The sequence below is a fragment of the Nasonia vitripennis genome (genome assembly GCF_009193385.2).
Source record: "Nasonia vitripennis strain AsymCx chromosome 4 unlocalized genomic scaffold, Nvit_psr_1.1 chr4_random0009, whole genome shotgun sequence".
Classification (NCBI taxonomy): Eukaryota; Metazoa; Arthropoda; class Insecta; order Hymenoptera; family Pteromalidae; genus Nasonia; species Nasonia vitripennis.
The window spans coordinates 31,389-158,662 of record NW_022279645.1 but is presented as its reverse complement, the minus strand read 5'-3'; the positions used below and the strand labels follow the sequence as shown (position 1 = coordinate 158,662).

Sequence of the window (127,274 nt, the reverse complement as noted above, 5' to 3'; positions counted from 1 at the left end):
CAGCTCGTTTTAGCGCATTCGGCCAAATCGATTGTTATATACTTAAGCTGCGAAAGCTGCTTCGCGAACGTCGTGTTTGCACGTGTGCTATTCCTCCGCACTATCCTATGCGGAGCCAGCTTCTCAGTTTTGCGTTACAACCGCTCGTTGTATGCCCGCGGAGGAAGCGGTATTCGCGATGAGGACGCAGGGAACGGGAGAGAACAACTCGGGAAAATGAAGCTGGCTGATTGAAACAAAACAAAATAATGATATATTGTGCGGCCAATATTTTCTCTATACAAATGTACGCCGAGTCACATCAATGTCGACTCGACGTGGAGAGTATCTCGCGAAGCTTACGCGCGCGAACGAGAAGGCCGTTACTTGGTGCCCCTGCACCAAGTCGCAAAGCTGTAGCCGCTGCTACTGCTGACGCGATACAGATGAAAGGGCTCAGCCCTACTTACTCGCTGTCGCCGTTTTCGGTAGGCGCGCACCACACACTCACACACACTCTGCGCTGGTGGTGTTGCTGGCTCACTCGCAGGAGCCGACGTCCTCTCGTTAAGTCGCTGATCGATAGACCAGGTCGTCCTTTCTTGTCGTAGCAGGAGTTGGCTTGGACGTCTTCTTCTCGCGACCATGCACACTCTCATTTTCTCGTATGCTATTGGTCGTCGCTCCATGCAGTCAGTCTCGCACACGAGAGTTGACGCGTTCGCACTTATGGCTGGAAGCTATCTATCTGTCCGACGGACCGGGACTTATACGCGAGGCCCCGAATCTTGCCCCACGCTTGCGCAACATCGTGTTTTAACGATGCGTGAATCTACCTGATTTCGCACCTCGTTACAACGTGTCATTATTAAATATACTGTTAAATATTAGATGTACCCTCGATGGTAGTTAATTTTTGTGAAACGTTTTTAAAATGCTCCAATCGGATTGCCAGATTAAATCTATCCTTGAATGGTGGGACGAGAGACCGTGTGTGTGTGTGTGATAAAATTAAAAGTAGTTTTTTTAACTAGAATGAATATGAAGGATCACTGGATATGTGGTGTTGGATAGAGTAACACGGTAAGTAAGTACAAGTATTGTATATATATTCATCAAAACATAAACTAAATACAATTATGGTCATTTATTCTTATATACGGTTGTATTTAAGAACGCAACTAGATTATATAAATGTAGATTAATAAATTTGTAAATAATAATATAAATATCTTCTGTAGCTAAATGTATATTTTTATCTTTTAACAATTTATCTATCCTATCTACAAGCGATTGATCAAAATTTCTCATTGCACACTCAACATTATATGCAGTGAAATATGTGTGATGCAATATTTGCCACAACCATCAGAAAAACTGCTTTGTAATCGAATATTATTCCACCTTATAATCTTATAATTTCTCTGGATTCGACTTACGTGATCGCAAATGTATGATGATTTGCCAAACCTATCAAAATACCATCCAACACTCTCGGACACAAATATATTGCCACCTAATGCGAACCACATCTCTTGTGACTCTCCGTCACAAACCTCCGTATTAAACACAAAGCCACATGGTTTTACCCACGTTATCGGAATTCTATCTGCCGGATATACTCCAACTGCATAAAATCTCATTTTTTGCAACTTCTGGAGAATATCCAGAGAATTCATTTTTACAGAGGTAGTAGGGCGGTGAGAAGGGGCGTTCTGCTGATGTAACAATGTCACTCCCACTACCACGTGTATTTAACCAGAGTTTTAATTTATAGGCGTTGTTGAGTACACAGGTATACTTGAGTGAGCAGTGTTTAATATAATGTTTTTCTTTTCTTTTTTTTGTTTATCCAGAGAGTTGGAGAAATGCTTAATGCACCATGACAGGAGCCGTGCGAGGCTCCTCGTGTGTAAGACTCTCCTGGCACGGGACAACACCAGGCATACTCACTAAAACTCCACCTATCATAGGGCCGCGAAAACCCCCCCGGTAACCGCTTTCGCATTCCTTTGGGAATTTCCTCGTGTAAGAATCGCGTATCCATTGTCGAATGGATCTTTCTCGACGTCGTCGATGATCTTCATCCAGCAGCGGTGCTTGCTCTCTTTTATCGCGTTTCTGAGAATTTTTCGCGATTCATCCTGTCTTTTGGAAAGGTCTCCGACTTCAGATCTTTTCTGCTTCCAGGCTCTTTGAGCCCTTCTTCTAGAGTAGAAATTTTCTTTCCTAAGCTCCGCAATGTCGTCTGTCCACCAGTACACCGGTCATCTCTGGTAGCTGGTAGACACCCTGGGCATGGTCGCATCGCAGATCTCAGTTATCAGATCCCTTATGTTGCGGATCGTCATTTCGCTTGCGAAGGTTACATCCGGTATTGATTCCCCAAAGCCTGTTCTACGGTAGGTAGTGGTATTACACTCGTTCGCTACTATCAGGTTCAGCCTGGCTGCCATCTCGAGGATGTCTCTGCCTCTTGGGTTCGTCGTCGGCATGTCCTATTCTGTGGCCCTCGCGTTGAAGTCGCCCCTGATCACGATTTCCCCGGGGACCTCTCTAATAGCGTTCTCCAATACCACTAGTTTCCTTGCAAAGTCGGCGGCCGTTAGGTTCGGTGACAGATATACGCTGAAGAATGTTATGCGACCCATCCTTCCCCTTACGTAGTCTTCTCCCGTACCCGTATTCGCCAAACCGCGCCCGGGCACCCAAAAGGCTGCGGTTTTTTCGCCGTTTGACACCCAAAACGGTGGGTCTAGGTTCTTGTATTGTTCGCTGATCAATAGGACATTCACTTTCTGCTCCCTCACGTGTTGGGTTAGCAGATCATGTGCGAGCTTACTTCTGTGCAGTTTTCCGTGGAGTATCCTCGCCATTATCTTTGGATCTTGCTTGCGTTTAGGACCATCCGGAAGACTGCGCACGCTCCGGTGCCTGGAGTGTGCATCGTCCTATCCTCAGGCGTCTTGTCGTCTTTGCAAAGAAAACACTTTATCTGTTGGTAGCATCGCGTGACGCTCGCTCGCACCCGCACTCGGCAGTTTACCCAACCGATGAGAATATTTTCCTTTTTGAGCAGTGCGGTGGCCTTGGTCTGGTCCAATTCGACCACCGCCATCCTCTGCTCTCTCGTGTTTGGCTCAAACAGATGGACTTTGGCATCTTTTTTGTCGCAGCCTGTTGCGGCTGTGATAGCACTGTTGACCTCTTCCTTCGTCGTAAGTCCATCGATGTCTCTGATCTCTAGTATTGTCTTGGATATCTTGCCCTTAATTGTGCCTGCTTGTCCGATTGCCTCTTGGATGGCCTTTTAAAATGACTTCATTTCGTCATTAGTTTTGCCCACCCCGAGCAGAACGCCTTCTCTTGTTTTGCGAACAAACTTAACCACCGTGTTTAGCTCTTCCAGCTTTATCTGTGCCTTCATCTCAGAAAAAATGTCAGCATAGGTCTTGCCACTCTCCGGCTTTATCAGAATGGCGTCCGTCCTCTGACATGGAGCCTTCTCTCCTGTCTTCATTGGTTGGATCTGCTCCGGCTTTACCTTCTGTTTCTTTTTAGCCTTCCTGCCAGCAGCTACTTCCCATTGTGTCTGACCATGAGAAGTCTGGCCGTTCCCCTCGCTGTCCTTACTTGTCGAAGGAGCACTTACATCCTTCTTGTCTTTTTTGGCGGGGGTACCGCCGCCTCCGTCAGATGATGCCCGTACCCTCTTCTTCGATTTTACCGTTTTTTGAGGCTTTGCATTGTCCTCACTAGATTGTTTGGGGAACTGCCTCTTCGCGACATCTTCCATCTTGTCAAGAAGCGTGAAAGCTTCGATCATCATGGATCCTATTAAGGGTAAGCCTTCTTTGATCTTGACATTCACGCCCTTTTGCTTTTCCAGGGTTTTGGTCATTTCCCTGGACGTTTCTGACACATTCCGGAGCTTGTCTCGCAGGCTGGCGTGGGCTTGTAGCCATTCCCTTATGGTCTGGCTTTCTTCTCCTACCGGTGCGTTCTTGTCATACCGTGTTGTTGGCACCCTTAAGGTTTCAACTTCCAGGTTCTCCTGTGGGTTTTCCCCGAGTTCGTTTGTGGTTCCCATATTATAAGCATTTTTCTACATCCTGGCATGTGTCTGACCCCCTGGATCGCCCCGTCTATGGGGACAGCTGACATGGCTCCAACACATGACTGTATAGCACGTGCTGTCGCACTAGCCCACCTCCACTCTCTCGAGCCTCCCACCCCGAACACAGGTGCTCGGCTCTCGGGAGAATTTCCGGCGTATGTTACACAATAGCACGTACTCGCTCGAGCCGGTTGACCGAAATTCTTAATAGTATATAATAACTTAATAGAATGTTGCATACAATACCTTTCACTGTATAAGGTGGCTCTGAAAAGTCGGACACTCCTGCTCGTTCTCCAAATTGATGATTTCTCGTGTGGTGATCTTATTCAGCAGCTTTGCTTTCTCATCCCCTCGCACGTAAATTTTATTCGCTCTTTTGCAAATATCATGTAAACTTTTATAAATTTTTTTCAGCGATACATCCCCGTCATACCAATCCATACCATGATGAGGCAGCGTCAGCCAATTATTCTCTCTTAAAATATCTTTCTTTAAGGATCTCGTATTACAAGTAGGTGCAATAATCCAATGTGCTGTAATATCTTGATCTAACACTACCAAGCCGACTTCTTTCGGCACAACACGGCCTTTGTTATCCTTAAAAAACTGGAAATCAATAACTAGATCCATTTTCGTTTGTCTGCACAGCTCAAGAAACACGTATCGACTGACACCCCTACTCAAAAAGCTTCATTGAAAATCAGATGATTTCCAGGTGATTTTGAAGGAAAAGTGTGCCAATTTCATATCTGATTAGCAGATGATTTTCAGGTGAAAAGCATGTGACCTCTTATTTTGAAAACCCAATTTTTTTCGCATTTGATTAGAAGATGATTTTTAGATGAAAATCATGTAACCTTTTATTACTTATAAAATATTATGTTTTGGATTTATATTTGCTATAATTGAATAAACTTTTTAAACATTATTATTATTATTTTTTTTTTATACAGGAGCCTGTGAATCCTTGTGGCGGACTGACTGGTTTTCCCTTGCGAGAACTCCAAGTGTGGGACTCGGCGGCGGCGGCCAACCCTACCCACTAAACACATATCTCCCTGTACGCCCGACACCAGCCCGGTACGGTTTATCACATTACTTCGAACTGGGCCCATGTCCTTTGCGCTTCCTCTGCACATTCATTCCTTACTTCTAGTCATTCATAGCTACGCTTATATTTATATTCGCCCACTCTTGCTCTTGCTCAATTATCCAAACATCCATCCTCTTTCTTACCTCGCAAGATGCTACCAACGTATGTCGCAATGCTTCTCCACGGGTCTTCGCTGGTTATCATCAGTTTCGTCACGTTATCTGGTGTAATCGTCGTCTAGTAATGTCTCGAATCTCTGTCGCTGCTCGGTCCATCGGTTGCACCTGAAAAATGTGTGCTCCGCGTCGTCCCAAGCCTGTCCGCAGTACGTACATTCCGGTGTGATCACTCGGTTCATTCGGTATAAATACCTTCGGAAGTACTCATGTCCCGACAGAAATTGAGTGAGGTAGAAGTCCACCGCACTGTGTTTTCTGTCTTTCCAGGGTCCGACCTCCGGTATCAGTCTGTGCGTCCAACGACTTTGTCCGTTTGTCGTCCATCTTGTCTGCCATTCTTCCATCGCCGTAGTCCGTTCTTCTGTCGCAGCGTCTGCCCTCCCAACGTTTGAACTCCATACGTATAAGCGTTTCCGCTCACGCGCGAGGAGGTCTATCGGGATTACGCTCGCTATTACGAAAATCGCGTTTTTGGATACGGTACGTAAGCGTACGCGATTCTTAGTTCCCCGGTTCGTTGAACGCTCGTCATAGCCTTTGCCCGTTTCTTTACCTGTAACGCATCCGCCCATACCTCCGCTCCGTAGAGCATGATCGAATGTGTGACGCTCATAAGAAGTCGCCGTATACTCGGTCTTGGTCCTCTCGCGTTGGCTAGCCTACTCAAGGCTTTCGTCGTCTCTGCTGCTTTAGCCGTAGCGTTGCGTATGTGTGCCCAGAAAGTCAGTTTCGTATCTAGAGTCACCCCCAGATACTTTACTTCGTTTCTGGTAATCGTATGTTCCGTCCCCACATTCATAGGTATAATTGTGTCTATACGTTTCCTTGTTAGTAGCAGTAGTTCAGTCTTTTGTAGCGCCAGTTGGAGTCCGTGATCCGTCATCCATGTGCTTACGCGTCTCATCACCTGATTCAGTTGTAGCTGCGCCCGGTGAGTGTTCCGTGGAGTAATTACAGCCGCAACGTCGTCCGCGTATGCGATGAGGCACATGTCGTCCGGCATATCTAGTCTTAGCAGTCCGTCGTACAGTATATTCCAGAAGTCAGGACCCAGAATTGAGCCCTGTGCTATTCCTTCAGTCAACTTTCTCCGTCGGATACCGTCCGATGTCTCATACATCAGGTATCGGCCCCGTAGATAGTCTTTTACAACTCGCACGAGGCAGGCAGGCACCCGGAAGGTTGTCTCCAGTGCCTCCAAGAAGATGTCCGCCCACCTCGCGGAATTGAAAGCGTTCCGTACGTCCAGCTTTGCCAAGAGTACCAGTGGTCTGGTATGACATATGTCGTTTGTCTTGTCCACAATCTCCATGACATATGTCGTTTGTCTTGTCCACAATCTCCATGACATATGTCGTTTGTCTTGTCCACAATCTCCATGACATATGTCGTTTGTCTTGTCCACAATCTCCATGACATATGTCGTTTGTCTTGTCCACAATCTCCATGACATATGTTGTTTGTCTTGTCCACAATCTCCATGACATATGTCGTTTGTCTTGTCCACAATCTGTAATCCTATTGTTGAGTGTCCTCGTCTAAATCCGTGCTGTCCGAGAGGTCTCCGGCTTCCACCGCTTGCAACAGTCTCGGTCGTAGCAGTAATTCGTACAATTTACCCGGCGTGTTCAGGAGACTTAGAGGCCTATAGGAGGACCACAAAGCAGGGTCCCCCTTACCTTTGGCAATGAGGACCAGCCGCGCGCACTTCCAAGTTCCACCAAACACCCCCGCCGTCAGACAGCCGTTGTAGAGCCTCAAGAGCGCATCGGGCTGTTCAGCTACGATGATCTGTAGCAGCTCCCCAGCCACGCCATCAGGTCCCTGGGCTTTTCGAGGCTTCAGATTGGCTGCAGCACTCTCAAACTCCGCCACCGTGAAAAGTGGACATTCCACTGCGGTGTCCACGTCCGTATCGTCCGTTCTGTCCTGGTGAGTAGGAAAGAGATCGTGGACAATCCTCTCCATTGTGTCCGCGTCCTTCGTCTCGGGGGGATTCCAGGCGCCAAGTTTGCGAATCACAATCTTGTAGCCTTCCTCCCAGGGGTCAACACCGTTGATTCGTGCTGTTGATCGTCTGTCTAAGTAGCCGCCTCGCGAGCTTGTATTCCCGCGACATAGCCACTCTTTCGTCCGAGTCCCGTTCCCTTCCCGCTAATCTGCGGAGTCGGAGGCATTCTTTTCTGATTTCGGCAATTTCTTGCGTCCACCAGTAGGTCTGCCTTCTGTCCTGTCTGTATCGTTTCCGTGGCATCGCGGTCTCGCAGATGCGCTGCAGATACTTTTCCAGATCATTAGCACTCCGTTCAGCCGCGGCTCGGTCCGTCCGTCCTTGAGACAGATCCGCAGAAGGTATTGCTACGTTCCGTAGTTGCCTCCTGATTTCGTCCTTGTTTATGCGTCCAATGTCCCATCGTTTTGTGCGCATGCTCTGTCTTTGCCTCAACGCGGCGTCATTAGTCAGGTTGAAGACGATGTACTGGTGATCACTGGCTGTGTAGTCCTCACTCTCCATCCCCTCAGCCTGGTCAACATCCTGTCCGTGGCTAGGGTTATATCTGGTATAGAATTACCAAAGCCGGGTCGTCTGTAGGTGGTCACTATTGTTCGGAGAAAGGTAGACAATGACAATAGTGACAGAACCCACACTAACCCAAGCATAGTCTTCTCCGACCCCACTGTCTATAATCCGCGCTGCGTTCACCCTTCGCACCCACACCGCCGCCGTGTTCGAGCTGCTAGCGATCCACAATGGCTCAGAGAGGTTTCTGTACTGCTCACTTATCACGAGTACGTCCGCGTCCGTTTCCGCCGCAATTTGCGGGAGCAGCAAATGTGCCACGCTGCTCCTGTTCAGGTTGCATTGGAGTATTATCAGGTCCATTTTGTCTGTTTCGTCCTGTATTCAGTCAGAGCTGCCTTGAATACTGCGCACGAGGCCGTCCCAGGCACATGTGCCAGATCTTGGTTGGCTCGCCCCGCGCAGAGGAAGCAGGAAGGCGCGCTTGTGCACGCCTTACCTACATGCCCCTTTCGGCCGCATTTCCAACAGCAGTCTCGTCTGTCCGGTCCTTTGCAGTCAACCCTCACGTCTTCATAGCCAAGGCACCTGTAGTACCTCGGAACGCGAAGCCTGGGTCTGATCCGGCAATTAATCCACCCGATTTTAATTCGACCTTTCTTAAGTAGATCCGTTGCCTCCTTCGCGTCAAACTCACAGACAGCTAAGGCTTGTCCGCGGTTTTTCGCGTCAAAGACGTGGATATTTCGGTCAGTCGTGGTCCCCGTTTCGTGGTTGATCGCGTCCGCGACGTCCTGTGCTGTTGTGACGGAGTCCAAGTCCATGAATTCCAGTGTCACCTTGGAAGTCATGTCCTTAACTGTGGCAGTCTGTCCCAGTACGTTTTGTATCGTCTGCTGAAAAACCTGTCGCTCCTGTTCTTTGTCAAGCTGTAGCAATACAGAACCGTCTTTGGTCTCACGAATAGCTCGTACGTCCACTTTACTGTCCGTCAAATTCACTCTCTGTCGTATAGAAAGTAGAACGTCCGCGTACGTCTTGCCCTCTGCTGGCTTAATCAAAATCGCGCTTCGCCTGGGTTTCAGGTTTGAGCGATCTGTCTTGCGCGTTTTGGGCTCTTTTGTCTTTGTCTTGTTTGCTTCAGCAGCATTTGTCTCTGTTTCCGTGGCCGCTTTTCGTTTCTTTTGTTTCGTGACGGTTGCCCACGTATCCTTTGCCGGCAACTTGTACTTCTGTGAGAGTCTGTCGCAGTTGCTTCATACGTTGAAGTTCATGCATCCCAACCTCAACAGCTTCATAGATCTCACACATTCCATCCGTAATTACGCGACTGGCATTCTTTTGGACGTTTGTCTTCGCCTTCATCTTCACCAGGTTGCTGCGTATTATGAGTAGTTGGTCTTCCAACTTCCTCTCTGCAGCCTCCCAGTTTTGTAGTGACCCTCCGATTATATCGCCCGTCCCTTCACGATTGTGTGCCGCGATGTCATTTATAGTAGCCAGGCTACCTACCAGGTTCTTACTTCCACCTCCGCTGACCGCATCTCCATCTGCAGGCACGCCGCACCCCTCCATCCTCAAATTGTTCCGTTCGGTTGGCTCGTCCATGCTGAAATCAAACTTCGTCCTGGTATGTGTCCGACCCCCTGGACCCCCCCGTCTATGGAGGCAGCTGACATGGCCCCAACACATGCCTGTAGGCGATGCCAGACTGGATACATCATACCAGGATATAGAACCCACTGCCGCACTAGCACACCTCCGCTCTCTCGAGCTTCCCACCCCCGAATAAAAGTGTTCAGCTCTCTGAAGAGTTTACAGCAGGCGTCACACGACAGCAGGCACTCGCCAAGCAGATTGATCGGTGCTGGCTAGGCAGCCGACCTCCCGTCTTGCCGTCAGCGGGAGCCAAAGGTGGCTCGAGTCACTTCGGCACGCAGCCTAAGATCATCTCCCCACCCAAGATCTCCTTTTGGAAGCTCACGGGTCGCACCGCACGGCCAACACGGCGGTCCGCTTGATTAGTTTGAGAGCAGCCTTCCCCTGACTTAGACGGCAAAAAGACACTCCCATCTATCACTCTGATACGTCCGGGAGATATCCGTTTATAGGACCCCCTCAATCATACATCAACAATTCTCTCCACCAAGACGCTACCATTGTTGCGGGGTCGCCGCAGAAAGGGCATAGTCCCGGCTTGTGCTCCGCGTGTGATTTCGCTTCTCAAAGAACACCCGTTTATAGAGGTCTTCGATAGCCTTCCTGCGTCTCTGTGTGACCGGTCAAGATCTTTTTAAAGGACCTACGGCTCCGACTGTGGTTGGCATGCAGCTTGCATATTCCGTTTCCCTTTCTGTTACTGCAGCTCATCTCCGCTCCGTGCGCTGATTCATTGAGATACTCTTTTTAAGGAGTTTCGTTCAATCGTCCCTCAAGTACACTCCCACCAGAATGCCATACATTCACTCCCTCAGAGGACTGCTGCTCTCGTAAGCCCATCACCCGGCAGGTTGCGAAGATGTTAAAGCAACCGCCTACGACAAGGAGCGGACATTTCGATGAAAAACATTATTATTATTATTATTATTTTTTTTTTTATTATAATGGTTATAATGCTAGATTGTTCGCAAAGATTAATAGAATCTGTTTGAATATTATTTACATTATTATTTATATATTTTCAAAATTGTTTTTCACCCTCCAGATCCTTGAGCGTGTAGATGGGCGGCTGTCTCGTCGTATCGACCTTTATAATCCTAAATAATTCCAGAGTCCAGCCACCTCCGTATGCTTTTCGAAAGGCTGTCCGAGCACGACTAACTCGAACCAAGTCTTGAACATTATATTTATGCGTTTAGCGTGACTGTCGTTTGACACAGTAGCGCCGCGCTAAATTTTCACGAGCTTTAGCTGCATTATACATATTCACACTAGATGGCGTCATTTTTATTGCCCTATGCCACGAATTATTGTATGACTTTACAATGCCGTCCAGCACATCAATGTAGCGTCTTGTGTTAAGATGTGTGAAGTAGCGCCATATTCGCTCTTTAATAGTTCCGATAAAACGCACGGCGACTGCTGCCTTAACGTCGGGGTCTCGTACAGCACGGTAAATAATGTTTCTGTTTTTTAACAAATTCTGCACTTCGCGTCCAATAAATTCCTTGCCCTTGTCCGTTTGAAAGTATATAGGCTGTCTGCCATCGTTTCGCAGTAAAATCTGGATGAAAACGATATCGCATCAATTTATGCATTGATTACTGCACTTAATCGCTTAAAGCCAATACTGTAATTATACACTGTGTTAATTAATTTAGACTAAGGCATTTCTGGCTCAATGTATGATATACGTACGCGATTCATATGCACTATCTTATACTTATTAGCTTTTATCTGTATTTTAATATTACCGTTACGTAAAATATCTACCACTAAATAGAGACCTTCGTACTGGTCTTTTAGTTTATGAATTTTTCCTTCCTTAAGTAACCAAATATAATCGCTAACCTTAAGGGGGCACAACACCTTTAAACTTTGAAAAAATCGATTTTTTTAATTGCTTATTTAGACAGGAAATGTTTCGTAGAACAGGCTCCTGAAACCCGTTGTTCAAAAAATAAAAAATTTGCCGCAAAGTTATAAGCAAAATACTAAAACAACATTTTTATCGTTTTTTTCGTAAAATTGCGTATTTTTCATTTTTTGTCTAATACGACTAATAATTTTAATTTTACGTTTTATAAATTCAATCTGAATAAAATTTTTATTGTAAATCTTGTAAATACTATTTTTTTTACCGTAGTATGTACGTATATTATGCTCCGCATACATATTTTAGTAAATAAATTAGAGCATATTGATAAGACTTTTTGCGTTATTTTCGAGATAAATGTCTAGTTTCGCTTTTATAAAAGGCTCTGACACGTTAGAATCAGAGTGTTGGAGAAGGACAGAGCGACCGTTCCTGCGGTTCTGCTAACAAACAGCAAATATTTCAAAACACAGCTGATATAGTCCTGGGATGTGTTTTACACTAAGTAAACACAGCTGATATTTTAATACATAAAAAAAACTGATATTTTTTAAAAGTGTTTTTAAATTAATCTAAGTAGTGTTTGCAGTGTTTTTGGGGTTATAGCTTATAGCTTATAGCCCCACAAAGTTCAGTTATTTTGAAAATATGTGTGATTATCAAGATACCAAGGGCAGGTATGCGTGTACCCATCCAGACAAGAAGTACTCTCGAGGAAGAGGCAAGAAGAGGCAAAGAAGATTTGTAGGAGTAACGAGTGAGGATGAACCTGCCAACAAGTCAAGACTTCAAGTTCATCAATGAAGATACAAACTCCAGTAGCGGAAGATACCTCTGAGATCAGGAATAGATTGATTGATATCAACATTCTATTTCCTGCGCTTGAGGATATTTTGATTCTAAACCAATGCTATGGCAAAGTATAACTTGGCGAATCCAAAGCTTAGGATTACGATTCAAGATTAAAGTAGTGTGCATTGAGTGTGGTCAGCTGGCAGCTATCAAGTCATGCAGAAAAGTTTGCGTCCAGACCATGCTTGGGAGAACAACAGAAGAGCAGTGGTTACTTTTCGTGCTCTTGGACTTGGACACGCTGGTCTATCAACATTTTGTGGGTTGATGGATTGCTTGAAACCCATGGCTCAGTCTGCATATGATACAATCAACGAACAATTTACTGAAGTATGTAAAAAAGTGGCCAAGGACTACGTGAAAACTGCAGTGACGGAAGAAAAAGCCGCTACAGAGATCTGAGCTCCCGGACTAAACATTTTGCCATTTGGAGGTTAGACTGGTAATTTTCTGCCGTTTTAGCTTGAAGATTCTACACAGTGATCAAAAGAAACGATAAGTATAAAGTGTTACTATTATCCAGGATAAAATAACCTTTTTATCACATTTCTATAAAAATTCATAAAATGCCTTTTTTTGGTTGCAGGTAAGAAAAGCCGTACAGAACCCAGAGATATAAGTGAATGTACCTCATAATTGCTGAGAGTTAAGGTCTATGTGTATGGAACATAGAAAACTTTGTCCCAAAGGATTTGGTAAGCACTAATTTAAGTTACACTTTCAACAATTTTCATAAACTTTAAAGTTGATTTTCTCTAAATGTTGTTTTTAGTGATTTCAGCTCACTGGCCGTAGGATTCCAAGTGAACGCATAGTTCTTTTGGGCTCAAACCCAAGGAGGATACTTTGTACACCTGTAGTTCTGATATTAATGCAGGGATTTTGATTTGAATGTTTAGAAAATGTTTTATATACAAAAAGGTACCAGAATAAGCGAAAAAAAAAGAAAAAATGCAGTTTTTTCATCGCCAAATCATTTCTAAACATTCAAATTAAAATCCCTGCATTCATACCAGAACTACAAGTGTATAAAGTTTCCTCCTTGAGTTTGAGCCCAAAAGAACTATTCGTCACTTGGAATCCTACGGACAGTGAAAAAGTTCACAAATTCTTGCACCGAGTGCCAGCAGGAATAATGAAGCTTTTAGCATAATACAATTAAAGGTATTTATGCTAAATATATCTATAAAAAATTTCAAATGATGTACTTAAAATTTATGAATTTTTCTCAGAGTTCTTTTTTTCGGGGTTTAAAGGTGTTGTTCCCCTTAAAATCTTGTGGGTTTGCGCTTTTGTCGTAATGATACTTTGCACGCCACTTGGCTGCTATTAATTTTTCACATGCTATTTTTTGAATATTGTTTAATCTTGTTGTCAACTCGATAATATAATCGGCATATGTCGGAAGCCAATCTTCGGTTTCAAGGGGATCGCTCGACGGGGAGCGAGCCAGTCTCCCGAAAACTAGTTTATAAGGTGTGTGTTGCGTTGCCTCATGTACAGAGGTGTTGTAGGAAAAAGCATCCATCTCCAACCATTGATCCCATTGCGCATCTTGCGAAATGAACTGTTTTAAATATTCTCTAAGTACGTGAAAGGCTGTCGTTTTGAACTGTGTGATTCTGAATCTTTTCGCTACTCGTTTCATTAAACTGCTTAAAAAATTTGTCCCTTGATCGGTCAAAATAGCTTATAGGAGCGCCAAAAGTGCAGATGAAACGTTTTATCAAAGCGTCCCCGACTGATCGCGCCGTTGCATCTTCAAGAGCGATCGCAAGAGAATATTGAGTTAGACAACATTGTTAATATATTATCGTGTCCGTCTTCTGTTTGCGGAAACGGGCCAAATATGTCTAAAGCAACTTTTTCAAAGGGTTGAACAGGTTTATCCGTTATAACCATACGATTTTTAGTCTTGACTCGAACTAATTACTTTAATTGACAAAGTAAATACTTCTGAATATACATTTATATGTCGATTTTCATATTTTCCCAATAAAAATGTTTCTTTTACACCTTTATGTCCGCCTATGGTAGAACAATGAGCCTCCAATGATTGTTGTGCGCTCGCTTAAGCGCGGATAAGTAATAGTTCCTTTACAAATTATTATCTTGGCTTGCAATCCCTTTAATATGCTTCAAATTTTATTAATTATGTCGTCCCATCGCACATTTTCGATCGAGACGCTTTTTGCGAGACTGATTGATTTTATTTGTTCTTTTAATATAATTAATTTTAACTGCTTTAAGCCTGCAACTAAATTTTTAGTGATTTTTGAAATACTTAGAGTGAAGCTTAAGTCCCTGCAATATTATAATGAAATGACGTTTGTTGCTCATTGGCATTAGCCCCAATTCTCCTGCGGACAAGTTATGTAACCTTGGTATTTCCTGACGAGTCTCTAACAGGAGTACTCCTTGATCATAAGGTTATTGGCGGATATAAAATGGCGGACATTATAACACCACCAAACCAATTTTACCGCAACAAATGATTTTAGATCAGTTTAAAGTATCGATATGAGGGTTTTCAGGGTCACTGAATCTTAGCTTGACCTCGACATTTCAAAATTCGAAATGGTGGATCCAAAATGGCGGACATTATACCGCCACTAAACCAATTTTACCGCAACAAATGATTTTAGATCAATTTAAAGTATCGATATGGGGGTTTGTGAGGTAAATGGTTATAAATGTATTATCGGAATCAGTATTTGTGCACATGAATCTTATATTTTTCCGGTCTATTAGATTTAGAATTATCTGTCTGCGGTTTTTGCACTTACATTTTTCTATTGTTCTGTGTATATGTATATGCCTGCGTGGATGAAACAAATTATAATTTAGCCAAATGAATCAATCTTTAATGACATTTTGTGCACTCTTATCAATTCTGGCTCCTCGTTCGTGGAGTTTTTACTGGTGATAAATGGCTTTCGCCGATATCATAAATTACTCTGTTCCTAGGTTCATTGGCATTTGAGTAATGCATGACTTTCAACGTTTTCTGGGATAAATCCATGTCCCATTTGTATGTTTGTGACAGGTGGACAGTTTTTAAATCTCTTTGTTAGGAATTGACGAGTTTGTTCGTGATCTTGTTTGGTGTATAAGAAAAATTTATATTGAATGATCGCCCATTAGCCCATGAATAAAGAGCTTTAACATCTAGAATTGCTTTATTTTTTGCAGCTTGTAAGCTCGCTCTTGTAGCTTCTCTCTTTACTATCGCTCCAACTCCATCGCAACTACCTTTTCCGTGTGCTGTTGCAAAACAGTGCCATTCAGCATCAACGCCAAAATCTCTCTTATGACTCATTAAACTACTCATTTGATAACGATTTTTAAAATGCTGTTTAGCACCATCAGTAGCATATATTACCTTTTTTACTGTCGGACAAACCTTGCGAATTTCAGGTATAAGCTTTTGCTGCATTATGTATACTGCAGTGGCATCATGAGTAGTACAATCGGACATAGATACTGTACTGAAATGCTTTAGCTTGCCTTCAGATTTATAATAAACAACAGCAGGAAAAATCGTACTTTGATCATTATTAAAATGAAATGCCTGTGCAGCATCTTGGGCTGTAAAAGCATAGTTCTCAGCAAAATCCAATTGAGCAAGAACCTCTTCATCTGAAAGATTATTTTTCTTCCCAGAAATAAACTTTGATTGTTCCTTAGCGATGAAGTGATGAGGTATCAACTTTTCTAGGTTAGAACATAAAGTTTCAATAAATTCTTGCGATGTTAGGCATTGTTTTATCAAAGTGTATCTATCGGTTGATTGTCACGTGCTGAAGATGACTTGATCAATATTGTGCTCATCCATAATGTTCTCAACGTAATCAGAAAACCTTTGAATGTCCGGACAAATTTTGCATTCATTCAAATAACAACTTGGTTTGGGATCCTCACATAGAACGAAATTCAAACAATCTTTATAATTCTTCAGAATATTGTTTGAGATTTTTTCTATATTTACTGCGTAAATCATCGCCTTGAAATTTTGGTGTATCGTACATACACATACATTGTGTGTACCAGAGGATCCTGCAAAGACACAACATTTTGGTCTCAGTTCCGCAAACTTGGTAAGCCCAATCGGATGTTCAGGAAACTGTTCTTTAAATTGATTATGAAGGTTCTTAATATCAGTAAGTAATAATCTTTTCTGCACTTTTATTTTTTCACCATATAAATAAATACTGACGGTATCTTTTTTATTTGGCATAATTCTGCTGTTAAGATCATTTTCGTAAAAATCTTCAACTTTCTGAGTAGTTTCTACAGGTAATGTTTTTCCACGTTTTGCAACAGGAGAAGCCAAAACTCCATCTGATTCTCTTAACTGTTTTGCTTTACGAGCCATTCTGTGAGACACACCAAATTGGTTCATAATTTTACGTATTGCCCAGTGTTCGGGTAAAATAGTAAGAATACTGACACGTAATGGATCGTTCTCCGGCAGGGATTGGAATTTGTTTTTAAGTCAAGTTAAAATATCTGTAAGATCATCTTGCATAGGTGCATCCGTGTTTGAAACCGAAGGTGAGTCAGTCTCTGATTCAAAATCAACACTCATACTGACGTTTGGAGATGACAAATCATGTAGTTTGTAAAAGGATTTTCTACATGTATCACAAATTAGTGAAGATGTTGGATAATAAGGATAGACATCTTGAAATTCTTTGGAGATCTTCCTAAGAGATTTGCTGTGTCGTGTATTAATATCAAATGGATTAACGCATCTATCGATACGATATTTTTTCGCAGGAGAAGACATTGTTGTAGGATATGAGAAAGCACAACCAAAACAAAAAAAAATGTTAGAAATAACAAAATTACGGCTAGTACAGTTGAACAAGGAGTTGCCGATAAAGTAAGACTTACTCAACAACTGCCTTAAAAAGGATGTTGAAGAAGAAGTCGCCAATGTATCTATTAATGTACCTATTAACTATCCTAAAAAGGACTGTTGGAGAAAAAGTCGCTTATGAATAAAGCCGCTGATGGACTTGCTCACCAACTATCCTGAAAAAGACTGTTGGAGAAAAAGTCGCCGATGAAGAAAGCATTCCTTGAAGAAAATATTCCTTTCTATGGGTTGCTAAACGTGGGAAGGGGTTGGGGGTGTAGGTAAAAAAGAAGGATGAAATAAATCACTTGAAAGCAATAAACTCCTTTGCCACAAAACAGTTTTATTTGCTGAAGTCTTTGCACAAGTCATTGGACACGAGCCGTGTACTTGCATCATTAGGCTGTTGGAAGAGGGGCGAGGTACAGCGCTGGACCCGGCCTCCTTATGTGCCCTCCGCGACGCTACTTCACTTGTGGGTAATGCGCAGCCGCCAAGCGGCGTGCCGCGGTGATAAGCGCTGCAGCGTGCGTGGAGTGTTCGGCGGGTTGCGCGTTAGCAAGGGCTTTTCGCGAGAGAGCCTGCGGGTGGGTTATGACAAATATCCGCCAGTTTATATTGGCCATATTTAATTTTGAAATTTCGAGGTTAAAATAAGATTCAGCGGCCCCTTAAACTCCCATACCGATACTTTAAACTGATTTAAAATCGTTCATTGCGGTAAAATAGTTTTGGTGATTGTATAATGTCCGCCATTTTGGATCGGCCATTTTGGATTTTAAAATTTCGAGGTTAAAATAAGGTGCAGTGGCCCCAACAATCCTCATATTGATACTTTAAAGTGATCTAAAATCATTTGTTGCGGTAAAATTGGTTTGGTGGTGGTATAATGTCCACCATTTTGATTCCGCCATTTCGAATTTTGAAATGTCGAGGTTAAAATAAGATTCAGTGACCCTGAAAACCCCCATATCGATACTTTAAACTGATCAAAAATCATTTGTTGCGGTAAAATGGGTTTGGTGAAGGTATAATGTCCACCATTTTGATTCCGCCATTTTTGATTTTGGAATTCCGTCAGCATTCTCAATAATATGTCCTATCATGAGTTGTACATGCTTTTCGGTGGGATATTTCACAAATTAGAACATTTTTACTATTGTTTTTGTTGAATGTGCTATGAAAACGTGGGTTGCAGGCTCCATATTTTATGCGCCACATTGGATTTTTGAAAAGGCCAGAACTTTTTCAAAAGCCCTTGACCAGACAATTATTTTGAGACCTCAAACGTCTTGTTAGGTTAACCCAAATTTTGGGTGCACTGATGGTCCGGTTGACGTGAAACGTCCCATATATATATATATATATATATATATTGTGACAGTGCATATGCCCTCACAACAGCTCGGCATAAGCCCAGCACATATACGCGCGCGAAGCGCGCAAACACATATACAAACACGTATTGCGACGACTATCAAGGCGGCAGGAGCCGCGCGCGAAGTATAGAAGTAGAATAGGAGAGAGAGAGAGAGAGAGAGAGAGAGAGAGAGGCAAAAGGAAAGAAGCGTGACAATAGCCGACGGTGACTAATAAACACGCAACAAGAGAGAACGAGATAGCAGAGCCGGATTCGCACGAAGCAATCCGAAGGGCCCCGAATCGATCGAAGAAGGACTATCTATCAGCAGAGAGAAACGCGACTCGCTCTCTCGACTCCCAACTCTGGTAGCGACCACACGTGGCTAGGAGCCACGAAAGCCGGTCAGCCGTCGGATCCGCTCATCTTCAAGGGCGCGGCTCTAGACCAGACCCTCAGGCCGAGGGCCACGACATCGTGCCCAGGTTATGGCAACTCAGTGCCTGCAGCTTTCGCCAACGCTACGAGGAGGAGTCGAGTGGGCCGCCAATCAAACGGCGAATAGCCGATCTATCTCTCTCTCTCTCGGTTAATTTGGCGCATGGCACATCACGCGCAGAAAAGCACGAGTGAGTATATAGCTTAGCGTAGGGCCAAGGGCAAAGCCCAATTGTCGCGCATAGTGCGCCGGCCGATCCCGATGGTCGTCTCGACGCACAACACACGCACACACGATTGCACATTGTTATTTCGAGTGAATAAACGTTCTGAGGGCAGATGAAGCTCGAAGGTTCTCTTAGCATAAATTATTAGAGTGACATTATTATGCATGCTAAAACCCTTGCTTCCATTCATAAATAAGCCGAGCATAGAAGGACTCCGCGGTCCGTCAAGATGGAGATGCTGAGCAGCCGAGGCGAGTTCCTGCTCGTCACCCAGCGATCCTCTTGTTAACGTGGTAGCCTTGCGCGTCGGTTCCTAAGCTCAGTGGGACACACTTATCCGATTTCGCGCTAGCAAGGCCACAACGTTACAATATATATATATATATATATATATATATATATATATATATATATATATATATATATATTAAAATTTTTTATTTTAATATCTGTGTAGTACAACGTCAGAGGCAATGCGTCCTCTGAAGGTCAACTATACAAAACTTGGCAAACGGAACACTCTAGAGACATTACGTCTGAGGAGAGAGCACCTATTAAGACGAGTAGCTTAAACAGTAATACAGCTGTTTGAGTGAAAATCTTTCTTAAACGAATGAAAACATAATTCTCTTTTCAGGCATATTAGCTTTGACTACAATACGTTAGTCAAGAACGTAATACTAAGAATCGCTTATACAATAAAATTTTTGTCTCTAGAATATTTCAAGGGCATTACGTCTCTGAAGAAAATTCTAGATAAGGAGAGTAGCCTAAACAGTAATATATCTGTTTAAGTAAAAAACTTAAAATAAAATTCAAACATCAAATTTACTTCTAGTTATATTAGTTTTGGCTACAATACGTTAGCCAAGTACGAAATACTATCAACGCATAAGTCAAATAATAAATAAGAAGAAACTCAAATATTACAACATTCCGAACCACTAAAAAATAATAATTTTCAAACCGAGCTAAGTCGGAGCGTTTCAGTATCTCGGTAGTCCGGCCTACTTAATTTTCCAACACGTGTACACGTCATTCGACCGGTCGCAACTTCGATAGCCGCCGGCTCTAAGGGTGTTTTCACTCTCGAATCTAGTTTCTGCAATATTTTCTGTGCCTTCGCGAATATGCATTACTGTATCTGTAATTTCCTCAATTGGATTTCAATTGGAGAAATCGCGTCGGCATTGAGATTTATTCGACCTGGTTTGTAAATAATTTCAAAATTGTAGTCCGATAGTTTAAGCCTCTATCGCGTAGCGCGTGAATTGCGATTTCGAGAATCTTTCCACCAACATAGCGGTAAATGATCTGTACAAACGACAAATTTAGTGCCTAATAAACAGTGTCTGAAATGGCAAATACCGAAAACCATGAATATGTATCATATTGGGTTTCGGCATCATTTAACACTCGAGATGCGTATGAGATCGAGCGATCTTGTCCTATAGTACCTTGAGAAAGCACAGCTCCCACGCAGGTCAGACTAGCATCCGACGTTAATATAAATAGTTTAGAAAAATTCGGGAAAATCAAAACAGGTTCTTTACATAATTTTTCGCGTAATATATTAAAAACTTCTTGCGCTTTTTCATTCCATTCGAAAGCTGTATTTTGCTTCAGTAAATTGCTCAATGGTTTAGCTGTTTTTGAAAATCCGTTAATAAATCTCCTATAATATCCTGCTAATCCTAGGGAATTGCCGTATATTTTTAACAGCTTTAGGACGCGGAAATTTCTTTACTGCTTCTATCTTCTTGGGGTGCAGGCGTATTCCTTCGTTACTGATTAAATGTCCTTAAAAACTTACTTCTGTACGAAGGAAATCGCATTTGTCTGGTGATAATTTGAAATTGGCGGCTTTTAGTCGTCTTAATAGTTACGCGAATTTATCGTTATGTTCTTGTATAGTTTTTGCGTAGATAATATCGTCGAGGTACACGCAAACATCCAGTGGTCCCGAATCTAATTCTCGCGCGTCTTCCGGCGATATAGCAGGAGCACCTATCGGTCTTTCCTCTTCTTTCATAGGGATGTTGTATATTATTCTATTTATGCATCGCATGAAAGTGACGGGCATCGATGTTAAACCTTGCGGACAAACATTCCATTCATAAAACCCGGCATTCATTACAGTAAACGCAATTTTATGCCGATCGTCCGGATGTAATGGAATCTGATAATAACCCGACACGAGAACTAAAACCGTGTAATATGTCGAACCTCCGAGTTGATTGAAAATATCTTGAATGTTCGGTAAGGGATAATTATCGGTTATAGTGACCTCGTTTAATTTTCGATAATCCAGGGCACATCGAAGGAAGATGAGCGAGTGCAAAAATTGTATCAAAAACATAAACTCTTAAACCCACCTACCCCACGCACGACAAGTTTATATAAAAAACATAAACTTTTAAACCCACCTATTCCATACACTGCGAGTTTCCGTACTCGGCAGAGCGGAGGAAAGCGAGCAATTGCGAGAATTATTGTATACAAGCATGTATACAATATGTTGTACTTGTCTAATAATTTGTACATGTACAAGCTATTGTAATCGACATAAGCCGCGCATTTCCTATAAAATTTTCTTGGCGCGTGGATTGAAAATGAATGGATGCTTTAAATAAGTACTCTCAAATCATAGAATTTTGAAGAGTCTGTTTACGTAACTTGTACATAATTTGTTTTTCTAGAATAAAAAATGCGAGAGTAAAATGACTGCGAAGCTGTAATATTGCTGTAAATCTTGCTCGCCTTCTTCCGCTATGCCGAGTTCTGAAACTCGCAGTGCGAGAAGTAGATGGATTTTAGATTTAGATGTTATCATCCCTCACGCCAGCCTTCCTCCGCTGTGTCGAGTACGTAAACTTGCAGTGCATGGGGTAGATGGGTTTAAGAGTTTATGTTTTTGATTTTATCCTCGCTTCGCTCTCCTTCCTCTGATGCGCCAAGGAGATTTTTTAAATAAATTATTGAGCTCGGGGAGCGTGGAGTAGCTGGGTTTTCCTTGATTCGTCGCAGGTGAAAGAGTGACGCTTTATATGCAATTTACGTAAAAACTTTGAAACTTTTGTTAGACTATTTCAGCACACTTAATTTCTTTTTCTCGTTAACTTTCACGTCATATGCCAAAATTCAATTATTTAACTCAATCTGCCCAATTAGGTTTTACAATAATTTTCAAATAAACAATCAAATCTCATCGATAATTTTCAGAATCCTAGTCTCCCATTTTCAGAATTTTAATCTCGACTGTTCTATTGTTTTAGGATAAAGGTTATGACAATTTGAAAGGTTTTAGCTTAAGTTTACCTTTTGGAATTTCGTTTCTTTTTCTTCAAGTTGCGTGGATTTTTATTTTTACCCCTCTACGTGCATTATATATATATATATATATATATATATATATATATAATATATATATATATATAATATATATATATATATTATATATATATATATATATATATATATATTATATATATATATATATATATATATATATATATATTATATATATATATATATTATATATATATTTATATATATATATATATATATATACACAGGGTGTTTCATTTTAATCCGACCACGACAATAAACCATGGAAAAACTAATTTTAACGAAAAATGACCTTAACAAAAGTTGAAGGGGGTAAAGGGGGCCATCAAATGAGACAAACACCTATGACCTTGAACTCAATTTTCAAGGTCATTTGAGGGTAATTGTGAGTTTTTTAAATAGGAACCTCTATTTTAGACCTTGGAATCGGATAGAGCGGAAAAAATTACGTCGCAAAGGATATTTTAAGTTTGCTTTGGTGACCTTGAGAAGGTCAATTCAAGGTCAAATAACAAAAAATCTGCTAAACAGCTGTTTGTCTGGTTTTATTTTACTGATGTCGAAAGGTGACCTTGACAAAAGTTTAAGGGAGCAAAAGGGGCCATCTAATGACACCAACACCTTTGACCTTGAACTCGATTTTCAAGGTTATTTGAAGGTCATTCTATTTTTTTAACGGGAACCCCTATTTTTGACCTCGGAATACGGAGCAGCGGAAAAGATAACGTCGGAAATCACATTTCAAGTTTGCCTTAGTGACCTTGAGAAGGTCAATTCAAGGTCAAATATGAAGTATCAGCCTAAGATTGTTTTCCTTTCAATTTTTTCGTAGAATTATCATTTTGTTATTGTAATAAACATTAAGAGAATAATTGACTTAAAATGTGATTATGCTTTGCTGACTTCAAAGCCATTTTGTAAGGTCAAAAGTGCAAAAATGCAATATCAAATGTTATGTGGAGTCCATATTTATATCCTAACTTTAGTGTTGCCCAGGAACAACGACGTGGACGTAATAGGATTGTGTTCCCTTTGGGGTGCTTGATTAGAGTGAGTCTCCTTGCCTCTCACTTTTATTATGTACAGATTTGAATGTAGGTGCCCAAAGACACACCATTTTTTTGGATTCTATTCAGTTCTTGGGATGTTTTCGTAAGCGAATTTTTATCCTATCTTTAGCGTTACTCGGAACGACGTGGACACAATTGGCTACTAATTTTTCTCATCGAATTTTGCCTGAATTTATTGTTGAAATAAATAATTTATTTTGTAAAGATGATTTTTCATGTTGAATTTTCCCGCGACTCATTGTTGAAATAGACAATTTTTCTAATAAGAGATCTCTTTTCATATGAATTTATCCTCTACTCATTGTTACTTACACTTAGTATTCAATAGTTTACTAGTTATTGAATAGTTATTGATTAGCCAAACTAATCAAATATCATTTGTTTAACATTTTCTCTTTTTCATTCATTGACCTTTATTTTTTCTATTAAAATTTATTACTCATCGAAAGCTATCTAATTTGTTCAGTTTGTTAAAAACAAATTTTTTTATTGAACTTGTTATAAATTTTTAACAATGGCTGATTATCCAGCCGCTGAAAGGGTTGATATTTTATTGATTCTTGGTGAATCTAGACATAATTATCGACAAGCTGCAGCCTTGTATCGAATTCGATATCCCGATAGAAGACATCCAAGTCATACAACCATTCGTGAGATTTACCGTAGAGCTCAACAAGGGCAACTAGCACGGGTTAGAGAACGTCGTAATTACAACGAAGATGATCTTCGTGTAATGGTCGTTTTAGCAATGGTTCATTTGAATCCCCACGTTAGTACCCGTGAAATTCAAAGGCAAAGTGGTATACCTATGGCTACTGCTTGGAGAATACTGAGAAGTCAACGTTATCATCCATATCATATTACTTTGACTCAGGATCTCACACCTGCTGATATGAGGTTAAAGCTACAGTTTTGCCAATGGGCACGACAAATGATTGCTAATGATCGTCACTTTTTTCAATACGTAATGTTTTCTGATGAAGCAAAATTCAAAAGCAATGGAGAGCTTAACCGACACAACTGTCATTATTGGTCGAATGTTAATCCGCATTGGTACAGGCAGATAGATAACCAAAATCGTTGGAGTCTTGATGTTTGGTGTGGAATTGTTAACGGATACCTTGTAGGCCCATACTTTTTCAATGAAAATGTAAATGGCCATAATTTTTTACAGTTCCTGAGAGAAGGTCTTCCAGTACTTCTTGAAGAAGTAGATTTATACACAAGAGCAAGAATGTGGATTCAATTAGATGGAGCTCCTGCGCACTATGCTCGAATAGTTAGACAATATCTTAATCAAAATTACCGTGACAGGTGGATTGGACGCACTGGACGTGGAGATTTGGGTGTTCGATGGCCACCGAGATCTCCAGATATGACATCACCCGATTTCTATTTGTGGGGGTATTTGAAAGATGTTGTTTATGAACATGAAACTGCAACAAGGGAAGATATGATCCACAGAATTCAAACCGCTTGTGAAAACATCCCAAGAGCTGTATTACTCAGAACAGTAGAACATTTTCAGCAGCGAATTGAATTGTGTATCCAACAAAATGGTGGTGTCTTTAAGCACCTGCGTTGAATTTTGAGCAAAAGTGAGAGGCAAGGGGACTCACTCTAATTAAGCACCCCGAAAAGTGAGAGGCAAGGGGACTCACTCTAAATAAGCACCCCGAAAAGTGAGAGGCAAGGGGACTCGCTCTAATCAAGCACCCCGAAAAGTGAGAGGCAAGGGGACTCACTCTAATCAAGCACCCCAAAGGGAACACAATCCTATTACGTCCACGTCGTTGTTCCTGGGTAACGCTAAAGTTAGGATATAAATATGGACTTCACATAACATTTGATATTGCATTTTTGCACTTTTGACCTTACAAACTGGCTTTAAAGTCAGCAAAGCATAATCACATTTTAAGTCAATTATTCTCTTAATGTTTATTACAATAACAAAATGATAATTCTACGAAAAAATTGAAAGGAAAACAATCTTAGGCTGATACTTCATATTTGACCTTGAATTGACCTTCTCAAGGTCACTAAGGCAAACTTGAAATGTGATTTCCGACGTTATCTTTTCCGCTGCTCCGTATTCCGAGGTCAAAAATAGGGGTTCCCGTTAAAAAAATAGAATGACCTTCAAATAACCTTGAAAATCGAGTTCAAGGTCAAAGGTGTTGGTGTCATTAGATGGCCCCTTTTGCTCCCTTAAACTTTTGTCAAGGTCACCTTTCGACATCAGTAAAATAAAACCAGACAAACAGCTGTTTAGCAGATTTTTTGTTATTTGACCTTGAATTGACCTTCTCAAGGTCACCAAAGCAAACTTAAAATATCCTTTGCGACGTAATTTTTTCCGCTCTATCCGATTCCAAGGTCTAAAATAGAGGTTCCTATTTAAAAAACTCACAATTACCCTCAAATGACCTTGAAAATTGAGTTCAAGGTCATAGGTGTTTGTCTCATTTGATGGCCCCCTTTACCCCCTTCAACTTTTGTTAAGGTCATTTTTCGTTAAAATTAGTTTTTCCATGGTTTATTGTCGTGGTCGGATTAAAATGAAACACCCTGTGTATATATATATATATATATATATATATATATATATATATATATATATATATATATATATATATATATGGATTGGTGTGTGGGATATATGGATGTGGATTGGACGCACTGGACGTGGAGATTTGGGTGTTCGATGGCCACCGAGATCTCCAGATATGACATCACCCGATTTCTATTTGTGGGGGTATTTGAAAGATGTTGTTTATGAACATGAAACTGCAACAAGGGAAGATATGATCCACAGAATTCAAACCGCTTGTGAAAACATCCCAAGAGCTGTATTACTCAGAACAGTAGAACATTTTCAGCAGCGAATTGAATTGTGTATCCAACAAAATGGTGGTGTCTTTAAGCACCTGCGTTGAATTTTGAGCAAAAGTGAGAGGCAAGGGGACTCACTCTAATTAAGCACCCCGAAAAGTGAGAGGCAAGGGGACTCACTCTAAATAAGCACCCCGAAAAGTGAGAGGCAAGGGGACTCGCTCTAATCAAGCACCCCGAAAAGTGAGAGGCAAGGGGACTCACTCTAATCAAGCACCCCAAAGGGAACACAATCCTATTACGTCCACGTCGTTGTTCCTGGGTAACGCTAAAGTTAGGATATAAATATGGACTTCACATAACATTTGATATTGCATTTTTGCACTTTTGACCTTACAAACTGGCTTTAAAGTCAGCAAAGCATAATCACATTTTAAGTCAATTATTCTCTTAATGTTTATTACAATAACAAAATGATAATTCTACGAAAAAATTGATAGGAAACAATCTTAGGCTGATACTTCTTATTTGACCTTGAATTGACCTTCTCAAGGTCACTAAGGCAAACTTGAAATGTCATTTCCGACGTTATTTTTTCCGCTGCTCCGTATTCCGAGGTCAAAAATAGGGGTTCCCGTTAAAAAAATCACAATTACCCTCAAATGACCTTGAAAATCAAGTTCAAGGGTGTTTGTGTCATTCGATGGCCCCCTTTACCCCCTTCAACTTTTGTTAAGGTCATTTTTCGTTAAAATTAGTTTTTCCATGGTTTTTTGTCGTGGTCGGATTAAAATGAAACACCCTGTATATATATTCTATATGTTGTACCTGACTTACAAAAAATATTTCAGCGCGATTCCTTCATGATGCTTCGAGTTCTAGCTGTTCAAAGTTCATGGTTTAAGCAATTTTTGCCTATTTTCAATGATTTGTATCATAAGGGATGCATTTTTAACTAGAACTACCCAGGACTACCCTCTACCAATTTTTTTAATTTGGCGTTGCTAGAGGAATTACGTAGGCGGGGTTTCATTCTGGCTGCATGACCTTGCGATGACCTTCAGTGCCGCAACCGAACATACCATTCTGAACGTAAAATTTACCGCTCTTTCCATTCCCGCAATAAAAGAATGGGGTTCCTATTTAAACATCCAAAGTTGACCTTCAAATGACCTTGAAAAACGCGTTCAAGGTCAAATCCAAGGTCACCATCGGGTTGCCCCTTCGATATCCTACAACTTTGGTCTCTACCATTTTTTCGATTGTGGCTGTCCCTGACGAGTTATGAGCGGTGCCCGTTTAAATTGGGTCACCCTGTATATATATATATATATATATATATATATATATATATATATTAAGGCTACCTTATTTGCATTTTAAACCTTAAAATTTGAAAAACTGAATGTTTGATCCGGATTCCGACCTCCTCAGTACAGTAAAAAGATACCTTTTGATAGTAAAAAAGTAGCTGTAAAGTTTCAGAATGGGCCTGACCTTCTACTAGAAGTTATGTAGAAAACAAAGATGATATCGTCGCTCCGTACGAAGACTAGCACAGTTCAAATTTTCAAATGAAAACTAGCCCAACTCATGATTTGTCGCGAAGAGTAGCACAGTTCAGAAATGTGGTCAAGAGTAGCACAACTCGCGACTTTATATTACTTAAAATGTGAGTATTTCACGTTTTAATTGGGATATTTTGTTGGTTTAGTTCATGAAAACCTTGGACAAAGACAGACAAACCTTAAAGTTTAAAAAGGTTTCGGAAATTTTAGAAGTTTTCTAAACAAAGTGAATAATTTTAAAAAATGTTTGTAAAAAATTATTGTATTTGTGAAAACAATTTTAAATTCGGTAATAAGTTGTAAATTGTGAATATTTAAAAATGTTCATTAGGGACAGTTTTGCAAAATTCTGGAAATTTTTATAGAAATTCGTTGTTTAAGTTATGAAAAAGTTTGAGTTGTGCTAGTCTTCGCGGGAAATTTTGAGTTGTGCTAGTCTAGCGTGCGTGAAATGTGTTGTGCTACTTATGACGTGAAATTTGAACAGTGCTACTTTTTCGTAGGGAGCGACGATATAATGGCTAATAGGTGGTTTTACATGCAAATTTGACACTTATAACCAAGTACATTTCATGTCTACCGATACGATACCCGATATGTATCGGTATACGTGAAATGTACTTGTAAAAGAGAATTTTTTTTTCGAGTTTTGGAGGGTTTTTACAAAATGGACCAAATATATATTTTTTAAAATTGTTTTTATAGCTTCAAATCTACCTGGACCAAATCTTGAAAATGTTTTTTGGTAGGAATGTAGATTTTTATCATATGTACCTGTCTATACTATTAAATAGTTTTTTGTTTATAATATACATCGAGTTTCGTAAAATAAATGCAAAAAAAATCAAGGCAGACGGACGGACAGACATTATTTGAATTCTTTTATTGCTAAAAACTAATCCAAATTTGATGCGATTGACATTTGTTTCTGGTAACCTGAATGATTTACATTCATAAAACATTTCTACGAAGTCGCCGTCTGAACTTGAACTACACGGATGAGCCCGTCATCTTCAGGGTGTACTTGTGTTATACGGGCCAAGGGCCACTTGCATGGTGGCTGTTGATTTGTGCGGATGACGCATAGATTCCCAACTTTAACTTGCGGTTGAGTAGTACGCCACTTTGGCCGGTGTTACAGCTCATGTAGGTACTCGGAAGACCATCGGCTCCAAAAGTGCTCGTACATTTGGCGAATCAGCTGCTAGTGGTTTAGTCTTGATGTGTTGACTTCAAGCGTGGATGGCACAGTAAACGTAGGTGTCCCGATAAGAAAGTGTGCCGGCGTTAAGGCAGACAAATTCGTAGGATCATCGGAGAGTGGTTGCAGTGGCCTCGAGTTCAGACACGACTCGATTTGAGTAAGGAGCGTGGTCATCTCTTCGAAAGTGAGTAAGGATTCGCCTCGATCACTCGTTTCAAATAGGACTTAACAGATTTAACAGCAGCCTCCCATATGCCACTAAAGTGAGGAGCTGCTGATGGGTTAAATTTCCAACAGGTCCCGTCATTAGCCAGTGTTCGTCCGATCTCGTCACTTTGGGCTGTGGCTTGCTGAATGAGAGCACGTAGTTCTTTATCGGCCCCGATAAAATTTGTGCCACAATCACTAGCAAGGGTAGCGCAAATTCCCGACGAGCGACGAATCGTCTGTAAGCGTTGAGAAATTCGTAGGTTGAGTATCCTGAAGCGACTTCTAGATGTACCGCGGGTGTCGAAAGACACACGAAGACTGCGATATAGTCCTTATAGGATTTGGTACCACGACCCTTGGACAAACGGAGATTTATCGGACCACAGCAGGAGCAATTATGCTTGCGTGCCTTTGATTTTGAGATAGCATGCGAGGCAATATAGAGTTCTTAGTCGGCTTCTGTTATCCAGCAGTGCTGCCTTTGCTCGATTGATCGGACACCAAAACTAGCGGAGCCGCTGGCTCAGACCTCTCCAGCGCTTGAATGCGCGACTTCATAAACTTGTCTAGCTCCCCCCAGGTGACAGGTGTGGTGGATTTGCCGAGAGACAGCTCCCAGTCACGACGAGATTTTTGGATCGAATCGTCTTATGGTGATATAGACTAGAAGGTCATCTATGGCATTCGCTTTCTGATCCAGAACTTCCAACGTCTCAATAGTATCCGAAGTACCATTTCTGTTCAGCTTTAGTACTTGGGGAGACTCAGATGGCATGGAAGGTAACCGGAATAGTGCATCGAGAGAATTATTTATAAGGGTTCGCTTATTATGGAAGTAAGACGTTATCTTTGTCCAGGCTCGTGCATAGTTGTCCTCCATGATAGAGACATTTCTTATTAGGTTTGCAGAATCCCCGCACGGACTGGATTTCAAGTAGTGAAGATGCTCCACATTAGACAGTGAGCGATTGTTGACAACAAGCGACGTAAAATAGTCCTTGAAAGACGGCCAATCAGAGTACTTCCCAGTAAAGTGCGGTAGATCTATTGTGAGTAGTTTTCTACGTGACTCTTGATCTGAGGCTCGGTTAGGTGGCAATGGTATCGGTTGTGGAGTAGGCTCTAGCTTCGCTAAAGCGTTAAGAAAAAGGGCTTTCTGAGTCAGGTAATGGTCTTCGGTTTCAGAGAAGACGTCTTCCTTGAAGTAGTTTTTGCTTCCATCATCTCTGGTTTTAGTGGCCAGGATCTGGTCGTGACGGTCCTCCCACTTACTCCACCGTGTTTCCAAGCGCGAGAGATGAGCTTGAATAGCCCCTTTCGTGGACTGCCCTCGCTCGACTAGTCCTCGCTCCTCGACTTGTTTCGCTATCATGTCGTCCATTGCTGTACTGTAGTATTGAAGGATAGAGCACTCGTGAACGCTGTGCATACCAAGTACAGTAGAGTGCGTTCATTTTGGATTCCAGGATTCGCGTGAAAGTAGGCAGCAAAACAGCTGCCCCGAAATGCGAGAGCTCTTGGCAATATCGGGTTTAATTCAATCCGGTGCGATTTGGATTGCAAGCGAGTAGGTAGAGCGCAATGTAAACAAACACTCGGCGTTCTCTTGCGAGCCGATAACACGTAGAATTCTTCGGTTTGCGCGACTTTTATCGACGATACGTTTGAGGCCGTACAATGGAGCGCGGATAAAACTTTTAGATTAAAGTCTGAAGATTCAGTTACGGCACTCGATACTACACAAAGTCGAATGTAGCGTGACACGATGATCAGTAGATTTTTCCGCGTCGATTGATACCTGACGATAGCTGGTTTTCACTTTGTGCAGTAGAGCGTGTCACTATGATGCAGTCGATTAAGTGTACCAAAGATCTCGTTGTGATCCTAGGTAGTTGTGATATCGCAATACGTCTTCTGAAGGTCGCCGCATCCGGCTCGAAGGACCAGTGTTGCAGAAGTAATGGAATGCGGTGAGGATTCAGGTTCAATACACGACAAACACCACAGTTTTTAGCGCGAAATGTTCTCCTTTAATTAACTTCAAAACTTTATCAACTATACGATTACAGAGTAGAAAACTTATAAAACTTACTTGCTGCTCGAGAGAGAATGCCTGAAATCAACAAGGCTCTCGTAGGTATGAATCGTGTATGTGTACAGGGTTGTATGTGATCGAGCGCGTTAGTGTGGCAGTAATCCTTCTATCTGGAACAATGGCATAACCTCCTTTATACAATTTAATAAAAAAAGTGCCCCGAGAAAGAATTGAACCCGGGTCGCCAGCGTATCAGTTGAAGTACTAACTGCTTTAGCTATTTTTTCATAGGGTGTTAATATAACGATTTCCACTCTTTACAGAATAGCTAATATGACTATTAACTTGTAAAGAATAGTTAATGTAACTGCCCAAATGAATAAACGATTCTTAAGTCTCATAAACTTGAAATTATTTGTATTATAATATTTAAGATTTCTTATTAGCTACCGATTATAAATAATGATAAGGATGTGGCATAGCAACACTATGTCAAAGTATGAGATACTGTGCCTAACTGTGCCAAGCTATGCCATATTATGTCAGGTAGTATTTTAAATTGAGTCTAGTGCTAAACATGTACCATACTGTATCACGATGTGCTAGACTGTGCCAAATATTTGATGCGTTCGGAATGATATAAGCGTAGTGCAAGGTGGCTCAGTTCGGCACTATGGAGCAGACTTTTTATAGCACAATTTCCATTTCCACTAAGGTATGGGTGTATGAGCGTGTTGTGCGTTTGTGTGCATGTGCCCGTGTAAAACTATTTTGTATAAATTATGTACAATTTATACACAATCATTTTTGCATAATTTATTTCTAATTTATACATAATTTATGTAAAAATTATATATATTTGTCAGAAAATGTTATACAAAGAAAGGTGCGTAAGAACAATTCCTTTTTTTAAAAATTGTTGGGAGGAAAGCAAACATAATTACCGACTCTTGAAACTTTTCCTTGAATTAGTTGAACAGGAAGTGCTTGAATACAGTAAGTACCCCGAATAGGTATTATACAGGGTGTCCCATTTTAATTTACCACCCCCTAGAACTGGTTAATAATTTGCTCTGAGAAAAAAATGTTTCAAATAAAATTTGTTGGGTTAGAAGGGGGGCATCTTTTGGCTATTCCAGCTGTGACCTTGAACATGACCTTCAAGGTCATTTGAATAAGATTTATCACAGATTACTACTAAAAAAGAGAAACACTTTTTTGAAAAAATCCCAAATTTTTGTTGTAAACGGCTTTAAAAAAGTTGAAAAAATCACTAGATATCTCTTATTGCCCCACCCTTTAAAAGAAGTTAAAAATTTTACATTTTATCCGAGGAATTAGAAACGTACACAATTTTACAAATTTAAGTCCAAGTATGACCTTAGCCATGAACTTGTCCTTAACCAACAAGGTCATTCGAAGGTCAGTCAATTTATTTAACGGTAATCCTCGATTTTTATTCCGGCAATTGAAGCTTGGCTATGACCTTGACCTCGAACCTTAAATTCATTTTAAGAAAGAACCACCACTTTAATGGAAAATACTCTCTTTTTCAAAGAAATGAAATTACCAAAAAATTTATTAACAGAACCAAAGTTCATTAGAACGCTAATCTGATTCATTTTTTATCACATGGGGGAAGTTTGCAATCTTCGGGGTGTGTTTGACATTCTCTGGGGCAAGTTTGCAATCTTCGGGGTATGTTTGACATTCTCTGGGGCAAGTTTTACGTCATCTGCGGAAAATTTGACATCATCTGGGGCAAGTTTACGGTCACAACTGGGACAAGTTTGACATCATCTGGGGCAAGTTTGAGCAGTAAGGGGCATGTTTTCAACTGAGAATCAAAATCAAGCTTAGTTTTTTTAATGAAAATTGTACATATTTTAAATCATATTCAGATTCTCTGATAAAGTACGCATCTTTTTAAGAAATATTTTTCTCGTAAATGCTTTATTTCTCGCTAAAAGACATTTTTTTGCTTCGTTATCGTTCTATTGGTAAAGCTTGTAAATTCTTACAGCTCCTCAAAGCTTCTCATCATTAGGTTTTCATTGACTTTCTGAATTTCAGAGCAGAAAAATACTTATAATAAATTATTTCTAGTAAGATTAAATATTCCCTAAAAAATCTACCTACAACAGATAAAGGCTGACTACACGCCAGTAGAGATAGTCAACATGATCAAGATTCTGGGAGAATGTCACGACAATTACAAGGCTGCAGCGAGGCTGTACGCTGAAAGGTATCCGGACGCTCGTCATCCTACTAGGAGGAATATTAAACTTCTAACGATAAGAGCTCAAGGAGGTAACTTAAGAAGGAAGAGGCGACGGACGGGCCCAAGAGAGCATATTGCACTTGGGGTTCGTGCTGTAATTGCCGAGGATCCTCATATTTCGACGCGACAAATTCAGCGAATGCATGGAGTACCCAGATCAACAGTTTCCCGTTTATTGCGTCATTTTAGATTTCATCCATATCACTTGCACCTTACACATGCCATTGAGCCTGGTGATCCTGCCAGGCGACTTAGATTCTGTCAATGGGCGGAAACACGAATGCGCATAGATCCATTTTTCTTTAATCGGACTCTCTTTACAGACGAGGCAAAGTTCGACAATATGGGAGGAGTTAATCTTCATAACGCGCATTATTATGCAGAAGAAAATCCACATTGGCAGCGAGATCACCGTACACAAAGACGGTGGTCAATTAATGTTTGGGCGGGCATAGTTGGGGAATACGTTGTGGGTCCAATTTTTTATGACCGTAATTTAAACGGCGAGCTTTATTTAGATATTCTCGAGAACCAAATTCCACCTCTTCTAGAAAACATTCCGCTAGAAATAAGGCGAGACATGTGGTTCCAGCAAGATGGTGCTCCCGCTCATCGTAGACTACTTGTCAGGAGATTTCTGAACGCGACATACCCAAATAGTTGGATTGGAATTGGTAGTCCAATCTGTGAATTCCCTGCGCGATCGCCAGATTTGACCCCATTGGACTTCTTTCTGTGGGGGGCCGTGAAGCAGAGAGTTTACGCGGAAGCCCCGACGACGGCACAAAATATGATGGAGAGAATTGTTGCAGCATTCCAGGCGTTCACCCCACAAACATTAATAGATGTCCAAAGAAGTTTTCGGCAGAGAATACAAATGTGCATTCAACAAAATGGGCAATTGATAGAGCACTTGAGGCGTTGAAATTTCCGTGACTAGCTGAACGAAGGGGTCTTGCCTCAAGTGGCTGGACGTGAAGGTCTTGCCTTAAGTGGTTGGACGTGAAGGTCTTGCCTTAAGTGGCTGGATAGGGTCTTGCCTTAAGTGGTTGGACGGGGTCTTGCCTTAAGTGGCTGGACGTGAAGGTCTTGCCTTAAGTGATCAAAAGGATACCTCTGTCTTTGTTTGAAGCTAGTAACATTCATCTAAAACAGCTTATTTCTAGGACAAATTCTCTTTTCAGTTAAAGGGAGAGCTACCTATTGATGATCAAAAAATGGTTAAGACAAAAAGTGTTACTTTTTTGGTAGAACCCGAATCTGTGATAAATCTTATTCAAATGACCTTGAAGGTCATGTTCAAGGTCACAGCTGGAATAGCCAAAAGATGCCCCCCTTCTAACCCAACAAATTTTATTTGAAACATTTTTTTCTCAGAGCAAATTTTTAACTTCTTTTAAAGGGTGGGGCAATAAGAGATATTAGTGATTTTTTCAACTTTTTTAAAGCCATTTACAACAAAAATTTGGGGATTTTTAAAAAAATGATTCAGACAAAAAGTGTTTCTCTTTTTTAGTAGAATCCGAATCCGCCATAAAAATATGCACATTTCATATGAAAATTTGGTCTTGACTTTCAAATGACCTTGAAGGTTATGTTCAAGGTCGCAGCTAAAATAGCCAAAAGATGCCCCCCTTCGAACCCAACAAATTTTATTTGAAACATTTTTTTCTCAGAGCAAATTATTAACCTGTTTTAGGTGGTGGTAAATTAAAATGGGACACCCTGTATAGTTCGTAAAATCTATATTTACATTTCGATTTATAATTGCATTTTCTCCATCCTGATATGTTATTAGCTGCCTGACTAAAGCACACAATACATTATTCAATGATAAAAAGTGCAGTACGGTTTCTAAGCAGGAGTTTTCCCAGAAAATAGAATAATTGCATCTTTTGTTTGACTTGGATTCTTCTGAGATGTGAAAATAGTATTGTCAATTTGAATTCGAGTGTATACTTCAATATTTTCTATCGTTGTTAAATAAGAAGAACAAAAGTAGGTTATAACAGTCAATTCATCTTCATTAAAATTCATATTTCCAGCTTTCAACAGTACTTTTATTACGCTGCATTTTTCTAAGTTATTTGTGATGTGTAATTTATACCTAAGTATTCTGTGCGCATTCATAAAGTAAAAAGTATTTAAAATTTCTATATCTATTTTATTTGGTCCAAAATTTTTTAAATTTGACCGTTACCGTCTTCGAAAGGAAATGCTGACCACGACCAGAAAGGCCCCCATAAACTTACATTTTGAGCTGAATGTATTAACTGATGTACATTGAAGAATCATTTTTCACGGCCGTAAAGAGACTCTACTTCAATTACAAATTCAAGACATTCAGACAGTTCAATCTCGCGCATATGAATTTTAGTTTTTAACTAAATTATTGTGACATATTAAAGCATTAAAAAATGATCATAGTATTTTTTAGGTCTATTTCTTAAAATAATAGGAAATATATGTATAAGGGCCTCTCTGAGTTCTGAAGCTTTCCAATAATTTATGTATTTAAGATTTCTTGGTGCTTGAGTTCCGTAATTTAGAGAGGCAAAAACTCCAAGCAAAACAGAGTGCAGATAATCAGGAACAAAAGAACGAGCTGTATCAAACGCAGGAATCAATGCAGTCACGGATGGACCTTTTACACCTTTTACGTGTTTAACATTAAGATTTATAGCTGCCAGTGCTTGCGACAGCATTCATTCTTTCGTTTTTGGTATAACATACTGTGTAAACTAGTATACTCTGTTAAACCATTTTCCAGTTGCGCAGGTTTCACCCTTATGCTCGTAAAATGAGCAACTGCATTCGCCGTTATATTTCATAATATTTTGAGTTGGTGCCCTCGCACACGCGTCTAACGTAGCTATCGGCGTTAATACGCGGCTACGTCTAACCTCATTATTGCGTTGATTGAACCATTCTACAGTATTTTCATACAAATTTTTTAGTGTATTAACAAAGAACCATAAAAATGAACTCATGTTCGGTTGCTTTTCTGAACTATAAAAACGCCGGTTACGAATTGAAAATTTCTTCGATTTTCTGGCGGAATATTGATAATTTGCGATTTTAATTGATTGATTTTTTCTATTCTACAATTAGCCGATGAATCAGCGTTAGTTAGAAAAATGGATGACGTTCTAAATGTGAAGAAAGCAACAAGTCAAGAAAAGGCAGACACACGATAGAGAACGAATCAGATTCGAAAGAAAAGAGTGATAAGGTAACATTTATCAATTATGCTCACATAACATTTTTATTATTTTATGGCTAAACAAAAACAACTTTTATAGGAACCAGCAATAAAACAGATAAAGAAGCAAGTAGATTCCTTGGTGGAAAAAAATTTATTTAAACAACTAGGTGTAAACATTGACCTGCAGATAAGCTGTAAACTAAAGGTTTCAAATGTAGATTTGCAAGATAATAATTTGCCGAGTACAAGTAAATCCAGTACGCAAACTACTTGCTCAGAAAATGCAAACAGATTTGCCTTAAGAACTACTGAAATAGACGTCCAATCAAAAAATGTGTAAGATGATAACGAATTGAACTGGATATGCATAAAAATCGCTAGCTTATGATCTGATGTAGAATCATGTTTCGCTGCGCTTACAATCGTTGCAGATGGTTTGGATTCTTTGACGCTTGTAAGAAAAATAATTTAAATATTGTATACTATACTATACCTAAAATTAACATGCATTCATACTCATACACAGGCTCTGGAGGATCACAGAGGTTAAACAAAAATGCTAATGGAAGCAGTTGATAATCCTACGTGTACTGGAAAAAGACGGTCTCATAACATGCCTCTAATTGAGTCTCTACCAGAGTCTATATCACTAGAAGATAACTTACGTACATATCACAGTATTGAGCCGATGGAACAAGACAAGATCATTAGCGGTACACCTCAAAATAAATCGAAACGATCACATAAAACGTTTATTGATGACATTATATACAAAGTAAATACTTAAGTTGAACTTTTTCTAGATACAAAACGAGACTGCAGGTATAAAATATTCGAGTGAGAATAAATATTCTTCAGAGTCATTGACGGAAGTTCAGAATTTTGAAGAAGCGAGAAATGTAAAAGTTGACCCTGTTGAAAATGAATTGTCAGATAACAGCGGGAAATCTGTCGAAGCAGTAGAGTAAAATATAAAGAAGGTGGAAAATTATGTAGTTTCGACGTTACAATATACAAAAGCTGACGAATCAAATGGAGCAAGTATATATAACTTGTTTAATTCTTATAAAAATAGTAATATAGAATAAATTGTTGAAGTTCTTATTATTATTTTAAGGTAATTGAACTCGCTGAGGGTTTAAACATTTTTGTAAAAAGTTATAGCTTAAAAAATACCCGAGATACCTGCGACAAGTTAACGTATTTAGCCCGAGCTCTAATAAAAATCATTTTTACAAAAGAGACACTCAGTTCATGCTCTCTTCTTGGAAAAGGGTCAAATAACTCAAGGAGTTCAGAGAGTAGACAGGGACTCCACGAATGCCAAGTAAAAGCAATTCTAGGTAAATTATACAAAACTATGCATTTGCTTATATTACGTGTCTATAAATTAAAATAAATAACAAAAAATAATACCCAAAATTTTTACTATAGCATATGTTTGAGCTCATGGAAAGTCCCTCAGTTGGAAGCAAATAGATGGCCAGATTATAAAAAGAAGTATGACGCAACTATTAATTGAAGGAAGGGATAAAAATAGATTTAAAGAAGAAAAAAAATTGAAATCAGCTCACAAAGAAGAACGTTAATTCTTTTAAATGAATTATTGTTTAACTATTCATAACTGTTACTATTTATTAATATTAATATATCATAAATAATAGAATTGTTTTAAAAATATATGTAATTAATTACTTGTCAAGTTTTTACAAAGATTATACACAATTTATGCAGAATCATTTCTTTACAAAAACTTTACATAATTATGTAATGATTTTTATTTGTACATTGTACAAAATGTATATCAAATAGTTTCACTCGCGTGTGTGTGTGTGTGCGCGCGCGCGCGCGTGTGTGTAAAACTAAACTAGAATCAAAAACAGTAGGTTACAAAAACTATTAGACAACGGTTGGTAACAATTAAAAGTAATTTTAGGTTATCAATTTTAATACGATATCGCCTTTAATGTTTACGTGATAACAACTTCAGGAGTACTAGTAAGCTTTTGATATCGTTACTTCTTCCCAAAAATAATGCTGAGGTCACTAGGAACTGTAGAAAAAATGTCTAGGTGTTTGGAATAGAAACAAAATTAGTCTTTATAGTAGTATGCTAAGTAATTTTTAATGCGTAGACATAAAATTTGATGATAAATCATGGATAGTTTTCACAGGACTCTCGTACACGATTTTTAGGTAATCTGCATACAAAGAATGCAGTGCGCTTCGTAGTGTACAAAACCTCACCCCGAACATTAGTATACCATGCCTAGGCGTTGAAAAATCTCAGTAGACTTTTCATATTATATTTGTAAAAAATACGTTTTAAATCACAAAAACTTCGTAGTGCACTACCAAAATTTAATTTTACCCGCTGTCAATCATCTAGAAATTATCCACGAGTCCCGGGCAGAAGTTAAAAGTAAGAAAAACTAAAAAAACTAAGAAATAAAAATAATTCTTGATAATTCTAAAGAAATTTGAAGAACGTTTGAGAATTACTCTACATTAATGGACAAATTAATTAAATATTCTTAGCTTTTCTTTGTTTTTCTTAGTTTTGTATGCATTCATTTTAAACTTTATCATGTTTTATTAATATTTCTTAGTTTTTCTTAACATTTATTTGTTAATCCATTTATACTAAAACTATTAGATTGAAATAAAATTTTTTTCCTCGATTTTTATTGTACCTATTTCAGAGGAAGTAGCTCTTTCGAACTTGGATGATTCGCAATTTTCCAAAAATGGAAGAAATGTTCGATTGCAATATAAGGACAATAATAATATTATATTTACAATACAACCGTGGCACCGAGCTAAAGTTCTTGCCTCTGAACCGAAAAGTTAAGGGTTCGAACCCAGGGTAGGATTTTTCTTTTAATAATAATGTAAATTTTTTCGCAGAAATTCTAGAAAAGTTACTAAAAACTAAAAACCACTAAGAAAAACTAAGAAAAGTTAAGAAAAGTTAAGAAAAATCAAGAATTAGCAAGAAATTTGTCCATTATTGTGTAATAATTCTTAGGTTTTCTCATTTATTTATTTATCTTTCTTAGAATGTCTTAGTTTTTCTTATTTTTTATAAGCAAATATTTTTTGTCTCTGTAATTTACATTTCTTAGTTTTTCTTAGTTTTAATTTCGGCCAGGGCCGGGTGGCATAACTTACTTTCAAGCAAAGCTTATACCTGTATTTATTGCAAACTACGGAGCGCTCTACCTAAACTTTATTTTTCCCTTTCCCCGAACACTTGCGAATCGTATAAAAAAACCGGGGTGAAGCGAGCGCATCAACCTTGAACAAATATTCTATGTATACATACATTGATTTTTCCCTTTACAGTATTCTGAATAAGTATAATGGGTAAATTGGCGGGTTGGTGCCGTAACATGGAGCCCGCGTGGGTGACTCGAAAATCACCGCACTAGTTGCTCATACTATTTTTTTGTCATGGGTGCGAAGATAAAGTACCGACTAATGCAAGGTTTTACCAATGGGAAACACAATGCTACAATGGGAGAGGTTATATGGACTGTCAGTGATTATGACCAGAATTGTGTTATTTTTCCTAACGTAACACCCTTGCTTATAACCAAATACTTTAGCTTTTCACCTCATTAAATAATGCAATTTGCTGTTTAACTAAGCTATAATCGTTGGGTTGTGCGGAACGATCAGAGCATGTGTGATAAAAATGATTTGTTCAAAGTAAATAAGGTACAATCAGGTCACAATGCTCTCCAAAGGCGCAGTATATCTAAATATACTTATACTTGCTATCGGCGCGCTAATACGCCCCTTGAGTTTATTTACTAAATGAAATTCAACAAAATTTCCATCGGTTTCCGCATTCATTACATAAAACAAAAGTCGTCATGGGTTCATCGGCTGATCGAGTTTGAACTTGATTGTAGGTACAATTACGTTTTTTGCATTTTCCACATTTTAATAAATCTGTTTTTGTTCCTTGCACCGTTGCAAGTTGAGCATCATTAATAGCTTCTTTTTTGAATTGTTCCCTTAATTGTTTAATTTCATCGCTTGCCATTTCTTCAGCTGTCATAGTAGCTAGGCGTCCTGGTGTAATAGCCCCAATAATGAAATTAGTTCGAAGGGTAGGATTTTTAGAATCTCGCAAATTCGCAACTCTGCTGCGTACCTAAAATGAAATAAATATTGTATGAAACAACTATATGATACACAAAATTATTTAAACGCATGAGCATTCATTTTTAACTAGCAGCAGATGCCTTGCTCGCTGGCACTCGCTTGGTTGCATTTCGATGTCGATCATATATCGTATATACATTATAAATATTTACATTTCATAAGTACATTCTGTAGGATTTGAATTTACAATTTAAGATAATTTGACACATTTACAATATTGTAAAATTTTATTTATGAAACTTATTTAAGATACAAACTGTTAGAAACGTTAGATATATTGCTACGTGCGAAGCTCAATGGTTTTGTTCTTCGTGAGGTGTTAAGCTCACGGTTGCTACGAAAATACCACTCGTGATAAAAAATAGTGTGCGCATCTAGTGCGAAAATAATAATAAGTTAACGATAAGTTGCCAAGCACGCACGCGGGCTCCATGTCGCACTCGTTAGACAATATACTAATACGATACTCGTAAACTAAGCAGCCCATCAGTGCACAGCGTTTTATCATCGCCGCGCTCGGGCGCTAATGCACGTCGTGCAGTAATTGGCTACTTAGATCACACGTATCGTAATATACTATTTTATGTAGCTACAAGATACGATTTATGAAAAGATAATAAACCATAGGTAATTCAAACTAATCTCATATCTGTGTTCTAAAGGCGCTTACACTTATAAGAACGCAGGCAACATCCACGCGTGGTCATGCCACATGACCAGGCGTGCGAGGCCTCAACTACCAAGCGACGAGCAGCATAAAAGCACCACCGTCACTGCGCCGGGTTATTACTGCTGGTGTTTGCGCTGTATGATACTTATTTAACTCTACGGTTCCAGACGTTGGTAATACTCAAAACTTGTGAGAGAGAGAAAAACGGCGTACCTATATGGATATATTGATAGCATGGGATGAAAACTTTGAATTGTTGTATCTTAAAAAAAGCCTCGTTTGCCCTATCCAACTTTTTCTCCATGCTTTGTATTGCTATTTTACATCGTAGGCTAGTTTTTAAAAAATATTCTAAGAAAACTTGCTTCCCAATTCAACTAAACGTCCTCAAAATTCGGACTCGGTATAGGCTTCCTATGTTAAAATACAAAATTTCGAGGTTCAATATCTCTATAAATAATGTCACTTGGGGGGTAAACAAAAATACCACGTTGTAGAGGACACTTAATTGAACATGTAAATAAAGTTTGAGCGATATCCTAAGAAAATAAATATTCCGCTGAACTACCTTAAGTAAACCACTTAGAAAGCTAAGTAGTTTTCCTTCCAGAGATCCACTTTTAGCGATTGACAAGTAGCTTAATGGCATGCAAAGGTCACAAAATGCACCCAGATCGATAGGCCTGCAGAGAGCGCGAAGATGAACAAAAGCTGATAGGACAAATGAACAACGTAAATACTTTTAGCGGTTGACGAGTGATCTAGAGGCCTGCAAAAATCCCTAAAATTCACACATGGACAAGTGGGGCATAGAAGATGGAGCTAGGCACCTTTACCGAGGGTCGATAAAGGCAAAGAGGGCGTTCCTTTTTACGGCTAGGTGTTTTTTCATCTGGCCGTAAGAGGGGCTGTTTCTATGACTCCATAAACAAGGTCATGCTATGGTCTTTCTAAAATTTTCCCTAATACCTCTTTCTCCGAGAGAGAAACAAAACACACATACACACACGCACGCACACACACACACATATATATATATATATATAAAGATTATTTAAGGATTGGTCCAGATAAACAGGATTCTGCAATTAAATATTTGTGCGGATATACTGTTTTTTTCAAAGCCATCTATTTGTGAATATGAGATGACGAATGCTTTATGTATTCATGCATATCATAAGATGTAATCAGTAAATTTAGTCCAGATAAAAGGGATGCTGCGAATGTGCAGATATAACTTTTTTTTTCAAGTTATTTGTTTGTGAATATGACGATTTATTTATTAATGCATATCACAAAATGTTATCTGCAGGTTCAATTTACATAAAAGGGATGCTGCAAATAATTACTCGTGCAGATATAATCGTTTTTTTTAAGTTTTCTGTTCATGACATATAATGATGAATGCTGTATGTATTCATTCATATCACAATATGAAATCTGCAGTTTTAGTCGAGATCAAAGGAATGCTGCAAATAGTTATTTGTGCAGGTATAATCTTTTTTTAATTCTATGTGTTTGTGAATATGAAATGACGCACATGCTTATCACAAGATGAAATCTGCGGTTTTGGTCGAGAAAAAGGAATGCTGCAAACTATAATTTGTGCAGATATGCTCTTTTTTCAAAGCTATGTGTTTGTGAATACGAAATGACAAATGCTGTATGCTTTTGTGCATAACGCAAGATGTTATCTGCAGATTCGGTCCAGATGAAAGGCATGCTGCAAATAATTTTATTGCGCTGATATGATCTTTCTTTTAAAACTATGTGTTTGTGAATATGAAATGACGAATGCCGTATGGTTTCATGCATATCACAAAATGTAATCTGCAGTTTTGGTCGAGATCATAAGAATGCTGCGAATAATTTTTTGTGCAGATAATCTCTCTCTTTCACAGCTATCCGTTTGTGAATATAAAATGACTAATGCTGAATGCATTAATGCATATGTGTCATTCACAAAATGCTCAAATCAAATTACAAGTTGGTGTGCCTGCGTAAGTTGAACACCTATTCAGACTTACTCTCGCTATATTTTTGATATACTAAAATATTTGCTCACTCGATTGAGTGTTATTTTACAGCGGAATGGACTATCCCACTGGCTCTCATACTACCGCTATAAGACACCATTTTTTGTGCGCTTTATGAGCCGGGAGAGATACTTTTCCGCAAAACGGCTCACATAACCTCAAACCTCAACTGCACCTGTAGATCTTTGGTCATCGTAACACCGCCAGCAGCTGCATCATCCAGACAGACTCAACTACTTCATCCATCATCAACAGGTTGAAGAAGAAAATCTCTTCTCGATGTGCAGCAGCCGTGAATATTGCAGTGGAGTTGTAGAGGCGAAAAATTTGGAGGTTAGGACAAATATATCTGTCTCTCTTTTAAAGCGCGCGAAAAACGATCGTCATCGTCCCTGCGCTGGAGTTCTCAAATTTCGCCACCAAGATGCAGTTCCATCGGCCCTGGAAATCTATTGGTAGAACTGATAGCTCAGCCATATTCTTTGCGAGCGAATTTTGAAATTTCTACTGTAATCTGAAGCGCGCAAAATTTGAAACTTCAATTTCGAATACTTTGCTAAATCAGTATTATTTTAGTATTATATCAGTATTACTCGTGTTCCTAGTCACTGATATTTGTTTATTGTATATATTTTGTTTTCAATTAATTAATTGTTCTAATAATTGATAATTACTATGGCGCCATTATTCTGCATGAGATGCAAGAAAATTTGTCGCGCTAACGCAGTCATGCGAAGGTGTAAGGACTGCGACATGCGATATCACAACATATGTCATAACTGGTCACCAGTAGAGGGCACCAGTTACATCTGTCAAGTATGTCGCGCGAAGAAACCACTTAATATCTCGAAAGAGACAAAAAAGGCCGAAAAGACTAAAACACGATGACTAATAATAACAATAGTTATACTGGTAATGGCAATAGCAATAATAATAGTAATAGGAATAAAATAAAAATAAGGACAAGAATGACAACAGCAACAATGACATTGACAAGATCGAAATCAAATTGATATCTGTAAACTTTGGCACTTCTAATACTGGACTTGCTAATACTGGAGCGGACAATACTGATACTTTTAACAATATAAATAATAACAATACAGTTGACTTGGATACTGAAATTACAAACTCTGGATAAGAATCCCTTAAGGATAATTTTATTGCTTCGACGCCGGCCGTCTCTACCGTGAAGACTATTAGTAATAGGAAACACATCGCGAGCAATTCTTCAGAAAATTTAAGTGCGCTTCATTATTGTTCGCTGCCATCATCTATGCTTGAACTTTTTAGTGCCCAGTTTAAACTTCTTGAGGGAGCGGTGGGTGATCTTGAGTCTCGTCTGGTGGGCAAGCTTGATGCCATTAGCCAGGGATCGTCCTCGGCTCCAGTAGCACAGGTTCTGATTGATGGATAGGGTTTCCTCACTTGAGGACAAAGTTCTTGAGCAGACGTCTAAAATAGATGGCCTGCACAATAATCGCCTACTGCTCTTGCAAGGGAATAGTGTTCTTAAAGAGCAGCTTTCTAACATACTGTCAAAAATTGAAGCCGTAATTGACGGTGCCAAGTGCAAGCATGGTGATGGTGGATCTAGTTCTAATACTATTAATACTAATAATAATAATTACAGTAATGCTGATGCCAATCTCTCTCATGTTTTTGTATCACTCAGAGAGTTAGATACAACCGCTCGAGATGCAAATTTTAATGTAAAAATAAACGGTGGCGCGGGCGCCTCCATAGCGGTTGATAAAGCATCCTCGTCAGAGAATTCGGACGGCTTTAAAGTTATAAAAAATCAGCGTAGATCTAGGGGCCGTAAGCGCAACAAAGAAGGCTGCGATCCTTCTCACAGCGTGAGTGGCTCTTCGGCGACCCAGGCGAATGGTGCTGAGAATTCAGTGGAAATAATAATTTCTAATGTATTTGACGGTTCTGAGCAAAAATGTGACCCACGTCATTTTCAGCACCATCCTGTCGTCAGTCGTTCGGGACGACATCCGGTCCACGCGCAAGCTTCAAGCGGAAAGATCTGGTTCGCAAGCAGATTGTCAGCGACTATCGCCATGGGTAGTCTGTCTCTCAAGCAGTAAACTATTAATTGATATTATGTGCGCGAAACACGCATTTACTGGATTCAACACAAGACATACTAACGTCTCATCTTTGAAATCGGAAACGAGTAATAGCCTAATTCAAAGTAGAATTTTTATAAATGAATGATTAAGTAAAGAATTATTTATTCAATTTAAAAGTCTTAAGAGTTTAGCACGTGGTCTGGGTTTTAAGTATGTTTGGCATAGAGGCGGTCGTTTTCTGGCTAAAAAACAAGACGGGGATATGTCACATTCATTCATGACAGCAGCAGACCTGCACGCGATTGCTGCATCTTATGATAGTGCTAATGTAATACTAGTAATTAAAGTAAATAATATTAGCACAAGTATTAATGTAAATTAACTGACAGCGGTACAAGACGGCGATGTTGCAAATGACGCGTAATCATCGTGTAAAGAAGCGCGAAAACTTCCTAGTGAAGTTTGACTAGGCGGAGGGAGGCGAAAGAGACCGAATGCGAGGGGTTTAGGGCGGGATTTTTAAATGCAACATCCCTAAACAAACATATGGAGATGTTTCGCCAATTTCTGGTGACTGCTCGTCCCATTTACCATCTCTTTAACGTGGCTGAGTCGCGTTTCGGGCCAAATGTCGACGGTGTATTCGCTCAGGTTAACGGCTACTCGGTTCTTCGGCAGGACAGGAATACCCAGGGAGGAGGCGTTGCGCTTTTTATACATAATAGCTACAAGGCGACTTTGTTGTGCTCATCACCAACAACGCAAGACGAAGGCAAACCAGGTATTCCTGAATAGCTTATGTGTGGTAGATGTGGGGTAGAAAAGGGTAAAATGCCTCCTATTTTTTTTTTGCGGTTATTTATAGACCACCGGGTATCTCCTTTACGGGAATTTCCGATTTAATAGATAAGCTAAGACACATGCGGTAGATTATGACCATCGAATAATCATGGGAGATCTGAATGCGAATGTGCTGTCGGCATCTCAAGACGCGATCTTCATCAAAGACCTTGCCTGCGAGTTAAATCTTAAAGTTAGTTGATCACGGCGCGACTCACCACGTTGGGGAGTCTCACGCATGGATTGACGTGATTCTCACTGACGACAATGAAGCAGTGCTCGATGCGAACAACATGATGGCGACCTATCCGAGCAGACACAATATCATCGATGTCACAATTAGGGCCCCGAAGTCAAAATCCCCAGTCCTGAGTCCTTTCTTTTATAGAGATTTTAAAGCCGCCAGGCAAGAGGAGCTTCTGTCTCTTCTCGAGTGTGCGACTGGTCGACCATCAGTTGCCCAGACAAGACTGTCAAAAGTAAGTTAGATTCTCTTAGCCATAACATCATGGCTGTTATCCACAGGCTTGCCCCTTTAGAGCAATTTAAACCTAAAAAGAAGGGATCTCCACCATGGGTTAACGCTGAACTATCTATACAACCACCGTGAAGCCGTTCAGCGGTGATATAGGCGGACCCGTGATGATAGGCTGCGGTTGGAGTTCCAGTCTCCAGCTGCTTGAGCAGAACAACGCACGATTGAAGCGCGGGAAACTTTTATACAGAGCAGCATATCTGAAGCGTTGAATAATGATAATAACATCTGGAGAGAATTTCGAAATCTCGGACTTTTGCCGGAGTCCAGGGACGATCTACACGGTTTTTTACCGGATGAACTTAACGCTCATTTCGCTGGGGTCTCCGTTTCTCAGACGGAGCGCGATACGGACTTTCATGATATCTTAGCGATGGCCAGTGATGATGGTTTCACTTTTCGTGAAGTCACTTTTTCAGACGTGGTCCTGGTCGTTGCACACTTTACTTCGCAGGCTAAAGCGGAATATGGCATTCCCCAGAGTATCATTGCTAAGTCCCTTCCGGTTTTAAGTCATCACCTGTTCTCCATTTTTAACTCATCTCTGTCTTGTGGAGTCTTTCCTGAGGTCTGGAAAAGGGCACATTTGGTGCCTCTAAAAAAAAACGGCAATTCCATCAGCTGCTTCGGACTTTCATCCGATTGATTTGTTGAGCTTTCTTTCCAAGGTTCTCAAAAAGATTGTCCATGAGCAGATATCCGAGTATGTAGAGTCTAAAAAGCTACTTGATCCCCGCCAAACGGGCTTTCGGATAAATCATAGCACGCAAGCAGCACTCCTGAGTCTGTCAGAAGACATTAGGGTTGGTATCAACAGCAACAAGAACCTGCTCACCATCCTCCTAATGTTTGATTTCAGCAAGGCGTTTGACACAATTTCGCCCTCAAAACTTCTTCGTAAGCTAATCTTCTGTGGATTGCGTCGTATATTACAAGTCGTAACCAACGTGTGGTTACGAATTCAAATGGCAATTCAGATTGGCTCACTACCAATCTTGGCATACCACAGGGCTCAGTTCTGGGGCCTCTTCTGTTTAGCCTTTACATTAATGATATTCAAAACTTCCTGGCTAACTTCAAAGGCCCCGAGGGGAAATTATCAGACAGCGTCGAACATTTGCTGTATACTGATGACCTGCAAACCTATACTCAGGTGGCGTGGGACGATCTGAGTGAGGGTGTGGACCGCATGTTGGCTGTGGCGCGTGCGGTGTCGGCATGGGCATCTGATAATGCACTCCGCCTCAATGTTGGCAAAACTAAAGCTATTATTTTCGGTTCAGATTATTATATCAATATCAATAAAGTAAAAGGTCTACAGCTGCCTGGCAAGTGAAATCGTGGAGGACGTTTTCGTTCCCTTTGTTGACGCTGTAACCAATCTCGGTATTATAATGGATTCAAAATTAACATGAAAACCGCAAGTGGATGCGATTAGCCAAAAGGTTAATAGAGCTCTTTATGGACTCAGATCTTTTAGATCCTGTACCACCGAGACACTGCGTAAGCAGCCGGCTAGCGCTCTTGTCATCTTGCACTTGGATTGCTGCTCTTTTGTCTACCTTGACGTATCAGGCGAACTCAACACCCGACTTCAAAGATTGCAGAACTCATGTGTGAGATACATCTGTGGTGCTAAAAGGCGCGAGCACATCTCCCCATATAGGAAAGGGATAGGCTGGGTTTCCGTCGAGGTAAGAAGGGAGTATTTTGCGGCGATACTGCTTTACAAAGCAGTTGTCATGGTACAGCCTTAGTATCTCGCTGCCCTTTTTGAGAGAAGCCAGTGCAGAACCTCTTCTACGGACCCCAAGGAACTCGTAGTTGCCGGTTCGCGTACTGACACTGGACGAAAGTCATTCAGTGCATGGGGTGCGCGTCTATGGAACTCGCTCCCTCGTAATTTAAGTAACCTTCCGTCACTTAGTCGTTGAATGACAAATGTAAGCTGTAATATAACTTGTCAAAAAAATGTGATAAACCGTCCTGTATTGTACCTTGTAATTGTATTGTATATTGTATTGACTTTATAGACTAGCGAAAACGAAATTTATTTGTACTTATTATCGTCACGTTGTGTGAAAATCTGTGATGTGACAAAGCATAATATAATTGTGATATATATTTTTTTTGACTAGTGCAAAATAAATCAATAATAATAATAATAAATGTTAGGACCGTTAAGTTAGCCGCAACAAGTGGTAGGACCGGTAAGTTGGCCGCACAGCTATACACAGATGGATATTGCTTTCTCATCGGTTTTCTGCATGCTTGCCCACATGTAGTTTTTAGTGTCTAGGTGTAGAAATAATTCGAAGGCGGTGTCTAGGTGTACGAGGTGGCCGATGACGAGGTCTAGGTGGTGCGTTCGTGATTTTTTATGTCTAGATGAATACATCATACGAAAAAGTCGTCTAGGTGTACAGGGCGGCTGATGATGAGGTCTAGGTGGTGCCCTCCGTGTTATTTGGTGTCTAGGTAAATAAATCATACGGAGTCGGCGTCTAGGTGTACAGGGTGGACGATGACAAAGTCTAGGTGGTGCGCCCCGTGGTTTTTTATTTCTAGGTACATACATCATACGAGGACGGCATCTAGGTGTACAGGGTGGCCAATGACGAGATCTAGGTAGTTTGAACTTGGTTTTGGTGTTTCAGTTTTTTTTATGTGTTATTTCGTTGCGGAACATATCAAACTCGCCTAACCTTTTACTTTTTTAAAAGTTAATTTTTTATATGTTATTAAACGCGTGTTTTTAAAAAAGTTAAGAAAAATGTGTAGAAATCAGAAGATAGCTGTTTTGATTGGGAACAAACTAGTGAACGTAGAAGACAGCAATTATAGAATGAAGAAAACTGTTTTGAACTATGAAAAAGCTATTGTCTTCACTTATTAATAGTTATTGTTTGTTGTATTCATATTTTATTTATTTTTTAAATTGTAAAATTTAACACCTGAAAAAAAAAATAAACTGAATCCAAACCTAAAATAAAAAATCCTAAATCCAACTGAAGAATCTAGCAAACTAAATAAAACTGAAGATTACTGCTATCTGTGTCTCAATTCCGACATTTTTCTGCTATCATCTGCAGTTCATAAAGTTATTTTTCAATTGTTTTCATTTTTTTTTTGTTAGGGATTGAAGATATCGTTATTATTAAATATAAAAGTAAATATCGTATTATGTATTACATTTTAGTACAGAATATAAATATTATGATTGTTATAATCTCACAATTTACATTATATTGTAAATGTAAATAAAAAAAGTATAATTAATTTTATGTTATTGTTGGATTTTGTTCATATAATTAATACTGTCATCAAATAATTACAAAGAGTTTAAAAACGTTTTTCAATATTCAAAATTAATTTCTGTTTTATTCTATAATTTAAAAGCCGGTCCTGTATACTAGTAGCTATAACTACTTTTATAGAACGTTGGCTGTATTGAATATATTCATTTATACTTGACGGTAATTAATTCTTATGCTTTTGATTCGTTAGAATTAATCAATCTAGCAAAAAATGTTCTACAAGAATTAACTACCATCGAGTGTACATCTAATATTTAATAGTATATTTACTATTGACAGGTCAAATAATTAAATATCATTACAATTGATTTGTTAATCGCGAGCGAAGCAATCAACGAAGGCTCGCTTCGCTCGCGATTAACAAATTAATTGTAATGATATTTAATTATTTGACCCGTCATTATTAAATATACTGTTAAATATTTGATGTACACTCGATGGTAGTTAATTCATGTGGAACGTTTTTGAAATTCTCCAATCAGATTGCCAGATTGATAAATTCTAACCAATCAAAAGCACGATTTCAAAAACGTTCTACGAGAATTAATTATTGTCGAGTATAAATGAATATATTCAATACAGCCAAAATTCTATAAAAGTAGTTATAGCTACTAGCAGACAGGACCGGTGTTAACATTTTAGAATAAAATAGAAATAAATTTTCAATATTAAAAAATGTTTTCAAACTCTTTGTAATTATTTGATGACAGTATTAATTATATTAACAAAATCTAAGTATACAATAATATTAATTGAACTTTTTTTTTCTTTTAAATTTATAATTGTAACGGGGTGAGACTTGAGTTGAGAGGAGAAAATCACAAAAGGAGACGCCGGACTGAAAATCGATCCGGCGCTCCCGAGATCTCTAGGCGCGCGCTCTGTTCGTCGAGCCAATGCCGCCTTATTTCGTCACTCTCTATCCTGCCTCGATTACCGGTGTGGCGAGGGACGTTGTTCCTCATTACAATCCCCCGCTAGAGTCGGATTACCGATTTCGACTCTACCAATCCACCGCAGGATTGCCGGTAATGCAGGAAATCTCCTTCGCCGACTAGCTCTTCGACGATGTCTTCAACCTCGTACATCCTCGCACCTTTCGCATTCGTCTTCTTGACCACATTTCGTCATCCACAGTGCCCTGGGCTGCCACTGCAGCTGATCTGCTCAATCCCTCTTCCCGCCTGGGAGAGTCAGGTTCGTAGGTGGGAGTTTCTTCCTCGTCTTATCCTCCTTCGCAAAACTCCTGGAGAACCGTGGAAATCTTCCTTATCCACGCCAGTGGGTAATTCAGTTGGGCGCCATGTAACGGGGTGAGACTTGAACAGAGAGGAGAAAATCACAAAAGGAGACGCTGTGACCGAGAATCGATCCGGCGCTCCCGAGATCTCTAGGCGCGCGCTCTGTCCGTCGAGCCAATGCCGCCTTATTTCGTCACTCTCTATCCTGCCTTGATTACCGGCGTGGCGAGGGACGTTGTTCCTCGTTACATAATATAATGTTAATTGTAGGATTATAACAATCGTAACATTTATGTACTGCACTGAAATGTTATACATAATACAATATTTATTTTTATATTATTTGATAACGATATCTTAAATCCTTAGCGAAAAAGAATAATAAAAACAACCGAAGAAAAAAAGTTATGACCTGCAGATGATAGCAGAAAAATGTCGGAATTGAGACACAGACAACAGTAATCTTTTGTTGTCTTCAGTTTTATTTAGTTAGCTAAATTCTTCAGTTGGATTTATTGCTTCCTCCTAAGAGGAAGCTTTGTAATAGTAAAATTTTCAGTTTTGCTGAAAATTTGTAGAAACGCATTTGGAGTACAAATAATGCGTGTTTAGAAAATGTCCGTACGGATGGCTGTGTGTGTGTGTGGGTGTGTATGTACGTATGCCGTCATAATTTCGGAACCACACGATCGATCGTAATAAAATTTGGCATGCATATATGTTTTCTGATTCTGAATTCGAAAAATTTCTTTTTTTACTATTCTGACCATTTTATGGACATGTTATAGCCATTTTTTGATTTTTGAAATATTTTTGCGTTTTTTTTTGATAATATGATGATACAATATATTCAACAATAGTGTATTTAAAAGAGCATAAAATTGCCTATTATTTCCCGCAAGATTTTCCAGATTGACCGTTCCGTTCAATTTTTATGATAAAAAAGGTGATTAAAAAAAAATAATAATACCCATAAAACTAAATCGTCAAACGTTTTGAAACAATTGATGAGAATGAAAAACGATAATAGCTGTTTGCTGTAATAATTTTAAACTATTTTGATGCCTAGTTTTTAAGCTAAAAATCGAAAACTAAAAAAATGGGTTTTCTATGTCATACGGTCACGGGAGTAAAAAGGCTTTATTTAAGTTGAAATTTTAGGAAAATATTGATCTTGTGGTCACCTCAGCTAGTTTCTTTTTGCAGCTTATAAAACCATCAAGTTTAAAAGATATTAGGATTCAAATTTTTTGTCTCTCGTCTGTATACCCTCTGTAACTGAAAATTGCTACTTTTTAAAACCTTCTAACCCGCTAAATAAAGTTCAGAATGTTTTGAGACAATTCATGATTTTATGAGGTTATGAGGACCCTATGATATTTAAAATATTAAGGTTTAAATTTTTTCATGAAAATTATATGATTTGATATTGTAACGGGTGCTCCTTATGTAAAATAATTAAGATTAAAAATATTTTAAGAATCATTTCTATACTGTATATTTGAACAATCTATTCATACTATAAATTTTGTTGGAGGAAGCTACGTGCCGAAGAATTGGCAGCAGTTTTATTCAGGTATAAAATTTTACGATTTTGAAAATATATAAAAAAAAAAAACAAAATACAACAGACAATAACTATTAATAAGTGAAGACAACAGTTTTTTCATAGTTTAAAACAGTTTTTTTCATTTTATAATTGTTGTCTTCTACATTCACTAGTTTTTTTCCAATCAATACAGTTATCTTTGGGTTTCTGATGATTTTTCTTTTAAAAACACGCCTCTAATAACATAATAGAATCTAATTAACGTAACTGTTGAAAACAGTTGAAATCTGGTACCATCCGCTCTAAAAAAAATTAATTATACCTGTAAATAACTGTTGTCTTTGTCTCAATTTTGACATTATTTTGCCGAACATTTCTGTTTTGTTCGGTTATCGTCTGTTTCAGTCTAAAATCTTTAGATGGAAACTATTATGTACAGAATAATATAGATCGAAAAATAAAGATTGGAAAAAAATTGAAAGAAGATCAATTAATTTTATTATTATTTTATTTAATATTTATTTAATTATTGAATAAGTCAGTATTAAAAATATATTTCGATATAGCGTGCGTAAAATGCACTATTACGAACGCTCCACGTGGGTTCAAGCACATTTTATGCCCCCTGTATCGGAAATTAACGTTCAATACACATGCGAAAAATTGATTTTTAGAATTTTATAAATAGATAAAATTCAGTTGTCAATAATCGAATGACACTTTATTGATTTTGGAATCACTATGAGTTTCTCACCTGAAATTTTCATGTCTAATATTTTAAAATCAAAATATTGCTCAGAATGCTTCAATGCATCTATGTTTAAATACGGTTCTACTATTTAAACAATAATGTTCAATTATAAAAACTTTAAAAGCAAATTTTAGAAGTAAACCTAATAGAGCAATATACCTAATAGTAGACATCTCATTTGAGATTCGTCAGTAAGGATGACTATAGATGATTGATGAAAACGTTAAAATATTGAAAATTCACATCAGTTCAGAGTGCGCAGTCGCACGGCTCGCGAATATATATATATATATGGGACGTTTGACGTCAACCGGACCATCAGTGCATCCAAAATTTGGGTTAACCTAACAAGACGTTTGAGGTCTCAAAATGATCGTCTGGTCAAGGGCTTTTGAAAAAGTTCTGGCCTTTTCAAAAATCCAATGTGGCGCATAAAATATGGAGCCTGAAACCCACGTTTTCATAGTACATTCAACAAAAACAATAGTAAAAATGTTCTAATTTGTGAAATATCCCACCAAAAAGCATGTACAACTCATAGGACATATTATTGACAATGCTGACGGAATTCCAAAATCAAAAATGGGGGAATCAAAATGGTGGACATTATACCTCCACCAAACCCATTTTACCGCAACAAATGATTTTTGATCAGTTTAAAGTATCGATATGGGGGTTTTCAGGGTCACTGAATCTTATTTTAACCTCGACATTTCAAAATTCGAAATGGTGGATCCAAAATGGCGGACATTATACCACCACCAAACCAATTTTACCGCAACAAATGATTTTAGATCACTTTATAGTATCGATATGAGGGTTTTTGGGACCACTGCACTTTATTTTAACCTCGAAATTTTAAAATCCAAAATGGCGGACATTAGACAACCACCATACTATTTTACCGCAATGAACGATTTTAAATCAGTTTAAAGTATCGGTATGGGAGTTTAAGGGGCCGCTGAATCTTATTTTAACCTCGAAATTTCAAAATTCAATATGGCCAATATAAACTGGCGGATATTTGTCATAACCCACCCGCAGGCTCTCTCGCGAAAAGTCCCTGCTAACGCGCAACCCGCCGAACACGCTACGCACGCTGCAGCGCTTATCACCGCGGCGCTAGTACCGCGGCGCGCCGCTAGGCGGCTGCGTATTACCCACATGTGAAGTAGTGTCGCGGAGGGCACATAAGGAGGCCGGGTCCAGCGCTGTACCTCGCCCCTCTTCCAACAGCCTAATGCTGCAAGTACACGGCTCGTGTCCAATGACAACTTGTGCAAAGACTTCAGCAAATAAAACTGTTTTGTGGCAAAGGAATTTATTGCTTTCAAGTGATTTATTTCATCACTTTTTTTTACCTACACCCGCAACCCCTTCCCACGTTGAGCAACCCATAGAAAGGAATATTTTCTTCAAGGAATGCTTCTTCATCGGCGACTTTTTCTCCAACAGTCTTTTTCAGGATAGTTGGTGAGCAAGTCCATCAGCGGCTTTATTCATAGGCGATTTTTTCTCCAGCAGTCCTTTTTAGGATAGTTTCTAGGTACATTAATAGATACATTGGCGACTTCTTCTTCAACATCCTTTTTAAGGCAGTTGTTGAGTAAGTCTTACTTTATCGGCAACTTCTTGTTCAACTGTACTAGCCGTAATTTTGTTATTTCTAACATTTTTTTTTGTTTTGGTTGTGCTTTCTCATATCCTACAACAATGTCTTCTCCTGCGAAAAAATATCGTATCGATAGATGCGTTAATCCATTTGATATTAATAAACGACACAGCAAATCTCTTAGGAAGATCTCCAAAGAATTTCATGATGTCTATCCTTATTATCCAACATCTTCACTGATTTGTGATACATGTAGAAAATCCTTTTACAAACTACATGATTTGTCATCTCCAAACGTCAGTATGAGTGTTGATTTTGAATCAGAGACTGACTCACCTTCGGTTTCAAACACGGATGCACCTATGCAAGATGATCTTACAGATATTTTAACTTGACTTAAAAACAAATTCCAATCCCTGCCGGAGAACGATCCATTACGTGTCAGTATTCTTACTATTTTGCCCGAACACTGGGCAATACGTAAAATTATGAACCAATTTGGTGTGTCTCACAGAATGGCTCGTAAAGCAAAACAGTTAAGAGAATCAGATGGAGTTTTGGCTTCTCCTGTTGCAAAACGTGGAAAAACATTACCTGCAGAAACTACTCAGAAAGTTGAAGATTTTTACGAAAATGATCTTAACAACAGAATTATGCCAAATAAAAAAGATACCGTCAGTATTTATTTATATGGTGAAAAAATAAAAGTGCAGAAAAGATTATTACTTACTGATATTAAGAACCTTCATAATCAATTTAAAGAACAGTTTCCTGAACATCCGATTGGGCTTACCAAGTTTGCGGAACTGAGACCAAAATGTTGTGTCTTTGCAGGATCCTCTGGTACACACAATGTATGTGTATGTACGATACACCAAAATTTCAAGGCGATGATTCACGCAGTAAATATAGAAAAAATCTCAAACAATATTCTGAAGAATTATAAAGATTGTTTGAATTTCGTTCTATGTGAGGATCCCAAACCAAGTTGTTATTTGAATGAATGCAAATTTTGTCCGGACATTCAAAGGTTTTCTGATTACGTTGAGAACATTATGGATGAGCACAATATTGATCAAGTCATCTTCAGCACGTGACAATCAACCGATAGATACACTTTGATAAAACAATGCCTAACATCACAAGAATTTATTGAAACTTTATGTTCTAACCTAGAAAAGTTGATACCTCATCACTTCATCGCTAAGAAACAATCAAAGTTTATTTCTGGGAAGAAAAATAATCTTTCAGATGAAGAGGTTCTTGCTCAATTGCATTTTGCTGAGAACTATGCTTTTACAGCCCAAGATGCTGCACAGGCATTTCATTTTAATAATGATCAAAGTACGATTTTTCCTGCTGTTGTTTATTATAAATCTGAAGGCAAGCTAAAGCATTTCAGTACAGTATCTATGTCCGATTGTACTACTCATGATGCCACTGCAGTATACATAATGCAGCAAAAGCTTATACCTGAAATTCGCAAGGTTTGTCCCACAGTAAAAAAGGTAATATATGCTACTGATGGTGCTAAACAGCATTTTAAAAATCGTTATCAAATGAGTAGTTTAATGAGTCATAAGAGAGATTTTGGCGTTGATGCTGAATGGCACTGTTTTGCAACAGCACACGGAAAAGGTAGTTGCGATGGAGTTGGAGCGATAGTAAAGAGAGAAGCTACAAGAGCGAGCTTACAAGCTGCAAAAAATAAAGCAATTCTAGATGTTAAAGCTCTTTATTCATGGGCTAATGGGCGATCATTCAATATAAATTTTTCTTATACACCAAAAAAGATCACGAACAAACTCATCAATTCCTAACAAAGAGATTTAAAAACTGTCCACCTGTCACAAACATACAAATGGGGCATGGATTTATCCCAGAAAATAATGAAACGTTGAAAGTCATGCATTACTCAAATGCCAATGAACCTAGGAACAGAGTAATTTATGATATCGGCGAAAGCCATTTATCACCAGTAAAAACTCCGCGAACGAGGAGCCAGAATTGATGAGTGCACAAAATGTCATTAAAGATTGATTCATTTGGCTAAATTATATATTTTTTCCATCCACGCAGGCATATACATATACACAGAACAATAGAAAAATGTAAGTGCAAAAACCGCAGACAGATAATTCTAAATCTAATAGATCGGAAAAATATAAGATTCATGTGCACAAATACTGATTCTGGTAATACATTTATAACCATTTACCTCACAAACCCCCATATCGATACTTTAAACTGATTTAAAATCGTTCAGTGCCGTAAAATAGTTTTGGTGGTTGTATAATGTCCGCCATTTTGGATCGGCCATTTTGGATTTTAAAATTTCGAGGTTAAAATAAGGTGCAGTGGCCCCAAAAACCCTCATATCGATACTTTAAAGTGATCTAAAATCATTTGTTGCGGTAAAATGGGTTTGGTGGAGGTATAATGCCCACCATTTTGATTCCGCCATTTTTGATTTTGGAATTCCGTCAGCATTGTCAATAATATGTCCTATCATGAGTTGTACATGCTTTTTGGTGGGATATTTCACAAATTAGAACATTTTTACTATTGTTTTTGTTGAATGTGCTATGAAAACGTGGGTTTCAGGCTCCAAATTTTATGCGCCACATTGGATTTTTGAAAAGGCCAGAACTTTTTCAAAAGCCTTGACCAGACGATCATTTTGAGACCTCAAACGTCTTGTTAGGTTAACCCAAATTTTGGGTCCACGGATGGTCCGGTTGACGTGAAACGTCCTATATATATTGTTATGACCAGGTACGGGTTAACGTAAATGACAACACGTTATTTATAAAAGCGTAACTGAAACTCGAAGTCTCTTTATTTAAATCGTACACGGTTCAGCTCATCAGCTGTCACAATCAGACTGACTTAAACAACAACATTCGCGACGTCGTTGATCTCGTTGTTAAGGGTCGCTATGCGCGATTCTTGGCGTTTGAATCGCGCATAGCGACCACCAATTGCAACCCAAAGAACATCAACTCAACCAATTGCATCCTCAAGAGTGCTCTCAAGAACTGATCCGAAAGCTAAACAGCTACGGAATGAGGAATTGGCAAGGCAATATCATTCAAGCTTGCTGCTTGTAAATGGCAATGTCTATTTGCTTGAGAAGCAAAAGGATCTTCAACTATAATTTAAACAGCTAAGTTATAACGGTTTAACATTTCCCAAGAAACTGGATAGTCAGTCGGTTCCAGGATCAGGATAGGGGAAAGAAGCAAAGAAGAGCCTGTTTTCATATTCTCAACAATAAAAGAATATATTTCTCAGTTAAACAATAACATTTGGAATCAGTTGTTAAATCCCGGCTGAAACAGAAATCAATTATGCGTCTTGTTAAAAATACTTCGCCTTTACAAGTAGAATTGTTTAAAATAACGCGGTTAATAATTTACAAGAACATATACGCGATTTCGTTACAAGAATGATTCGGTATACGCGGCTGCGATGTATCGGTTCGGTGGCGGATTTTGAGGTCTAGGAAGTTATTCGGTACGGTGGAGTCGTGTGCACACAGCTACGCCGATCCGAATCTGTCGTGTCGATTCCGACCGCTCTGTGTGCGCACAGTAATGGCCGGGATAGAGTCACGGTGTTTTGATGTTATCCCTCGGATTTGTGGAGTCGTGAGTGCACGGCTTCACAAATCTTCGTCGCTCGTCTCGTCCTTCTCTTTATCCTGTGTGCACACAGAGATAAAGCGAGTCGTGAGATGTCGGCGTAAGGCTGGCATTTTTGTTTAGGAATTTACCTTCTTTTCACCAGGACGTGAGCGCACGACCGGGCGAATCGCCCGCGGAACTATTGTTACTCCCTTAACCCTGTGGGCTCACAGTGGCAGAGGGAGGCAATAATGTGTCAGAATGTAGGTTAGGATATTATGGTGGCACTGGGTGTCATACACGTGTGCTCACGTAGACGAGGCTTGGTGTTGTTCGGATGTTCCGGGTTGCCTCGTGTGCTCACGATGGCAATTCGGAGTTTCGGGTTTCGGTTCGACTATCAAATCGTCACGTGGGCTCACGAGACGATTTCGTCGGCGTAGGTCTATCTCTCGCTTTTCCTTGTAGTAACGTGTGCGAACGATACTACCCGGAGTGGAGCTCGAGTAGAACTGCCCGTTGCGCCGCGCGATCCGCCTTATAAAGGCGCGCGGCGCGGATGTGTATAGGTGCGTACACGGCGCACAGCGGGCGCCGGCTGCCACGCTCCGTGCTCGTGCGGACTCGCCCTACGGATGTTGCGCGCGCGCGCTCAATCTATGTCGTGCGGATTCGCCTTTCGTTCATTGCGCGCGCGCGCTCGCTGCGCATGCCGCGTCTATTGCGGCCGCCTTCACACGTATTTATATTTGCGAGACTCGTGTCTCGTCATAAAGTAAATTGAACACAAACATCACAAACACAGACATAGATACAGACATAATCACTAAAGGATCAATTTTTGTTGAACCGAATTTAGTTGATACACATTTGATACATGTCAACAACGAATTAGAATTACCATCTAGCAACACGGTTAGATATCAGAATGTGTCATTGACGAATGTCGCTGTTGATGATACTATTCTGAAACTACATAGACGTGGGGATACACTTAAAAAGATCACAAAGACAGATTTAGATTATTTACAGAACACTATGAGTTTGACAAAGAAAGATCCGATACTGCGGATGTTGGGTTTGTTCCGTTTTAGATCCGCAAGATTCGGAATGAAAGCTTCAATGATTGAAGTGACTGAATTCCTGGTTTCGACGTTAACATTTTTGCCGCTTGATGGAGGAGGTCGGATACGAATGATTACTTCCTTCACATCCATGCCGTTTGATGGAGGAGGCTGGATAAGAATGATCCTGTGATGACGCGTATCGACAAAGATGAAAGATCCTAATTAAGACACTTTACTTGATTGAGACGTATCAAACTGAATGTGACCAAATCAAACTTATGAAGACTACTTTGCTCACGGTTCTTTTGAGCCATGGTTTTTCCCGTGAGCGTGAAGGTGAACACCGGAGTAGGGACTTGAGGAGAGGTTCCATGGCATGCCAACTCCCCACTCATGTCCATAGTATGAATTTGATGTGTTCGATTGAATTCAACCGCTTGAAGCTTGAATTCAAGAAAGAGATTGTTTTCAAGAGACGGACCCGTCTTAGCCCTGTTAAGTGATGATTGGAGTGGCATCTGTAAGCATTGCTCGGTAACTTGATGCCTAGGATGGGTCAAGGTAGAGGATGTTGGTGTCAGTTCCTGTAAGTCGTCATTGGATTGTAAGAGGATCAGCCTGCTTGAAGGATGGATGGTTAAGACTGTCGGGACGACAATCTGAAAAGGAAAGGGCAATGTTGTGATCGAGCCTGAACGTTGCGCGATTCGAACACCAAGAATCGCGGATAGCGACCCTTAGCAACGAGATCAACGACGTCGCGGATGTTATTGTTTACAGACAGTCTGATCGTAACAGCTGATGGGTTGAGTCGTGTAGGATTTGAATAAAGAGAGTTTGAGTTTGAATTACGCTTTTATAAATAACGCGTTGTTATTTACGTTAACTCGTACCCGGTCATAACAATATATTGTAACGGGGCGATTTGACAGCTTACCGTGCGGCCGCGAAGATGCCGCACGTTACCTTCAGGAGGTTATTTTCCCGGTCGGCGATCCCTCGGTGACGGCCAGGCGATAGCGAGCGGACATTAGCCGCTGGTGCAGCGCTATCACCCGTGCTTTGGCCTGCCGAATGCTCGGTACAAATTCGTGGTGCGCCCCCAGCACCACGCTTTCCTTCGCATATCCGTGGGTGATCGGTCAGTCGGGATAATCGGGAAGTGAGCAAAGAAAAAGCACTCGCGTGTAGATTTAATTAAATAAAAGTATATTGTCAGAATTCTAATTGAAATACAAAATAATACGATCTTCCGGACACGGCACTTGCACGCGCGATTGCGAGAAGGGCGGTCTTACGTTGCGTTATCGATGTTGATCCGGCCGAAGCGAAAACGTGGCGGAGCGCGCTCGCTCCTCGCGGAAAATCTGACGTCGTCTGCTATACTCTAAATCCTAATCGCGCGACATAAGAGCGTGCGAGACCTAAAATCTCAGCGCTTGTTACAATATATATATATATATATATATATATATATATATATATATATATATATATATATATATATATATATATATATATATATATATATATATATATATATATATATATATATATATAGTAAACATATGTAATACTTTAATGAAAGTATATAATTGATGGTAATGTTTGTTTAAAACATCTATTTGATTATAAGTTACGGTTTATTTAACGAAATTTATACTGTTTAATATTGATTTATCTTGGTGGATGCTCGTATAAGTGTCCGGTTTAAGTTTTAAAAACGAAATTTGAAACTAGTCAGGCATAGCAACAAAACGTCTATTTTCGTTTTTCAGTAAAATGAAGGAAAGTAGGTGAAACACGGCCTTGAATATGTGCTGAAATTGTCCAACGGGCGGAAACGATGGAGTAGAGGGGGCAGCGGCAGCCCGAGCGGCGGCTGAGGGGGAGCGCGCATATATAGTTTTTCCGGATTTTCACCGTTCCTAATCATCGGATTGGATCGTTCGACCTCTCATTCTTTTCGTAATATTAATCTCTCTCTCCTTCTTATTTTTAATTAGTTATTAACAATTTAGATGAAATATTTGTTTTTTTTTAGTTTTTTGCATGACTAGTTTCAAATTTCGTTTTTAAAACTTAAACCGGACACTTAGACGAGCATCCACCCCTCCTCAAAAAAATGACTAAAAAAATTACAATTGCAGTTGTGCAATAATTATTCGTTCGACAGAATTAGGGTCTTGCACACACAAAATACATATAAATTGAAAAATGGCGGAGCTGCAAATTAAAAAAAAAGTTAAATTTTCCGGTTTCTCCGGATTGTCTCCGGTTCTAATCATTAGATCGGATCATTTGACCTTTCATTCTTTTCGTAATTTTATTATCTACAATTCATCTTTCGACCGCATTAAGATTGCTCGCATAGTTTCCGTTTTATATGCAAAAAACTAAAAAAAGCGAATTTTTTCATCTAAATTGTTAATAACTAATTAAAAATTACGATTCACGAGTTGGAAAGTGTGCAGAATTCATTTACTAACTGCCCTTCACAAAATCGCACAGTTGGTTTACAGGTAGTATTTATGTCAAATTACGGCTGCTATTTTGCCCCGTTGCTTGACCTATGAGTACATCTTATGATATGCATGAATACATAAAGCGTTCGTTATTTCATATTCACAAACACAGAGCTCTAAAAAAAGATCATATCCGCACAAATATTTAATCGCAGCATCTGGACCAAATCTGCTAATTACATCTTGTGATATGCATGAATACATAAAGCATTCGTTATATCTCAAATAGATGGCTTAAAAAAACAGCATATGAAGTAGTGCGTGATACTTTGCGAAACATACATGAAATGAGCAATAATGATATTCATTATTGGCTGGACATGCGCAGTTCCACAATAAAGGAATTGAACGAAAAAATCGACAAAGCTAATCTTGCAAGAGAAGAAAAGCAGAAATATCAAACTTGTATGGCACGTCTTTCATGAAATTTCAATTTGAAAAACATCTTCAGCAAGGAGTCAGTCTACAATCTGAAGAATTTGAAGATAAAGTTCAGTGGCGAGATGTAGAATCAGCTTTTCAAAATCGAATAAGAACAGGTGTGGTTGTAAACATAAAGCATATAGACATTCTAAGTTTTTTTAACGATGCGCAAAAGCTCTTCAAGGTTAAAGTAGAAGATTGATTGAAGGAATATAATGCTGTAAAAATAAATTCTGACTTTATTGCAGAATTTTCTATGCAGAAAATTGGCGAGGAAACGACGAACATTACAATTAAATATTTTACAAGTGAAAGTGTTACAGCACACATGTCAACGAATTTGGAAGAATGGTTTAAGGATCATATTAAAGAACCTATTCTCATCCAGCTCGAAGAATTTCAGGAGAAGGATTCTGGCTGGACTCTAACAAGTATTATCAGTTTATGTATCAATATGAAAAAATATTCTCCAATCAAGGGAAGTTTCTTTATTCCACTTCCAAAGTTTATAAAAAAGAAAAAGGCATGTGTTAATATTTGTAATAATGATAATCAGTGTTTCAAGTATGCCATACTTTCAGCTTAGTGAAACTAATCCCAATAGAGTTAATCAATATCGTTTGTATGAGAACAAGCTGAACTTTGGTGATATAGAATTTTCATAACAGCGTGCGCGGAGCTCGACTTTAGAGTCATTTGTTTTGGCGCTAAAGTCATCGACTTAGGCACGCTCGCTCACAGCGTGCGCGGGAACATTTGAAGCGTGCGTGGGGATACCTATCCTGTCGCTGCCATTTGTTTTACATATGTATGATTGCGAAATTGTGTATCATTAGTGTTCAGCGAACTACCACGCGTGCGTAAATCGTGTTCCCCTCGCACTAGTTGCGTAATGTACTATTCCAGTCAAACTTAAAGATGTTCCGAAATTCGAAAAATTAAATGATATTTCAATAAATATATACATATTAAAAAAGTATAATGCTAATTTTGGAGTATCGCCATGCCATATTACGAAAGAAAAGAAAGAAAAACATGTTAATCTACTACTCATTTAAGATTTTTACATAGATGAAAATGAAGAAAATAATCATGATGTTGACGGAAGCTTGCCTAAATATCACTAGGTATGGATTCAACATGTGTCTCGAATTTTAAGTATTCAATTGAGTAAATCTCATGTAAAATCATACTACCTCAAAAGATGTTTACAAATATTTTACTGTGAAGAAAGGCTGGAAATGCACGAAAATGATTGCAAAAATTTTAATAAATGTCGAATTAATTTGCCAGACTTTAAGAATAACATTCTAAAATTTGAAGATTATATTAAAAGTGAGAAGTTCCTTTTGTTACTTATGTAGATTTTGAATGTTTGTTAAAGCCTACTGAAAATGAAAATGCTTTTCAGCTCCATGAAGCCTATAGTATAGTCTATTATATAAAATGCAGCTTTGATGGCAGTATGCTTATAAATCATACAGACAATAAATGAAGATGAAGAGACACCGGCAAAATGGTTGGTTCATGAACTGAAAGGAATTAGTAATATGTTTAGAAGCTTTTGAACAAGTTAATTATAATTTGTATCAACTGAATGGTTTAGATAATAAATATAAAACTTATTATAACGAAAGTAGGATAAACAGAAATGATGGAGTCATCGTTTTTGTTAATAACAATCTAGTCCAAAATACCAAAGTTGTTGAAGCACGTAAAATTAAAAAGCGTTGTATAGGAACACACGGGATACCAAAAACGGAGTTTATACTAGATCTTAATAAGTAATTAATTTATAAGAAAAATGTAAAGAATCACTTAGTGATAGGTGATTTCAATATTGAACTGCGAGACTGTGATCATTATAATCAAGATTTTCTATGTAATTTTCTTGATAAGGGATATATTCCGGGTTTTGTTGGTATTACAAAGACAGCTATCGGTAGAGCTAAAAGGTCACGATCGACAACATTTTCATTAAATTTCATAACATTAACGCAGCCACGTACAAGCTTAAGCATGATTTAACGGACCATTACACGATTATCATTGCAGTAAATCAGTTGAAGAAAACTAAAGAAAAGTATGTTTTCTTGAACTACAAAAAACTAATAAATAATGCTAATTCTAGAAACTGGGATGAAATTAGGTCGATATCTGATCCAAATTTGGCTGTAGATAAATTGTTAAATGAGATCGCGCTGTGCGTAGAATTGTCAAAAACAAAAAAAAAGCTAAAAGACACAATGGTAGAAAAAACTGGATTACAGACTTAATAATAAGGTCATATGAAACCAAAGAATTTTTGTATAATTTGTGGCAACTTAATGTGCAGAATCAGCAGCTGAAATACAGTATAAAACCTATGATAAAATCTTGGATAAGGTAATAACCATTCCCAAAATAAAATATGAATTAAACCTAGTGCAAAATAATTCCAATAGCCCCAAATAAGTATGGAAAATAATAAATACGAAAATCGGGAAAGTTAAAAAACCTAATGATGCCATAAATTACATAAAAGTTAATGATGGAAAAATTACAGACAAAATCAAAATAGCACAAAGGAAATTAGGAGAAAGCTAAGTGCAAATATTGTGAAACCAGTAAACGCAGAACTTAAGCTGCCTGACATAAACTCTATATCGATTTTCTTAATGCCAACCAGTATGGCAGTAATAATAAGTATAATCAATACACTAAAACTGAAAAATAGGGGGGTTAAGATAAATGCCAAGACTTTAAAATTGCTATGTAATAATATAGCAGGTACTCTGACCCACATTTTCAATAAGTGTATTGAAAAAGTGATATAGCCTGATGCTCTAAAGAGTGCCGAAGTAGTGCCGATTTATAAATCAGGCGAAAAATATAAAATCACGAATTATCGACCTATCTCTCTCATATCCAATGTTGCAAAAATTCTTGAGCGAATTATATATATTAGAATTTATGATTTCGTAGAGAATAGCAATATAATCTCCAAGCAACAATTTGGTTTCGTAAGAAAGATTGATACGAAGGATGCGCTGTACTACTTAACTAATGTACTATATAATAATATTGATAAGAGTAAGCCTACGATAATAACCTTTCTTGACCTGACGAAGGCTTTTGATACTGTTGACCACAGTATACTACTGGCCAAACTATATCGTCTTGGAATCAGGGGTCAAGCGCTGGATCTCCTTTCCAATCATCTAAATGACAGATATTAAGTAGTCAAAATTGACGGTAATGAAAGTGATAGAATTTTAGTTAACACAGGAGTTAAATAAGAAACGATCTTAGGACCGCTACTTTTTATCCTGTATATCAATGATATCTTAAAGGAGCCCCCCCCCCACCCCCGAGTTCATAATTTCTTATGTAGATGATACTGCTATTATAGCTACAGGTAATGACTAGATAGAAGCCCAAGTTACCATGAACATTTTTTTAAGTGTGATTGCCGAGTGACTGTCACTAAACAAGTTGTCCTTAAATGTAGAAAAAACAGTGTGCATGACTTTTGGAAGTAGTATTGGAAGCGTACCAGCTCAGATAAATGTCAAAATTCTTATTCAAGTATAACAAGGGTTGAAAACTTTTAAATATTTAGGAGTTGTTTTTGATAGTAATCTAAAGTAGGATAACCGCATGCAATATATAATTGGAAAAACTAAATATCTAGTATATATTTGTCATAAAATCTCTAAATCAATGCCCATAGAGACACTCACAATGATATACTGTGCATTTTTTCATAGCATTATAACTTACGGCATCATCGCTTGGGGTGGTGCATATAGAAATAGTTGAGGCGAAATTAATCCATTAAATATGGGACAACTGTTTGCTTTCACGTCTCTAAAACTGAACTATTATAATCTCAAAGAAAAATACTTAGCATCAGATAGTGTTACTAGAAATAGAAGTATTATTATACCTAAACCAAATAAGAGAATTAGCAATAAGAACAGCTATATGAAAGCATACGAGTATTTGATATTTAAATGTGTATTTTTTGAATTTATTAGATTATACACTCTAAACTCTAAAGAACAAAAACAGGCGCTAGGAAGAATAAACGCTTCGATTACTTCTTTGGGAAAGTATAAATCATTACTTTTATATACTTTTATATACTTTTGACGAGTACAAAAAAGAATAAAAGGTACAGTTTCATCTTTTTAAAGAATAAAGCTCGAAGTTTAATCTTTTGTAAAGAATAAATCTCGCAGTTTAAGGGATCCAGCCTGGATTAAATCCTGCAAAAATACAAAAAAATATTTGTCTGATAAAATTTTGTTCTTTCCTCGTAAATTAAAAAACAAAAAATATTTCCAATAAACACTATTTCTACTAAAAAATATCATATATATACCATACAAAATCACTGATCAAAATTCATGACATTTTACTTTATAAATAAGTGTTTTTAGTCACTTGCCACGGCTTTGTGAAAGGTCCAGACCGTCTTCTTTACTCTACCCGGGCTTAAAATGTACCTCAGACATGCCCTCTCAGACCTAATGAAAGACATTTCCGAAAAATATTAATTAAGTATTATTATCCATATGTTCTATACCTAGCTAATAAATTTAATTAAAATTTTTCACACTGTACCTGTTGCTAACAACATTTAATTAATTTTTTTGGAAATGTCTTTCATTAGGTCTGTTTGTTCATGGTACATACTTATACATTTAAAATATTTCATGTTTATTCAAATGTAAGGGGCATGGCAAGTTACGTAAGTATCTTGAGAGTTGTTTGTAATTGATCAATATATTTCTTAAGTTTAAATTACCAATCATTTGACTAAGCCCTTAATTAAACATAATGATTTTTTGTTAGTCGTATTATAAATAAAATAATATGATTGTAAACTTGACTTTTTTAAATTAACCTCAGTTGTTTTTTAATCTATACTCTCAAGTCCAGATGTTGTCAAGAGACAAATAAGAAATGGTTGAGAACCTTTGTTGCCGGGATACTGCTGACTGCAGGTAAAGATACGAAGGTAGCCTTTGCCGAGAAAAGCCGTCGGAAAAGCTGAGGGCTTCAGAGGTTGTCGGACGAGCGCACGCACGCAGTCCAATCTATAGGTATACATATATAGATATAGATATATGTATATACCTATCAGCAGCGCTCTTTCTGACCGCACGCTAATCCGTGTTATTACGGTTTTATAACAGTCAGTATTTAAGAACTAAAAATGCCGAATTTAAATTAATCAAAAAATTCGTTTGTTGAATCAACTGTGCTTTTAAAAATAAATATTTCAAAATTTGAATGAAAAAAATCCGATGATTTTTAGAGTTTCAAATATTACAAAACATGATGCAGTCTTAATGTATAATGTACTTATCTATTAATATAGTATGCATATTATTATTTTTAGTGATTATGCAAGTAATATTACAATTGTTTTCATAAATATTTAATTAGTTAAAATCACAAGGTTTTGAGGATTTTCAACGTAATACTTTCAGTGCTGCTAATGTCTAAAACGACATTTCAAGTTTTTAAAATATTAATAAATAGGATTTATAGTTACAAAATTTTTAAAAATGTGTGTTCCTATTCAAATATTTTTTATTATGCAAATAAGTATATTATACGTATTCAATATATACATACAATATTTCGGTGGTCCAAACATATTTCGTAAAAATTGCACATTAATAATATTTTTTAGTTTTATATTGTTAGAAGATAATGTCCTTGTAGCTTTATATTTGAAATCGTTGTTATGGTCTCTTGTTTTTGCATAAATTTTGACTAGATATAAATATTTTAGAGCTTCTATTTTATGTTCATAGCAATTATCATTGACTTCATCAAACCAACCTTTATAACGTTCATTCGTACATGCTTCTGCGAATTCGACTAGTCTTTGGCAAAGCAGAGCTTTCTGCCACCACCCTTCATAGCCTGCAGTAAAAGCATCAAGTTGTATACTAACGATTCTTTTAAATTCGTCTGTTGGTCTAGTCAAAAATGAAACTGAAAGTGCATCTTTGTCTTGATATTTATATTCTCAGTATGTAATATATTTTTTATCATACGTGCACGAAAAATGACACTTTCCATGCATGTAAAATGAATGGAAAATCGAGTTTTTCTTAGCAGCGGGAAAAAACTTTTTCCTCCCAAGGGAGTAATTTTTTCCAGAAAAAAGTCTAAAGGAGTAGTTTTTTCCTCACTCTGCAGCCTATCTGATGGATGTGTGTGTCTATATAAGTATTTTCAAAATATTAAAAATTTCTAAAATATTCAAAATTATCAAAATTTTCAATATACTATTGTTTTACTTTGAAAAGTCCTCGAATTTCCCATTCCTTTCATATGCATGATAAGTGGCCTATTCGTGCACTTATCATAAAAAGTACGGTGTACAACAAGGGGGGAGTGGCTTTTTCAAGCTCGGGTGATGTGTTGAGCACTCGTGTCCGTCTTGGGCGCCTACGGCGCCCTCGACTCCCACTTGTGCTCAAAACATCATCCTCGCTAGGAAAAGCCAATCCCCCCCCCCCCCCCCGTAGTTGCACAATATACTATTTCATCGGTGGGGTGACTGTTATCTGTAGCACTTTTTGTAAAAATCTTACGACCGTTGTCATATTGTGATTTCATAAGACATCGTCTCGCTACATGTCCTGCAAAGTATGATATAGCATTTCTTTCATACTCTCCTTTGTCGTCAATTAAAGAGAAGTACGGCTCATTCACATCTGCATATTTGTCAAAAGCTATAAAACAATGAGAATTAAAGAATTCTTCTGTTAATGGCTCGTCAGGAAATTCAACAAGCTCTGAACGGTCGTCTGCGTTCGACTCAACTTTTCCTTCCGTGTTATTTTCAAGGTCGTTTAATTTTATGATATCCTGCATCTGAACTAATGATGGCGCTTCAGTGCAATTGACATTTCCTTTGTCAGAACTATACAAATAATTGGTAGAAATAATATGGCGTAGAGCTAGTCTACACTGTCGCCCAGTAGAGTTGCGGTTAAATTCACCTTGAGCTCGAATTTTACAGTTAAGATGCTCAACTGAGTCAGTGTTACAAAGAGCAGTTGACAATTCAAAATCTTTTTGCTCTGATTTTATATCATAATACATATCAATAAGCACACCAACAGTCATACCCATATCTACAAAACAAGGCGGTTGTACAAATTTTCTAGGTTTCTTCTCGATTCGCCAATTTTTTACATTCGTCCTAAAATCAATCAAGCGCTTAAGTATTTTTAGATTCCTGTCTGAAATAACTCGTTTCAATGGATATCCACATTTCTTATTTCTAGAATTACACGCATCGATTACAGCGTTCATGTACTCAGAAAATTTAGCAGATTTTTCCCAGGTTTTAGATTGAAGTCCATTAGGCCCAGCCAGTTTGATAGCTCAAGACATCTTGAAGCTAAGAAGCTGAAATACTCTTTTCACATTCATTGCTTCAAAAGAATTTGGATCAAAATGTGTTGCAGATAAATGACTCAACAAATTAGATGTACTATTCAAGCTATCAATTAACTACGTTTAATGTAAATCATCAAAATCGACAATTATTTTGCCATTACAATAGATTTTTTTATATTTTCTTAATTGGTATATTAATCGCTTGATTAATTGAGGCCAGTCAAACCAAGCATAGTATTTACTATTATCTGACATAAAGTATGGTTCATTTACCGATGCATTTAATAAAGTATATAGATTTCGATTTGCTGCACCTTGATCACACACGACAAGCTTAACATTTGCACCTTGCTCTTTTGCATAATTAAGTCCTTCTAAAATTATGTTTTTCAACTCTTGGCCGGAAGCACTACTTCTTGTAAAAAAGTATGCAAATATCTGCCTTCACGGATTTTTTACATTTATGCTGTCTAAACAAAGCAACAAAATTTGTTTTGAGAAATCAGGTCTTCTACCGAATTCCCCTAGGTCGACTAAGCCATCAATCAAATCTAGTTTTTTATTATATTCTTGCCATGCTTTAATAGACATTTCATCCCATTTAAGTGCACACAATCTCTCTTCTTCTGGCAAATCAGATAACGCCTTATTAATTAACTCAAACAAATCGTTTGAGAATCCCGGCTCTATTGAAATTATAGATATCCAATATCTGACCGCAGATTCGCAATGCAAGTTAACTCCAGCTTTTCTTAAACGTGAATAATTTTTAAGCCATAATTTAATTAATAAACATGTTTCTGAAGTTTTGAATTACGCTTGCTTACTTGTTAAAAATTAACTGTTTTGATCTGGGGTTGAGACACTTATATCCTATAGTATTTTGGCCTGCTAAATCTGCGGTCAGTTTGACTCTATCAGGTCAGGATCAAGGTCATTTCAAGGTCAAATTGAGAAAAAGCTACTTAAACATAATAAAGTACCATACATATAGGTTTTAGGGGTTGCTGAATCCAAATCCGCGGTAAGTTTGAATCTACGAGGTCAGGATCAAGATCATTTCAAGGTCAAATTGAGAAAAAGCTACTTAAACATAATAAAGTGCCATACATATAGGTTTTAGGGGTCGCTGAATCTAAATCCGCGGTCAGTTTGACTTTATCAGATCATGATCAAGGTCATTTCAAGGTCAAATTGAGAAACAAATCATTTAAGCAGAGAAAAACATCATACATTTAGGTTTTAGGGGTCGCTGAATCCATATCTGCGGTCAGTTTGACTCTATCAGGTCAGGATCAACCTCCTCGTGGTGTACATCGGGTTACGCTATTGCCGACGGTAACATTTTTTTATTCAATAGAAACGTTGAATCTTATAAAATAAATAAATATATAACCATTCAGAAATTGCTTGTCATGTATGGTCAGTGAAATGACAATCATGGATGCTGGTTTACCCCGCTTTAACGTCTCTTTTGAAATTGAGCAGATGTGTACAGATTGTACAAAAGCGTACAAATGTATAGAATTTTTTCGCCTAAATAGTTATTTCTCAATTAGACCTTGGAATGACCTTGATCCTGACCTGATAACGTCAAACTGACCGCGGATTTGGATTCAGCAGGCCAAAATACTATAGGATATAAGTGTCTCAACCCCAGATCAAAACAACTAATTTTAGTTGTGTGGCTGTGTTATTAATAGTTTCATTTGCATCTATTTCTAGTGTTTCTGAATTAGTTTTATTCAAAACGTTACGTTCTTTGTTTATTATATAATCTATATTACTATCTTTAGAATGAAAGTCACAAAATATTTATTTTCCAGACACATACATTTTTAGAGTCGATTTCCGCGTAATATCTAAATTAATACTTGTATCATTACCTTCATCATATATCTCAACTTCATTAACTTTATTTATTACAGGTACAAATTCATGCGTTGTATTGATGTCCTCATTCAGGCCTGAAGTTTCAGAAAAGTTCCTAGTTGATCTGTGCATCTCCAGTATATTTTAATATTGTTCCTTGATGTTCCACGATATGGGATTGACAGCAATGCATAATCTTTGTTTTTGTGAATTTGTAAAGGCGTCGGTTGAAAAATGGTTTCCGCATAAACCTGCCTTATACACATAGCTTGGGGATAAAGGTGGTAAATCGGTGTTTCCTAAGAATAAAAGAGTGTTAAATTTTAAATTGTATTGAGATAAGCTTTAAAAAAGTCTTAATCTATATTTCTTGATACGTAAATCTATAATACCTACACTGAAAAAAATTTGATAGTAGAAATTACTATTTGGGATAGTAATTTTTACTGGCTTTTATAATAAATTGGTAACAGACTTTTAAGATATTAGATTTTACTATCCAAAATTTGTAATTTTTGATGACATCGAATTTTTAAAAACTTAATTTCAATTTCGCTCATTTCTATATTTTACATCTATTAGATACTTTGCGTTGTCATTACTTTATTATTTTTATTAATTATTATTATGCTATTTTGAAGAAAGAAAGAGATTAAATTTTTTTACGGCGTCGGGAATCGAACCTGGAGCTCCGGCGTGAAAGTCGAGTGCGCTGACCATTTACCTAAACAGATCTGTTACATATGAAATTTCAGATCTAGCTGATATATTAATTGATGTACGAACTGAAGTTAATAAAAATTAACGACGATTAATAACTAATGAAGTCAAATCAATAGACACAGAAACTTATTATAATAAAATAAACGTAAAATGTCAACTAAAACACTGATTAGCGCAGAAAAAAAATTAAATTCAAACCTTACGGACTGAGAATATTATAATTTTTCCCATATTTTATAGCACATTTTACCTTCTTAGGTAGTAAAAATCAAGTCTTTTGAAAGCCGTAACAATTTTTATTATCTGAGATAGTAAAAATTAATATCTCTTAAAGATATAAAATATAAATATCATAACCATAAAAGATAGTAAAAATTACTAGCATCCGTGTCTGTTACCAAATTATTATCCGAGATAGTAATTTTTACTGTTAAATTTTTCTCAGTGTATAGGCTGTGAAAATAGTTTCTTGACTCACGCAGTTTCTTTTTTTAAAATAGGAATATCGAAAACGTACCTGAATATTCTATCCACCTCTGTTGTCGGGTAATTTCTGATGGGAATCTAAATAATTTGTGTCCATTATGCACTCCATTGTTACAATTGAAAAATGCACACTTCTTTTCATCTAACTTAACTTTGATTTTTCAAGGTGCCATCCTCTTTGCGCGAATGTTCAGGAAGAAATGACTTGCTCTAGCTCTTGTGACCTGAGGAATGCATCTACGCGCATATATAGCACCCCCGCAAGTGCTTCAAATTTCGAGAAATATCTTAATCCAGGGATATATATATATATATAATAGTCACAACGGAGCTGTATTACGAATAAGTATAATATTATATTTAATTTTGTCAGTACGTATTTTGAAAATTTCAAGAATAGTTTGTAAAAATCAGACTTTATTAATAATTTTTAATAATAGCATTTGAATATCAATTATTCGAAAAATAATAATATATTATTATTTCACAAGAATATATTAATATTATTATTATTATTATTATTATTATTATTATTATTATTATTATCATCACTATTGTGATCTTTATTATCCTAGTTTTTTTTATCAATAACAAACATGTAATAATTATTCGTAGGTGAAGCACGTCTGAATAAATACTGCGTAGTCATTTGGATTGTTTAATGACATACAATTATTCAGTTTTTTTCATTCCATGAACCGTTTTTATTTTATTTCGACATTTTTAACGCAAAAATTGACCGTAATAAAACCCGTAATAAAACAGATTAGCTCGCCGGCGTTCCGCCCAACAGTAGACGCCAGGTCATCACTGTGTGACAGTCTCTTGCCTGTGGGTCTCTTTTAGTCTTTTTCTCGGCAAGGACTACGTTCATCTCTACTGTCTTTACCTGCAGTCAGCAGTAGCCCGGCAACAAAGGTTCCCAACCAATTCTTATTTGTCCCTTGAAAACATCTGGAATTAGAAGCTTAGCTCAGACAACATTTTTTTTGAACCGAGAGGCCGAACGCCGCCGTAGGCAATCTCTCAACTCATCTCTGGGATATCTCAGAACTCTTGAGAAAACCCTTGAGGATGCACGGTAGCAGGCAGTAGGGGATGTGTCCTGAGCTCCAGAGCATTCCGTGGTAGTTGGCCTCCAGCCACCAATTCTCGCTCTTGTACTTGGCTGGTAGCATTTCCTAAGGAAACGGTGGCTTGAAAAATAGCACTGTTGGTACTTCATTGTCCTAGAGTAGTACCAGAGCCACCTCCTTGAAAACAAACTCATTATCGGGAATCTTAAAACCCTGGAGATCTACGATGTATTTCGTCATCTTGAAGGAGGAGGAACTTCTCAGTCGATGAAGAACTGAAAGACTGTCCTTGGATATTTTTGAGCTTTTAAAATCTCAATATAAAGCGGTGGTTTCACTGGGAAAAATCATTCAGTGCTCAGCGACCTAGTGAACTTTAACGTCTCTCTCTCTGAAGAATCAAAGGCTTTCTCTAAGGATCAAGGCTCAATACTTCAAGAATACGTCTATTCACCTGTGGAATTGCTACCTGAACGTCGTAGGTGGTGACGCCAGTTCTGACGACATCAAGATATGGCTAGATCTTGGGGGTACGGCCATACGCAAAGCGAGTCATTTTGCGTGTTCTCCAACCTTGACAGTGTCGGATAAGCAAAAGCTTCAATCTGCTACAGCTCTGATCAAAAGCGTATTATTGCGTTGTCATAAGCTGAACGCAGTTGACGGAGCAGGTGTAGACGATAGAGCAAATGCCCCGTCGGTCGAGTGGGATGATGTCAACAGCGCTTTTGAAAATCGGATAAAAACAGGTGTTATAACTAATCGCAAGAATCTGGAAATATCAAAGTTTTTGAAAGATGCTCAACAACAGTTCACAACGGAAGTGAATAAAACTCTTAAAAAGAGCATAATATTAAAGTGAATGCTGAGTTGGCTGCGGAATACGTAAACGTGAGAAAGCGCCGATACACTCAAGCACTGATATAAATGACTAGTTCATATCGAAAGTTATACAGTGCATCAATGCAGATTCAGAAGAATTTTAGGAGCAGGAATCTGACTGGACTCTACGAACGGTGTTAAACTTAGTTAGTAATGTCAACAAGTACAATCCGTTGCGAGGCAGCTCTTACATTGATTTACCACCAATCATTAAGAATAAAAAGGCGTGCATAAATGTCATTAACAAGACCGATAATAAGTGTTTTAAATGGGCCATTTTGTCAGCGCTGCATCCAGTCAGTGTAAATCCGGATAGAGTGTCATCGTATGCACAGTATGAAGATACATACAACTTTGAGGTCATCGAGTTTCCTGTTGATCCGAGTGTAACGGATCGATCGAGTGGCGAAAATAAAATTCGAAAATCCCGCACGAGTATGAGTCGCGAAATTATGATTTATTTATGAGCGTGAAGAAAGGTAAATGCGTGAGAGTATGGATGAGAGAGTGCGAGTGAGGCGAGGTGATGAGCTGACGAGATCACGGTGTGCGATCAGATAGAGGCGTGGAGACCAAGCGATAAGAAGGCTCCTGCGCATATTGTGTATCTGCCGACGAGCGTAGGTGCAATCCCAAAAGGGGTAAGTTGACGAAAGTTTGAGATTGATAATGTATAGCCGTCGAGAATCTAATCAGAGACTACCCAGTTTATTTGTTGGGTTGCGGACGATTGAGAGCGCGGAGACTGAGGGAGAGGAAGGTCGGACGCGACAGTACGCTATATCTCCGATTCAGGGAGAGGAAAATCAACGCAACGCTTTGGAAAATCACCAGCGAAACGAAGGCGACCTCCCGGCTCCGAGCGTCAAAACGCTGCACAATTCGAAAACATCCCCCAATACGGCAGAGCACTACATGGCGAGAGAAGGCCAATAAAAGTAAGCCGCGCGGCGAGAAAATTATAAGACAAAAGGATTCGAGCGAAGGAAAGCCTTGAGTGTATGAGCGAGTGAAAGTGTGAGTAAATTATTATGACTAGGGGTCGCGCGATAGCACCCCGAATTTATTGTTACTTTTGCGAAATCGCGCCATACGCGTCACACCGTCAAGGTCCGCGAGTTAGTGACGCTTACAGTTATAGATATTGAACAAATAAATAATATTACTACCCAAAATCTCAAATTTATTACACGAGAAACGTCGAAAAATTTGAAAAACAGAACGATGTTTCTGTCTATGTATACCTCTTGAAGAAGAAAAGTGAACAATATATCGTTTTACCGAGACATTTTACTGCACAAAAGAAGGACAAACACGTCATCCTACTTCACGTAGAGAGCGATACACTGACGAAGATAAAGAAGAGCAGCAAGAGACAGAACCTGCGAAGCCATATCATTTCCATTATGTATGAATCAAAAATCTTTCTCGGCTGAGGCAACTAGGCAAGCACTCTAACAAAATACATCTGTGAAATTGGCTTCACACACTATCGATTGCATGAAATTGAATGAGTAAAAGTTAGTGCTTCCAAAGGCAAGAGACAGCGCACAGTGATCTCAAAATCAAAAAAATGGGACAAATTCAGTCTTAGATCGAGTATTCAATAAAATCCATTTTTTAAAAATTAAAACATATCTTGATGTACCTAGGAATGAAATAGGATACCGCTTTTTTGTATTATAAATCCGCATATAAGGTTAAAAAATCGATAAAGTTAACCTAAAATGCAATTATTATTTCCGCAATTTATCTTCTCTTATTTGGAGAATACATTTTTGTTTTTAATCATTTTATAAATTGCGGAAATAATAATTGCATTTTAGGTTAACTTTATCGATTTTTTAACCTTATATGCGGATTTATAATACAAAAAAGCGGTACCCTATTTCATTCCTAGGTACATAGAGATATGTTTTCATTTTTAAAAAATGGATTTTATTGAATACTCGATCTAAGACTGAATTTGTCCCATTTTTTTGATTTTGAGACCACTGTGCAGCGTACTGCAGTTCAAGAACTTTGTGCACCGAAATTCATTGTGTATGCTGATTTTGAGTGTTTGTTGGAACCAGTGGACGATCATAAGCGTGCGTACCGACAGCACAAACCGTACAGTGTCGGATACTTTGTCAAGTGCAGCTTCGACGACGCTCTATCTTTGTACAAGTCATATAGACAAAGTACCTAGGAAGACACACCTGCCAGATAGTTCGTCAACAGTCTCCATACTCTCGCTTTGGAATTACAAAATATGTACAAAAATCCAATAGCGATGAGAGATTTGACGGATCAACAAAAATTAGAATTTAGCATGGCTCGTAAATGCCACATATGCAACAAACCTTTTAATGAAAAAGATCCAAAGGTTCGTGATCATTGTCACCTCACAGGAGAGTAAGTAATCTCTCTCTCTCTCTCTCTCTCTCTCTCTCTCTCTCTCTCTCTCTCTCTCTCTCTCTCTACGTTTATCAATGTATATGCACAACTAAATATTTTCTAATTTTACAGTTACCGAGGTGCTGCCCATAATTCGTGCAACCTGAACTATCAGGATTCCAAGACCATTCCTGTGGTGTTTCATAATCTCAGTGGATACGATGCCCATCTATTTATCAAAGAGACTGCAACGAGCTTTCCTGGTCGTATATACCTGCTACCTCAAACTAAAGAGAGATATATATCTTTCACAAAGTTTGTCGTAGGCACAAATATAAATCTGCGTTTTATAGACTCCTGCCGGTTCATGCCATCGTCTTTAGACAAGTTATCGTCATACTTGACGGAACTGGATATGTTAGAACGAGTGTTTCAGGAAGACGGCTTTACTCCTGAGCAGATTACATTGCTTGAAAAGGAAAGGAGTCTTTCCATATGACTATGTTTTCTCTTTCGCCAAACTCGACGAAGTAAATCTTCCGACGAAAGAAGATTTCTTCAGCAGCTTATACGATGCTCACATCTCCGATGAAGATTACGAGCACGCTAAACGAGTTTGGCAGGAACTTAACATACAGACTTTAGAACAATACTCCGATTTATATCTCAAGACTGACGTCATACTCTTAGCTGAAGTCTTCGAGAATTTTAGAAGTAATTGTCTGCAGGCATATGGGCTAGATCCAGCTCATTATTACACAACGCTAGGTCTGTCATGGGACGCTATGCTCAAATATACACAGGTGAATATATAACTAAAATAATCTTAAGACTATGAAAATGTGCAAAATACTTATACTATTCAAATATTTCTAGGTACGTTTGGATCTCTTGACGGACATCGACATGCTCATGTTTTTCGAGCGTGGAATCCGCGGAGGAATCAGCCAGTGTTGTAACTGATACGCGAAAGCCAATAATCCATACATGAACGAAGGTTACGATGTTAATGCTGATGAGAAGTACCTTGTATATTATGACGTTAATAACTTGTACGGCTGGGCGATGACTGAGGCGTTACCCTACGGAAAATTTAAGTGGGTAGTTGATCTCCAGATGCCTGATTTCTTCAACGTTCCTGACGACGGCCCAAAGGGATACATCCTCGAAGTGGACCTCGGGTATCCAATAACACTTTATAGAGCTCATCAAGACATGCCCTTCTGTGCCGAACACACGTGTCCACCAGGTTCAAAGCAAAAGAAACTGATGACGACACTTTATGACAAAAAGAATTATGTGATTCATTACAGAGCATTGAAACAAGCTCTTGCACACGGGCTTTGTCTGAAGAAAATTCCTCGTGCTCTGGAGTTCGAGCTGAGTAAATGGTTGAAGCCGTATATTGACCTAAATAGCGACATGCGGAAGAACGCCAAAAATGAGTTTGAAAAAATGCTTTTCAAACTATTTAACAACGCTGTTTATGGAAAAACTATGAAAATGAGAGTAAACACGTCGAGGTCAAGTTGGTGACAAAGTGGGAAGGAAGATACGGTGCCGAAGCTCTCATAGCGAAGCCAACTTTTACACTATTTACTTCTATATTGGTGTTCGGATTTTTCATGATACAGAAAAAAATGCTTATTGTTACTGTTCGTAAGATTTTTTGGCTTATTAGTATGTTTTCTGAGCTAAACTATGATTTCCAACAAAAATATTAGTGAAAAGGCTGCTTATTTTTATAATATGGGAGTGTATAATCCACGTTTTTCTTCTTCAGCCCGAAATGTGAAAGGACCGTTATGTTAGCCGCAAGAAGTGTTAGGACCGTGAAGTTGGCCGCAAAGCTATATACAGATGAGAATTGCTTTCTCAAGAAAATATAATAATATATTACGATATTTTGAATTAAGAGGTTGCCAGTGCATACTCTGCGTTCCGGAGCGGTAACAGTAACTAGCTTGCCAGGGTAGCCGATGACAAGGTCTAGGTGGCGCGCTCCGTGGTTTTTGGTGTCTAGGTGTAAAAATCATTTAAGGGCGGCGTCTAGGTGTACAGGGTGGCCGATGAAGAGGTCTGGGTAGTTCGCACCGTGGTTTTTGGTGTCTAGGTGTAAATATAATTCGAGGGTGATGTATATTAGAACAATCAGTGATTTCATCTTAGTAATAAAAATGTTACATAAAAGCTGTGGTCGAATGGTGCTAAAGATGCTTATATTTTATTTTTACGACTTTGAATATGAAATACTCTAAACAATTTTAAAAAAAGGATTGAAATCTCTAAAAAAAATTAACTCTTAAAAAAGTAAAAGGTTAGGCGAGTTTGATATATTCTGCAACAAAATTACAGATAGAAAAGAACTGAGATCAATCAAACAAAGTCAAGTTTATTATATTTAATCGTAATGAAGCAAAGAACAACTCGCAAGATAATTACTACGTAACTTGCCATGCCCGTTTCATTGTACTTATAGTGTTTGTATGACGTTCTAATATATATAAAAAGAAAATTTAGTTGTTCACCAATAACCAAAATGAAACGGGCATGGCAAGTTACGTAGTAATTATCTTGCGAGTTGTTCTTTGCTTCATTACGATTAAATATAATAAACTTGACTTTGTTTGATTGATCTCAGTTCTTTTCTATCTGTAATTTTGTTGCGGAATATATCAAACTCGCCTAACCTTTTACTTTTCAAGAGGTAATTTTTTTTAGATATATTGGACTGAGCGTTTTGTACTTGTCCAAGACTCTGATATATCGGACTACATGCTCGAACGTGCTGGTGACAAGCGGAAGCTTCTGTACACCGATACTGACAGCTTGGTTTACGAAGTGTCGAATCTCAATGTATGCGAAATGATGCGTACAGACATACGAGTTTGACACTTCGGATTATCCAGTGAATAATCAGTTTGACATGCCTCGCGTGAACAAAAAGGTCGTGGGTCTGATGAAGGATGAATACAACGGGGAAATTTTGCTAGAATTGGTTGGACTTAGAAGCAAAATGTATGCAATGCTAGTCCAGAATCAGAGGCCTATCAAGAAAGCGAAGGGTGTCAAGAGCTCGGTGGTCAAGGCGACCATCGAGTTGGACGATTATATGACTTGCCTGCAAGAAAACGCTATACTAACTCGAGAGCAGCGAAATATTTGCACTAGGCAGAACAAGCTCTTTACCGAAAAGGAAGTAAAGATAGCTTTGATTGCTCGAGACGATAAGCGTTTCCTCCAGGAAGGTAAAACGGATACGCTACCCTGGGGTCACTACAGCATCGTCGAAGACGAGCAGCCTACCGCAGCACTTCCCGTGAGAGGGATAGAACAACCAATCGCTGTTGTGACCAAACCTTCGAGGGGGGAGGTGGAAGCACCAATCCCCGTCGCCAGATTGGCAAGAGAAGGAAAAGAACCTGCAGTTGAGGTGGCTAGAGAGCCAATCGTAGAGGAGCCGCTTCCCATAATCGGAGTGGGGGAACAAGATCTGCTCGCGGCAGAGCTATATGAGTGGGATCCCTGAAGCCAGGAGCTCATAAAGTCTGCTGACGAGCCACAAGGAAGATCTACCTCCGCTGATCAATCACCGCCGACGAAGAATAGGAAGACCACGTCGATCCCTAGCTAAATTGAAGAAGGAAACAGCTTATTCAATGTAAGTAGCATATAAATCATATATACTTGTAAATTCTAGAATAATTATTAAAAAAAATTGTTAACTTTTGCTAGTTACAGATGGATATGGAAAATCTGAACCGTATCGCTAAAGGAGGATTTCTCTCTACAAAGAAGCTGACGAGCTGGAGAAGGATCAAACGTACATGGTAACGGTCTTGAAGGTGGTCAAGACGAAGTACGGGCCCAAGATCGTCGAAGGGTTGGACAGAGATTTCGACGTCTTCCTGCCGAAGAAGCCAACAAGCTGGAACTCTTGATGATCTACCGTGGAGGCTTCGTCGTTGAGTTCGTTGGCAAATAGTGTTAAAAAGTAATTGAACGTGTTTTGAGCTCGCATGAACTAGTTTAAGCAAGCTTAAACTAGCTTAAACTAGTTTGAACTATTATGAACTGAAATCTACAGTCATAGTGCTAAGTGTGTGCGCAGTTCAAGTAATTATAATTTAGTATATAAGACTTTGTCGTTAGCTACGAGTCAGTTTTAGCTTTTAAGAATGACAATCTGTAAGACAAAGTGTGCGCGTGTGCGTGCGTGCGCGTTCGTGTGCGTGTGTGCGTGTGTATGTATGTTGGCATTTGTATATAATGAGTTAATAATAAGTATGTATTTAAGCGCGCGGCAGGTGTAAATACCAATAAATAATTATTTTTCGTTCAATTAAAATTCATTCTTTTTTATTAAAAAATCCACATTAATTATTAATATATATACATATAATCATACGTTATCGGTTTTATTGATCCAGCTATTGTGAGTGCTGTCAAAAACCAAGCCATTTTACAAATATTTTATTTCAATTAAAATAATAAAGTATTAAAATCAGAATTGTAAAATTGTTTGCCTCTGTATGTGTGTAAGTTTTACGGTACTCGACCTTGACTCAGCACTGACTGCATCGCAGCAGCAACTTCTTTTCCAGTTTTTTTCTTCACGGGGACTGCCAAAGCATACTTTAAAAATATATCTATTACAGTGAGCAAGTAATTGCAGCCTTGAGATCATGAGGCGCTGCTACATTGCATAGTCTCTTGTTATCCAAGTCATACTGTCCATCTTTTGTAATTTTAAAATCTAAACCAGAAGGGCCACGACCCCCTTCATTCTTTTTCAAATTACGTCCGAACACGTCGAAGCTCATTTTGATAATGCCGTTTACGGACAATGCTCAGCGTATATAACCACCTTCGCGGAGCTCTTCTATGATCAAGTGAATCTCGTTTACGTGACTAGGATAACCAGCCGATTGTTCAGCAATAAGCAAACGTAGACGGTCGACCAGTTCATTTGGGTCGTCCCAATATACGTAATCCATACGCGTGTTCATTCTAGCAATTTTGTATCGAGGCAGTGCTCTACCTTCCTTTGTTCTCTTTCCGAAGAAAATAGGGGCGATGAAGTCTGTATATTTTTTGCTATTTTACGATCGAATATCTGCTCTAGGGTCTAGCTTCTTCTTATGAATACTTGTTGCTTCTAAAATGCTGCGATGATTTTTCATATCATCAGAACTGACATTTTTTTTTTGTCAGGATTTCTGTAAGCGATCAAGTCTATCAACCCAGCAGTTTTCGGATACTCGACATTGTCGACTACTATCTTCTTATTTACAAACTTCACTATTGAGTTTCCGAGCATGTAGTTTTCATTCTCCTTGCATAATCCATATATTTTGTCCAAATTCGCCTGATTAAGTTAAGGTAAACTGGGTTTACTAATCGATGTTTCATTCTCACTATCAGCTGTATCATAAGCTGTCTCAACTTCGTCATCTTGCATAGTAGAATTCACGAAATCAGATTCATTATCCTCGTCAAATTTGTAAGTCTCATCATCGTCATCACTGCGTTTCTCAGGCTTAATCTTTTTTACTTTTCGTTTGTGAAAATTTTTATGTGAGTTGTCCTCTGGTGTTATAACAGTGACCGATTTCTTAATTTCCGATTCGACTAGCTTTTGAAGTGGTTCGACGATTGGTCTAAAAGTTTCTTCAACAGTTTTTTCGAAATTTTCCTTTCCAAATACCAGCAAGTTGTATTTACGCTTGCCAGCGTTTCGTGCTTTGACCAACTGATGGAGTACGTTTTTTTTTTATGAAAATCAGACATGTTAGCACTTTTGCATTCGATGTCAAACTAAGTATGTGGTACTAAGCACGAGCTATATTTATAGCAAACTTATCGAATTCCTTTCGATATTGTCCAGCGTTGATTGGACTATCTTTGTCAATCATGAAAAATCCATGATTTACGTCTGACCAACATTGCGCGCATAAATCCTTGAAGCGAGCATACGTCATGTCGGAATTCACATGATCGTCGTACAAGTGCTTTAGATTCACATCGTCTTGTCGAAATTCCACTAACAAATTGACGTTATCTCTCACAAGGTGTTTAGGGACTTGCGCGTATGACTGGCAAAGATAGAAGCAGTCAACCTTTTTATACCTACCCATACAAATGAATGCTCTGACGTTATTCTGCTTTTCACAAGCTATATCGTCGAATATCATTATTGAATTAGGAAGTGCGCTATCTGGTGCTATAACTTCTTCGTATTCAGTGAAAGGAAAATACTTTATACCCTTGAGAGGCCCCAACAATTGTTTTAAAAATGTATACTCTGGTTGATTAAGCGACTTGGAGTATACGTATACATTTTCAAATCTAACACCGTTGGGAAAGCGCAAGCAAGCTGTTAGTTTTACCACAATTCGACGGCCCGCAAAACACCGCCCTTATGCTATCAGGCAATAGATCACCATGCCGTTTAACTCTTTTATCTCGCTCATCGACGGAATCAAAGTTCGGTACCGGAAGTTTGATAGGCTGTTCCTTCAAATTCATGCTCAAATAGGGCGCTTATATACTCTCGCCATCAGTTAATCATAAACCTTCAAAGGGGAATGATCGTACACAGACGACAACGACGTGGTCGTGGGTTGGTAAACAAAATTATCAACAAGCTTCCAGTGGAACTTCACTTGCCAGGATATCAATACTGCGGTCCAGATACTAAGCTAGCGAAACGTTTAGCACGAGGAGATCCAGGAATTAATCAACTTGACATAGCCTGCAAAAGGCACAATATCGCATATTCACAGAATCGTGATAACGACGAAGCGAGAACCATTGCTGATAAAATTTTAGCTGACAAAGCTACAAAAAGAGCTTCTTCGAAATACGCTAGTATCGGTGAGAAAATAGCTGCTTTTGCTGTTTCAAAAACCATGAAGTTAAAGACAAAACTCGGAATGGGCGCGAAGAAAAGAAGAACTAAGAAAAGCTTACGATTGAATAATATCGTAAAAGCTGCTGCCAAGTCTATGATATCAACCAATAAATCGCAAAGCGCATTGAAAGGAGCTCGTGATGCGGTTAAGAAAGCCAGTGGTAAGCAGAAGGTACTGGTTCCACGTATTTTACCCATACCGTCCAAGGTTGGTGGATTCTTGCCATTCCTTGTGCCTATTTTCGCTGGGTTGAGCGCTGCTGGTGCACTGGCAGGAGGTGCTGCAGGTATCGCAAAAGCGGCCAATGACGCCAAAACAGCTAAGTTACAGCTGGAAGAAACTTCGAGACATAATAGAAAGATGGAGGAATTGTCTATCGGCAAAGGACTTTATTTGAAACCTTACAAAACGGGAATGGGTCTTCGCATAGCACATGGGAAGACATTGATTAAAAAAAAAACGTCACTCAAACTAAGATTACCACGGAGACCGCTCACTGACTCCGACCTCGTAAAGTATGCCAAAACTTTAAAAATACTGCATGTTCGAGGCGTGTTCATGAGAAACGATTTGCCTTTTAACGGTCCTCGTTACAACGAATCAGCTGTCGTGAACTTGGATGATGCCAGTGGTCTTGAAACGCACTGTGGGTTGCATACCGTAAACGAGGAAAATCAGTTGTTTATTTTGATAGTTTTGTCAATCTTCAGCCTCCTACAGACTTGATGCTGTACTTGAACGTTAACAGAGTCAAGTACAACCCAGAAAGATATCAAGACTATAATTCATTTAACTGTGGCCATCTCTGTCTCAAATTTTTGAGCAACAAGCTTCATACTCCATACTCCTCGTCGAATTATATAAATATGCGAAAAGTCTGAGTTGACTCATTTCCAATTTAACGATCATGGAGAATTCACGTACTCTGACTCTTTCCGGTACTTCATCGATACTCGAAGCTCAGTACTTTCCACCCATCGAATTATTACTCCATAAACAATACGTTCTTGGATTGGTTAACTTGAACTTTTAACTTTTAATTCGATACCCAATATTGATAAAGGAAATAATAAATTTTAAGTTAAGGAGGAAATCATCTTACCTATTGGTAGTTACGAGATTCAAGATATCGATAATTATCTTCGTGAAACTTTGAGTAAAAAGGGGATTTCGATCAGCATACAACCTAACAACAATACGCTCCGGAGTATTATAAAGTGCGATCGTAAGATTGATTTTAGACCGCAAGACTCGATTGGTGCATTACTCGGCTTCACTGGACGCGTTCTGCAAGAAAATATGAAGCATTCTTCTGACTCGCCAGTTGCTATTCTTAAAGTTAATGCTCTGCGAATCGAATGCAACATCACTAGCGGTGCCTATATAAATGTTAGCGCATACTCTTCACGAATTTTTCCCCGCAGTGCCGCCAGGATATAAGATCATCGAAGTCCCGTCGCAAGTCATTTATTTACTTTCCAATCACCGTCAAGAGCATAGCTCACATACAAAATCACATAGTCGATCAAGACGGACATCTTGTAAATTTTCAAAACGAAACTATTACGATCCGATTGCTTTTAAAACCAACGTGATGGGAATAGTTTATAATAGCAAAGTCGGTAGAGGCTATATAAGCAAACCGACATGTCGCTCAGTTATCAGTCGTCGGCGAAAGGCCAAACCACTAACACGGCAAAACATAGTTCCTAAAAACCCTAAATTTGCGAGTCATTGCTCCTAGTGGAAAATAAATTGTATACTATTCTGCTGTTTGACAAAAAATGGACGAAATTCTAAGCATACAGTCACCAGTAAGCTTTGATGAGTCATTGGCACACTATGAGCTACATGCTCATCAACCCTACACGGTTTCATCGTACAACAACAGCGACGAGATTCGCATCGCCATTCAACATCAAGATTTGAGCCTTTTACCATCACGTAGTTCGCTGCACATTTGCGAAAATGAATGAAACCAAATGGCACTGCTCTAGCACGTACTAAGCTTGTAAACAATGCTATCTGTCACATGTTCGAAGAGATCAGATATGAAATTAATGCTGTAGAAATCGATAGGTGTAAAAAAGTCGGTTTTACCACAGTCATGAAAGGCTGGATTTCACATAATCCCAGTCAAAGTTTAATAATGGAAAATGCAGGTTGGTTAAACATTGCAGAGACTAAATCACTGACCAATGCCTCCGGCTATGTCGACGTGAACATACCGCTGAGTATGATATTCGGGTTTGCCAAAGATTACAGAAAGATCGTAGTCAACGTGAAACACGAGCTTGTACTAACGAGGTCGCGAAACGATTTGAATGCAATTATTCAGACGGTAACTCTTGCGAATGGTGTCGCTACCTTCGAGGAATATAAATTAGAATTGACGAAAATTGAATGGCTTATGCCGTACGTCGTAGCATCCAACACTAATAAAATTCGATTTCTAAATCACATAGAAAAGAATCGTCCGATTAGTATGAGTTTCCGCAGTTGGGAGTTATACGAGTATCCGGTTCTTCAAACCTCGACTAAAAAGTGTGGACTGTCAAGACTTCCAATCAGTTGGAAAAATCACGCTTCGTAATTTTAGGATTCTAAACAAATCGTAAGAATCAGCAGACTGCGAATGCCAGTCAATTTGACCATTGCGATATAAGCAACGTGAAGCTTTTCTTAAACTCGTAGTACTATCCATACGGCAACTTAAATTTGGACATCAACCATTATCAATATGCCGTATTGTACGATATGTTCGCGAATTTCCAGAGCCTCTACTACGACAAAGCTTCAGAGCCTGTCGTAAATAACAACGATTTTATTTCACGCTTACCACTCATAGTAATCGACTGTTCGAAGCAGAACGAGTCATTGAAAAGTGTTCCAGTTGACGTTCGTCTTGAATTCGAATCTCGAGACAACTTTCCAGCTGGAACCTCAGCTTATTGCTTGATCTTACACGATCGCATAGTTCAGTATACCCTGTCAGCGGTGATATCAAGATACTCATAATAAAATGGAATACGCAGTGGACATACAGGGCTTTAAGAAACCAGGAAAAGACTTCGTCTTGAAGGAGCTGGCTATACTACCTCTCAAATCAGTTCGGTCGTTTGTGCTGGTGTCCCACGTAAGCGACCAATTTTACGAGTCGCGACTCGCCAAAACTACCAGTGGCACACTGTTGTTCTTACTGAACAGTCGTTACGGCGGCAGAACGGTTAAAACTACCAGACTTTACAGCAGAAACGACTGTGTTCTTTTCAGTGTAGACACCAAAAATTACGGAGCGCACCACCTAGACGTCGTCATCAGCCACCCTGTTCACCTAGACACTGCCCTCGAATGATCTTTACACCTAGACACAAAAAGCCACGGTGCACTCCACGTAGGTGTCGTCATCGGCCACCCTGTACACCTAGACGCCGTCCTCATATAATTTATTTACCTAGACATAAAAAACTACGAAGCTCACTACCTAGACCTCGTCATCGGCCACCCTGTACACCTAAACGCCGTCCTCATATAATTTATTTACCTAGACACCAAAAACTACGGAGCGCACCACCTAGACGTTGTCATCGGCCACTCTGTACACCTAGACGCCGTTCTCATATAATTTATTTACCTAGACATAAAAAACTTCGGAGCTTACTACCTAGATCTCGTCGTCGCGGCTACCCTGGCTACCGCGACCGCGCCACTTGATATTAAATAAAAAAAAAAATGAAATTACATCCGTAGTCCTGCTGGTCGGCATATGTGTGGTCACATAAGTAATCCCACTGGTCTGTATAAGTATGTGGGAAAGCAATATGTGCAGCTTAATTCACGGTATGAACACTATCTGTGTGTGGCCAACTTCACGGTCTGAACATGTTGGGCTGAAGAATCCCAAACGGATTTTAGCATTTTTGTTGAGACATGCTTGTTTATTGTAAAAAAAGCTGCTTTCTTGTCAATATTTCAATTGGAAATCATAGTTAAGCATACAAATATAATTACACGACAAAAAAATTTAGATACAATAATGTAAATATTTGTATTTATTGAATTGAAAATTTGAAAACCCAATATAGAAGTAAATAGTGTCGCGGTGACCGCAGGCTTCTCAAAATCGTCTTTTTGTACTTTTTGTAGGATTTCTTAAAATACCTTTTTCTGCGAAACCACAAGGGATGCCAGCTGTTACGTGGGATAATCGGTAAATGGGTGGTTGCAGCGTCCGAGGGTCAAGCTCAGGGACTTGAGGAAAGGTGCAAGAAAGTCTTAGCGTAGGTGCGGTTAAGTAGACTTTATTGTCTGATTGAGAGAGAGGAGTGACTGCTTGTGTGGCTCTCGCGGAACTCGTGTAGGAGGAAACGCTCAGGAGGAGCGCTTCCCACCGACTGTCGCGAACTGCCCGCGATCGGACAGTAAGTCTGGCGACTGCACATCCGCATGTAGTGATAAGGCGGGCGTAAGGTGTCATCCGCTCGGTTCGTACGAGCTCGCAATGCACTTTCGCTGTTACCATGCTGCGCTACACGTATGCATGCTAGTGTGCGTACGTGACACCATTCATCATATTAACCCAGGACATAACTACATTATCATGACAACACAATCAACAAAATGACTGACACCAATTTCCTCAAAAATACGTATAAAAATTCAATCGATACAATAAAAAAACATCGCGTTCGCAAAGAATAATCTTTTCTCCGTTGAATTCAGCAAATTGTGGAGTCGCGGAAAGCTAGTAGGTATCGGGAGAGCATGAGAGCTGAAGCGGTGGTGCCTAGCCGCACGAGGGACCGTTGCTACGCACGGGTGGGACTATACCGCTCGTTGCTATGATTAAGCGGCGTCATATTCCCGTAGCGTCACAGACGCCCTGAGCGTAGACTCATGTATGCTGCTTGCGTATATATAGACCTATACTCCGACTACATTTAAACGGTTTCCACTTCCTTTGGCCTTGTTTTCTTGATGCCTGACGGGCGACACGCGACTCTGCGTATTAAACCATAGCGAGTGTGTATAAAAGGCCTTGCACTGTATCAGTTTGGCAGTATACATCAATCGTTGCTCGCAGCAGAACATCCATGCGAGCAACAATAAACATCTCTGTGTGACGATCTCTCGTAAGTCTAGAACTTAACGATTTATAACAGTTATAACTAAACCTTCAATTGTGTATTTAACGTTTTACGTTTTAAAATTTTAGTACTACCCTGGACAACTGTGCTTGCATTCATTATGTGACAACGAATTTTTTTTCATTTGTTTTATCGGTATGACATGTTGGTAATTTATCAGTTCAAATTCGTTTATTCTAAGACTCAAGCTAGTGATTAGTGTACAATTTTGTAATTTTTAGATGCCTTGAAGAGGAAAGATATACTCTTTTGAAACGTCGACGCAATAAAGAAATAAAAAAAAAACTGCTCGTAGAGATTACTCTGTTTCTACAGTTTAAAAAAACAATGAGCATTAGAGTCTGTAATTACTATAGCATTTAAAGTTGTGAACAAGGAAAAGGTAAAGAGGAGTAGACGCGTAAGGGATAGATATAGGAGAGATGTGCCCAGTACGTATACCCTTAGCTATTTTGGGCATAACTTTCAAACGACGCGATAAATATTCGAATCCCACGTGTTCTCTAGTCCATTTTCTACAAGGAAATAGACGGGCGCCAGTCAAAGTCGCCAATAAATAAAGTTATCCACGCTAATGCAAAAAATGCAATTTACAAGATCTCGAAAACATACGCCCAGTATGGATAATTTCAACTATTTCGACTGTAACTATTTACCCTCAACAAAAATAAAAAAAATTTAATTGAATTTGGTCTTCAAATAACCCTCTATGATTAGGAATGGTCGCCGACTCAGTGGTTCCGTGCAATAGTTAATTCGCGATATCAATATAAAAAGTGCAATTTTCAATGCTCGTAAAATAACTTTGCACACTTTTGAAATCCACATTTTCTTAGTTTTATTATAACTTTTGCTTTGATTAATTTAAAATAACGGTACCGAAGTATGTTCATTAGACCACAAATATGTACGAAAAATCTGACCTATAGGTATCTATCTGTTATTGGGAGCTGGATACATGAAATTATCCATACTGGGCACATTTCGAGCGGCGACCGTCACGGCGGCGCGACAAACCGATCGTCACGAAAGCAGGGGCAGCTCTCTCCCCCTACCACGCACTCTTCGTCGCGCATATTAGCAAGCTCGCTCAGCTCACCCTACTGAAAAAAATCGCGCGATAATTTGCTTGATTAATTGATCGAACCTTTATCGACGCGATTAGTCACACAATTAATCGTGTGGCTAATCGCACAATTCATCTGAAATAAATTAATAGAAGTAAATTGTTTAAAATGCAAAATTATTAAGCGGGGTGGCCAATTTAGGTGTTACCATCCGGATTATAACACTTAGATTAGCACCCCGCTTAATAATTTTGCATTTCAAACAATTTTATTTTCGATGAATCGCGCGATTAGTCACGCGATTAATCGTGCGACTAATCGCGTCAAAATAGTTCGATAAATTAACGCGATTAATCGCACTATTCTTTCCACGATTAATCACGCGAATAATCGCACGATTAATCGCGCGATTTTTTTCAGTAGGGACAGCTTCCTTTACATATCAGCCACGCTTATTTACACATGCTGCAAGCGGCTATCGGGTTAGTGGGAGTCGAACCTGGATCTCCAGCATGTCAGTTGAACGCGCTGTCCATTCACCTAAACAGACGTCTTATGTGCAAAATTTTAGATCTGATATATCAACAACTTCCACGTGTGAGATAAAATTAATAGCAATCAGACGCAGAAAGGGCTTATTCAAAAAAAAGTACAGTGTACAACAATTTCCTTCCCTTGTTACACAATATACTATTTCCTTCTTGTGTAGAAAGATTTAGATGTTATGGAGTACTGATAGATTTGTCATTCCTGTCTGTGTAAAAGGGTTTTGAGCTATCTTTTCCTTTTAATATATGTAGCCCTCATTAAAAAAAAAGGATCGAAACAAATTAAATTTTATTGTATCATATTATAACGTTTTGCTTCTTTCAATCCGTATCAAACCATATAACAGTAAATCAAAATACACAGTAAACGATATGTTTCAATATGTATTCATAGAGCATTATTTCAATATAGTACACAATCTGTTTCTATGTTAATTATATGAACATGAATTGATACGGATTGGTATTTTTATTTCTTTAAACTTTTCATTACATGTTTAACCACGATCGCGACACGGAAGTGCCTTATAGTTTTGTCAGCAAAAAATATCTGAGATGCGATATCTAACGCAATTTTTGACCGATCGGGCTAAAATTTTGGGAGAAATCTCCTCTCGCACAAACTAGAAAACTAATTTTTTTTATCCCGATCCTCTACGTTTTTTTAAATGCGGGCACAATTTGTTTGATTTTTGCGTGCATTTTTGAATAAAAATTTTATTGTTACACGATTATCTCTGAGAGACTTTAATCCATTAAATAAATTGGAAATGCATTGTAATAGATAAAGTAATTTATCCATTACAATGCATTTCAATACGTTGCAATCCTTTTCTTTAACAAGGGACTACTTATGCACTCAACGAAAATGCATTTGAATTTGCCGCGAAGACTATAAAGTACATTTGCAGTCCCACTGCGAAGACTAGTATATTTCTCACTTCGTATACGTTCAATTCTCTGGCAACGAAACTATTCAAAATTTTCAAAAATTCCATACCATCTATTTAAGTATTCACTTCTATCGGCTGTCCGCAAGACAGCCACATTTTTATAGAGTTATTTTAACAATTTGTTTTTATCAAATACTTATTCATATTTATTTTTTGACATAAGTACAAACAAGTCGCTTATATTTATTTATCTATCAAATCAGAACATATTGGATTTTCTATTCTTTGGTTCTACTTTTGGTTTATTGATTGATGACTTTGTTCTTTTTATTTGCTTAATAAACTTAGGATAAAATCATTCGCGTTTTCCTTCTGAATTGCTCAACCTTGTTGAAAAATCTCATCTAACAATTTTTTTGTTCTTTACGCGTTTCAAACCATTCTTAGTTAATTGATGGCTTTTTTGACAAATTCAAACTAAAAAGTCCAACTTTTCAAAAATTGCGTAAGTTCGAATTTTTCAAAAAAGCCATCGATTGACTAAGAATGGTTTAAAACGCGTAAAGAACGAAAAAATGATTAGATGAGATTTGGGCGTGAGATCACAAGTGAGATTTTTCAATAGGGTCTATTATAATATTTCGCAAAAATTTAAGATTTATATTTCTAATAATATCTAAACTTACACCTTCAGTATATAAGCTCTGGAGGTTGAAGCATATCTAGTCGAATGACCTGAGAAAATGCTTACAGCTATAACCGCTTCTACTAAAGTCTGTTTCAACCATCTACTTACAGTCTGTGATCCTATTGACACAACCCTAGTAGCAATGTTCGCGACTTTACAGCCAGGTTTGAGCGAAAAATCACCATACTGGTCAGAGTTACCAACACGCGTATATGTGAGCTGTCACTCGCTGAACCGGCTGATCGCGAAGTTGATCGTGCACGCTCACAAAAAAAAGTATCGAACGCGTTCATTATTGCGCTTTCTTCACTGTGCATCGATTGTTTTTGAGTGTCCACGATTGAAAGGACTAGTGCAGTAAAGTGGAAGAATACGACGACAAGCGTAAGGCAATACAGACTATCTTTATCTGAGTTGTCACTCGCTGAACCCGCTGATCGCAAAGCTGATCGTGCACGCTCACGAAAAAAGAATCAAACTTTTGTTCTTGCGCTTTCTTCACTGTGCATCAAATGTTTCGAGTTCTACGATCAACACGACAAGCAGGGGCGTCTTTAGGGTTCATGTGGCCCTAGGCCCAGATCGCTTCGGGGCCCCCCATAATTTAATCCAAATTAATTTTTTCCAAGCTTGCGTGTAAACATAATATCTCTTGGAACTTTAAGTAAGTATATTTTAGTATTTTAGGCAAAAACTCACAAAAGACGAATTGTATTATTTTTTACAATGAAATTTTAACTGTATGAATAATATTTTCTACAAAAATAGATGTAAGTAAATAAAAAATATAAATTAAAAAAATTGAAAACTACTTACTATATATATAAAAGTACCTACTTATCATATATAAAAGTATTATTCATACAATTTGAAAAGTACGCATATTTTTATGAAATTGTAAAATTATCAATCAATGATTTACATATGTTTTTGTACAAAAATACGTTTAACTGAAATTTCGAATTTAAATATTCCCGCTCAAATCACGTGACTGCGCACAGCGCGGGCGGCGTTTATCTCTAGCGGTAGAGTTTTTTAAACAAGTCGTCACTTGTTTGTTTACTTTCGTCTAAGTTCAATAGCAGGCTTTGTCTTGCTCTCAGTTGACTGGCTAACGGCAACGGATTTCGGTCTCGTTTTTTTCATGGTTTGTTCTTGTGCACGCGATATAAGTTTTTTTATTGCATATTTTGTTTGTGTAATAAGTAAGATATTCGCATTTTTCGTTTATTTATTCGTGCAGATGCGTAGTGTTTAAAATGAATCGATATATAAGTGGTGCAAAGAAAAGACATATAGCAGATGAAAAGAAAGCTTTTGCGTCAAAATTGCCAAAAATATCTTCTTTTTTAAAATCCGATAAAGAAGATGTTGCATCTACCTCAGCTGCGATAAGTGAAATTCAAGATAGTGAATTACCTATTGAGAATGATTTAAACAAAGGTACCTCAGAATGTGCTAATGCAGACAGGAATGATAAACACTGAAAGTACGTCGACATCATCACAAGCAAACAAATGCCACGAATCATTATCTACCGGTAAAATATAATATATCTAATATCAATTATTTCTATAGGATACATTGAACATTAAATATAAAATATCAAAACGATTATTTTGTTAAATAGATACTGCACACCCGACAGTCTCTACGAATCCAGCACTTTGGCACATTGATGAGAATTTAATATCGTATTGCGTTCAAAAAGGGCCAACAGTAGAAACAAGTGCAGTAGAAACAAAGATTCTAATTTCAAAAAGTCTAGTAGGATTTACGAAGAAGCACGCGAACTTTTCACAAATCTTTGTTTGATTGCAAATTGAAAAATGGCGAAATAGTCGATCGCGAGTGGTTGTTGTATTCACCTTCAACAGGCAAAGTATACTGTTTTGTTTGCAGATTATTTTCGCCCCAACATAGTAAATTTAGCTTATATGGTTTTGACGACTGGAAAAATCATAAACGGATTCAAGAGCATGCCGAAGGTTATGATCATAAGACACCTTTAATTACTTACAGCAAACGTAGAAGTCTTAAGGGTCGCATTGACGACAGATTGATTCAAGAACTTGATAAAGAATGTAATTATTGGAAAGATCTATTACGACGTTTAATCACAGTAGTAAAGTTTATCGCAAGTAGAGGCCTGCCTTTTCGAGGTGCAAACCAAAAAATAGGATCGTCAAAAAATGGCAATTATTTAGGTATTATTGAATTAATAAGTGAATATGATCCTTTCCTCAAAACTCATTTTCAATTATATGGCAATAAAGGTAGCGGCGTAACCTCATATTTATCTGCAAATGTTTGTGAAGAAATAATCGAATTAATGGGTAAAAGAGTATTTCAATTCACCATCGATGAATTAAAAACGGCAAAATACTATTCAATTTCCGTAGACTCGACTCCAGATGTTTCGCATGAATATCAACTTACATTTATCGTACGATATGTGATTAACGATGGTCCCATTGAAAGATTTTTGAAATTTATTCCGATCGAAGCACACGGCGCCGAATACTTATCAAATGTCGTTATCGATTTTATAAACGAAAATAAAATAAATGAATGATTGCAGAAGGCAATCTTACGATAACGCTGCAAACATGTCAGGTGCTTATTCTGGTTTGCAAGCTAGGTTAAAGGAAGACAATAAATATGCTGAATACATACCATGTGCTGGTCACTCTTTAAATTTAGTAGGCGTTAAAGCTGCTGAATGTACATTACAAATTATTCAGTTTTTTAGTTTAGTACAAAAGTTGTATACATATTTTTCTACATCAACGTTTCGGTGTAAACAATTAGTAAACGCTCTTGAATCTCATAAGAAAGTCGTTAAATCATTATCATATACGAGATGGTCAGCTCGAAATGATGCTATTGACGCTTTACACGATGGCCATGATTATTAAAGCGCTGGATCTAATTTCAAACATCGAATTGCAATCAAGTGACACGCGTCTTGAAGCCTTAAGTTTACAGGAAAAATTGTTAAAATTCGAGAATGTTTTTTTACTGATCGTTTGGAAAGATATTCTCACTAATATACATTCGACTAATTTGTCATTACAAAAAGAGAGCATTAGTTTATCTGTGGTTGTAAATTTACTCAACTCATTAGAAAAATATTTAATAGATTTAAGAGACAAATTCAATGAGTTTTTGGATAAAACCAAAATATTTCTTGGCGTTGAAGAGATTTCTAAAAATGAGCAGAGATCACGAACGAGAAGTGTCAAGATAACTAGATTTGAAGGGGTCGCTACTGATACTACTTTTAGTGAAGAAGATAAATTAAAAATTAACATTTTTTATCCAATAATAGATTCTCTCTGCTCTAACATAAGACAGCGAAAAGAAGCTTATGATAAAGTTCACGCAAATTTCAGTTTTTTTACTACATTGCACAAAATGAATAATGAAATAATTCAAGAAAATTGCGAAAATCTTGCAAAAAACTATGATTTCGATATATCAGCAGAAAGTTTAGTTTTAGAATGTTACAATTTAAGCATTACATACACGAAACAAGAGAGGAACAAATTTTATCAATTTCAGATCTATTTAAATTAATAAAAACAGATTGTATAGCATCTACATTTCCAAATATTGAAATATGTTTCCGTATTTTTTTATGTATGATGGTAACAAACTGCAGTGGAGAAAGATCATTTTCAAGTCTTAAATATATAAAAAATGACTTTAGAAACACGATGTTACAGGATAGGCTTAACTATCTATCAATAATGTATATAGAATCGGATGTATTAAATTGTATTTCATTTGATGATTTAATCTGCGATTTTGCAAGTAAAAAAGCAAGAGAAAAATGTAGCTTTCATAGCGATGTCATTTTATCTATAATAAATTACCTATTATTATAGTGTAATTACATTCTATTATTTCATGTTTTTGTTTAGATATTATTTAATAGTATTTACGTTTTATTTGGCTTCGTGAGGCAGGAGGGTTCTTGGGTTATTGGATTTTTGTTTAAATATTATTTAATAGTATTTACGTTTTGTTTGGGTTCGTGGGGTAGGAGGGTTATTGGGTTATTGGGTTAATTCTTGGATTTGGAGGCCCTAGGCCTGGGCCTCCTAGGCCTCTGTACAAAGACGCCCCTGACGACAAGTGCAGAAAAGTAGAAGAAGACGACGACAAACGTAAGCCCATACAGAGGTCCCAGTGAGTAAAAAATAAATGTAATTTTGTATTGTGAAAGGATCATAGAACCAACTTAGATTTTACCCAAATAGTTCATTATTTGTTATATATAGTGTTAGACATTAGACATTAGATTATTCGACATGTCAAAGTCATCGCAATCCAAAACTGCTAAAACAGTACCACGCATCTACTCCTACAATCCAGCATGGGAGAAAGAATCCTGGGGTAAGAATCTAAGGGTAAGAATGATTAGAAAACGATTTCCATCTTACATTATATATAATCGTATTTTACGTCACTAGAGAGGTAAAGAATCGGCGAGTTGGCAGATTCTCGCTTTCGGCTCGGTCAGCATTTTACATGTGTTATTGGGAAGCCGTTTTACCTCCCGTGGGTGGTATACTGTGCGTGTTCCGAAACTCGGGCGCCCGAGTTTTTTGTCTCTCTCAAAAACACGCGTGTTTTGGAACGGCTTTGGCCTTTGCACATGGGCGTCCGAATTTCGGACTACACTGACTATTTTTTACAACCACTTTCGGCGTTGTGAAAATTCTTTTTCATAAAACGGGTTCAAATCTATGCATGGATTTATCTATATGACTTATTTTATACACAGGTTGGCTAGTTAAGAACAGAGATTCGCATTCGGACACGAAAGCGTATTGCAAATTTTATGCGCGAAACATCTTCGCTCTCACATCACGGACTTGAAGGCTCTTTTTTTAAGCTTGTTTTAAGCTTTAATTCCACGGGTGCCATGTTGCCAAGTCTTATAATAAGTGGCGATTTATGGCGAATCTTTAAGATTAAAGATTTAAGAAAAGCAAAAAGTCCGATCGAAATTTTTTTTCGGTAGAACGATTCATTAAACTTAACACTACGGCGCTACAGACTCGGGTTTTTTATTTGCAAACTTTAATCAAAAAGTTTTATGTAATAAAAAAACAGTGTTTTTTAGGACGACATATCCCCTTAATCTTATGCCATCTGCATTGTATTGAAGCCAGATTAGAAGTGTTATTATCCTGTATGATAACCTGAAAAGGTTATGCACATGCAAAGTGCTATGTATGTATATGAGCAAAAGTGGCCAGTTCTCATCATGATGGCAACTGGCTATCGCATAACGACCAGGCCAGCCAAACGGGTGAAAACTCTACCAGGGAAACTGTTTCTTTAATGCAAGAAATAAATAAATCTTATTTTTTTTCAATGACTTAGTTTTATCTAGGTATAATTGCATACACATAAATACATGTATTTCAGGTTTTTCGGTAAACTTTGGCAATTTTATAATAGGTTGTTATCGAAATCTTAAACACCTCTGTTAAGAGAATACCTATTCTATTAGAAAAGGCATGAATATCCCCTATTTTAATTTTTACCATAGTTTGCACTCTTTGGTAAAAAAAAAAGGTACTAGATCCTCTCTTAAAAAAGTGATGACCGGATGTTGTGAAGCATATAAATGAAGTTAGCGCTAAACATGATTGGTCGACAGATGTATATATTCGGTTTAGATGGCGCCAACATTTAAAATTCAATATTTGAATTTGAATGGTAAAGATCAGTTTGATCAAAAACAATTGTGTTTAGTTTTATATTAAATTTTGAGATTAACTTTGTAACAATTAATTATATGCCATAAAATAAATAGCAAATATTTAACCTCAAAAATTGAAGAGCACATATCCTACATTGTATTGGGTGATATATGATTTATAAAAAGAATACAAAATTAACCAGATACGTACATGTATCACATAGAGTATGGAAAATGTTCTCGTTTAAGTGCTTTTTAAAATGTAAAAAAAGAATTAATGTGATTATTATGAGGGTACCAATCAAGTAATAACTTAATTTTCAAAATTCCATCAAATTGTGACTACCTTGCTTTTGGAATTCCATCCCATGCAAAATCAAGAATCTTGAAACATTCTCATTTGAGTTTAGATGTAAGGATAGGCTCTCTATATACTAATAGCATGTTATAATTGTTTTTGTTTGATAATGAAGTACTGTATTTTACATATTATTTCTGTTGTACACACTACAGCGAAACGCTGCTCATGTGTTATATAATTTGTAAAGTTTAATACAAAAATTAATATATAAATATTGTGTATTATGCGCCAAAGCCACTATCAAATTGTTTACTGTGTACCATGTCTGGCACTTAGTTTAGGACATCTTGATACTACCTTTTCTTAAGGGGGCACACCACCTTTGAAATTAAAATCAAAAATTTTCATTAAAAATTTATAAATACTTGTATAAATGAACCAAATTTTTATTACTATTCTTAGACATAATTACCTTTATTTTGATGGTTTTAGACCTTCCATATACCTCTATAATATCTACGTATAGTAGGGAGTCCATAATTCACTTACCGTAAGATTCCAAAGGAACAAATGGCCCAAATGAACTCAAACTCTAGGATATTATTTAAAAGTACATTAGTTATGGTATGAATGATGGGTTTTGGTTTAAATTTCATAGAAAAAAAGTTACATGATAGTTATATTAAAATTAATCAAAAATTGATAAAAAAAACCAGTAATATGCTTATAAAACTTTTTCCTTTTCCTTTTTCCGTTCCTTTGGAATCTTATGGTAAGTGAATTATGGACTCCCTACTATATGTAGGTATTATAGAGGTATATAAAAGGTCTAAAACCATCAAAATAAAGGTAATTATGTCTAAGAATAGTAATAAAAATTTGGTTCATTTATATAAGTATTTATAAATTTTTAATGAAAAATTTTGATTTTAATTTCAAAGGTGGTGTGCCCCCTTCACCGTGAATGACATACCATATACAGTTTAAAGAATATACACCCAATGGAGTAAAAAGGAAACATGGTAGGCCATCCTGGAAATAAGGGATATGGACTGGGAAGCTATGAAAGAAGAGGTGAGAGCAGCAATAGGAGGAGCCTTCAGGAAGCCAGACAATGGCAGGAGGCCTAACATAGGAGGCTTTAGAATGGTCAGTGATACTGGGCGAGAGAAAGGCAGAGAAGCTCCTAGAGCTAGGACACATTAGCGTGGGCCTTGTAAGTTGCAGGATCAGAAAGCGTGTAAAGGTAGTGTGGTGCCACAAGTGCCCAGACTTCAGACACTGGAAGGATGAGTGCAATGGAGCAGATAGGTCTACCCTCTGCTAGATGGAACCAAGCTGCTTCCTCTGCAAAGAGAATGGACAAAGGGAAAAGAGCTATAAACATGTAGCTGGCTCCAGCAGCTGCATTGTATTCAGGCGCGTCCTGGATAGGGCAAAGAAAAAGGAAAAAAGAGCCTTAAAGATGGCAATAGTAGGCGAAGTGCTGGATGTAACAGCATCGAGAGCATAGCAACAAGAAGACGGGTTTGATGCAGAGAGAAGAAGATGAGTTTGAGCCTGAACCCCTAATCACTTCGGTGGATGGGGGACGTATTGAAATGTCAAACCTCAAAGAAGAAGCCAACTAGGCTAATTAAAGGGCCCCATGGAAGGATTGTTTAACAATAGTGCCTGTGGGGTTACGATGTCAGGGGGCCATCACTTGTGCAGAGCTTGCTCTGCTTATGCCACATAAAAAAAAACACCCAATGGAGTGTATATTTAGCTGATTTATCATGCATAAAGCAATTGACGAATAATGAAAATATTACCAATAAAAATAACTTACTCTATTTCTATACTTGTTATCAGTATTTTTGAATTCTCCAAAAATAGCTTCTTCAAGTTCTTCAGCTAGTTCTTCAGGACTAGCACAACCATCTATAGTGTTGCCCTCAACTTGTAAAGCAGATGCTAATAATTCTCTACATTTTAATCGTACTGCATCTGTTGTAGTAGAAGATGGGAATGAAGAATGTTTCTTATTAAGATCTTTATTAACCTTATCATTTGTCTTAGTATCTCTACTATCAGATACATCTTTTTCTTTCTTTAATTCAGATTCTTCTTTACTTTTTTCTGATTTTTCATCTTTTTTTTTATTATTTGAAGATGTATTTCCATCCTTGGTATCCTTATGAGTACCTTTAGAATAAGAAAAAAAAATTACATACTTAAAAAAAATCAACTTAATATTAATATTAAGCATTATCTTTAGTTAATACCAGATAAAAATTTTTTCCAATTCTTTATTAATGTTTTTGAAAGTGATATAACTTCTTCATCTTTGCTAGATTTTCTCAAAGCATTAACTGTCATCCCAATACGTGTTTTTTGAAGTAATTCTAAATTTACTGGCAACTTTTGTAAGGTTTTTAGTAACTCTAACGCTTGTTCTTGCCCCTAAAATAAATTGCTTGTTTAATCCATATTGTATATATTGATTTGATTATTAAATAAGTTAATACCGTTCCATCACCACTAGACATTTTATTTAATTTTTTTTGAATACGCCAAACATCTTCTTCAGCATTCATTTTTTATTTGAAACCAATGTTTGTATAACAAAAAAAAAGTATATTGAGATAATGATAAAATTAAAATTCAATTTTGTAGATTAGATTATTATTGCAAGTAAATAACATTAAAAAACAATTTTTTCGAAATATTTAAACGTTATAAACTGATTTGTAGCTGTTACATGCTACAAGGTTTTTGTCCAATAATTTTATTATCTATATCTATTGCCTTTTTTATCAAAGAAATCTAATTTAACGAGTAAGATAACATGATCTCGTATTTACAGTGTATAATATATTATATATTATATGATATATTATTTTATTATGATATAAAAATAACAAAAAGGTGATAGCAAATAGTAACAATTTAAATATTTGACAATGATTGATTTTAATTAGGTTACGGACCGTTCCATCCATCCATCTATAAAACGGCGATTGCGGTTAGTTTAGTATCGAATTGAAACCAAACATGAGCCAAATCAGAGAATTATTCGGAACGCCAAACTCCGCTTGAGGGCGCTGTTGTCATGGCTCTGTGACGTAAGCCGTAATCATGTGATCACGTGATTGAATATAAGCAAGTAATTCAAATTTTTATTAATAAAATCGAGTATATTTTATATACATCTTATAAAATCATTTAGAGAAAGTACAAAAGCATTTCTATATTCTTGATCACTCAGCCGTTAGGAAAACATAATATAAATCTTAGAAGTAGTGAATGAAAGACGCCATTGTGCGAATATCAGCTCTCAGTTTTTATGCATCATAAAAACTGAGGACTGATAGCTAGGGTAGTCAACAGGTTTGCGCAAAGTGGGTCATTATGTATTTATGTGTTCGCCCGCTTTCCGAATTTTCTACCACCACCCGAAAGGAAATAATAACCGTACATTTGCAATACATTTCAGTACGTAACTGTTAAAATGCTGTACATTCGCGTACGTTTTGAGTGGAATTCGGACATTTTTTACACAATTGTACATTTTCGTACGTGAACGTACGTGAATGTACGTGGATATATGTCGTTGTACAGTAAAAAGGATTTAGATCAGCATGTACGGCAAAATATGCAAACGTACGGGAACGTACGCGACCGTACGTAGATGTAGGTAAATGTATATTATTGAAAAATTATACGGTAAACAGTACATGTATTATAATATTCACTTATATTATTACATTTAAACTATTCAGTTGATAAATGGCTAATAGTACATTTCATTTTGAAAATAAAAAATGATTGTTACTAAGAAAAGTGTAACAATCGTATTACGCAGTAAATTGTTTATAGACTAATGGTATATCAGCAATTACTATTACTTTATCAAAAACATTATATTTCAGACAATACAAGAAATATACCCTAGTGGAAATGAATTTTGTGACAAAGTGTGCCAAAGTGTGCCATAACGTGACATATCGTGCCATATTGAGCCATTATAATTTAATTGATTTATGTAAAATTGTACACGTAAAAGTTCTAAATTATTATATAAAATTTGATGTAAAATTCGGTGTAAATATTTTTAACAAAGTATTATTATTAAAAAATGTTGTAATATACCAGAGAGGTAGTTAAATGTAAAATTTCATAAAAATTATGCACTAAGTTTTTTTTTATGAAAATATACAATTAAAATAGAAATCTAAATTAAATTGATAAGTTTTTGTGGGAAATTTGAATTTAAATCTATCAATAATTTTGTGTTTATATTGTAATATCAATTTTTTCAAAGTATATGGAACTATGTATATCTTTCAAAGTATATGGAAAAAATGTTAAAAAATGTACAAAGTTATTTGGAATAATAATAAAGACATATTAAATATTTAAATTATAATTTATTTTTTAGAACCAAGTTTTAAGCAACGTTTTCGAGGAGTTGCAAAGATTGCAGGACAATCTTCGCCAACAAGGAGAAACGTTGCGTGAATTGCAGAAAAATAATCGAGGTGAATTATTGAATTATTATTTTATATTAATTAAACTTTAGTATTTCAAATAAAGAATTGAAAATAATAAAAAATTATTAAAAATGATTGCAGGTAATAATAGAGGAAACAATAATCGAAAGGAGGAAATGGCAGAGGAAGAGGCAGAGGAAGAGGCAAGGGAAGAGGAGGAATTTTTATATATCACTATTACAATAAACAACAATAATAATATAACTTGTAACTTATAACTATATGTATTTAAATAAAAAATAAAAATAAAAAAAATATTATGACTGAGTTTTACATGAAAAAATGTATTTTTGAGTACACTAGCAAGTTTAGATGCGCTCCGCGCGTTTCTTTTTTAATATATACGCAGAATGCGGTTATCTTCAAAAATGGTAAAAAATATTTTTTTAGATCCATATGTTGAATACTAAGCATTCTACAAAAAAAGTTAAATTAAGAAGTTGTAGATCTTTGAAAAATACAACTATTTTCTATTGACAAATCAATTATTTATCGTAATACTTTGCGGCTCTACGTTTTACATGAAAATGTTGAAGATAAAAATTGTAGTTATTCTTAAACCACGGCTTTTTACGGTGACAAACTTGCTTACTTTCTATTTATCATTTTCTTTATTTAGTTTCAATTTGTTAGTTCGCAATGGCCAGTGCAATTGTAGAAATTTTTGAGTTAATGAAATAATTCAATAGGGGAAGTAGAGCATTTGAAGAAGATTGCAGTATCTTAAATTCTAATTATATTCTATTATGTGGGCTTTGTAGTACTTCAATGTTCAAAATGTGTGAGTGGATAAATAGTTTGATTTGTGATTAAACTCTAGTTCGTTAACTAATTACCCACATGAAATAAATATTCAAATCACCACTAATAATGGTAACAGCAAGACTCTGAAAACTCATTATAGTTGTCATGCAGGAAATTCTGGGCAGTGCAATTGTAGGTGTTTTTTTACTTCTAAATCGGTAAGTAAATGGGAAATTGATGCATTTTATTGAAATTTTTAAAGCAATTTATCTATATTATTAGGAGAAACAAAAGATTCAATTGAACAGTTGGGTTGCGCTGATTTATGACAACAGTGGGGACAGATTAAACAATTAGTTTATCGGTTAAGGTACCTACATTGTTGATTGTTCTGGTATAAATCTCAGTACTTCTAAATTCTACCGCTAGGTGTGCCTCTTTAGGCCCATATAGTATATTCAATATATATATAGTGTATTTGAGGGCAAAAAATTTGTTCGAAAAAGTATGAAGTGATATATAAAGTTATTTTGAAAATTTAGTATAGGCCTTGTGTAGAATACAGTATATTCAGTATATATAGTGAATCAGAGCGCAAAAAATTCGTTTAGAAAAGTATGAAGTGTAATATGAGGTTTTTTAAAAAATTTAGGCTAGGCGTAGTGTAGGATATAGTATATTCAGTGTATGTAGTGAATTAGAGCGCAAAAAGTACGTTTAGAAAAGTATGAAATGTAATATGAGGTTTTTTAAAAAATTTAGGCTAGGCGTAGAGTAGAATATAGTATATTCAATATATATTGTGAGTTTGAGTGCAAAAAATTTGTTCGAAAAAGTATGAAGTGGTATATAAAGTTATTTCGAAAATTTAGTATAGGCCTTGTGTAGAATACAGTATATTCAGTATATATAGTGTATTTGAGCGCAAAAAGTTCGTTTAAAAAGTAGGAAGTGTAATATAGGTTTTTTAAGAAATTTAGGATAGGCGTAGCGTAGAATATAGTATATTCGATATATAGTGAGTGTGAGCGCAAAAAGTTCGTTTAGATAAGTATGAATTGTAATATAGGTTTTTTAAGAAATTTAGGCTAGGCGTAGCGTAGAATATAGTATATTCGATATATAGTGAGTTTGAGCGCAAAAAGTTCGTTTAGAAAAGTATGAACTGTAATATAATTTTTTAAGAAATATAGGCTAGGTGTAGTGTAGAATATAGTATATTCAATATATATTGAGAGTTTAAGTGCAAAAAATTTGTTCGAAAAAGTATGAAGTGGTATATAAAGTTATTTCGAAAATTTAGTATAGGCCTTGTGTAGAATACAGTATATTCAGTATATATAGTGTATTTGAGCGCAAAAAGATCGTTTAGAAAAGTATGAACTGTAATATAGGTTTTGTAAGAAATATAGGCTTGGCGTAGTGTAGAATATAGTATATTCAATATATGTTGTGAGTTTGAGCGCAAAAAGTTCGTTTAGAAAAGTATGAACTGTAATATAGGTTTTTTAAGAAATATAGGCTAGGCGTAGTGTAGAATATACTATATTCATTATATATAGTGTATTTGAGCGCAAAAAGATCGTTTAGAAAAGTATGAACTGTAATATAGGTTTTGTAAGAAATATAGGCTTGGCGTAGTGTAGAATATAGTATATTCAATATATGTTGTGAGTTTGAGCGCAAAAAGTTCGTTTAGAAAAGTATGAAGTGATATATAAAGTTATTTTGAAAATTTAGTATAGGCCTTGTGTAGAATACAGTATATTCAGTATATATAGTGAATTAGAGCGCAAAAAGTTCGTTAAAAAAAGTATGAACTGTAATATAGGGTTTTTAAGAAATATAGGCTAGGCGTAGTGTAGAGTATACTATATTCAATATATATAGTGTATTTGAACGCAAAAAGTTCGTTTAGATAAGTATGAAGTGTAATATAGGTTTTTTAAGAAATTTAGGCTAGGCGTAGCGTAGATTATAGTATATTCAATATATAGTGAGTTTGAGCGCAAAAAGTTCGTTTAGATAAGTATGAAGTGTAATATAGGTTTTTTAAGAAATTTGGGCTAGGCGTAATGTAGAATATAGTATATTCAATATATATATAGTGTATTTGAGGGCAAAAAATTTGTTCGAAAAAGTATGAAGTGATATATAAAGTTATTTTGAAAATTTAGTATAGGCCTTGTGTAGAATACAGTATATTCAGTATATATAGTGAATCAGAGCGCAAAAAGTTCGTTTAGAAAAGTATGAAGTGTAATATGAGGTTTTTAAAGAAATTTAGGCTAGGCGTAGCGTAGAATATAGTATATTCAATATATGTTGTGAGTTTGAGCGCAAAAAGATCGTTTAGAAAAGTATGAACTGCAATATGAGGTTTTTTAAAAAATTTAGGCTAGGCGTAGTGTAGAATATACTATATTCATTATATATAGCGAGTTTGAGCGCAAAAAGTTCGTTTAAAAAAGTATGAAGTGTAATATGAGGTTTTTTAAAAAATTTAGGCTAGGCGTAGTGTAGAATATACTATATTCATTATATATAGTGTATTTGAGGGCAAAAAGATCGTTTAGAAAAGTATGAACTGCAATATGAGGTTTTTTAAAAAAATTAGGCTAGGCGTAGTGTAGAATATAGTATATTCAATATATATAGTGAATCAGAGCGCAAAAAGTTCGTTTAGAAAAGTATGAAGTGTAATATGAGGTTTTTAAAGAAATTTAGGCTAGGCGTAGCGTAGAATATAGTATATTCAATATATGTTGTGAGTTTGAGCGCAAAAAGTTCGTTTAAAAAAGTATGAAGTGTAATATGAGGTTTTTTAAAAAATGTAGGCTAGGCGTAGTGTAGAATATACTATATTCATTATATATAGTGTATTTGAGCGCAAAAAGATCGTTTAGAAAAGTATGAACTGCAATATGAGGTTTTTTAAAAAAATTAGGCTAGGCGTAGTGTAGAATATAGTATATTCAATATATATAGTTAATTTGAGCGCAAAAAGTTCGTTTAGAAAAGTATGAAGTGTAATATGAGGTTTTTCAAGAAAGTTAGGCTAGGCGTAGTGTAGAATATAGTATATTCAATATATGTTGTGAGTTTGAGCGCAAAAAGTTCGTTTAAAAAAGTATGAAGTGTAATATGAGGTTTTTTAAAAAATTTAGGCTAGGCGTAGTGTAGAATATACTATATTCATTATATATAGTGTATTTGAGCGCAAAAAGATCGTTTAGAAAAGTATGAACTGCAATATGAGGTTTTTTAAAAAATTTAGGCTAGGCGTAGTGTAGAATATACTATATTCATTATATATAGCGAGTTTGAGCGCAAAAAGTTCGTTTAAAAAAGTATGAACTGTAATATAGGTTTTTTAAGAAATATAGGCTAGGCGTAGTGTAGAATATACTATATTCATTATATATAGCGAGTTTGAGCGCAAAAAGTTCGTTTAAAAAAGTATGAAGTGTAATATGAGGTTTTTTAAAAAATTTAGGCTAGGCGTAGTGTAGAATATAGTATATTCATTATATATAGTGTATTTGAGCGCAAAAAGATCGTTTAGAAAAGTATGAACTGTAATATAGGTTTTGTAAGAAATATAGGCTTGGCGTAGTGTAGAATGTAGTATAGTCATTACATATATTGAGTTTCATCGCAAAAAGTTCGTTTAAAAAAGTATGAACTGTAATATAGGTTTTTTAAGAAATATAGGCTAGGCGTAGTGTAAAATATAGTATATTCAATATATATAGCGAGTTTGAGCGCAAAAAGTTCGTTTAAAAAAGTATGAAGTGTAATATGAGGTTTTTTAAAAAATTTAGGCTAGGCGTAGTGTAGAATATACTATATTCATTGTATATAGTGTATTTGAGCGCAAAAAGATCGTTTAGAAAAGTATGAACTGCAATATGAGGTTTTTTAAAAAATGTAGGCTAGGCGTAGTGTAGAATATACTATATTCATTATATATAGCGAGTTTGAGCGCAAAAAGATCGTTTAAAAAAGTATGAACTGTAATATAGGTTTTTTAAGAAATATAGGCTAGGCGTAGTGTAGAAGATACTATATTCATTATATATAGTGTATTTGAGCGCAAAAAGATCGTTTAGAATAGTATGAAGTGTAATATGAGGTTTTTCAAGAAAGTTAGGCTAGGCGTAGTGTAGAATATAGTATATTCAATATATGTTGTGAGTTTGAGCGCAAAAAGATCGTTTAGAAAAGTATGAAGTGTAATATGAGGTTTTTAAAGAAATTTAGGCTAGGCGTAGCGTAGAATATAGTATATTCAATATATATAGTAAGTTTGAGCGCAACAAGTTCGTTTAAAAAAGTATGAAATGTAATATGAGGTTTTTTAAAAAATGTAGGCTAGGCGTAGAGTAGAATATAGTATATTCAATATATATTGTGAGTTTGAGTGCAAAAAATTTGATCGAAAAAGTATGAAGTGGTATATAAAGTTATTTCGAAAATTTAGTATAGGCCTTGTGTAGAATACAGTATATTCAGTATATATAGTGTATTTGAGCGCAAAAAGTTCGTTTAAAAAAGTATGAAATGTAATATGAGGTTTTGTAAGAAATATAGGCTTGGCGTAGTGTAGAATATAGTATATTCAATATATGTTGTGAGTTTGAGCGCAAAAAGTTCGTTTAGAAAAGTATGAAGTGATATATAAAGTTATTTTGAAAATTTAGTATAGGCCTTGTGTAGAATACAGTATATTCAGTATATATAGTGAATTAGAGCGCAAAAAGTTCGTTAAAAAAAGTATGAACTGTAATATAGGGTTTTTAAGAAATATAGGCTAGGCGTAGTGTAGAGTATACTATATTCAATATATATAGTGTATTTGAACGCAAAAAGTTCGTTTAGATAAGTATGAAGTGTAATATAGGTTTTTTAAGAAATTTAGGCTAGGCGTAGCGTAGATTATAGTATATTCAATATATAGTGAGTTTGAGCGCAAAAAGTTCGTTTAGATAAGTATGAAGTGTAATATAGGTTTTTTAAGAAATTTGGGCTAGGCGTAGTGTAGAATATAGTATATTCAATATATATATAGTGTATTTGAGGGCAAAAAATTTGTTCGAAAAAGTATGAAGTGATATATAAAGTTATTTTGAAAATTTAGTATAGGCCTTGTGTAGAATACAGTATATTCATTATATATAGTGAATCAGAGCGCAAAAAGTTCGTTTAGAAAAGTATGAAGTGTAATATGAGGTTTTTAAAGAAATTTAGGCTAGGCGTAGCGTAGAATATAGTATATTCAATATATGTTGTGAGTTTGAGCGCAAAAAGATCGTTTAGAAAAGTATGAACTGCAATATGAGGTTTTTTAAAAAATTTAGGCTAGGCGTAGAGTAGAATATACTATATTCATTATATATAGCGAGTTTGAGCGCAAAAAGTTCGTTTAAAAAAGTATGAAGTGTAATATGAGGTTTTTTAAAAAATTTAGGCTAGGCGTAGTGTAGAATATACTATATTCATTATATATAGTGTATTTGAGGGCAAAAAGATCGTTTAGAAAAGTATGAACTGCAATATGAGGTTTTTTAAAAAAATTAGGCTAGGCGTAGTGTAGAATATAGTATATTCAATATATATAGTGAATCAGAGCGCAAAAAGTTCGTTTAGAAAAGTATGAAGTGTAATATGAGGTTTTTAAAGAAATTTAGGCTAGGCGTAGCGTAGAATATAGTATATTCAATATATGTTGTGAGTTTGAGCGCAAAAAGTTCGTTTAAAAAAGTATGAAGTGTAATATGAGGTTTTTTAAAAAATGTAGGCTAGGCGTAGTGTAGAATATACTATATTCATTATATATAGTGTATTTGAGCGCAAAAAGATCGTTTAGAAAAGTATGAACTGCAATATGAGGTTTTTTAAAAAAATTAGGCTAGGCGTAGTGTAGAATATAGTATATTCAATATATATAGTTAATTTGAGCGCAAAAAGTTCGTTTAGAAAAGTATGAAGTGTAATATGAGGTTTTTCAAGAAAGTTAGGCTAGGCGTAGTGTAGAATATAGTATATTCAATATATGTTGTGAGTTTGAGCGCAAAAAGTTCGTTTAAAAAAGTATGAAGTGTAATATGAGGTTTTTTAAAAAATTTAGGCTAGGCGTAGTGTAGAATATACTATATTCATTATATATAGTGTATTTGAGCGCAAAAAGATCGTTTAGAAAAGTATGAACTGCAATATGAGGTTTTTTAAAAAATTTAGGCTAGGCGTAGTGTAGAATATACTATATTCATTATATATAGCGAGTTTGAGCGCAAAAAGTTCGTTTAAAAAAGTATGAACTGTAATATAGGTTTTTTAAGAAATATAGGCTAGGCGTAGTGTAGAATATACTATATTCATTATATATAGTGTATTTGAGCGCAAAAAGATCGTTTAGAATAGTATGAAGTGTAATATGAGGTTTTTCAAGAAAGTTAGGCTAGGCGTAGTGTAGAATATAGTATATTCAATATATGTTGTGAGTTTGAGCGCAAAAAGATCGTTTAGAAAAGTATGAAGTGTAATATGAGGTTTTTAAAGAAATTTAGGCTAGGCGTAGCGTAGAATATAGTATATTCAATATATATAGTAAGTTTGAGCGCAACAAGTTCGTTTAAAAAAGTATGAAATGTAATATGAGGTTTTTTAAAAAATGTAGGCTAGGCGTAGAGTAGAATATAGTATATTCAATATATATTGTGAGTTTGAGTGCAAAAAATTTGATCGAAAAAGTATGAAGTGGTATATAAAGTTATTTCGAAAATTTAGTATAGGCCTTGTGTAGAATACAGTATATTCAGTATATATAGTGTATTTGAGCGCAAAAAGTTCGTTTAAAAAAGTATGAAATGTAATATGAGGTTTTTTAAAAAATGTAGGCTAGGCGTAGAGTAGAATATAGTATATTCAATATATATTGTGAGTTTGAGTGCAAAAAATTTGATCGAAAAAGTATGAAGTGGTATATAAAGTTATTTCGAAAATTTAGTATAGGCCTTGTGTAGAATACAGTATATTCAGTATATATAGTGTATTTGAGCGCAAAAAGTTCGTTTAAAAAGTAGGAAGTGTAATATAGGTTTTTTAAGAAATTTAGGATAGGCGTAGCGTAGAATATAGTATATTCGATATATAGTGAGTTTGAGCGCAAAAAGTTCGTTTAGAAAAGTATGAACTGTAATATAATTTTTTAAGAAATATAGGCTAGGCGTAGTGTAGAATATAGTATATTTAATATATATCGTGAGTTTGAGTGCAAAAAATTTGTTCGAAAAAGTATGAAGTGGTATATAAAGTTATTTCGAAAATTTAGTATAGGCCTTGTGTAGAATACAGTATATTCAGTATATATAGTGTATTTGAGCGCAAAAAGTTCGTTTAGAAAAGTATGAAGTGTAATATGAGGTTTTTCAAGAAAGTTAGGCTAGGCGTAGTGTAGAATATAGTATATTCAATATATATAGTGAATTTGAGCGCAAAAAGTTCGTTTAAAAAAGTATGAACTGTAATATAGGTTTTTTAAGAAATATAGGCTAGGCGTAGTGTAGAATATACTATATTCATTATATATAGTGTATTTGAGCGCAAAAATATCGTTTAGAAAAGTATGAACTGTAATATAGGTTTTGTAAGAAATATAGGCTTGGCGTAGTGTAGAATATAGTATATTCAATATATGTTGTGAGTTTGAGCGCAAAAAGTTCGTTTAGAAAAGTATGAAGTGAAATATAAAGTTATTTTGAAAATTTAGTATAGGCCTTGTGTAGAATACAGTATATTCAGTATATATAGTGTATTTGAGCGCAAAAAGATCGTTTAGAAAAGTATGAACTGCAATATGAGGTTTTTTTAAAAAATTAGGCTATGCGTAGTGTAGAATATAGTATATTCAGTATATATAGTTAATTTGAGCGCAAAAAGTTCGTTTAGAAAAGTATGAAGTGTAATATGAGGTTTTTCAAGAAAGTTAGGCTAGGCGTAGTGTATAATATAGTATATTCATTATATATAGTGTATTTGAGCGCAAAAAGATCGTTTAGAAAAGTATGAACTGTAATATAGGTTTTGTAAGAAATATAGGCTTGGGGTAGTGTAGAATGTAGTATAGTCATTACATATATTGAGTTTCATCGCAAAAAGTTCTTTTAAAAAAGTATGAACTGTAATATAGGTTTTTTAAGAAATATAGGCTAGGCGTAGTGTAAAATATAGTATATTCAATATATATAGCGAGTTTGAGCGCAAAAAGATCGTTTAGAATAGTATGAAGTGTAATATGAGGTTTTTCAAGAAAGTTAGGCTAGGCGTAGTGTAGAATATAGTATATTCAATATATGTTGTGAGTTTGAGCGCAAAAAGATCGTTTAGAAAAGTATGAAGTGTAATATGAGGTTTTTAAAGAAATTTAGGCTAGGCGTAGCGTAGAATATAGTATATTCAATATATATAGTAAGTTTGAGCGCAAAAAGTTCGTTTAAAAAAGTATGAAATGTAATATGAGGTTTTTTAAAAAATGTAGGCTAGGCGTAGAGTAGAATATAGTATATTCAATATATATTGTGAGTTTGAGTGCAAAAAATTTGTTCGAAAAAGTATGAAGTGGTATATAAAGTTATTTCGAAAATTTAGTATAGGCCTTGTGTAGAATACAGTATATTCAGTATATATAGTTAATTTGAGCGCAAAAAGATCGTTTAGAAAAGTATGAACTGTAATATAGGTTTTGTAAGAAATATAGGCTAGGCGTAGTGTAGAATATACTATATTCATTATATATAGTGTATTTGAGCGCAAAAAGATCGTTTAGAAAAGTATGAACTGTAATATAGGTATTGTAAGAAATATAGGCTTGGCGTAGTGTAGAATATAGTATATTCAATATATGTTGTGAGTTTGAGCGCAAAAAGTTCGTTTAGAAAAGTATGAAGTGATATATAAAGTTATTTTGAAAATTTAGTATAGGCCTTGTGTAGAATACAGTATATTCTGTATATATAGTGTATTTGAGCGCAAAAAGATCGTTTAGAATAGTATGAACTGCAATATGAGGTTTTTTTAAAAAATTAGGCTATGCGTAGTGTAGAATATAGTATATTCAGTATATATAGTTAATTTGAGCGCAAAAAGTTCGTTTAGAAAAGTATGAAGTGTAATATGAGGTTTTTCAAGAAAGTTAGGCTAGGCGTAGTGTAGAATATAGTATATTCATTATATATAGTGTATTTGAGCGCAAAAAGATCGTTTAGAAAAGTATGAACTGTAATATAGGTTTTGTAAGAAATATAGGCTTGGCGTAGTGTAGAATGTAGTATAGTCATTACATATATTGAGTTTCATCGCAAAAAGTTCGTTTAAAAAAGTATGAACTGTAATATAGGTTTTTTAAGAAATATAGGCTAGGCGTAGTGTAAAATATAGTATATTCAATATATATAGCGAGTTTGAGCGCAAAAAGATCGTTTAGATTAGTATGAAGTGTAATATGAGGTTTTTCAAGAAAGTTAGGCTAGGCGTAGTGTAGAATATAGTATATTCAATATATATTGAGAGTTTAAGTGCAAAAAATTTGATCGAAAAAGTATGAAGTGGTATATAAAGTTATTTCGAAAATTTAGTATAGGCCTTGTGTAGAATACAGTATATTCAGTATATATAGTGTATTTGAGCGCAAAAAGTTCGTTTAAAAAGTAGGAAGTGTAATATAGGTTTTTTAAGAAATTTAGGATAGGCGTAGCGTAGAATATAGTATATTCGATATATAGTGAGTTTGAGCGCAAAAAGTTCGTTTAGATAAGTATGAATTGTAATATAGGTTTTTTAAGAAATTTAGGCTAGGCGTAGCGTAGAATATAGTATATTCGATATATAGTGAGTTTGAGCGCAAAAAGTTCGTTTAGAAAAGTATGAACTGTAATATAATTTTTTAAGAAATATAGGCTAGGCGTAGTGTAGAATATAGTATATTCAATATATATTGAGAGTTTGAGTGCAAAAAATTTGTTCGAAAAAGTATGAAGTGGTATATAAAGTTATTTCGAAAATTTAGTATAGGCCTTGTGTAGAATACAGTATATTCAGTATATATAGTGTATTTGAGCGCAAAAAGTTCGTTTAGAAAAGTATGAAGTGTAATATGAGGTTTTTCAAGAAAGTTAGGCTAGGCGTAGTGTAGAATATAGTATATTCAATATATATAGTGAATTTGAGCGCAAAAAGTTCGTTTAAAAAAGTATGAACTGTAATATAGGTTTTTTAAGAAATATAGGCTAGGCGTAGTGTAGAATATACTATATTCATTATATATAGTGTATTTGAGCGCAAAAATATCGTTTAGAAAAGTATGAACTGTAATATAGGTTTTGTAAGAAATATAGGCTTGGCGTAGTGTAGAATATAGTATATTCAATATATGTTGTGAGTTTGAGCGCAAAAAGTTCGTTTAGAAAAGTATGAAGTGATATATAAAGTTATTTTGAAAATTTAGTATAGGCCTTGTGTAGAATACAGTATATTCAGTATATATAGTGTATTTGAGCGCAAAAAGATCGTTTAGAAAAGTATGAACTGCAATATGAGATTTTTTTAAAAAATTAGGCTATGCGTAGTGTAGAATATAGTATATTCAGTATATATAGTTAATTTGAGCGCAAAAAGTTCGTTTAGAAAAGTATGAAGTGTAATATGAGGTTTTTCAAGAAAGTTAGGCTAGGCGTAGTGTAGAATATAGTATATTCATTATATATAGTGTATTTGAGCGCAAAAAGATCGTTTAGAAAAGTATGAACTGTAATATAGGTTTTGTAAGAAATATAGGCTTGGCGTAGTGTAGAATGTAGTATAGTCATTACATATATTGAGTTTCATCGCAAAAAGTTCGTTTAAAAAAGTATGAACTGTAATATAGGTTTTTTAAGAAATATAGGCTAGGCGTAGTGTAAAATATAGTATATTCAATATATATAGTAAGTTTGAGCGCAAAAAGTTCGTTTAAAAAAGTATGAAATGTAATATGAGGTTTTTTAAAAAATGTAGGCTAGGCGTAGAGTAGAATATAGTATATTCAATATATATTGTGAGTTTGAGTGCAAAAAATTTGTTCGAAAAAGTATGAAGTGGTATATAAAGTTATTTCGAAAATTTAGTATAGGCCTTGTGTAGAATACAGTATATTCAGTATATATAGTGTATTTGAGCGCAAAAAGATCGTTTAGAAAAGTATGAACTGTAATATAGGTTTTGTAAGAAATATAGGCTTGGCGTAGTGTAGAATATAGTATATTCAATATATGTTGTGAGTTTGAGCGCAAAAAGTTCGTTTAGAAAAGTATGAACTGTAATATAGGTTTTTTAAGAAATATAGGCTAGGCGTAGTGTAGAATATACTATATTCATTATATATAGTGTATTTGAGCGCAAAAAGATCGTTTAGAAAAGTATGAACTGTAATATAGGTTTTGTAAGAAATATAGGCTTGGCGTAGTGTAGAATATAGTATATTCAATATATGTTGTGAGTTTGAGCGCAAAAAGTTCGTTTAGAAAAGTATGAAGTGATATATAAAGTTATTTTGAAAATTTAGTATAGGCCTTGTGTAGAATACAGTATATTCAGTATATATAGTGAATTAGAGCGCAAAAAGTTCGTTTAGAAAAGTATGAACTGTAATATAGGGTTTTTAAGAAATATAGGCTAGGCGTAGTGTAGAGTATACTATATTCAATATATATAGTGTATTTGAACGCAAAAAGTTCGTTTAGATAAGTATGAAGTGTAATATAGGTTTTTTAAGAAATTTAGGCTAGGCGTAGCGTAGATTATAGTATATTCAATATATAGTGAGTTTGAGCGCAAAAAGTTCGTTTAGATAAGTATGAAGTGTAATATAGGTTTTTTAAGAAATTTGGGCTAGGCGTAGTGTAGAATATAGTATATTCAATATATATATAGTGTATTTGAGGGCAAAAAATTTGTTCGAAAAAGTATGAAGTGATATATAAAGTTATTTTGAAAATTTAGTATAGGCCTTGTGTAGAATACAGTATATTCAGTATATATAGTGAATCAGAGCGCAAAAAGTTCGTTTAGAAAAGTATGAAGTGTAATATGAGGTTTTTAAAGAAATTTAGGCTAGGCGTAGCGTAGAATATAGTATATTCAATATATGTTGTGAGTTTGAGCGCAAAAAGATCGTTTAGAAAAGTATGAACTGCAATATGAGGTTTTTTAAAAAATTTAGGCTAGGCGTAGTGTAGAATATACTATATTCATTATATATAGCGAGTTTGAGCGCAAAAAGTTCGTTTAAAAAAGTATGAAGTGTAATATGAGGTTTTTTAAAAAATTTAGGCTAGGCGTAGTGTAGAATATACTATATTCATTATATATAGTGTATTTGAGCGCAAAAAGATCGTTTAGAAAAGTATGAACTGCAATATGAGGTTTTTTAAAAAAATTAGGCTAGGCGTAGTGTAGAATATAGTATATTCAATATATATAGTGAATCAGAGCGCAAAAAGTTCGTTTAGAAAAGTATGAAGTGTAATATGAGGTTTTTAAAGAAATTTAGGCTAGGCGTAGCGTAGAATATAGTATATTCAATATATGTTGTGAGTTTGAGCGCAAAAAGTTCGTTTAAAAAAGTATGAAGTGTAATATGAGGTTTTTTAAAAAATGTAGGCTAGGCGTAGTGTAGAATATACTATATTCATTATATATAGTGTATTTGAGCGCAAAAGATCGTTTAGAAAAGTATGAACTGCAATATGAGGTTTTTTAAAAAATTAGGCTAGGCGTAGTGTAGAATATAGTATATTCAATATATATAGTTAATTTGAGCGCAAAAAGTTCGTTTAGAAAAGTATGAAGTGTAATATGAGGTTTTTCAAGAAAGTTAGGCTAGGCGTAGTGTAGAATATAGTATATTCAATATATGTTGTGAGTTTGAGCGCAAAAAGTTCGTTTAAAAAGTATGAAGTGTAATATGAGGTTTTTTAAAAAATTTAGGCTAGGCGTAGTGTAGAATATACTATATTCATTATATATAGTGTATTTGAGCGCAAAAAGATCGTTTAGAAAAGTATGAACTGCAATATGAGCTTTTTAAAAAATTTAGGCTAGGCGTAGTGTAGAATATACTATATTCATTATATATAGCGAGTTTGAGCGCAAAAAGTTCGTTTAAAAAAGTATGAACTGTAATATAGGTTTTTTAAGAAATATAGGCTAGGCGTAGTGTAGAATATACTATATTCATTATATATAGTGTATTTGAGCGCAAAAAGATCGTTTAGAATAGTATGAAGTGTAATATGAGGTTTTTCAAGAAAGTTAGGCTAGGCGTAGTGTAGAATATAGTATATTCAATATATGTTGTGAGTTTGAGCGCAAAAAGATCGTTTAGAAAAGTATGAAGTGTAATATGAGGTTTTTAAAGAAATTTAGGCTAGGCGTAGCGTAGAATATAGTATATTCAATATATATAGTAAGTTTGAGCGCAACAAGTTCGTTTAAAAAAGTATGAAATGTAATATGAGGTTTTTTAAAAAATGTAGGCTAGGCGTAGAGTAGAATATAGTATATTCAATATATATTGTGAGTTTGAGTGCAAAAAATTTGATCGAAAAAGTATGAAGTGGTATATAAAGTTATTTCGAAAATTTAGTATAGGCCTTGTGTAGAATACAGTATATTCAGTATATATAGTGTATTTGAGCGCAAAAAGTTCGTTTAAAAAAGTATGAAATGTAATATGAGGTTTTTTAAAAAATGTAGGCTAGGCGTAGAGTAGAATATAGTATATTCAATATATATTGTGAGTTTGAGTGCAAAAAATTTGATCGAAAAAGTATGAAGTGGTATATAAAGTTATTTCGAAAATTTAGTATAGGCCTTGTGTAGAATACAGTATATTCAGTATATATAGTGTATTTGAGCGCAAAAAGTTCGTTTAAAAAGTAGGAAGTGTAATATAGGTTTTTTAAGAAATTTAGGATAGGCGTAGCGTAGAATATAGTATATTCGATATATAGTGAGTTTGAGCGCAAAAAGTTCGTTTAGAAAAGTATGAACTGTAATATAATTTTTTAAGAAATATAGGCTAGGCGTAGTGTAGAATATAGTATATTCAATATATATTGAGAGTTTGAGTGCAAAAAATTTGTTCGAAAAAGTATGAAGTGGTATATAAAGTTATTTCGAAAATTTAGTATAGGCCTTGTGTAGAATACAGTATATTCAGTATATATAGTGTATTTGAGCGCAAAAAGTTCGTTTAGAAAAGTATGAAGTGTAATATGAGGTTTTTCAAGAAAGTTAGGCTAGGCGTAGTGTAGAATATAGTATATTCAATATATATAGTGAATTTGAGCGCAAAAAGTTCGTTTAAAAAAGTATGAACTGTAATATAGGTTTTTTAAGAAATATAGGCTAGGCGTAGTGTAGAATATACTATATTCATTATATATAGTGTATTTGAGCGCAAAAATATCGTTTAGAAAAGTATGAACTGTAATATAGGTTTTGTAAGAAATATAGGCTTGGCGTAGTGTAGAATATAGTATATTCAATATATGTTGTGAGTTTGAGCGCAAAAAGTTCGTTTAGAAAAGTATGAAGTGAAATATAAAGTTATTTTGAAAATTTAGTATAGGCCTTGTGTAGAATACAGTATATTCAGTATATATAGTGTATTTGAGCGCAAAAAGATCGTTTAGAAAAGTATGAACTGCAATATGAGGTTTTTTTAAAAAATTAGGCTATGCGTAGTGTAGAATATAGTATATTCAGTATATATAGTTAATTTGAGCGCAAAAAGTTCGTTTAGAAAAGTATGAAGTGTAATATGAGGTTTTTCAAGAAAGTTAGGCTAGGCGTAGTGTATAATATAGTATATTCATTATATATAGTGTATTTGAGCGCAAAAAGATCGTTTAGAAAAGTATGAACTGTAATATAGGTTTTGTAAGAAATATAGGCTTGGGGTAGTGTAGAATGTAGTATAGTCATTACATATATTGAGTTTCATCGCAAAAAGTTCTTTTAAAAAAGTATGAACTGTAATATAGGTTTTTTAAGAAATATAGGCTAGGCGTAGTGTAAAATATAGTATATTCAATATATATAGCGAGTTTGAGCGCAAAAAGATCGTTTAGAATAGTATGAAGTGTAATATGAGGTTTTTCAAGAAAGTTAGGCTAGGCGTAGTGTAGAATATAGTATATTCAATATATGTTGTGAGTTTGAGCGCAAAAAGATCGTTTAGAAAAGTATGAAGTGTAATATGAGGTTTTTAAAGAAATTTAGGCTAGGCGTAGCGTAGAATATAGTATATTCAATATATATAGTAAGTTTGAGCGCAAAAAGTTCGTTTAAAAAAGTATGAAATGTAATATGAGGTTTTTTAAAAAATGTAGGCTAGGCGTAGAGTAGAATATAGTATATTCAATATATATTGTGAGTTTGAGTGCAAAAAATTTGTTCGAAAAAGTATGAAGTGGTATATAAAGTTATTTCGAAAATTTAGTATAGGCCTTGTGTAGAATACAGTATATTCAGTATATATAGTTAATTTGAGCGCAAAAAGATCGTTTAGAAAAGTATGAACTGTAATATAGGTTTTGTAAGAAATATAGGCTAGGCGTAGTGTAGAATATACTATATTCATTATATATAGTGTATTTGAGCGCAAAAAAGATCGTTTAGAAAAGTATGAACTGTAATATAGGTATTGTAAGAAATATAGGCTTGGCGTAGTGTAGAATATAGTATATTCAATATATGTTGTGAGTTTGAGCGCAAAAAGTTCGTTTAGAAAAGTATGAAGTGATATATAAAGTTATTTTGAAAATTTAGTATAGGCCTTGTGTAGAATACAGTATATTCTGTATATATAGTGTATTTGAGCGCAAAAAGATCGTTTAGAATAGTATGAACTGCAATATGAGGTTTTTTTAAAAAATTAGGCTATGCGTAGTGTAGAATATAGTATATTCAGTATATATAGTTAATTTGAGCGCAAAAAGTTCGTTTAGAAAAGTATGAAGTGTAATATGAGGTTTTTCAAGAAAGTAGGCTAGGCGTAGTGTAGAATATAGTATATTCATTATATATAGTGTATTTGAGCGCAAAAAGATCGTTTAGAAAAGTATGAACTGTAATATAGGTTTTGTAAGAAATATAGGCTTGGCGTAGTGTAGAATGTAGTATAGTCATTACATATATTGAGTTTCATCGCAAAAAGTTCGTTTAAAAAAGTATGAACTGTAATATAGGTTTTTTAAGAAATATAGGCTAGGCGTAGTGTAAAATATAGTATATTCAATATATATAGCGAGTTTGAGCGCAAAAAGATCGTTTAGATTAGTATGAAGTGTAATATGAGGTTTTTCAAGAAAGTTAGGCTAGGCGTAGTGTAGAATATAGTATATTCAATATATATTGAGAGTTTAAGTGCAAAAAATTTGATCGAAAAAGTATGAAGTGGTATATAAAGTTATTTCGAAAATTTAGTATAGGCCTTGTGTAGAATACAGTATATTCAGTATATATAGTGTATTTGAGCGCAAAAAAGTTCGTTTAAAAAGTAGGAAGTGTAATATAGGTTTTTTAAGAAATTTAGGATAGGCGTAGCGTAGAATATAGTATATTCGATATATAGTGAGTTTGAGCGCAAAAAGTTCGTTTAGATAAGTATGAATTGTAATATAGGTTTTTTAAGAAATTTAGGCTAGGCGTAGCGTAGAATATAGTATATTCGATATATAGTGAGTTTGAGCGCAAAAAAGTTCGTTTAGAAAAGTATGAACTGTAATATAATTTTTTAAGAAATATAGGCTAGGCGTAGTGTAGAATATAGTATATTCAATATATATTGAGAGTTTGAGTGCAAAAAATTTGTTCGAAAAAGTATGAAGTGGTATATAAAGTTATTTCGAAAATTTAGTATAGGCCTTGTGTAGAATACAGTATATTCAGTATATATAGTGTATTTGAGCGCAAAAAGTTCGTTTAGAAAAGTATGAAGTGTAATATGAGGTTTTTCAAGAAAGTTAGGCTAGGCGTAGTGTAGAATATAGTATATTCAATATATATAGTGAATTTGAGCGCAAAAAGTTCGTTTAAAAAAGTATGAACTGTAATATAGGTTTTTTAAGAAATATAGGCTAGGCGTAGTGTAGAATATACTATATTCATTATATATAGTGTATTTGAGCGCAAAAATATCGTTTAGAAAAGTATGAACTGTAATATAGGTTTTGTAAGAAATATAGGCTTGGCGTAGTGTAGAATATAGTATATTCAATATATGTTGTGAGTTTGAGCGCAAAAAGTTCGTTTAGAAAAGTATGAAGTGATATATAAAGTTATTTGAAAATTTAGTATAGGCCTTGTATAGAATACAGTATATTCAGTATATATAGTGTATTTGAGCGCAAAAAGATCGTTTAGAAAAGTATGAACTGCAATATGAATTTTTTTAAAAAATTAGGCTATGCGTAGTGTAGAATATAGTATATTCAGTATATATAGTTAATTTGAGCGCAAAAAGTTCGTTTAGAAAAGTATGAAGTGTAATATGAGGTTTTCAAGAAAGTTAGGCTAGGCGTAGTGTAGAATATAGTATATTCATTATATATAGTGTATTTGAGCGCAAAAAGATCGTTTAGAAAAGTATGAACTGTAATATAGGTTTTGTAAGAAATATAGGCTTGGCGTAGTGTAGATGTAGTATAGTCATTACATATATTGAGTTTCATCGCAAAAAGTTCGTTTAAAAAGTATGAACTGTAATATAGGTTTTTAAGAAATATAGGCTAGGCGTAGTGTAAAATATAGTATATTCAATATATATAGTAGTTTGAGCGCAAAAAGTTCGTTTAAAAAGTATGAATGTAATATGAGGTTTTTTAAAAATGTAGGCTAGGCGTAGAGTAGAATATAGTATATTCAATATATATTGTGAGTTTGAGTGCAAAAAATTTGTTCGAAAAGTATGAAGTGTATATAAAGTTATTTCGAAATTTAGTAAAGTCCTTGTGTAGATACAGTATATTCAGTATATATAGTGTATTTGAGCGCAAAAAGATCGTTTAGAAAGTATGAACTGTAATATAGGTTTTGTAAGAAATATAGCTTGGGCGTAGTGTAGAATATAGTATAGTTCAATATATGTTGTGAGTTTGAGCGCAAAAAGTTCGTTTAGAAAAGTATGAACTGTAATATAGGTTTTTTAAGAAATATAGGCTAGGCGTAGTGTAGAATATAGTATATCATTATATATAGTGTTTTGAGCGCAAAAAGATCGTTTAGAAAAGTATGAACTGTAATATAGGTTTGTAAGAAATATAGGCTTGGCGTAGTGTAGAATATAGTATATTCAATATATGTTGTGAGTTTGAGCGCAAAAAGTTCGTTAGGCGTAGTGTAGAATATACTATATTCATTATATATAGTGTATTTGAGCGCAAAAAGATCGTTTAGAAAAGTATGAACTGTAATATAGATTTTGTAAGAAATATAGGCTTGGCGTAGTGTAGAATGTAGTATAGTCATTACATATATTGAGTTTCATCGCAAAAGTTCGTTTAAAAAAGTATGAACTGTAATATAGGTTTTTTAAGAAATATAGGCTAGGCGTAGAGTAGAATATAGTATATTCAATATATATTGTGAGTTTGAGTGCAAAAAATTTGTTCGAAAAAGTATGAAGTGATATATAAAGTTATTTTGAAAATTTAGTGTAGGCCTTGTGTAGAATACAGTATATTCAGTATATGTAGTGAATTAGAGCGCAAAAAGTTCGTTTACAAAAGTATGAAGTGTAATATGAGGTTTTTTAAAAAATTTAGGCTAGGCGTAGTGTAGGATATAGTATATTCAGTGTATGTAGTGAATTAGAGCGCAAAAAGTACGTTTAGAAAAGTATGAAGTGTAATATGAGGTTTTTAAAGAAATTTAGGTTAGGCGTAGCGTAGAATATAGTATATTCAATATATATAGTAAGTTTGAGCGCAAAAAGTTCGTTTAAAAAAGTATGAAATGTAATATGAGGTTTTTTAAAAAATTTAGGCTAGGCGGAGAGTAGAATATAGTATATTCGATAGTATATTCGATACATAGTGTATTTGAGCGCAAAAAGTTCGTTTAGAAAAGTATGAAGTTTAATATGATGTTTTTTAAGAAATTTAGGCTAAGCGTAGTGTAGAATATACTATATTCAATATATATAGTGTATTTGAACGCAACAAGTTCGTTTAATAACGTATGAACTGTAATATGAGGTTTTTTAAAAAATTTAGGCTAGGCGTAGTGTAGAATATAATATATTATATAGTGAGTTTGAACGCAAAAAGTTCGTTTACTGAATATACTGTATTCTACACAAGGCCTACACTAAATTTTTCAAAATAACTTTATATATCACTTCATACTTTTTTCGAACAAATAATTTTTTGCTCAGAGCTCATCCTGTCAGTAGAATATACTATATTCTACTCTACGCCTAGCCTATATTTCTTAAAAACCTATCATTACAGTTCATACTTTTTAAAACGAAATTTTGCTCAAAACTCTATATATATATTGAATATATACTATATTCTACTCTACGCCTAGCCTAACTTTCTTGAAAAACCTCATATTACCTTCATACTTTTTAAACGAACTTTTTGCGCTCAAACTCGCTATATATAATGAATATAGTATATTCTACACCACGCCTAGCCTAAATTTTTAAAAACCTCATATTGCAGTTCATGCACTAAACGATCTTTTGCGCTCAAATACACTATGTATCGAATATACTATCGAATATGCTACATATTCTACGCTACACCTATCCTAAAATTTCTTAAAAACCTATATTACACTTCATACTTTTCTAAACGAACTTTTTGCGTTCAAACTCACTATATAATATATTATATATTCTACACACCACTAAACTAAATTTTTTAAAAACCTCATATTGGTTGCGCCGTTAAACGAACTTGTTGCGTTCAAATACACTATATATATTGAATATAGTATATTCTACACTACGCTTAGCCTAAATTTCTTAAAAACATCATATTAAACTTCATGCTTTTCTAAACGAACTTGCAACTCAAATACACTATGTATCGAATATACTATCGAATATACTATATTCTACGCTACGCGCAGCTATTTTTTAAAAACCTCATTATTACATTCACACTTTTTAAACGAACTTTTGCGCTCAAACTTACTATATATATTGAATATACTATATTCTACGCGCCCTAAATTTTAAAACCTCATATTACACTTCATACTTTCTTGAACTTTTGCGCTCTAATTCACTACATATACTGAATATATACTTATTCTAGAGACCTACACACTAAATTTTCAAAATAACTTTATATATCACTTCATACTTTTTCGAACGATTTTGCACTCAAACTCACAATATATATTGAATATACTATATTCTACTCTACGCCTAACCTATATTTCTTAAAAACCTATATTACAGTTCATACTTTTTAAACGAACTTTTTTGCGATGGAAACTCAATATAATGTAATGACTATGCCATTCTACACTACGCCAAGCCTATATTTCTTACAAAACCTATATTACAGTTCATACTTTTCTAAACGATCTTTTTGCGCTCAAATACACTATATATAATGAATATAGTATATTCTACGCCTAATACATATTTCATGAAAAAAACCTATATTACAGTTCATACTTTTTTTAAACGATCTTTTTGCCTTCAAAGCCATATATATAATGAATGACCATATTTCCACTGCATATATATGTTCTTAAAAACCTATATTACAGTTCATACTTTTTAAACGGACTTTAAGCTCAAACTCACAACATATATTGAATATACTATATTCTACACTGCATAACCTAAATTTTAAAAAACCTCATATTAGGCGTAGTGTAGAATATACTATATTCATTATATATAGTGTATTTGAGCGCAAAAAGATCGTTTAGAAAAGTATGAACTGTAATATAGATTTTGTAAGAAATATAGGCTTGGCGTAGTGTAGAATGTAGTATAGTCATTACATATATTGAGTTTCATCGCAAAAAGTTCGTTTAAAAAAGTATGAACTGTAATATAGGTTTTTTAAGAAATATAGGCTAGGCGTAGAGTAGAATATAGTATATTCAATATATATTGTGAGTTTGAGTGCAAAAAATTTGTTCGAAAAAGTATGAAGTGATATATAAAGTTATTTTGAAAATTTAGTGTAGGCCTTGTGTAGAATACAGTATATTCAGTATATGTAGTGAATTAGAGCGCAAAAAGTTCGTTTACAAAAGTATGAAGTGTAATATGAGGTTTTTTAAAAAATTTAGGCTAGGCGTAGTGTAGGATATAGTATATTCAGTGTATGTAGTGAATTAGAGCGCAAAAAGTACGTTTAGAAAAGTATGAAGTGTAATATGAGGTTTTTAAAGAAATTTAGGTTAGGCGTAGCGTAGAATATAGTATATTCAATATATATAGTAAGTTTGAGCGCAAAAAGTTCGTTTAAAAAAGTATGAAATGTAATATGAGGTTTTTTAAAAAATTTAGGCTAGGCGGAGAGTAGAATATAGTATATTCGATAGTATATTCGATACATAGTGTATTTGAGCGCAAAAAGTTCGTTTAGAAAAGTATGAAGTTTAATATGATGTTTTTTAAGAAATTTAGGCTAAGCGTAGTGTAGAATATACTATATTCAATATATATAGTGTATTTGAACGCAACAAGTTCGTTTAATAACGTATGAACTGTAATATGAGGTTTTTTAAAAAATTTAGGCTAGGCGTAGTGTAGAATATAATATATTATATAGTGAGTTTGAACGCAAAAAGTTCGTTTAGAAAAGTATGAAGTGTAATATAGGTTTTTTAAGAAATTTAGGATAGGCGTAGCGTAGAATATAGTATATTCAATATATAGTGAGTTTGAGTGCAAAAAGTTCGTTTAGATAAGTATGAATTGTAATATAGGTTTTTTAAGAAATTTAGGCTATGCGTAGCGTAGAATATAGTATATTCGATAGTATATTCGATACATAGTGTATTTAAGCGCAAAAAGATCGTTTAGAAAAGTATGAACTGCAATATGAGGTTTTTTAAAAAATTTAGGCTAGGCGTAGTGTAGAATATACTATATTCATTATATATAGCGAGTTTGAGCGCAAAAAGTTCGTTTAAAAAAGTATGAACTGTAATATAGGTTTTTTAAGAAATATAGGCTAGGCGTAGTGTAGAATATACTATATTCATTATATATAGTGTATTTCAGCGCAAAAAGATCGTTTAGAAAAGTATGAAGTGTAATATGAGGTTTTTCAAGAAAGTTAGGCTAGGCGTAGAGTAGAATATAGTATATTCAATATATGTTGTGAGTTTGAGCGCAAAAATTTCGTTTAAAAAAGTATGAACTGTAATATAGGTTTTTTAAGAAATATAGGATAGGCGTAGTGTAGAATATACTATATTCATTATATATAGTGTATTTG

The 127,274-nt window shown here is 36.1% G+C and overlaps 1 protein-coding gene and 3 long non-coding RNA genes across 6 annotated transcripts; 2 read left to right on the top strand and 2 right to left on the bottom strand.

Annotated features, from left to right (window-relative positions):
- The first annotated feature begins 13,360 nt into the window (after positions 1–13,360).
- On the top strand, positions 13,361–39,248 carry LOC116417359. 2 transcript variants are annotated; one of them, XR_004227640.2, is made up of 7 exons: positions 13,361–13,443; positions 36,825–36,945; positions 37,016–37,372; positions 37,445–37,631; positions 37,722–37,959; positions 38,036–38,261; positions 38,353–39,248. It is a non-coding gene; the product is annotated as an uncharacterized LOC116417359 (long non-coding RNA). The 2 variants fall into 2 exon arrangements; XR_004227639.2 differs by lacking the exon at positions 13,361–13,443 and having other exon boundaries at positions 36,149–36,945.
- Positions 39,022–102,505, bottom strand: LOC100115830 (transcription elongation factor S-II). 2 transcript variants are annotated; one of them, XM_001600754.6, is made up of 4 exons: positions 101,983–102,499; positions 101,740–101,917; positions 101,304–101,659; positions 39,022–41,080 (listed from the first exon to the last, which is right to left on the bottom strand). In XM_001600754.6, the coding sequence occupies exons 1-4, from the start codon at positions 102,049–102,051 to the stop codon at positions 40,745–40,747; spliced, it is 939 nt and encodes a 312-aa protein (XP_001600804.1). In that variant the 5' UTR covers positions 102,052–102,499; the 3' UTR covers positions 39,022–40,744. The 2 variants fall into 2 exon arrangements, with proteins under 2 accessions (XP_001600804.1, XP_016842717.1); XM_016987228.3 differs by having other exon boundaries at positions 39,025–41,080; positions 101,994–102,505.
- LOC103315439 lies at positions 72,816–74,215 on the bottom strand. The gene is made up of 2 exons (XR_511905.3): positions 73,890–74,215; positions 72,816–72,948 (listed from the first exon to the last, which is right to left on the bottom strand). It is a non-coding gene; the product is annotated as an uncharacterized LOC103315439 (long non-coding RNA).
- LOC116417360 lies at positions 102,436–104,290 on the top strand. Its single transcript, XR_004227641.2, has 3 exons — positions 102,436–102,620; positions 103,896–103,995; positions 104,089–104,290. It is a non-coding gene; the product is annotated as an uncharacterized LOC116417360 (long non-coding RNA).
- The last annotated feature ends 22,984 nt before the right edge of the window (positions 104,291–127,274 follow it).

Coding starts and splice junctions, on each gene's coding strand:
- LOC100115830 (XM_001600754.6), bottom strand. CDS start 102,051: ATGAATGCTGAAGAAGATGTTTGGCGTATTCAAAAAAAATTAAATAAA. Junction 101,918..101,982: donor TGTCTAGTGGTGATGGAACG/GTATTAACTTAT, acceptor AATTTATTTTAG/GGGCAAGAACAAGCGTTAGA. Junction 41,081..101,303: donor ATAACAAGTATAGAAATAGA/GTAAGTTATTTT, acceptor ATTTCATTTTAG/GTACGCAGCAGAGTTGCGAA.